This window comes from Carassius gibelio, chromosome A7 (assembly GCF_023724105.1).
Source record: "Carassius gibelio isolate Cgi1373 ecotype wild population from Czech Republic chromosome A7, carGib1.2-hapl.c, whole genome shotgun sequence".
NCBI classification, from domain to species: Eukaryota; Metazoa; Chordata; class Actinopteri; order Cypriniformes; family Cyprinidae; genus Carassius; species Carassius gibelio.
Window position 1 is genome coordinate 17,753,324 of NC_068377.1, and position 144,179 is coordinate 17,897,502.

General features: G+C 37.2%; 5 protein-coding genes across 7 annotated transcripts; 4 read left to right on the plus strand and 1 right to left on the minus strand.

Annotated features, from left to right (window-relative positions):
* Positions 1-17,651: 17,651 nt before the first annotated feature.
* LOC128016698 (V-set and transmembrane domain-containing protein 2B-like) lies at positions 17,652-35,840 on the plus strand. Its single transcript, XM_052601385.1, has 5 exons — positions 17,652-18,752; positions 19,134-19,321; positions 19,966-19,995; positions 21,065-21,467; positions 33,649-35,840. Exons 1-5 carry the CDS (start codon positions 18,680-18,682, stop codon positions 33,735-33,737), a joined length of 783 nt encoding a protein of 260 aa, XP_052457345.1. The 5' UTR covers positions 17,652-18,679; the 3' UTR covers positions 33,738-35,840.
* Positions 35,841-64,348: 28,508 nt separating this feature from the next.
* On the plus strand, positions 64,349-69,529 carry LOC128016699 (cytosolic iron-sulfur assembly component 2B). The gene is made up of 5 exons (XM_052601386.1): positions 64,349-64,614; positions 64,794-64,873; positions 65,012-65,137; positions 65,313-65,358; positions 68,449-69,529. Exons 1-5 carry the CDS (start codon positions 64,488-64,490, stop codon positions 68,547-68,549), a joined length of 480 nt encoding a protein of 159 aa, XP_052457346.1. The 5' UTR covers positions 64,349-64,487; the 3' UTR covers positions 68,550-69,529.
* Positions 69,530-71,111: 1,582 nt separating this feature from the next.
* Positions 71,112-74,160, plus strand: rrad (Ras-related associated with diabetes). 3 transcript variants are annotated; one of them, XM_052601390.1, is made up of 5 exons: positions 71,112-71,633; positions 71,764-72,142; positions 72,281-72,354; positions 72,718-72,922; positions 73,152-74,160. In XM_052601390.1, exons 2-5 carry the CDS (start codon positions 71,788-71,790, stop codon positions 73,427-73,429), a joined length of 912 nt encoding a protein of 303 aa, XP_052457350.1. In that variant the 5' UTR covers positions 71,112-71,633; positions 71,764-71,787; the 3' UTR covers positions 73,430-74,160. The 3 variants fall into 3 exon arrangements, with proteins under 3 accessions (XP_052457350.1, XP_052457347.1, XP_052457349.1); XM_052601387.1 differs by having other exon boundaries at positions 71,120-71,633; positions 71,778-72,142; XM_052601389.1 differs by having other exon boundaries at positions 71,167-71,633; positions 71,774-72,142.
* Positions 74,161-74,357: 197 nt separating this feature from the next.
* LOC128016701 (cadherin-17-like) lies at positions 74,358-109,788 on the plus strand. Its single transcript, XM_052601391.1, has 18 exons — positions 74,358-74,427; positions 75,323-75,380; positions 76,863-76,958; positions 80,449-80,583; positions 80,936-81,065; positions 82,033-82,191; positions 83,658-83,854; positions 87,055-87,180; positions 88,317-88,467; positions 88,545-88,757; positions 89,126-89,202; positions 92,895-93,086; positions 99,346-99,587; positions 100,387-100,517; positions 103,113-103,352; positions 107,871-107,987; positions 109,308-109,424; positions 109,532-109,788. The coding sequence occupies exons 2-18, from the start codon at positions 75,345-75,347 to the stop codon at positions 109,630-109,632; spliced, it is 2,460 nt and encodes an 819-aa protein (XP_052457351.1). The 5' UTR covers positions 74,358-74,427; positions 75,323-75,344; the 3' UTR covers positions 109,633-109,788.
* A 21,826-nt stretch (positions 109,789-131,614) lies between these two features.
* On the minus strand, positions 131,615-140,934 carry ca7 (carbonic anhydrase VII). Its single transcript, XM_052601392.1, has 7 exons — positions 140,768-140,934; positions 137,760-137,957; positions 135,648-135,766; positions 135,441-135,536; positions 134,758-134,820; positions 133,914-134,069; positions 131,615-132,693 (listed from the first exon to the last, which is right to left on the minus strand). The coding sequence occupies exons 1-7, from the start codon at positions 140,802-140,804 to the stop codon at positions 132,571-132,573; spliced, it is 792 nt and encodes a 263-aa protein (XP_052457352.1). The 5' UTR covers positions 140,805-140,934; the 3' UTR covers positions 131,615-132,570.
* Positions 140,935-144,179: the final 3,245 nt, after the last annotated feature.

The window sequence follows — 144,179 nt, forward strand, 5'->3', positions numbered from 1 at the left end:
GCTGGTGTTGGTCCATTGTGTATTTTGAAAACCAAAGTCACTGCACCTGTTTACCAAGAAATTTTGGAGCACTTCGTACTTCCTTCTGCTGACCAGCTTTTTGTAGATGCTGATTTCATTTTCCAGCAGGATTTGGCACCTTCCCACACTGCCAAAAGCAAAAAAAAAATGTTTAAATGACCATGGTGTTGGTGTGCTTGACAGGCCAGCAAACTCACCAGACCTGAACCCCATAGGGAATCTAACAAGAAACCAAAAAATGCAGATAAACTGAAGGCCAATGTCAAAGAAACCTGGGCTTCCATATCACCTCTGCAGTGCAAGGAACTGATCAACTCCATTGCACGCTGAATTGAGGCAGTAATCAAAGCAAAATGAGCCCCTACAAAGTATTGAGCACATGTACAGTAAATTAACATACTTTCCAAATGGCCAACAATTCACTAAAAAGGTTTTTATTTTTATTTTTTTATTGGTCTTATGATGTATACTAATTTGTTGAAGTAGTGAATTGGTGATTTTTTTATTATTATTAAATTTGAGCCAAAATCATCTCAATTAAAAGAACCAAAGACTTAAACTACTTCAGTCTGTGTGCATTTATTTATTTATTTTATTTTTTTATTTAATACATGAGTTTCACAATTTGAGTTGAATTAATGAAATAATGTATTGAGATGCACCTGTATGGTGCCATGCAGTGATGCGCGGGTCAATGTATAAACAACCTGCACCCGACCAACGTTTTCAACTAACCTGCCCGCAAATCTCGGACCACGAAAAAACGTAAAAAAAAAAACTTTAAAAAAAAATTCAAGAATTAAAAAAAAATTGTCAATAAGCTCATAATTTGTACTAAAATAGTCTAGTCTGGCTATGTCTATTTTGATGTTTCTGCAAGTTTAGCAGACAGTCAGGTTCGGTTGTGTTCCGATCAGAGCTTGTGAGCGGAGAGTGCATTTCTGAATATTGTATAAAAGGGCTGCATTAGACTAATTTTTTTTTTTTTTTTTTTTTGTAGTCAACTAGTAGTTGTTCATTTAAGCCATTCGTAGGCTATAGCCTACAGGATAATAAGCGTTATGACCGCATGCATAAATCTTGACACAAAGAACCTGTTAAAGTAATGATAATGAATGTGTCTAAATTAGCAAGGAGACATTTAATGGTTTAGTAATAAACTAGTGTTTCCTGTGTCGCTGCAAAGATGAAGTTGACGATGCGGACTCGCCATGAACGCCAGAGAGAAATGGACATTTCATATGGATTACATAATCAGAGAGTAGCGTATTTATTTTGGTTTGACAATTTTCGTTTAAGAGCAGACATTTCAAGCTTTCTATAATATATATTTCTATATCTCTGAGGCACAAGCTGAGTTTCAGCGCCCTCCAGTTTACATGCAATGCAAGTGATCGTGCCGGTGCCTCATTACATTGTCTGCTATATATTTGCTTCTTATTTATTAAATACAGACAATTTATTGATAAAACATTGATCAAAATTAAGATACAATCTATACAAAACGAAAATATTTGAAAACGAATTTTCTCTAAAACAAAATTTAATGAAGTCGTCAAAATGATGTTTTACCAAAAAAAGCGCCGTTGCTCCCCAGTCTTCACCTTTTCTCTTGCCGCCTCCATCTCTACCTGCAAACTGAGCTCGTGTGTCATCTTCGTGCCAGTTATTCAGCCAGTAAAGTGTAGGCCTATGTATTTCAAAATAATACAATATAAATTACAAAGGTTTAATTGGTGTCTTTATTTCAAACAACCCAAACGACTGCGACCCGAATATCATTAAAAATATCTTTGGATGACTCGTAACCGCAGGTAACCGCGGGTGACCACACGCACCCGCTCATTTTGGATGTGTCCAGTAATACTTTGATCTATCTTTGTAAGATTATCACTGGGAAAACAACACAGCAAGATAATCTACAGCAGATCCGAGGGCAGTACAGCGCACAAAGAAAATGACCTCTAAATCAGCAGCATTATATCTGCCTGGGGCTTCTCCTCCAGACCACTGGGACTCACACCCTCTCCCTGCTTTTCTTACTTTTTGGTGAAATATTGCGTATTTTTGTTATTGCATATCAGGCTTTGTGTTCACTTTTCCAGGATTTTCTGAAAACAAAAGTTTAGTCAGACTAGGTTAATAATGTGTCTGCATTTTATGAAGTTGCAACATAATTCTGCTATTTGTCTTGTGCATTCTCTCAACCGCATTTTGCCTTTGGTTGAACCCTGTCCACATGCATATTCTCATACACAAAAATGGCAATATGTCTTGAAACACATAGGAAAATGCTGTAAGCGAAAACTGAATCCTGTTGAACATCAAGAAAGCTGGGTCTCTCTGTTCCTTCTCACATTTAGCCCAGTCCAAGTAAAAAGAGAGGATGGTGAAAATGGGTCAGGGATGTAGGTTGTACACCCGTAGATAGGACTTATATGAAGAGGGTTCACATGGCTCAGATCTGGTCCGAGTTGAGACCTTGGACTAAAGCTCGGGAGGATCAGCTGGATATCCTTGTACTCTTTAACCTTTTTTATTCTAGATCAGGAGAGAGAAAGTAACTTGTTTTCTTCAAGTGTGCCAGGGATCGCAGGGCTTAACTAAAGCTTTACTCAGCTTAGAAGAGAAGCACTACAAGATGTTGTTGACACCAGAACTGCTACAAAGGTCATGGTAAGTGTATGTTCATCTGAACTGTCCTTCTCAACATGATTTTCTTCTTCTCCTCCGTGGTGGTCTGCTATTCTCAATACAATCTTGATTTAAAAAAAAAAAAAAAAAAAATGTGAACCATACTGTGGTAAAAATATCGCCTCAAAAAGCTTTTGAGAGTGGACTGGTAAGTATGATTCTGTGATACAGTCAACTAGTGTTTCTCTTTGCTTGTTTTTGCAGGTATATCAGAAGCTCCACAAGCAGGATGGTAGTACTTGAATGCTAGGTCAGTAATGACTGCCTTGTTTTCTCTGCCACATGGATGAAAAAAACGGTTTTGCTTTGTTTCTGCCTGCCAACTCTGAGAAGGTAATGACAGGTCTTTTTTAGCAATGACGGGTAATAAGGAGTATGAGCTCTTAGAGCAAAGAAAAGGAGAGTAGGAAGTAAACAGGTGGATGGGGAAAAGGATGGTTGAAAAGTAAAACATTAGGGTAGAGAAAGCTTTTAGCTCTCACAATTGTGGTCAAGGAGTTTTGTCAGACTGACACGGTGTTGACATCCCTTTGTATCACTGCAACATTGAATTGCACATATTGTGAGATACAGACTGGTCTGCCTGGACAAAAGCGCTGATTTTTTTTTTCTTCTTTTTTCATGTTTAACTTTATAAAGAAAAACAAAGAAAATATATATATATTTTTTTCTGAATCTGTCATTTTATGTACAGTACATACAGTGGGGCAGTAGTTTCTAGTTTGTTTATATTCCTGCAAGACAAAGAAAAAAAAAATACTGAAATTACACTAATTATCATTTTCAAATGTTTATTTACGCTTGGCTACTAATATTGTAAGTCGCCTCTAGTGGCATTAGTGCATCTTGGGTAATAGATATTTATTTGATTAAAATTGGCCTAAAACCAAACTAATGTTGAGCCACCAAACTGAAGTTCAAGAAATAGTACTAAACTGTTTTCACACTGTCAGGGGAAAAGAGAGAGGCTAACTGATACTTGAAAAGGATGTTCAATGACTGATGTTACATTAAGAGGGGAAGAGTAGTGCAGAGGGAAATGAGCTTTACAGAGAGAGCGCTTATCATGAGATCTCTTACAGTACGTGCTAGCAAAAGTGTAAACAAAAAATATAAATATAAAAAATTACATTAAGGCTGAAACTAGCACTCCACCTGAAGTTCCACACCTGTTTGTTTGCCTAATCAGTAATTCAGAAAATGTATATGTGATTTAAAATTAATCTTATCATTGGTGTAAAAATTAGTAACTGTATAAATGGACAGTTGTTTTCACTGACTAGGGTGGTGCAAAATTAAAAATGTAATGATTCCTCTCTTAATTAATTGATATCCATTTGCAATCGGTAAGTATACATGTTATGGTACTTTTGCTTGTTTACAGCAGCTATAGTTGTTTTATCCCACTGGATAATTGTAAGCGGCTGAAATTTGTTGAAACAGAAGGTGGAAAAAATAGGCTGAGCAGACCCTGGACTTCACTGGGTTTGAGTCATCTGTGCTCTTGGACAGCTTTGGAACTGGAGGCTGCGGATGAGTAGGCTTTAGTGGGAGCAAGGGAAATAATTTGACTAAATAATTTTGTGTATGAACAGAGAAACTTGGACTCATCTGTGTGTTTGTGTGTGTGTGTGTGTGTGTGTGCGCGCATGTGCGTGTGTGTGTGTCATTTAAGTGGGACAGAAGAACCTTATGTGACCCTAAAGTGCTCTTGCAACTTGAGGGATTTGTATATTTTTTTTAAAGAACAGGATATAAGAACTAGTTCTGTGTATATATATATATATATATATATATATATATATATATATATATAAGATGCAAAAGCCTCTAAATGTCATCTGAAATTTTCATCTAAAATTAGGATTTTTATCAGGCTCCTATATTTATGTTCAGTTATTTCACTTTAATAGTCTGGCAAAGGACCTGCACATTGCCATTAAAGTAAAATGACTCAACCTAAGCATAGGAGCTTGATAAAAATCCTAATTTTAGATGCAAATTTCAGATGGCATTTAGAGGCTTTTACATCTGAACTCTTCATATATATATATATATATATATATATATATATATATATATATATACTGTGTATTATGGCAAGCCGTTCAGGAAATAATTATGTTTACAATATGAAGTCTGAATATGTAGAATGAAAGTCTCAATATATAGAATGAAAGTCTCAATATATGGAATGAAAGTCTGAATATGTAAAATGAAAGTCTGAATATATGGAATGAAAGTCTGAATATATTAAATGAAAGTCTGAATATATAGAATGAAAGTCTGAATATATGAAATGAAAGTCTGAATACATAAAATGAAAGCCTGGATATATATTTAATGAAATTCTGAATACATGGAATGAAAGTCTGACTATATATTTAATGAAAGTCTGAATACATGGAATGAAAGTCTGAATATATAAAACAAATGTCTGAATATATGGAAAGTCTGAATATATATAGAATGAAAGTTTGATTATATTTAGAATGAAAGTCTGAATATATAAAACAAATGTCTGAAAATCATTGCAAAAGCAATTAGCGAATACATTTCTTCAACAGCAGAATGGTGATGAGTACGGTTGCCAGTATTTTGGCCCGTACACACATTCGCCAGGGTGTTAATTAGATGATCGTTGCTTAAAATTGCTGCTACTAAATTTTGTGTGGACTTGCTCATTGCTTTTGCATTGATTTTCAGACATTTGTTTTATATATTCAGACTTTCATTCTATATATATTCAAACGTTCATTATATATATATCGTGTGTCATCTTCGCGCCAGTTATTCAGCCAGTAAAGTGTAGGCCTATGTATTTCAAAATAGTACTATATAAAGTACAAAGGTTTAATTGGCGTCTTTATTTCAAACGACCCAAACGGCCGCGACCCGAATATCATTAAAAATATTTTTGGATGACTCGTAACCGTGGGTAACTGCAGGTGACCACACGCACACGCTCATTTTGGATCAACCTGTGCATCACTGGTGCAGTGCACAGTAATGGATGTGTCCATTACTGTGCACATGTCTGAAAATCATTGCAAAAGCAATTAGCGAATACATTTCTTCAACAGTAGAACGGTGATGAGTACGTTGCCAGTATTTTGGCCCGTACACACATTCGCCAGGGTGTTAATTAGATGATCGTTACTTAAAATTGCTGCTACTAAATTTCGTGTGGACTTGCTCATTGCTTTTGCATTGATTTTCAGACATTAATTTTATATATTCAGACTTTCATTCTATATATATTCAAACTTTCATTATATATATATATATATATATATTCAGACTTTCCATATATTCAGACATTTGTTTTATATATTCAGACTTTAATTATATATTTTCAGACTTTCATTCCATATATATTCAGAAATTAGTTTTGTATATTCAGACTTTCATTCTATATATTCAGACTTTCATTCCATATATATTCAGACTTTCATTAAATATATATTCAGACTTTCATTCCATGTATTCAGGCTTTCATTCCATATATTCAGACTTTCGTTTCATATATTCAGACTTTCATTCTATATATTCAGACTTTCATTCCATATATTCAGACTTTCATTGTACATATTCAGACTTCATATTATAAATATAATTATTTCCTGAACGGCTTGCCATAGTGTGTGTTTATATATATATAGTTCTGAAAAATAAAAAGACATTGAACCTACAGTCTCTGTTGAAAATGTATCACTGTTCCTTTTCCTTTTTCTTTCTTTCCATATAACACCAATCATAGATAGATAACACAAGAAGAATTCTCGTATTTGCTAATGCTGTGCAATATCTTTGCATCACTCAATTACACTGCGAACTGGTAGGAAATTGAGTGCTGTGGCAACACTTGTCTGAGGATGAGAGAGCAGAATGTTTGAGAGTTAATCACTAGTGAAAAGCAACTAATCGTGATGGGCCTTGACTCCCTATCTCCCTTTGTTCAGACTTATTAAAAAAAAAAAAAAAGAATTAGTTATTCCAACCGAAAATTTGCTTCTACTCCAAAAACATACATATACATGCACACAGGTTTTAGTGCCACTCAATGGACAAAAATGTAAGAAGCGACATAAAATCATTTTGCAGAAATGTCGCTGCAAGCAAATTTTTTTCAATGAGCCTGGGATTGGGATATTCCCTCGAAAATGCTCTGGAAGCTCTTATTGAATGGCATTCGATATATACATATATGGGTATTTCTGGCACCTTCCATCCAAGTTTCCCCGTCACCTTTAGGAATGATGCTTCATGGTGAGGTGAGCTTTAGCAGAACTGCCTGTCGCCATCATCAATATAAATGCAAATGAAGATCAGGGTTCCGAGGGGCTGCAGAATGGTTTTGTCAGGATAAAATCTGGCTTGCAGTGGAGAGAGGTGCTGGATCAGGTATTGAGCTGTGTATAATGCCTTGGGCTTTGAAGATCCAAGGCCTGTTTTCTAAAGTGGAGCCATATAATAAGGTGTGGGCATGTCTTATGGTCAGAAAGATGCAGAGACCCTTTCTTTTATTTGACATTTAAAAATAGAGGTGAAAGCTAGGAAATTCTGAGCAAATACAGGCAAACAGAGAACACTCAAATGTGGGGCTTATGTATTCAGTCTGAATTAATGGGCATGTGTGTCAATGTTTTTTATATACAACTATATACAAGAAGAAGCTTTTGAATTAAGGAATGCAAGAGAAAGTTAATGGGGTGCATATGCATATTTTTTAGCGTATTTGCCAGGATCCATTATTTTCTTATATAGCACTGATTCTTCCCCTGTTTCATCAGACTTCATTCATACTTTTGAAAAAAAAGTTTAACATTTATCTTTCTATGATTTCAACTGTAATGAGCCCGGCCATTCAAACTTCCCTTTCAAACAATTTCAGGGACATTTAATTGACCACGGCTTTCAATTACTGTGATAAATTGATGTCATAGGGAGCCATACTGTTGTGCCAATTCAGACAGTTTGATAAAAAAAAAACCTTGCTGAAGGCCACCACATTACCAGGGTGATTTTCTGACATTTTAGCTTTGGAGACCCGAATCCCTTGGGCCTCTGTTGCCTTGTGGGCAGTGCTGCAACGGCTGACTAGAGAAACGCTCTAGAAGGGTTTCTCAGCTCTGGCCCTCGAGGTCGGCTCTGCTGCAGAGTTTAGCTCCAACCCTTATCAATCTCACTTGGCTGTAACGTTCGAGTAATCCTGAATACCTTGATCTGGTTTAGGTTAGCGTTGGAGCTAAATTCTGCAGGATGGTGGACCCTGAGAATCAGATTGAGAGTCCCTGCTCTAAACCAAAGAAAGCATAGAGTATGTAGCCATCCACTTTTCTCTCAATCCAAAATTTAGGTGCAAATGTGTATGTTTCAATTTTCTGACCTTGGGAAAATCACAGGGACAGATTATACCATCTAAAGCAGGGGTCTCCAACCATGCTCTTGAAGAGCTAACTTCCTGCAGAGATCAGTTCCAACCCCAATCAAACACATCTGAACCAGTTTGAATGAAAGATTATTCATTGATTCTGAAAATATTTTACACTCATCGAGGCTGAGTATAAAATCCATCCTTAAATGGATAAGATAGAAGTTTAGAACTGTTGTGCTGCTTAACATTTTTCTGTAAACAATAATAATCTAAGTGCCCAGTCACACAGGGTTGTGTTTAGCTGTATACATACAAATTTTGTAGCGCATCTGCGCTTGGTCTTGATGGATCTGGTGAGCCCAAAACTGTTTTTTTTTTTTTTTTTTTTTTTTTTTACAAACTGGGTCAGAGTGGATACATCTTTAAATGAAACCATTGCGTTTTCATGTGTACAGCCAATCCAAAAACAATATTTTGTGAAACAATGATGTCACCACCCCACGTTCCCCATGTAACATGTAACAGCAACAACAACAAAAAATGACTATAGGCTTGTGTTTTTGCTGCAGAAGCTACTGAGCCTATTAGCTTTTCTAAAGCAAAATCAAAAATTACTAAAGCAAAAATGTTTTTTTTCCAGTGTGCAAGGTTTCTGCGCATGCTCAAAGTCTTCTGTATGTATGTATGTATGTATATATATATATATATATATATATATATATATATATATATATATATAATTTTTTTTTTTTTTTTTTTTTTTTTTTTTTTGAAAAAACTAAAGATTGGATAGGGAAAGCTCTGGCTTATCATGGATGTGGCCTCAATGTTAATTTTTCCCTAATGTAAATACTCGCTAAAAGATTATTTGGGATGACCATGTTTACAAAAACTTTTTCCAGACAGAATGCAGTATTTCAAGAAGAATAAAGTTCCTTATTTTGCAGTTTCTGACTCAGACGTTGCTTGTCAAAAAGAGTACAAAAAGTTATTGAAACTTAGAGTGAAACGACCCTATTCTTGTCTTTTTAATGTCTGTTCACTTTAATCTTCCTAGCTGTCTGGATTGTCTGTGTGCTTGAAAGAGAACGAGGGCAGGGTTAGGTGGAGGTTAGGGGTTGACAGTTGATGAAAATAGAAAGCAGATTCTGATATACATACAAATAAGCAAATTGATTTAGTGAGGTCTCAGTGAGCAGAAGCGGATATAAGAGAGGTAATGCAGTTAATCAGATACTAAAACTTTGCCCCCACCCCTGCTGTTTCACCATGTTGTTTTCAGCATTATAACGGCACTAATCCACTGCATTACTGCTGACAACAAACCCATCACTTATGAAGACAGCACCCCATTCCAGTAAATTCATTCCAGCAACATATGACCTCTGACTGCTGCGACTGAGTGACTCGGGGAGCCAATGGCAACATGAACACCATCCTCTAAAAGGATTATATTTAGAACTCCGAGCGGTTACACGTACTGTACACTTCTCTGGGCACTGCTGCCTGAACTACACATAAACAACCAGGACCCTCTTGCAGACTCTGCTTTCAATATCTGGCCCAAATCCCCATCCTCTCTCTTTCTCTCTCTTAATCTGTCATCAAACGCCTGGTTGGTCTGTTGATGACTGAAACAAAAAAGAAAAGAAAGTTATCTCCATATGCTTCTGTAAACAGAAGCTCGTCAAATTGGTCTGTTCTTCCCAGCCTTTCTCCAGATGGACACAGTAGGGAGGACAGGGAGAGGGTAGTGGTGACATTGTGTTTCAGGGTTGAAACTGCAGTGGGACTCTTCCAATTACAGCAAACAGGTAAGCACTAATTAGTGCTTTCTCCCTATGCGCTTATACCAGATGTTCCTTTTGTTTGTCACATGATAAATTGTATATATATATATATATATATATATATATATAGATAGATAGATAGATAGATAGATAGATAGATAGATAGATAGATAGATAGATATAGATATAGATATATATAGATATTACATTATTTCATTCAGAAAACATCTTAAGGCTAAAAGTAGCTCATAACTCACCGATTTAGGAGAAAATCTTAAAAATAATTGCTGTGTCCATGCTAAATTGAGGACTTCAAAATGTTTGCCCCAAGAGTATTTCAGTGTTTTAGTTCTAAAACTAGATTTTAAATCTGTGAAAGGTTAAGAGTAGTGAAAAGGACTGCTAAGACACTGAGACCAAGCCACAAACTATCATAAAATGCCTTTTGCCGGCAATCTGCCTCTTAATATAAAAATTTTTTAAACATTGGATGATAATGACCTTTTATAAACGTGTCGCCTTTGGTTTGGGAGGTTGTCCCAACTCTAAATTTTTCTTTGATTTTAATCCTTGTTTTCAGGGAGTAACAGCTATTCATGCGTCCAGTTTTTTTTTTTTTTTTTTTTTTTTTTTGCATGTATTAATACCGACCATGATTGTTCTACTCTGTTAATTAAAAGCCTGTTTACATGCATGTTCACTAATTGTTTACGAGAAGCATACATGTAAGAGGCTGACATTTAGCTGAACATACAGTATACTTAATTAGTGACACTTAGCCTGCATTTTATAACCTTTATTTGAATATGACAACATAATATTGTGCTATTGTGCTAAATATATCGATGAATAAAACTCTGACACAGACCCCTCTCCTATCAGCCAATCGCTGTAAGCACACTGACATCATTCATAGCAACAAGGTCAACCCCACCCTTACTTTTAGCTTAAGACTTTTCTCTATTCCTAACTAACAGTTTGTCTCAGCAGCTTTGTGAACAGGTTTTAAGATAAAACTCTTAACTGCTATTTAGGAGACTCTTAGTGGTAAGATAAAATGTTTTGTGAATACGGAGTGACATTACTTGTGGAATTGGACTACTGGTTGCATTGTCTATTTCATGCAGTAGCTGTGTTATGGGCCCTTTAAATATTGAAGAAACCAATTATTTTAGAAGAAAAAAAACTGAATATTTGGTGATAATATGGTACCAGGATTGATTGAATGATTGAATGATTGAATGATTGAATGATTGAATGATTGAATGATTGATTGATTGATTGATTGATTGATTGATTAATTGATTAATTGATTGATTGATTCTCAACATTAATTGTTACTCTTTGAAGTACTCTTCCAAACAGGAGGGAACTATTGTTTGGTGGGATGCACAGAGAGCAAAGTGACAATATTAATAATGAACCAAGAGAAAGAATGTCAGGGAAAGGGACAATGAGGAGAGAGAGAGAGAAAGTAAGAGAGAGAGAGAGAGAGAGAGAGAGAGAGAGAGAGAGAGAGATTGAATGACGCTGATACAAGGCTTTGAAGGGGGACCCGCTGTTTTAGTTTCACCATGCTGAGAACAAATGGTAGTAATCTGAGCCTGTACAGTGCAAATAAATACCATGATGTGTCCTTTCTCTAAAGAGAGAAAGAAAGAGAGGAAAAAGAAAGAGACAGCACAGAACAACTTAACAAATGGAAAATGATGGTTTCCCTAATCATTTAAAAGAGTCTCTGTCAACAGGACACCTTGTTCTTGGCACATATGTCCTAGTGAAGCACTTCTGAGGAATCCGTTCATTAATAAGCAGCTTTCACATTCTGCATCTGAGAGTCATCATGTCATCTCGCAGCATGCAGCCCCCTTTTAAGTGTCCATAAAGCACTTAAAGACGCTCCCATGATGCTGCACACAGCAACAAGCTACATTCAAACGCCGCTGCTTGCGTGGATTATTAATGGCATAGGTGAAAATGAATCTTATGTATTTTGACATTAAGACAGAGAGAGGGTGGGCATAGTGTTCATAATGTGTCCTAGTATCCACCTTGGCATGTACACACTGCTTCATAACTCTGCACACCCGCTCTCCTTTCACTGAGTGAGCAGTCCTATCTATTTATTTATTAATTAATGACCCTCTTTCTCACTTGTCTTAATCTAAATGTCAGGGTGATTTTTCCTCCCCAGTGCCTGTTATTTTGGATGATTAGGAAGCTTGCAGCATGGGTGCTAAGTCTCTCTTACTCCAAGCTTAAGATTAATGCTAATTTAAAACAAGCTTAAAGCAGTTGTCTAGGTCTCCCTCTGATGTGTTGAGGCAGAGATTCATACTGTGTCCTGAGCTCAGCTTCTGTTCATATAAATATTAAGGATTCAGAGAGGCTGTCTTCTTCATATAAAATAGGGGTAATTATGTTCAAGTGATACACTTTAAAAAAAAATGAAGGTCCTTTATTGGCATGTATGGAAACCTTTGTATTGCACAAACCATTTTTCATAGTGGAAAAGGTTACTTTAATTTAATAAAATGTTCTTCACACTAAGAAAAAAACATTGGTTCTGTGATGGCACAGTCCACCACTGACACCCCTGACTGACTTTCAGTCACTAAAAAAAATTAATGCAGATTTGGAACAACATGAAGGTGGGTAAAATTATGACATAACTTTCAGTTTTGGGTGACTTACCCTTTGAGATTCGTTTTCCTTAATGCACACTCTCTCTATCTCATTTTGTGCCGGCAGGGTTACATTACCACAGTGACCTCTGTTTCCCGAGAATGTTTATTGCAGATTCAGATATTCCTGATGGATGAAACATGAGTGTGGATGAGTCTTAATTGCAGATACTCATGACAGCACTGCAGTTTACAAAATGTTCTGTAAAATGCTAATCTACAAATAAAAACTAACATACACTTGTGAATCTGGTATTATGAGAATTACTAAAATAAAATAAAAAATAAAACATGCACACTTTCCCTGTTTAGCATCTTATGATATCAAAAAGTTGTCTGGAGAATGATGCTAACAAAGATGCCCGCAGATGTCGCAGTAGGAAAGGGATGGTGTCATACTCAACCTTGTTCAATTTATCATAACAAAAGAAGCGAAGAGCCATTCTCAAGACAGAACATGAAACCATCTGACTGCAACGTGTTGTGACATCACAGTTATCAGCTTTCTTTCTCTTTCTCTTTCTCTTTCTCTTTCTCTTTCTCTTTCTCTTTCTCTTTCTCTCAATCTCATCCAGGGTACTAGCACATAATATGAAGACATTTACAAAGGGACATTTATTGTTCTGCTTCTGCCCAGATAACAAATCTACTATAGTGAAATTTGCACAAGCAAGACTCTTTGAATTGTGAAGTAAATACATGGCATCTTGTAAGGCTGTTGTTGAAATATAGACTACTGCTCAGAAGGATATTATTATTATTATTATTTTTTTTTTTTTTTTTTTTTTTTTTTTTTTTAAGAGAAATCAAAACTTGTATGCATAGATCATTTGTGACAGTAAAGACTTTTATAATGTCACAAATGATTCCACAAACACTGACAATGGAGTAATGGCTGCTGGAAATTGAGTTTTGCCATCACATAAATATTTTATATTTTCAACTAATATAGAAAAGAGTTGTTTACATTATACATTTTCTGATAATTATTTCACAATTTTACTGTACATTTTTAATCAAAAAATAAAAAAATAAAATAAAAATCCAGCACTTGTAATCATAAGAGAATACTTACAAATATAATAATAATAAAAAAAAAAAATTAAAGTCTTACCAACCCAAACGTTTGGTTTACATCAAGATAACATCAAGAAACAGTGTCAAAGTAAAACTTCTGCACGTAAGTCTTGAGATGGAACTGTAGGTGTTTCTCCATTGCAAATGAAATTACATTTTGATCTATTGACATAAACTGTCATGTTGTGAGTGGATTTGTGAATAGGTCAAAAAGACTTTCAGAGTTTTTTTTCTACATTTTGTAATTATAAATGGGAGGGCCAAGGAGTGGATGGAAGGACTTATTTGTTTAAATGTAGCAGCACATTTATCAAGGCAAGAGTGTTGGAAAGCAAGAGTATAATTTTGTAGAATTCAATTAGACTCAGAATGTAACTGTAGAAATCTTGTTTTCTTAAAACTTCCACCTGACATTGTAAGTTACCAATAAACTGAATGTTTAGGAAAAAGGAGAACAAAAAAGAAAAAAAGAGATTATTATAGCCTCTTTGGTTTCAATGGTGGGAAAATAGCATAAATAATATGGGAAAAGTCAGAGTGCCATCAGCTATTGCTTTAAATTACATTACAGGTTACATCTACCATGCCACTTGCATTAATATCACATTGCTTGCTCATGAATTAGAATTGCTGTTACCCTGGCATAGCTGTCTTACTCTCAAGACTGGCCAGCAGCAGACACAGCCTCCCAGAGATCATACATATCTCAGTGTGCTTTCTGCTCAATTATGTGCAACAGCACAAGAGAAGTGAGATTTTAGATGGCATCAGCTGACAAAGGAAGCTGAAGAGACCTTGGTCCAGGCACCATTAGAACGTCAAGACTCACCACGATTATAAGACAAGAAACGGGCTTCTGGCTGCTCATGTGCTTTTCTGTTTTTCTTACTGAAGTTGACACAGTTGTCTAGGTCTGAATACTACCTCTCAGTCACACATCCCCCCACCCCACCCCACTCTCTCCAGCCCCCACAAATTTATACCACTAGGACATGGCTTATCCTTAACAGCTTTCTGAATGTGCCAGTTTATTTTTGAGATTATGGAATTACCTAGAAATAAATGCCTGAAAATAATGCATGCCATTATATAGTTTAGCCATTTTCTTTCTATTTTAAAAGCGACAGTGATGTATAATGGTTATGATCTATTATTAAAGAAGGCATTAGAGATCGTGAACCTGCTGTCACACCATCAAGAAGGTCTTCTGTACTACTTTAAGGACTGATGGGTGCAGATGGACTCAAAGGACCATAAACTATTTATTCTGTGTATAAACTTTATGTCTTTACTGTCACATTTAATCAATTCAAGGTATCCTTATATATACATTTTCTTTCAAAATAATAGAATTTTACAGTTTTTATAGTATAAAATCATTGCATTATGTCTATGGAAAGTCCCTATTAAACATTAAAACCTTGTGTTTGTGTGTGTGTGTGTGTGTGTGCGCGCGTGTTTTTGTGACATATCAGGACACAACTCTGTATAATGACATCACACAGGTATTACAAGGAGAGGGTGACTTACGAGGACATAACACATGTCCCCATTTTTTTAAAATGCTTTTAATCATACAGAATGAGTTTTTTTTTTTTTTTTTTTTTTTTGAGAAAGTAAAAATGCACAAAGTTTCCTGTGAGGGTTAGGTTTAGGGTTGGTGTAGGGCGATAAAATATACAGTTTGTACAGTATAAAAACCATTACGCCTATGGAATGTCCCCACTTTCCACAAAAAGGTCTGGATTGTGTCACGAAAAGAAAAACACTGGCGCTAGTCTTGTTGTCAAGGACAAGCAGCTGACCGACTATACAAAAATACAAAAATGAGGCCAGCAATTTGATGGAATGTACAGGAAAAGGAAATCAGAAACATCAGCCGTGCTACATGGTTTAACAATAGAAATCTGAATCTTATAAGGTAAAGTGGGAAATGTTGTCAAAGTACTTGACTGATCAGCATCTTCCTATGACAGAAGGACAGATTACTGTTCAGTCCCTCTCTCTCTGATACACAGCCTCTTACTTCCTCTCCATTTCTCCCTCTCAATTGTGTATACTTTCTCATCTGGTTTTTCAACCACATTGAGCACTCTTGCATTCTCTTTCTCACCATCATCTCTGGAGCATCAGTACATCAATAAAGGGCAAACCCCTAATTTCAATAATGCCCTCACTCCATTTCTGCCTTTATCTCTCTCTCTCTCTGTCTCTCTCTCAGTTTCTCTCTTCCGTGTTGGTGAAGTGCTAATGGCAGTGTATGGGTGAACAAATGCTACATTATTGGCAGACAGGCAGCTGGGAGGGAGGGCTGTTTTAGGATTCAGCCAGAGAAGCACTCTGCTGCAGAAGCCTGGGACTCCAGGGACAGTGCTGGATTAGTGGTCAGATATGGTGACACATCCTTCAATTCAATGTGAATAAATATGTTTGTATTCGTTTTGAAGGACACATTATAGTATTAGAAAATGGATCTACAAAGATCTTGCTAATGTCCTAAAGGGATAGTTCACCCAAAAATTAAAATTACCCCTTGATTTACTCATACTCAAGTTCTTAAAACGTTTATTTTTGTATAGCACTTTTTAAAATACAAATCATTACAAAGCAACTTTACAGAAAATTACGTTTCTACGATATTTAGTAGTAGCTTATCAGTGGTGACTGTCAGTTTGTGCGCATATGACAGGAATTTTCAGAAAAAATAATACAAGACATAGTCAACCAGAACATTATTAACAGCAATTCTTATATGATGCAATCACACTTGTAGCCATATTTGTTAGTTCTGTTTGTTGTTTCAGGGTTAGCATCATCTGGGGTCCTCTGATGGGTTGGCATAAAAAAATAAAATAAAATAAACTTGAATAGCCTAGGTGTATATGGCTTTCTTCTTTCATACAAATTCAATCTGAGTAATATTAAAAAATAAAATGTCCTGGCTCTTCCAACCTTTATAATGACAGTGAATGGGTCATCGAGATTTTGAAGAAAAAGAAAATGCATCCATCCATCCTAAAAAGTACTCCACATAGCTCAGGGGTTTAATAAAGGCCCCCTGGAGTAAAAAGATGAATTTGTGTAAACAAAATATATATATATATATATATATATATATATATATATATATATATATATATATATATATATATATATATATATATATATCCATATTTAAAAGTTTTCCTTTGCTTTGAACAGAACTTGTGCGTTCAACAGTTAGCAGAGGATAGAGATAGAGAAGGTTTATATAGTTTTACATATGGATATTTTTCTTACACAAATCTATTCACTTCAGAAGGCCTCTATTAAACGCCCAGAGCCATGTGGGAATCTTTTTTTTATGATGGATGCTGTTTATTTGGCTTCAAAATCTCCCTCATTCACTGCCATAATAAAGCTTGGAAGAGCCAGGGCACATTTTTTGTACTATAACTCCGACTGTATTGGTCTGAAAGAAGAAAGTCATACACCTGTGGCTTGAGGGTGAACAAATCATGAGGTAATTAAGATTTTTGAGTGAACTATCCCTTTAATGACCTTAACATGGAAGTCATACTACTTATACTTGTGATAATAGGTGGTGTTGTTATTATAATAATAATAATAATAATTATTATTATTATTATTTTTTTTTTATTTTTTTTTTTTTTTTTATTATTATTATTATTGACCAATATTTTAGCGTATATTGTCTATTTTTTATTTAGATTTTATTTAGCTCTCTGGATATCCAAACCAAGGCCAACAGACAATGTCTATAGGTAGTTTCCTGTCAGATTCCATAATGACATTTAGAAAATGTTTTTAATATGTCTATGTTTTTAAATGTATTTAAAACTGACATCTTAAAGATGTCTATTATACAGGAGATGCTTTCCATATAAAGTGATTTTTAACAGACATCTTAGAGACATGCAGTAGGTGGGCTATCTGGATGGCTAATGAGAATCGTAGACCAGCTAGAAACCAGCATATTCCAAAATAGTTACTAGATCTGGATTTTCCAACAGGGAGGAGAAGAAACGCAGATTACCTCGATGGTATTATTATTACCAGAGGCAAATGATGGAACAGAGAGAGAGAGATTAAGGGTGACCACCTAATCTGAGCTATCAGATTTACACTGATAAAATGAAATACTTCTGGTCATGACGCAACACCTGCTAATTTGATTGTCGCTTGTTGCTCTCGCAGAATAAACCGCATAGATCGCCGACGCTTTCTTTCTTTCTTCAGTGATTTGCTTTGCAAGTCCGCTGGTACGGTTTTCCTCTTATTGGTCGAGCAGTATGCTGATTTGAGAGACAGGACGGTTAGTTTGCTCCCAAACACCGTCAGTCTGTCAGTGGTCTGGAAATGCCAAAGCGCCTCCTCGCTGCTCGCGAGCTCACGCACACAAAGCAGAGGGTTCCGGTAGCGCGAGCTGGAACGATCCACTGATGCCGCATCTTCGGTTAGGTGTTTAACTGCTCCTTAAAAACGTCGAGGAGAATTCCTTGTCCTCAGACGTTTCTTTTTTTTCTTCTTTCTTTCTTTTTTTTTTTTTTTCTTTTTTTTTTTTCTTTTTTTTTTGGTTTGCGGATTTAGACACGGGATTGTTTTGTGATGGGTGGCGGAAACGAATCGCGGATTTTTTCTCTTTTTATAGAGACCAAAGTGAGCAGATTTCCCACTGTTGATAGTAAGTTTTATCTTGATAGGAAGCAATCGGAGGAACAGAGGATTATTTAGGGGCAAAGGATACTTACTCAAGAGAATAGTACTTTTCACACACAGTTTTCCCAACAGAGAGTGGGTTTTCTGGTCCGCAACATTGGATTGTACATTTTGTTTGACTGACGCAGGCTCGTTTTGGAGTATCTTATTTGGAAATTTCGGTGCTTTTATTCTACATTTCGGGGAAGAAACTACATCTTATAAACAAGAAACCCGGATGAGACGAAGTTATGGATATGCCAATGAAATAAAACCTGTACCCCCAGGTCAAATGACCGCTATCATCTGTTCTCCGATCTGACCACTCTGTTTATGACATGGAAAAACGGGGACTCCACAGCGTCCTTTATTATTTAATTCTGAATGCGCCCCTGCTATTCTGTGTAAATGGTGAGTATAAACTTGAATATATTTTAGTCTCTCCCATGTTGCGTATTTACTCAGCCTGTAAGGATTTTTTTTTTTTTTTTTTTTTTTTTTTACTCATGTGAAATTACGATATTGCACTTATTTAAGTTTCATTGTTTTTTATGTATTTTTATTATTGTTATTATTATAATTATTATGCCATATCGTTGCATATGGTACCTGTTATTATATGAATATGGGTAGTAAAAATAATAAGTTGTTATGATTGCTTGTGGAGAACTGACCATACTCTCATCTGAACCATGGGCTACTAAAGCCACATACAGTTCAAGACAACGCTTTTAAAACACCTAAGTGAATCTATATGGTGGGTTTCTTTTAACTATCTTTTTTCTTTATAAGCCACATTTACTGAAGTGCCCAAAGATGTGAGTGTCGGTGAGGGCGAGGACATAGAGATGCCGTGCGCTTTTCGAGCCGTCGGAGTCTCGCCGTTCTCTCTGGAGATTCAGTGGTGGTACCTCAAGGAAGCCGCTCCTAAAGAGCTCGCTCACGAACTGCAGATTAGCGCTCCGGCCAACAGAGCCAAGGTAAATGGGCTTCCTTTGTTCTCAAAGCCGCTTGAACGCAGGCAGTTATGATGTGGCAGGGCTTCACGTGTTCAGATGCCTCTATTGGATCCCTTGTGATGAGCGTTCTCAGTTAAAAGCACTGAGGCGATTAATTATTAATTTATGTCGTTGAATCGAGTTGGGATGGGTGACTGTGTGGGTGGGCATTCAGAAGAAGAATAGGACTGTGATGTCATGTTTAATTATAAATAAAAAAAGAATAATAATAAAATAACTGGTACATGTTTACCAAGTCTTGATATGGTTTCTCGTACAAGGAACAATATCATAACATTCAATTGCTGACTCTCAAACCTAATCAAAGATAAAGTCTACTCAGCTTTGTCGATGGACCCTGAAGGTGTCCTTTATTGAAAGTGACATATGAAACACTAAGTAAGTTGAAACAGTAATACGAATCCTGTCGCATAGCAATATGAAAAATACCGCAAAACAGCACCAAAGCAAACTGTTGCTGTCCATGGTGCTACTGCAAGTGAACGGCCCTCTCGCTCATTATTATCTTCCAAGCGTCAAAAAAAGTTGAACATATTGTGACAAGAGCAGCCTAATGAAACTAATCATGTTGGCTACTCATGTTGTTTTGATGTGATCTATTACAGGTTGCCCACCGGGACGCCACGAAAATAAGCGTGAGTATTACAATCCGTATCCACACTAACCATATTTTTTATTCATAACATTTTGTGATGTTTAGTAGAATCAGAATCTCGCTTGACGAAAGAAATTAAAATATTTAAGTATTAAAGTAAGTAGGGTAGGCTAATTAATAAAATAATGCTGTTGCGACGTTTTCCTCTAAAATGATCAAAGTGTGTGTACTAGAGAGAATGAGCACACAGATCAGTTGATATGACTTTTTATTTTATTTTTTATTTTTTAGAAATGAATAAAAATAGACGCTGCTCTGAATCTGTTTACATAACTTTAGGGGGAAACGTGGTTGAGTTTTTAAAAAGGTCAAATAAACAAATAACTTAGGATCTGACGTATTGCGGTTGTCCATAATCCAACTTTGCGAAATTTCAGCTAGCAATAAAACAGTTACTGAAAAAACGTTCAGTTTTTGTTATGTAATTAAAATGGTTTTCAAAGGGGTCAACTAGGCTATTGAAATAATAATAACAATAATTATAATAAAACTCTAGTTCTATAAAAATTAGCCTATATAGGCCCACAAATTCTAGTTCAATAGGTAATTCTTAATTGGGACTCAGTCTTGTGAGGTTGGACTCGCAGAAATCATATTGCTCACGACTAGTAGGCTATGTTTGGTATACTATAGCCTGCGTGTGAGATGTGAATCAGTAATAAAGTAATAAACAATGACAGACGGCTACTTGTGTTTCGCAAACGAAACGTTCGAAACTGTTCCTAACGCAAGGTTCTCTGGCGTACTGTTGCTATGGTGACCTCCCAGTGCGAACGCGAATTCGAAAAGATCTCTTGGCTACAGATGAAAATTTAAAACGAATGTGCTTACTGTAAGCAGCAACTTGCATATATAGGCTAATGTGTGGAATTTAGCATGTAAAATGTATGCTACTTTTGTAAGGCTCTCCAACTAACCAGCCTCATGCCCGATAATTCCGACAAGTTTTGTTTAGTAGTAAATAATACGAATAATAATTGACTGGGCTGCAAAAACTACACGTCAACAAAACCTGTTGTGACGTGTCATGTATGTCTCTTTGTGAGCAGACGGTGAGGGTCCAGGGCAACGCTATTTCCCACAAGCTCAGCCTATCGGGTGTGCGGAAGGAGGACGAGGGAGTGTATGAGTGTCGGGTTTTGGACTTGTACTCTGATGAGACTCAGGAATACAAGGTGCAGGCCACTCTGCGCGTGACACCGCGCGAGGGAATGCTGGCCGAGGAGGCTGTATCTCACATCCAGAACCGATGGCCACTGAGGAACAGCAACACAGCGACGGGTGGACGGGCCACTTCTGAGCCGGGCCAGGGTCAGGGGAAACCCCGCGTGCCTCCGCCGGTTGGAGTAGGACCCGCTCCTCCTTCAACGACTACAACGGGCTCTGCAGTCAAGTCGTCGGCTTCGCCTCGGCCGGGCAATTCATCTATCCTGAGACAACAACACGGATCCGGTGAGTGACAGTGCAACAGCGACACCGAGCGGTCTAGAGGGGGAAAATAATCAGGTGCTCGTGTTTGGTTGTGCTTTTATGTGTACTGTATTTATTTATTTAATGGAATTATTTTGGAAGCCAGGGCGTAGCTGAATACGTCTGAAAACATACTTGGTGCGTAGCCTACGATAAAATGTGGCTTATATTGAAACTATGTTTGTTTATTTAATTACATATACAGTTTAGGCATTTTATTCTGATATTATCCTTATAATATGAGTAAGCATATTTTGTTTTTGAAATACCTTCCAACAGAGAGGTTTCTGTATTTTCTAAATGTATGTGTGTGTGTAATGGCAGTAGGCTGTTAATTTTTGTTGCTCTGCCCCTTAACCTCACCAAAGTTTAATTTAACTACACCTATTCATTTAGAATGTTTATTAGGCTGTTTTTCGCATGTGGACCATAGGCAGGCCTCCACAATCTAGGCAATTTCAGATTTTATTATTCCTGTGGGGATATTTGGAGTTGGCAAAACCTGTAGGCACATTGCTTTACTATCATGGTGGGATGTTCAATTGATTTTTAGTTTTTTACAGTGAGCTAACATTTTATTTCTCTTAGTCCTTAGCCTAACCCTCCCTGAACACTATTTGCATTTATAGATTTTAATTAAGGAATTATTTATTATGTTTATTAAGCTGTTTTCCTCTTGGGCACAGTTGGCTGCACCCCTCAGGACTGGTGATTTCAGGATTTACTATCACGGTGGGGACATTTAGTCGCCACACTGTAGGCTGTTGTTGTGACCCATACCCCCACTATTCAATGAAGCACATCTCAGAATTATCATGATTGCTAGAAGGTAAAATTTGTCACCATGCCATATCAAATCTCTGGCCGCTCAGTAGGCAGTTGAAAATGTTGTGTTTTCTGTGTGTGATGTTTTATTTATCATGCACTCTTATGCTGTGTAAATGAAAATGCAAGAGAGAAAAGCTGTTGACACCATGTCTGTCTTAAGCAGGAAGTGCCATTGTAATCTGTCCTGCCTCTGTGCAAAGTCTCGACCCTCCATGTCTCTTAATGACCATGGTGCAATGTGACAGAGAGGTTATCAAGATATCACCTTGTCTCTTTGACTCTTGACTCAAGATCAGGGCCTCTATTTATTGGGGGCTTCATTGGGGATTTAGAGGGTTGGGTGTGTTCTGTCACTGAAGACAACAGAGGCTGAGCCAGAGGAGCTTGTTTGTGACAGGGATGCATTATCCTGCAGTGACTCCTATACACTGTGGACTGGACTGATACAGTGAGGTTTACAGTTATAGTGGAAGGTAACTACCCAGTGAAGTCTCATGAAAGACCCCTGTTGTCAGTATGTTCTTGGACTTCATTGGTGAGCAAAACAAGATGTCATCCAATTAATCATGTTTTAATGCTGGTAACATTTCTTCTTATGGGAAATTAAGTCAAATTTTAGGTTCTCATAACAAGCTATGTATATATGTATGTTTAAGATGCTACAATCCTTTCAATCCAGCAAAATATCCTTATTATGTGTAGCTTTATTTTATGTTTAAAGGGGGGGGGGGGGGTGAAATGCTATTTCATGCATACTGAGTTTTTTACACTGTTAAAGAGTTGGATTCCCATGCTAAACATGGACAATGTTTCAAAAATTTATTTGTACGTTTGAAGGATGATTTTTGTTCCAAAAATACTCCTTCCGGTTTGTCACAAATTTCGGATTTGGGTCCTAAAGGCACGTCTGCCGGAAGAGCGCGCGCTCCCGTATAGCGGAGCACTGAGAGCACAGACATTCACTGATCAGAGCGAGAGCGTCGCGAAATGTCACAAAAGAAGTGTGTTTTTGGTTGCCAGGTCAAGACAACCCTGCACAGATTACCAAAAAAAACAGCATTAAGGGACCAGTGGATGGAGTTTATTTTTACAGAGCATCAACGGAGTTGTGCAAGTGTTTGTGTTTGTTCCCTGCATTTCGAAGATGCTTGTTTTACAAACAAGGCCCAGTTTGATGCCGGATTTGCACATCGTTTATTTCTTAAGGATAATGCAGTACCAACGAAAAAGGGTCACGATCGTGTGTTGGAACCGCATGCGGTGAGTAAAACTGCTTCAAATATCTTTGTGTTGTTAACTTAGCAATCGGCGCGTAAGCACATCAAGTAAACAACATGCGATGTTGTCATCAAACTGCACTTTCCACATGTACAGCTAAAAAAAAAAAAAAAAAAAAAGACGACATAAAGTGGAACTTAGTCATTTTCCAAAACCGCTAAGCAAATATATACAGTTTTAGTACATACCACATAGAGACGTTGTTGCTGATGCTGCTCTTGTTAAATTTCAGCCTCTGGATCTGTGTCACAGCTTCCAAACGCTCTCAACGCAAAAGCCTACTCGCGCTCGTGATTCTTTAGCTCCGCCCACACGTTACGCCTCCAGCCGGTTGTGTTTTTCCGGGAAAAATCGGTACAGACTATCTTTCTCTTATGAATATAATAAAACTAAAGACTTTTTGGAGTTATGAAGGATGCAGTACTACTCTATAGGTACTCAAGATTAACAGGATATTGAGTGAAAACGAGCATTTCAGCCCCCCTTTAATGTACAATCTTCAGAAAAATTATTCTAAACTGTACCAAATTAGGGTTCTTCTGCTTGAATCAATAGCAGAACCCATTTTGGTGCTAAATAGAAACATAAATACATAGAGAAGTAATACACAAAATAGAAACAGAAAAAATGTGTAATCAAGAATTTCCAGTGAAATATTTTCACAATTATCTACGATGCCTTCAAAGCGGTGGTTCAACCAAAAATTGTAACCATTATCATTTAATTACTCTCAAGTTCTTCCAAACCTGTAAGAGGTTTTTTTTTTTTTTTTTATCAATATTTAAAAAAATAATAATAATAACAATAAAAAAAATAATAATAATCCATGCTTTTAAACAGGCTACAGCAAAGTTCCCTGTACAAACAAAATTAAATTGTCAAATGTATGTTTAGTTGTTTTTAATTATTTCTTGTTGAAGATGCTTAAGCAGCAGGATGCATTTGATCCTATATAAAAGAATGGCACATGCTGGAACCTTTGAGACAATGACAACCGTGTGTATATATAGATGAGTGTTTGTGTGTGCGAGTGACTGTATGTGTGCCAACATGCTCAGCCAGCCTTATCTTTAGTGCAGCCAGACATGGAGGCAGCCATTTGGCGAGCATGTCGGACATTAAGAGGGCCAGTGCACTGATCCTCCACGGTACTGCATTCCAGGCTTTATTTCCCTCTCTCTACATTTTGGCTTGTCATACAAAATCATGAATTAACCTTTATTGTTATTGTCTTTAATGTATATTTGGGTAATTTACCTTTGCTACAAATACAAGCCAAGGGTTTCAAATCTCCACTGCATCTCCCTCATTTGACATTAATTGATCATTTGTGTAAGTTTTCTTTAATTTTTGTGGGCTACCTTTGCAGTTGTTATGATGGAGAGCCCACATTACACTTCTGAATGTGGGAAGGGAGTTTTTGTGTCTGTCATTCACAGGGTCAGGCAAATTGATTCAAATGAACCAGCCAACCAGCGCTAGTCACTCTGTCATGACTCAGTAAATGCTTTGGCACATTTAACATTGACAGAAAGATCTCCAATTTATTTTGTATGTCTCCTTTTCTCTTTTTGGTTAAGAGCTCTGTTTTTGTCATTGGAGTGAGAAGGTTAAAGAGTCATCTGCCACATTTGAAGGATTGCACCTTTCAGCTCTGACCACAGTGGCAGCTTTTGAGGAGAGAAAGAAAATTCACCCCTCGTTGCTCACGCTCACTTTCATTCTCTCTCTCTCTCTCTCTCTCTCTCTCACACACACACACAGCTACTCTTTTGGAAACACGCATCTGTCACTTTTCCACAATGTCATGTCATTGAGTGACAGAAACAATTAATATTAAAGGAATGCCACGGGCAGGAGCTGATAAGCTTGGCCTTCTGCACACAGTCAGGTGCGTCGAATTGCCTCTTGCTGGTTTTGCTTCTTTTATTTGTTATTTTCCCCAGCAGGACTGGGTGGCATGTCTGTCCTTACTGGAAAGAACAGATTAACTCATCATGCTATTGAAAATGACCACAGATGCACACAAAGCCCAAGAACAATAAGGTTACAAAAACGCAGGTCTCTAAGGAACAGTTTCTGTCTGATCGCTCCTCTCATGAGAGTGTCAAGCATTAAAATGTGTGTTTTTGTACACCTGCTCTATAATTGATTGCCATTTGTGGTAATGTTTGCTGGAATAAGACGTTGTCTCAGTATACAGTTTGTTTAATTAATTAATTCGGAAGCTCATTTCATATTAATGCCAATGCTCTTTGTGGTTTTATTTTATTATAATAATCTATTATATTATTTTGGCGGTTTGAGAAAGTCAAAAATAAACAAAATGAAGACAAACAGAGAAAGAAAAAAAAGAGAAGAAGCACAAACTGGCTTATGCAATCTCTACCCACAAGGCATTATGCCACCTCTGGTGACCTTGGCGTCCTTGATAAGTTTATATCACTCCAGCGGCACAGCTGTTCTTAATCTAGTCTCTGTTTGTCTGAGTGTGTTTTCTCAGAACTCAACATTCCCTCTTGATCTAACGCTCTCAAACATCAATCAGGTTATTTTGCGTGCATGATAACTCTACACAACACATGTGTGCCATTCCTGGTTCAGTTTTACTTACTTTTCAAGCACATTTTTGCCTCCCACACATTTTGCAAACTTAAAACACCTGTTATCAAACTGCGTTCCCCTTGAGAGCGAGCACAGGGGGGTGTGGTGGTGGGCTGATTGTGTGCTTGAGGGGACAAACCCAGTGTTTAGTGGTGCTGCACAGCTTTCACACGCACCTGATGAATCTCATCCAGCTGCAGACCCACTTGCTGCAGACATGTTTTAACTGGAAATGTTTGTGCATTGTCACTGTGTGGGAAGCACTTCAGCACTCTTAGGCGAGTGTTAATTGTTACATCTAAGCTTCTGTCATGTTGGGACACTGTGTTTAGTTGTGTACCTGCTGACTCCACTAGGGAAATCAAGGGGAACATTCTCTCAATCTAGTTTTTGTTTGGCTACATAACTCACATAAGACAGCAAGAGAGACAGAGAGAGAGAGATGAAGGTAAGCCTGAGCATAAAGCATTAGAGAATAAATAATAGATATATGATAGCTGGCTAAAATCGGTGTAGAAAGAGGTTTAAAAATAAAAGATGACAGAATAAATGGCCAGTCTAGAGAAAAATAAGACCGATTCATGACTCATTTTCAGCTGTTTCAATCAAAGACCCAACCCATCACGAATCTGTAAATACCATCATGAAGACTTAAATAGCATGATACTTACATGTTATTTACATCTGTACTGATAGCATGTATCAATACTGCACACAGTGTAAACAAGATGCTATTTGCCGTTACACAGAATTTGCTGTTATTTACTACTGTAAATTTCATTTTACTTAGTTTACACACCGTGTACTAGCCAGGTTTAATATATTCCATTGAAAGAAATTTGTCTATCAAAACCAAACACATAATGGTGGTACATTGCAGTCAATCACAAAATAGCCAATCAAGAAAGTTTGTGACCTCTATCAGGCCCTGTTTCCACCTAGTATTAAGTATTTTACATAATACAAACTCAAGTGGCCAAGTGGATGCATTACTGTTTCCATCTGGTCTCCTATTTCCAGATTTATTTCATAGAGACACTCCCCTTATATTCTGTCACACTCACACTTTCATTTCTTTCATGGGAACGTTGTGTCTGTGTGTATTCTATTGGATAAATGAACCCATGTTATGTGGCTTGTGTTGGTTTGCTTTGTCAGAGCACGTTCCAGAACAATCATGTGTTAAGGTGTGGTGACATTGGTGTATTGTTGCAGGCAAAAAAGGTCCATTGTCAACTGCCGATAGTATAGCCATCTGTGAAGCACAACTCGCACATAAGTCACTTTCAAACCAAGCCGTTTTCTGTCAGTAAGCTCTCCAGCTGTAAAAAGTAAAAATAACAACATGTTTTAATGTTTAATATACACTTGGAGCGCTTCTTTAGTCCAGTAAATGTATGGTGTTGGTGTGGCCACCTGGAGCTATGTCGCAGAAATAGTAACCAAGAAACTGACTAAAAGATATCGACTATTTATATATAAATGTAAATAGCTGCTGCCGAAAACATAGGGCTTTTAAGCAGAAACATATTGTTTGGGCATCTTTTCATAAATGCAAAATGGCCAAAAAATGATCAGTATGTATACTACGTTGTTGGTCTAGCCTCTTTTTTCAGCCATTAAGTGTAAAATCTTTTTGTTAACTGAAGCTCTGCTCTTGTCCAGAGGGAACAAGTGTCACTTTTCTTGTCTCGTCCGTTTTCAGTAGGCCCTTTTCACATGGCATCTTGTTCTTACTTCCGCCAGCATAGTAAAGCACTATCAATACCAGCGTGGAGTGCACCCAGACGCTCGTACAACTGGCATCTCAAACGAACTTACCGAATACCGATCGACAAGATTTTTTTAACTTGAAGTCGAGGGAGGAGTTGAAAACAGAGCACTGCAGTCACTGATGCCCGCGTCTCTCGCGCACTGTTTACTGTCTTTATTGCAGTTAGATGAAGTTGGTTAGATATATTTCTCAAATAAACAAACGTTTAAGACATTGTCATGTGGAAAGCCTTTTCATTCAGTATTGTATGTCCTGCTTGCAGTGCCTCTATGTACAAGACTAGTTCAACATAACAAGCTTGTGCTATTTAAATATCAATAAATGGGGTCTATAATTTTAGAACTATACGCGGATATCCTGTTTGTTTTGTTTCAATATTAAGCAACTTTATTTTTTAACTGGATAATTAGTTTCTTTTCAGACCACTTGCCTTTATGGATGGGAAACTTGCCATGTAGTAAAAAAGATTTAATATAAAAAATGACTTGTGTCCATGTCATTTACCCATAGTAATGTAAATAAAAACAAAATCACGTTGTCTGTCTTTTTATTGCCGAACTGTACAGGGAATTTAATTTACACAGTATAACGTGTCTCACAAATTATCCAAGGAAAGACATAAACTGAAAAAAAAAAAGAAAACAAGAGAAAAGGTTTCAAGTATGTATTTTGTGTGGACACATAATCGTTATCATACAAATCTGAAGTGGCGGCTCCAGACAATTTTGATTGGGGGGGCAATGGGGGGTCCTGGTCTTTTCAAGGGGGGTCTCATGAAAACCAACAAAAAATACAGTGGACATGGCTAATAACTGCTTATTACTGCTACTCAACAACAAAAACACCTTTGCAATGTAAACAAATGACAGGCTACATTTGTTATTCATATCCTTCACACTTCACTTTCATGTCAGGTATATTATACATTTTTATTGACATTGATATTTTAACATTTATTTCCAGATAGATATTATTGAGTTTACAGGCTAAAGTGGTCTTGCTGTTGTAAACACTGTTGCTATTGTAGAAAAAATATTTGCATCACATTTAAATTATAATTATATTTTAATTCATTTCTGAATTGTTTTTATTTTTATAATGATAATTCAGAGAATGAGAAAATCTGAATAAGCCTTACCAGTGTTGTGATAATTATTTTTACATGTTAAAAATAAATAAGTACTGTAATATAATAAAAGTTTATTCAAATAACATAAAAAAGACCAGATGCCTGTGAAACCTTTCTCCCTCAAACCGCACGCTAGTGTTACTTCTACACTACAGCAAAGAGTATAGAAGTTACTTCTATACTCTTTGACTACAGGCTACACACTGCAATATAAACAACGTATCTGCATGTTCTCACATCACATCGTTCTTGTAAAATAATAATAAGTAAATAAACATCAAAATCACTTCGCTGAGAATGAAACAACACTTACCAGCTGCCACGATATTGAAAATATCCTCTAGCAATTAAAAAATGCGCGTGCAGCATGAGGAATCTTCCCGGTTGGATGAGGTCGTAGTCAGGTGAACGGTCATCATGTTGGTCATTTTATTTACGGCTAAATTATTATTAATAAATTGTACTAATATTATGATTGGGCATGGGCAGGCATTCACAAAAGTTTATGTTATTACAAAAAAAATTCGAGGAAATTTTGCTTTTGACAAAAGGGCACTTAAGGGGCAAAGGAGCAGGTGCTCAAATGAACCGGTTCTTTCGGACAATTCGATCAAATAAACCAGTTGAGAAAAAAAAATGGTTCACCGGTTCTTTTGCGCTCGATGTAATGCCGTCATTGGCGATGATTGCCCTTCATTCAAGCCTTTGGTTTACACGCGCTTATAACATTAGCACAGAATCAGTTCAGAATCAATCACCAAAAGAATCAGTTCTGTTCAGATGCGCTCTGTGTCAGTCTGCTTCACGCTGAATCACGCATGCGCAGTTATCATCAGCTCATCGGTTCTCGAATCGGACACGTCCGACAGAAACGGTTCTCGGTTCAGTGTATGAATAAATGTCGAAATAATTATTATTTATTATTGTTCTGCGTAGTTTGAAGAGAAACATTTTTGGATCTTTATCCCGAATATATATATTTTTTAATCAGGAAGAGGCTGGGGGGTCAAATGGGGGGTCAAGGCATTTTTTGACAGGGTCTTGAGACCCCCCAAGACCCCCCCTGGCGCCGCCGGTGCAAGCAAGCTACCCATCTAAAGCAGATGCGGAAAAATGTTCGCAAAAGGAACCCACTGTAAGTGCATTAACATTACTAGACTTAACTCTTAACTAATGCCTTTCATAATTCAAGTTTTCCCCACATTTTCCGAGAAGTCTCCGGTGTAACGGTATAACGGAAGTACAGATACACTGCTTTGCAGGAAAGCGGAATTTAGCTGACGTCACTGTGAAAAGGGCCTATTTTTTATTTATTTTATTTTTTTCATAGGCTTACTGTATGTGAAGATGTAAATCATGTATATCATAATCACATGGTTTTGATATTATAACTCATTATAGATCCATCAGCATCTTAAAGATGCTGTATGTAGGTTTGAGACCGAATGGTTGATCTAGGCATTGCAGTCCAAATTTAGGAACAAGCGCACTTGACGATTAACGAAAATATAATACACTCTGTTTTCCAGCAACTGGCAACCCAGGATGCCGCAATACAATTGAGTAAACTGGCAAAGGGCGGGTTTCACAAAGCAAAACAATGATAGACATTCCGGGCTTCAACGCACATTTTCAAAGGACAATAACTGATTGTACCATTGTTTTTCAGATAAACAAGAATGTTAACTTAACTATATGGTATTTTTATGCTTTAATAGAGTCAAAAACTTACATACAGCACCTTTAAGTACTTGAAATGAAAAATCTTTGCAGGAGTCATTGATTTACTACACCAGTCTATGCATTCACAGGCATGCTGGGGCAACCCAGTGTATGCCTATAGCTTATAGCACATTTTTGACAATCCATAGTCAATTGGATTTTGAGGTGTGAAGAGTGAGCTGCTGAAACTCTATTATCCCTCAGAGGGAGAGGAACATGGTCTCAGCTCAACAGATATGATCACACAGTAACCCTCTAATCCTTCATCTTTAAACTCCATTGCTTCTGATCTCCCAGTGGGCCCTCAAGGGCCATTAGCTCTGCTTAAGAACACCTGCTGAGATCAGAAGGGAGTGAAAACAGCTGATAAAAGCAAAATGTGACGTGACTTCTTTTCAAAAATTCTGTAATGTAGCAAGAACACTGCAGTTATAATGCTGTTGTTTTTACCAATATAAAATGATTCAGGAGTGGGCTGCTCATACATCAGGATGATTTGCCATCCTTAAGATAACCATGTTCCCTGCATTGCTTCAGGGGAAACTAATGCAGAAAGTCAGGTCATTTCTACTTGGCCCGAGGGCTGGACAGTTGTGAATATCGCTGAGAGCCAATACATTTAAGAACAGGGCCAGTTAAGAAAATTCTGCTTCTTACAGTGACTAGTCCGCATAAAAAAATGCAATCTCAAGGTTGTGGCAAGACTTGAGGCAAGATGCTTCATGTAGCATATAGTTAAAAGAGTGAAAAAATGAGCAATGGGGGAGCACATGACCCAGGAATTAAGTTCTTCTACACACTGTATGAGAACCATAATATTATAATATATTAAAAGTGGCACTGACCCTGATCAATGGGGTGTGTTTATTAAATATGTTATTAAGCGAACAGACAGATTAACGTTGTTTTCTAGAGGGTTTAAATGAGGGAGAGGAGGAGATTACTGATGACATGTGAGTAATGAGCTGGACACAGGCCCTCTGCGTCGATGCTGACTGTAATTATTTCCACAACAGTCAGGGTCATGACTTTGCCATTTTAGCTGATTTGCACGTCTGTTCGGTGTTTTCACTTACCGTTTTTTAGTCTAAGCTCGTGTGTATCTATCATTTCCCTTGGTAGGAAATTTTCTTTGCAGGCAGAGTGACTTTTTTGAGGAAGATTCTTAGGTTTTAGGTCTAATATAGCTTCGATATATCCGTTTTTAACTCTTTCCTCACCACTGATGTCATTCGTTACACCACGCTTCTCCGCCAGTGGCAAGTTATTCCAGCAATCCATGTTTTCAGTGATAGATCTGTGTAAAATAGAAGGAGTGGATGCTCAGGTAAGCTAACATGATATGCGAGCTTTGGAGGTGTTGATGACAGTGATGGGAGTTTTTTGAAAGTTTGAATCAATTGAAAAGTTTGCTTTGTAAAATGATTTACTGTTTTGAAACATTCAAAATATCTCATGCTGAAGTATCTTGGTCAGAATGGTGCAACTGGTTTTATTATAGTAAAAGTGTATTAACCCGTGTTTTTTTTTTTTTTTTTTTTTTTTTTTTTTTTTCTGGGTGGTGAGGCGTGGGGGGTGGGTGTAGTAACTACCATTTGTATAACCACAGTTTTACTACACATATCATGGTTAAACTATGCTTAGTGTAGCAAAATCAAGGTTAATTTGTGGTTACCAAGGTTTAACTGTAGTAACCATGTTTTAGGATTCATTTGTAGTAAAAACATGGTTAATTTTCGTAAGGGGATGTCTCAGTAATTCAGACAGAAAAGCTGAATGTTTTCTTTGTGTCAGATCAAGAGTTAGCCCTGCTGTAATTTTCGATTTTACAGAAAGAGCATGAAACTGAATCACACTGATTTACAACCACCCTGCACATAATCAACCAACCATGCACGAGTACAACACCATCCTCTTCCCTCTACAATCATGATGATAGAAGAGAGGAAGATAAATAGATGTGGTTACTTTAAACATATGGCCATGCTCCAGGAGCCCACTGTAAGACATGTTTCTAGAGCTGCTGTGATGTTGTGCTAGCTAGCTGTTGCTGTCACGCCATGCTAATCTCTCCAGTAGAGTAAGAGTAAAGGAGCGCCGTGAGAAAGGGCCATGGGAAAATCAGAACTGCAGAAAACAGACGGCCGTTTCACACTCTAAAAGTCAGCAGCGCTGCAGCCCCGTTAAGCAGTGATTCATTACCAGTGTGTTTATGTCTTGCGTACATGTTTATATTGGATGGATGTGTGATCAAAATGTATCCTTCTGGCATAATTTTCTTGTGTCTGTTATGTGTTTGTGTAAGTGCGTTCTTGTCACAAACTGTTCCTGTATTCTGCTGTGGCATTGTTGGCTAGCACTCAATAGGCCCGTGGGCTGCTGTTTTGCTGTCAGTCACAGAGAGGGAATGTCATGTAGTCTCCACACAAGGGCATGTAGCTTACATTGAGGCCCTTTAGGGCTCTCCTCTACATGTGTGCCTTTTTAAACTTCTCCAGCAGAGCAAGCTGTTTTGCTATTGTACATTACTGTTCGTAGCAGTTATTATGAAAGAGCCATTTGAAGGACTATGAACTATATGAACCACATGCTGAATCAGATGTGGATGCAATAAACTTCCACAATTTCCTTAAAGCAATGAAAATGCTCAGTTTTCCAAACTAACACTAATGTTTTTGGTAAATTAATATTTTTTTTACAAATAAAAACTGATGATATTTATTTAATTTGAGTGAGCACTGCGATCTAACAAACATTTATCTCTCTCTCTCTCTCTCTCTCTCTCTCTCTCTGCTGTTTTTCTTTTCTTTCCTTTTTTTTTTGTGCAGGTTCTGGAGCCATGGCAACCACTGAGCCACTCCTTTTCTTCACTCTGCTGCTCCTACATAAGCTCCTCCCCTTCCTGTTTGCCTGCTAAGAGACCACAGCCAAACAGCTCCCAATGATCTCACTTTATGTACCAAACGACAAAGGGAAAATATAACTACATATATATATAACTATATCTAAATATATCTACCATTGTGGCTCATCACAGAGAGGAATGGGATATGATATCATATGGGAATATAAATATAGTGGTGGGGGAAAAAAATCTGAATAATAAAGAGAAGGCCATGTTTTGTTTTGTTTTCTGGGACTTGTGTAGAAGATCCATCTCAGATTTGGATGTAAAATGGATTCTATAAGAAGCATGATGAAAAACAACAAAAAAATTAAAAGGAGTCTATGTGAATTAGAGCTTCACAACTGTGTGATACACACAACTGACACCCATAAACGCTGCATCCAATTTCCAAATACTAGTGTTTGCCTTGCTAAATGCATGGCTCTCTTAATTTATTATCATTGTTGTTTATTTTTATATATAGTTGTTTTTATGATTATGATTATGATTTTATTATTATTATTATTATTATTATTATTATTATTATTATTATTATTATTATTATTATTATTATTATTATTATTATTTAGTATTAGTATTATTTTTTCTGTTTTTTTGTTTGTTTGTTTGTTTGTTTTTTCTGTTTTCCTTTTTTTTTCAGTACGGTTTTAATTTTCTTTTCCATTGTTCTTATGGAAGTACCTGATATTGAATCATAAACAACTTGGACTTTTGAGTGTGCATTGTTTTTCGTCATTTGCTTTTTGATAATTTAATCCAACTTTTTTTGCATGAACTATTCTGCTGTCTAATTTTTAATTTCATTGTTGTGAAAGAGGGCACTCTCTCATGTCAGTTCTTTCTATAAGACTGTGTGTAATACTGTGTATTCAGTTCCCTCACATCTGATTCTGAGTTCTCAAGCATTTTTGTCTCATAATGTATAAAAATGCAACCTTATATATTTTGATCAAATAAGGCACATGTTACCATAGTTGTTGTTAGTCACCTCTAATAATGTTTATTTTTATTAAAGGTATAGTGTTCAAAATAAAACATTCATTTATAGAATTTAAAAAGAAAGAAAGAAAAAAAAAACATCGCTATGTTGCAAACACGGTTGAAATAAAAGTTGTTTCTTTAAAAAAAAAAAAAAAATAGTTCTTTAGGTTTTTACATCTCAAAGGCTTTTTTTTTAATTCTAGTGCATTAACAAGTGTGTCCAGGCTAAACACTCTAGCATCCCACATTTGTCATGAACTGTAATGTATTCTTCACAAGAGGATAAGCCCAATTCCAGCTGAAAAACACATTACTCTCGCTAGCATCACCAACTGAGCACAGCTGGCATACAACTCATGGTTCATTTCATTAGTCAAATGTAAGTCACCCTGTCAAATAACTCTTAACTCTCTGCTGGGGTCTTCACTGAACCCTGCTCCACTCTCTTCCGCTCTACCTAAACACATCTCCTGATGAATGGCAGAGACATTGTTCCTTGCTAAAACACTGCATTCTATTGTCTTAATGGAAGTGTGCAAGGCATCACATAACAAACCAGTCTCTCACTGACTCAGACATTCATTGTGTTCATCGCCTCCAAGTAACTGACTTTCACTCACTTTGAATTTAACATGCACAATGGAAAGTCGTGCATAAATAACCATTTATACAAACATAAATGCATCCAACGGGTAAAACGAGCATCCAGAGAGCAAGTCACCAAAACATTGCCATTTTTCTTTTTTAAAACAAAATGAGCCAGTTGGCTTTTATTTTTCATGGTGAAAGCCAATCAAATTAATGAGTGTTTGATGTGGCCATTTGTATGTGTTACACAACATCTGACAAGACCCTGAGTACTTTCCCCACTGCTGTAAATCATCCCTCATTCAAGTAGACTTACACAGCTCTCCCTTACTTCCTCCTCTCATTCCTTCCAAAATCCACTTCTAAAGAAGATATCAGAGATGGAATGTGAAAATCATGCTATTGTTGTTGCATTCGATGCAAATGCACTTTCTTGTAAGACACAATAACAAAGTACATAGTAATTATAATTGCTTTTTCATAGATTTATTTATTTGCACTTTTTTGGTGGCAATGAAATGATTAAAATGATAAAGCAACAGAGGGTTGACGTAACTTTTTTTGATTTAGCCTAATAATCCCATCAGGAGAAATAATAATAATAATAATAATAATAATAATAATAATAATAATAATAAAAACATGTACAAAAGTAAACAGTGATTGACTTATAATACAAGTGTAGAGTTATACACTTAACAGCCACAACATTAAAACCATCTAACCAATATTGTGTAGGTCCCCCGCGTGCTGCCAAAATAGCTCTGATGCTTTGAGCCATAGACTCCACAAGACCTCTGAATGTGTCCTGTTGTGTCTTGTGGACACCAAGACATTCGCAGCAGATCTGCAGCAATCCGTTAGGTTGGTGGTACAGGGAGTGTCAAACAGACATCCACATAAATGCCAGGTCCAAAGGTTTCCCAGCAGAACATTGCTCAGATCCGGCCTGCCTTCTTCTCATAGTTTATCCTGCTGTCATCTCTTTCCCAGGTAAACAACGCGCACACTGGTTTCACCTGATTTCAACATTGTTCATTAAAACAGGTATTCTGCTAGCACCATTGTTGTTTACGAAGCCCATGTGCTCATTTTTAGCTACTTTCAGTGGAAAACAGGGGTCATCTTGGGCAGTCTGCCCCAGTCGATGCACTATGTGTGTTGACACCTACCTATCATGGCCAGCGTTAAGTTTTTCAGCAATCTGAGCTGCAGCAGCTGTTCTGGGTGATTGAACCAGGTGGGATAACCTTTAATTCTCAAGTGCATCAGTAATAGAGGCTGGTCTAATAGCCCCGGACCTATAGCAACGAGCCCAAACTCAGGCTGCGTTTCCACTGTCAGCCAGAAGCTCTGCTTTGCTTCACTAAAACCTGCCCTTTACAGGCCTCTCAGGAACAATGTCATGCAATCCCATCATTTTACCAACAAAGAGAAGTTGGACAAAGAAAACTAATAAGAAATAAGTCACTGGATTTAGCATGATCACAAAAGTGGCCGTTGGATTGCATGCTTTGTTAAATATTTAAATCCAAAAGCATCAATGTTTTACTATAATAAGTGATACACTGATCATAATAAATTAATTTATTAGGGCTGAAAATAGTCACACAGAAATAAAGTGTTATGAAAATAGCCTGCTTATTCAGTCGAGTCTGTTTCTGTTCAAATGATCAAATTTAGAAAGAATGATAATTTTATAATGTTTTTATAAAAGCTCCAGAACAAAAAACAAAAAATATATTTTTTATGACATGACTTATGACAGATAAAATATTTTACTAAATAAATACACGATTGTGCTTGAGAGGCTGAAGTCTGATTCCTTCAAGCGGTCGCATTAAAATTGACCATGTTAAGGTTAATGGCTATCATGCTGTGTTGTATAGTGATTATAATCCACATCGGAACAACTTATTTCCAACACTCGCTGCTGACTGAAAGTGAGTTTTGAGCTCAGTTTATTGTAAGAAGTTTTTAATGCTGGTGTTATAGCTGTTAGCTTTATGAAATGATCTGCGGCTCTGATGCTCTCCAGACGCGGAGAAACTCAGCCTTTGTTCATAACCACTCCTCTAGCACCAGCTGGCCTGCTTTGGCCCAAAGTTTTATCGTCTGGCCAAAAAACAAAGGCCATTAGCCCAGAGGAAGCCCCGGCGAGGCACGATCAAGCTTGTGAAGTTACAGTGGAAACGTGACTGGCCCTGGCACACACTAGCACACCCACTTTTAGCCCGATAGTGGAAATGCGGCTAGTGAGTCTTGGGCACCCCAGACCCTGACACTGGTTCATCAGTTGTCCTTCCATGCACCACTTTTGGTAAGCCCTATCACTGCATAACAGGAACACCTCACAAGACTTGTGATTTTGGAGTAGCTTTGGTGTAGCTGTCTAGCCATCTCTATTTGGCCTTTGCCAAAATCACTTTTTGCTTACCTGTTTTCTCTGTTTCCAAAACATGCAGTTTAAGTATTTACAATTGACTGTTCACTTGCTGGCTAATATATCCCTCCCTTTGTCATGTGACACTGTAATGATATAATCAATGTTATTCACATCACCTATCAGTGGCTTTAATGATTATTGTAACATTCATGTGGATGGAACACTTCAGGTTATTTGGTTTTGAAAGAATTTGATCATAAATATTGTTAATAATACATAAAAAATTCACTACTTGCAGATTCCTTGAAATAATTACAAAGAAACAGCAAAATTACAAGTTTGTGTATATATTTGTTAGTATTTTTCAAGTATTTATTTATTTATTTATTTTATTGTGTCTATATACATATCTGATAACAATTTGAGACAGATCTCACCTGATATTCAAGAAGACGTGTGAAGGTTACAATTTTAGCATAAAAATCTGGAAAGCGGGATGTTTCTTTTGCTCTCTATTCCAGTATCGTTAGAGAAATCGAGACTCGTCAGACCAGGCAAAGTTTTTCCAATCTTCTATCTTCCAATCATCTTAAAAGAGACTTGGTACAAATACCAAAAAACTGTTGAAGCTCAGAAAACAAATTATTTGTTTTAAGTTTATTCTTAAAAATTCTCAGAAACCTAAAGCTCTTTTTAGTACAATTAATTATGTACTGAATGCCTTTCAACCAACTTTTTCTGATGTGTCCTCTGACACTTGCAAGAGGTTTTACATTTTTTTGTGGATAATGTATCAGTTATCAGAACACACATTATACCTCCTTCAGTGGACCCCTCTGTCCTGATCACTTGCTCAGCTGTTTTAACCAGTTTGAACCTGTGTCTCTTTCTCTTTTGAAAGATGTTATTAATCAGATGAAACCCTCTTCCTGTCCAACAGATATAGTTCCACCACATCTTTTAAATGAGATTTTTGATACTATTGTGCCTGTAGTTCAAGAAATTATAAATAGCAGTTTGACCTACTAGATTTCAAACACGCTGTGGTCCAACCCCTGATAAAAAATCCAACCTGGACACTACAGTTCTGTCTAATTATAGACCAATCTCTAAACTCCCTTTCCTTTCTAAAATATTAGAAAAAATTAACTGTACACAATTGTTATCTTTCTTAGATACACATATAATCTTAGAATTATATCAGTCTGGTTTTAAAGATCTTCATAGCACAGAAACATTTATTTTTAAATGTTTTAATGACCTTTTATTGGTTACTGATTCAAGAGACTCAGCAATTATTATGCTTTTAGATATCACATCTGCGTTTGACACCATAGATCATAATAATCTGCACAGGGGCATTCGTCACCTTCTTAAAAAGTACATGAAGGAAAGTGCTTGGACTGAGAAAGGACACTGGGAACATGACTGGGTTTCAGGGGTTTTTTTTTTGTTGTTTTTTTTTTTTTTTTTTTCACAGATGACATTTGGTGCACATTTAGAAAATGCATTATGTGCCAGTGATTTTTGCCCGCAGACTCTCAGTTACACTGGGGAAAATAAATCTCTGATCCAATCTGTCCCATTCTAATAAAGCACAACACGGACATAACCAAACAGCATGCAGAGGGGTGTAACCAATGAAGTTAGAGTAAGTGTAATGCCAGTCATGGTCTGTTGCATTGTCTGTTGGAGTGACAGTATCAGATCCCTTCACTAACTAACACAAGCCCACTGGCCTGACCACAACTACAACCACAGCCATTCAAGACTTAGCTTAAAGTAACCAGAGTAGGGTTAATTCACAGAATAGAACTGAATGGGATCTCAAAATTACAAAACTGCTTGCACCGCTGGTATCTACATTGCAGCTGTAATGCACAAACCTGTGGGATGATGCATTGCAGTTTATCATCAGATAATACCAAGAAAACGTGTTTGAGTAGAATAAGATATTCAAAAGCTACACTGGTGGCTGGTTTCTAAAGAATGACACATCATGCTCATCTTCAAGTATCTAATCATTCATGCTGAAGCTAAACACAAAAGTGTGGAGAGTTCAGGGAATTTGTATTAATGCATGCGATTCAAAGTGAGTATTGATATGGTTAGAAGTGCAAATTTCATATCTTGATGTTAATTGACCGTGGATTGATCTCTGAGATAAAACATAAAAAAATAAAAGCTTTTGAAACTTTTTAAAAACTAATATCTAAAATCTGTTTGTGTGATTCTGGAGTATTTTTGGTTTAAGATCTTTTAGACATGTTACATCCTGCAGTGGCACACAATGCAAGGACCCTGTGTCAAGAGGAACTCTGGGAAAGAAATTTGCACTTGCTGTTACACTCATTGCTGGCATCAGGCAGAACAGATTACAGCTGGCTTCTCAGGCAATAATACAGTACTTGATGAATCGGGGTGGGGTAGGGGTATGTATCCTTCACCTTATGGAAAGCTTTAAAAATGTAGTTGTTAGTATTTGTTTTAACTTTTCATGTATCTGCTTTACAACAGGACAGTCCTTGCCCACCATGTATTATATTTTCAATTGGTATAGCTTTGGTCTGACCTTGCCAGTTAGACAATGGCTAAAAAGGACAATGTCTTACAAGACAAAGTGATATACTTGAGCCTGTGTTTGAATGGACTGTTTATGAATGCAAGCAGGCACACTAACAGGCCACTACGCGTTCTGTCTAATTTTTATCAGTGCTTTTAAAAAATGTACAGCCATATGCAAACCCTGCATTTATCATGCTGGAGAGTCTTGATTAAAAGCCATGTTTCACAAATCCACATTAAGCGGTTATCAGCAAACAAAAGCAATGGGCTTCCTGACCTGCCTCATTATTCCTGGGTGTATGTAATCAGCGAGGATAAATTTCTGGCGCAGCTGGAAAAGGTGTTCAAATAAGAAACATTTTGGTTCCTCTCCCTGACACGGATATCGCTCTTTGACTGCCTGTTTGGAATGCACAGAGGAGAAACGGCCCCTCTTAAGCTTATTTATAGTCTAGCACTTTAGCAAGCACATTGATCTTTTTTTAAAGCATTTCCTCTGTGGTCGGCACTGTGTCCTTTGAATTTTAAGCTGTGGATGGATGTGAGATGTCTCTTGATGCTTGCATGATCTTTCCTCAAGAAAGGAGGAGGATCTAATGCATGCAATAAGTGTTTTAGGTCAATGAGAGTATATTGTTTGCGGCTGCACGTCTGGCCATAAACAGAAAAACTGAATCCAGTGCTTCTGTTAATTTTATTCAGTCTATCACTTTACAGCGTGTCCAGTGGTGTGGGCATAAGAAAACAGGCACGAAACCATATTGTGGCAACTTTAGCCTTGAATTGACCTGCTGAGGAAAGATAGAATGATGTTTGATAGCTTGATTAAATGTTAAAAAGTGAGAGAGTGGATGTGTCAACTGCAGAGCCTCAGGCTAATCCAGTTATGTTAAATCCTGTGAGAGATTCTGGGAAAGACTCAAAACAATTACCCCTGCCAACAGCCTGTGTCAACTGTGATACTGTCATTGTCTGAGCGGACAAATGTAAACTCATTAATGAACCCACTTGCCAGCTGTACACTAAGGCAAAACAAAACTTCAAAGTAATGCCTGCCAAAATAAGAAGCAATTTGAAGGAAAAATGCATATTTGAAGGGGAAAATCAATTTGGATTCAGGCAATGTTTATTCAAAGTTTTATTTTTTTTATTTTTTACTCGCTTTTTTTTGCTTTTGTTAGCAGTGTTAACCATTTAAAATGCTCAAATCCATGCTAGATATACTATTTCCGACCTTTTAGACAGACAATTATTTCTGTCTCCCAAACTTGGAGCAAATAAACTGCAGCGCTGCAGCATTTATATATACTACTTTTCAATATTATGTTTCTACTATAAATTCCTTTAATGTTGTTCTATCAAGAGCGATGGAGGTGTAGGCATGAGGTCATATCAGTCTGAAAAAAAAAGTTTCTAAATCTCAATGTATTTTTCAGTGTGAATCTATAGAGAGAGAAAAATAATAATAATCAATCAATCCATTTCACTTCAGAGCTATGCTAGAAGCTTCACTTTGGTTCCTTTGGCTTTATTTTGAGCTTTACTAAAATATACTGCATCAAATCACTGAATGAACTGCATTGAAATAAGTGTTTAAAACGTGATTCAGAGCCTGAAGTGCATTAATGATTTACAGCCCAGGTCTGTGTAAAGGCTTGGAAACAGTGCAAATGGAAGTCTGGTAGAACAGGGAGCCAGTGAACCTGCACAACGTTTACACATACATAATTGATGTCAAATTACAGGAAAATTATGACAGCAGCATACTGCTTTAGCAAGTTACAACAGCTGCTGGAAAGTAACACTTGGTGTTTGTTTGTTTTCTGGAAGTTTGTGCACATTTTAGTTGGTAGGCCTATGAATAAATCAAAAGTAAAACTAATGCAAAATATGAACATGGAAGTACTAGAGAACCCTGCCACATAATCCTTGTATCATTGTGTTTTATCCTTTGTGTTGTGGCAGTCCATTCACTGAAGGCTCATTCGTGCTGGTAGAGAACAGAACAAAAATTCACAGGGTAACCCTGAAGTGAACAGCACATTCCTGGGCCCATTTCTTTTCTTTGCTATTTATTTTTTTTTTTTTTATTATTATTTTTTTTTACTTTTTATATATATTTTTCACAAAACAAAACACAAGAAACATAATCTGAGACAAGTGATAAAATAACATAACTAATAATAAAAAATAAAAAAAAATAGGTCCCAGGGTCCATTTCTGGCCACAATAGTGGACCAAGGTTTGCTACATTTTGATTGGATCTTGGTTGACTAACATAAGCAAACTGTCCAACCACATCAGATGTAGATGTTAGGATAACAGCCAGATAGCTCTTAGAGGGCAAGAATAAGATGGGAAGGACAGGACTTCTCATTAATCAAAATGCAGTTTCTGCCCTTAACCCACCGATAGACTGATTCCTAAGGTTTTGTCCTGTAACTGCCATAAACATTTTTATGACCTCCAGCAGCAGTGGGTGAAACATAGAGCTAATCACAATCCAAATCAAGAGCTAATCGGTATCCAAATCAATTCATACTGTAACTGTTTTCAACCTTAAAACTGATGCAAACTACAACACACACATCTTATACTATTCAGAGAAACAAGTATTCTCAATGAAAGCAATGTGTAGTGCAACGTCTTACATGAACTGTTAATGGACAAAGGAATCTGCATGACAGTTCAATCTTTTTCCATCATGTTTGGACTTAATACGTTCATAACATTGCCAAAGGTATTCTGGTTGTGGTGAATAACTCATTTGTAAAACTTTGACACTTTCTAAATATGTGTTTGGACTATGAAATAAGAAGAGTGGGCCATGCTGTGTTTCCCCGCTCTTCACTAGCCAATCACTAGCACGGAAATGGGAAAAAAAGTACCCAAGCAAGACACCAAGCAAAGAAACACAGCAAAATCACTACACCCCATGAACTGCTTCCTAAGTCTTGCAATGCTCCTATTCTTATTTTGGTGAGCTTGATGTGATCAGGGATTTACCGTATAGAAATGTCTGAGATTTTATTTTATTTTTATTTATTTTTTATCACCCCTCTTCCATGTTTCAGTAAGTGTGACAGATATCCACCAGAAAAGGGTGAGATTTTAGCAAAAAAATAAAAAAAAATATTGGTTTGAACACAATAGGCGTGACACCCATGACATCATATTTGATAGGCATTTAATTCCTCTAAATTATTGAGTCCTCTAAATAATTGACATGATTAAAACTTACATAGTCTACTACATGCCTTCTGTTATCTGATTGATAATTTATAGTTTTTTAGCAAGTAAAAGGCCTTTTAATTTTATTCTAAAAACACCCTACTTCAGGTCGTGCAACATGCATTTTATGAAATACAACATGAACAGAATAATTTTATATTGTTAGTAATATTTTTAACATGAACACCCACTGGACTGAAGCAAATTGCAGGTTGATCGGATTATCCATATTTTTATTTTGTGTGCGTGTTTTTTTTTTTGTTTTTTACTTTTTAGAATTTTTTTTTTTCAAATTAATCAAATACAGTATGTATCAATTATAGTGTAATCAAATATATTACAGGCTTTTGAGGATCATTTATTTATACATCTGAAGACAGATTAGACTAATTGCCAATGTTCTGGATCCACCTTTGAGCTCAGTGCGAGCAGTGAGCAGATCTTCCTGAGTCTGGAAGTCCCTGATTTCCTGCCACTGTCATCTGTGCTTTCTGTGGTGGCAGCTGCTATATTGTGTGTATGGGTTGCACACTGTTGTACAGTCCATGAATCCGCTCATCTGCCTGTTCAAGCCCCATAGCTCAGTCCTCTGATGGTGCCAGCCTTTGAGTTTCCAGCCTGTGCTGTTTTGACAACAGTGGTCATACATAATCCCTCTGCTAGTCATGTCATGGCTAAACAGGCCATCTCTAAACTCTAGGTTTGGGAACCGAGAACTGGTTCTGTTTTTTTAAAAGAACCGGAACCGTGAGCAATTTCTAAGTTTTGGATCTGAAACGGCTCTGGTGCGACACATGACCAATCGCTGTGAGCAGCCTTCCGCAGGTGTTCTGACGATTCGGCTTTTCCCGTAAAGGATGTCACAAACCAAATAACAGAAACTTCGCCCTTCCTCTTTAATTACTGAACACACTGATTCCAGTGAAGCACACTCCACAGACTTGCTGCGCAGAATAGTGTCTGTAACTGCCGAACAAGTATTCCACGACTGTAGCAGCATCTGCCGCCACTAAATTACATTATATTTGTCCCATATTGTCATTAATATACATACTGACTTCAACTTGGACCACTAAATACATAGACTGCCATTGTTATGTAAGTTTGAGGGATCTTTTATTTAGTGTACAGGTAATTTCAAGAGTGATAAACAAAGTGCATTTTAAATGTTTAAAAATGTGGAAACCACTCATTGCATCACACCATCTCCTGATTGCATTATTATTTGTAAAATAGGGGCTTTATGGATATTATTTCATTAATTTAGGGAAATTAACAAGTGTCTTAGCCCTCAAGGGACTATTTGGCCAACCAGCTTAGTCCTGCTTGAAAAGCAAAATGCTATTGCTAGTGTAAAAAACAAAAAAAACAAAACATTTGAAGCTTTGAAGCACATGCTGATTGATGGACTAGCATTACTCAACATTACTTACTACCTTCCAGAAACACAACATTCAACTGCAGTTTATTTAAATGAAAGTGGAATCGGAACCTGAACATTTGTATACTGTAATATATGTTGACATTACCAGCCTTTAAATTAAGTTGACAGTAAGTAATGAACAGTAATAAGCATTGAGTAGTTGAGTGTTGGGCATTTTTCCTTACCACTATTTTTTAAATAGTTGTTTAATCATTTTAATGGTCACCTGCTCCAACCTGGCTTCCTGATGTGGCGGCTTCACCATGGTCTTTGCCTACTTGGTCTGGATATGCTATTGCTCCACGGTCCACAGTCTCTGCCACTCCTGCACGGTCCTGGTCTACCACTGCGCCATGGCCCATGGTCTTTCCCTCTGCTAAATGGTTCAAGCCTTCAATTTCTCTATGACCCCGGCCCAACACTGTTCCATGATCCTGATCCTGTTCCTCTTCATGGTTCCTGGCCCTCCACCCTGCCCCTTGGACCACCTCTGCTCCACCACCCCACTGAACATTTTTGGATTCTGAGGGTTTTGGAGAGAAATGTCCCAGATTGGTTTGGGTTTTGTTGGTGTTCATGTCTTTTAGTTTGTATTCATGCTCTTAGCAAGTTTCCTGGTTTGTCATGTGATTCCCTGTTCTCTCAGTCGTCATTGTACTGCATTGCAGTTTCACCTCTTGCAATAAAACGAACCTGGGTCTCTGATGGGAGGCAGACGCCTTTAACTCCAAAAGGAACTAGCTTGCTGAAAAAGTCCTCGCTCCCCAACTGTGATTCTTCTGTTTACTAATTACTATTCAGCACAGACTGTTTCATGTGTACTTCACTGTCAGAAGCACAAGCGCTATACGGCTTCTGCAAGAAATGTTCAAGTATAAGGTAAGGTGGTATCCAAGTGCCTATATTGCTATACAATAACTAATTTAGCAGTCCACTGGTTTCACAAACATCACAACAGCAGCAGCAGCAGCAGTAGCAGCAGATCTGAGAAGTTGTTTTCTCTCTGTCACATGGTCATTAGTGATTATGTTGACCATCTGTTTCAGTGTCAGCAGTCATGGCACCAGCTTCAGGGGAACTGCAGGACGCAGCAGTTAGAGTAGTGTTTAGTATGGCATATTCTCATTATTGGAATGAAATGAATCCCATTCCCACTATAACGTCTCAAATCTTCCCTGTCAAATGTCCTCCATTCCGCAAGTGAAGGACATGCACGTCTAACAACAGGGATCTTTTTATCCAGACCATATCACCAGCTTCTCTTTTTAGCTCTGCCTGTTTCAGCACTTTGTTTGCACAAGATTGCTACATTCATAACACATCTTCCATCTCATGAGAGATGACAACTGCACATCTGTTTCCACCTTCTTCACTTTCAAGAAATGGATCAGTCAACAGTCTCACAACGCCAGCTGCGCTTTGTAAAACATGGACTGAAAGCCATCAGCTTCCTGACTTGGACTCATGATTGAATTTGTTATCGTTCTACTTATGGTATTGTCAAATTGTTAGCAGATGTTTGAGAACAGCTGGAGTGTTGATCAGTCCGTGAGCATGTCAGCCATTTATTTACGACTTAAACTGGTTGATCTGCATATTTATGGAAGTATATGGGTAGCAATATTCAATTTGGAATGTAATATGCAAGATGACAATGCAATATGTAAAATGGCAATGGATTTCTGTATTTACATTTACATTTTCCAATACATTTGTGCATACATATTAACCATGCTGAGATCTGTATCTGACATACTACTGAAGAGTTGACTGGAACCCTGTTACTATAATATAATACTATAATATTCAAATATGAATATATTACTTTAGATAAAACTTTTCAAAGCATTTTTTTTTTCTCTTTTCCTCAGAAGTGACTTGTGATGAACCTAATCATTAAATAACAACATCATTAAAGCTTCATGCAGGCAATATGACTTGAGCATAGTTGTCAAGCTGTCAGAAGTATTTTGTCTTGTTTTAGAATTTCAAAAGAGATTATATTGCACAAGCCATTGACGGGGCAATTTGATCCTCCTGCTGTTTGATGCTTTAGAATTTAGTACTGATCTATCCGTCCTCTATTGCTCCCTTCTTTTCTCCACCCTGTCTGGTTTCTCTGCAGCTGTCTCTAGTCGCCAATTGTCAGGGGAGCTGTGCACCACCCACCTAAGCGTTTAATGAGATATTATATTAAGAGGGTATTAATTTATTTCCATTTTCATATGCTTATTAAAATCCCAGACTGGCTGCAGGCACTTAAAACTGCCCTTTTAATTTTATTTAGACACAGTATACATGTTTTCTGTCTTCATAAAACAGAATTAGGGCTTAGATGGACTGTCATGCAGGATTTGTGTGTCTGGTTTTGCTAAAATTATAGCGATCAAATTCTTCCACCTGAAGTCACTTACATTGTGGAAACCATCCATATGCAAACCCTGTGCCCATGAGGAATACAGCTTAATAAAGGGATGTGCCAGAAACAGAAAACCATTTTGCAAAGGACATAAATAACCAAATGATAGATAAGACAAAACTGTTAAATTGCTAATAGTGGTACTTTTATCTAACACACATGAAATCACAACACAATGGTGAGTCTGTTAAGCTAACATGACTGAATTTTATGAATAAAAATGTAGTGTGATTCCCAGTTCAAATTGGATGGCCTTGATAGACTCACGACAAATAGCGTTCTTTCTTAAAATCGTCTTAATGAAAATAAAATAAAAAAACGCAGAAAAGTACATATTCGATTTTGAGAACATAAAATCAGTAGCATAATGTAAAAACATTATTGTGATAGAAATATGTGTATGTCCTATATGTATTACATCTTCTGTAAAATAAACATAATATTTGAGGCCTTTGAAATATTAATATAACAGTCTCTGAATAAAAGTGTGCTTGTCAGAATATAACTTTTCCTCGCCAATTACTCCAGCATCTTGAACAGTGCAATAAACAAATGTCATTCGTGACAAAAGGGTGGATCAAAGATCCACGCATGATAAAACAGAATATGTTAGTATAAACAAAAGCACAGCTTAACCAAGTTTATTCAATCTTAGATGTAGGCTTTTGCACAACAACCAACATTAAAGCTGTTATTTCTGCAGTAGCAAACCAGTGTGCCATTTAGTAGTCACAGGGATTGTCTCTCCCATCTGGCCATTGTAAACTTATCAAACCCCACTTCTTCTGCCAACCCTTCTCAAGCTGGCTTGTCCCACTTGCTGCTCTATTTAATTGGGAAAATCGCCCCAGAGCGGGTCCTCTGACAGCCAATCAAAGCTCATCTTTCACTAATACTCTAATAGACACTGCAGTCACACTAAGCAGTGTATGATTTTTTTTTTTTTTTCAGCAGACTGCTGCATGCACAGTGCACTAATGATAGAACTGCTTTAATTTAAAGCCACTGTCTCAGGCTGCTCTGGGTAAGTGATATTTCAGTGGGTTATTTCTCTTCATTAGGACACGGTGTGTATGGGAGCACATGGCACGAAGGGCATGAGGTGCACAGCCTTTGATGGCATCTTATCTGGTCTCTGTGCTGTGACAGGGATTGGGGATGCATTAGTAGCATTAGTACTGTAGCTATCGTAGTATTGCACATTCCCAAGTCCATAATTGGTCTGTCAGTCCTGCAAGAAAAAGCCCTCCGAGGACTTCATGGCAGTCAATGATGTTACGATGGCAGAAATGTTCCAGTCGTTAAAAACCTTTTCTTTCCTAAAGTACATCATAGCGCAAAAGCTTAATTGTCACTTTAGTTGATCTGTCTGGGTGAAAATAAAGGCCAGAGAACTATTGCACATACTGTAATAACATACACATTTGCACAAACCTGCAATGACACACAAAAGGTTTTAATGTTTCCAACATGTGCAAGTAAACAATAAAGAATATAACATTGTGAGATATATTTTACAGCCAAGGCCAAGTCTAATATGCAACACTGAATTAGAATTAGAAGAGTGCAGAAGAGCAACAGGAAACTTTCAACAAATATGCAAAATGCGAACAGAAAAATGTCCCCTATGGCCATGTTCCATTGCAAAGGTTCAGGAGGTCTTGTGCCAGTCATTTCGAGTGAAATTGCTGTCTACTTTAAATCATATCTTGTCCGCAGGACTGCTCAATGAGAGGAAATGAGGAAAATTGCCTTACCTAAACCCCAGATCAACAAAGACAACGGCTAGCACCAAATGGATGGTAAATTATTGCCTTCATTACAAACTGAGCACTGAGATACATATCTTTATTTGCAATTTCCCAGCAAAGCAATGAGTTTAAAAATAAAGGGACTCACTGGTACAGCTTAATCTGTTTTCATTCATACTAGACCACTTCAGCTATCAAAGTAGTGTATTTGTTTTTAGAGTTGGGGTACTTGGACTTGGACTTTGGGCTGCAATTCTGAAAGAACTTGGACTTTACCCATTCAGGTGGATTTATACTTAAACATAAAACAAATTCAGAAATTATGTAAAAAAAAAAAAAAAAAATTCAAATTAGGAAAACAAGACATAAATAGCTACCTCAAAACCAGTTGGTTATGGACATATACTGGACTTAACAAGGTGGACTTGCTCAGACCCAACACTATTTGTTTTTAGTCACAATCTATCACAAATGCACCTCGTATTCGATTGAACACATTGTCATATTTCTCAGACATCAAACAATTAAAACTACTTAAAATCTACTTAAAAAAAAAAAAAACATGTTGTCTATCCACTTTAACATTGTTCTGTGGTAGGTGTGTGAACAAAAGTTCTTCATTATTTAAGATCCCTTCTAGTTGTCACATATCCTTTCTGCTGAATGTTCATGCATCATGATTTGAAAAAATGATCTGCGCAAAATTAATCAAAATATCTAATGCAATAAAATCTAAAATATCAAAACATTTTATTTTAGAAAATTTAGATAACCCCTTTCTTCTTGTGTGAATTTCCTTTATTTATTTTTTTCCTCAATGAAGTAAACCACCCAGCATGTACAGAGACCACAGTGAGAAGAGCAGTAATCCTATTTTTTCCGTCTGTCTCAACTCCTTGGCTTTCTGAAGTCCTGATCCTTTTACATCCTTTTATCAAGCTGATCTGTTCTCCAAAGCTAGGAAGCACCATGATGAACAGTCATCAGCTGGCTAATAGATTCACTCAGTTGAGAGTTACATATCTCCCAGAACAACTGGTAGACACTATTAAATATTGCAACAGTTTATGATTATCCTTAAAACAATAAAATTGACCTGAACCTGACAAAATAGTTATTAAAGCTGCCAAGTTTAAGGTATTTAAAGATCAAATAAAGGATTTGCCATAACAACAAAAAATATGTTTAAAAGTGTATGTATTATAAAAGTAATTGAATTAATATCTGTTAATATCTTGTGATAAAACATTCATCATGTTCATTAAATTAAAATGCTACAGAAATAATGTTATGTTTGAATTTGTAACATCTGTTTTGAAAATGCATGCATTTTTAAAAGCTGATGTGATCGATTCAGCAGAGCAAATTCAGAAAGAGACTGAAAATAAATAAATTGTATTTTATATTATTTTATTTTATGTAAATAATTGAGTAGGTAAATAAAAAAAAAAAATGAATGTGTCCTCAATAATAATGGACAGGAGTGATGTTATCATAAACATGAACAAGAATAAGGGATGCTTGAGGCACTTTTACATAAACACATAAATACACAGACACACAGACATACATACATAAATATATGAATAGAACCAGAGAGGAATTAATGGAAAGAGGAGAATCTTGTCTTCTAAATTTATTGTGTACACTTTATTCTTCAATGCAGAAAGCAATGCATAAGCTTTTTTTTTTCTTTTTTTTTCTTTTTTTGTGAATATGCAAGATTTCTAATTCATTAGCTGCTGTAATAACTAGAAGAATAACAAAATGCACAAATGTACAAATTTAACTATTGTGTTTATGATTATAAAATGAATTATATATTTTTTTTTCATAAATTAAATCAATGTGATAATAAATGAATGAATGAACGAATGAATAAAACACCAGTTTCAAACATCAAGCAGTATAATAAACTTTTTAACCATTAAAATAACTGGAAGCAACTGCACATTAAATAAAAAATGCCCATTTCCACTATTGCATTTAAAATTAGATAGATACTGTACGTAATGCATACTGAGTCAAAATGTGTGTTGCCATATTATTTTAAAATAATACAATTATTATTTAATATGTATTGTTAATATATATTATTGCTTGCATATGTTCTATGTTTAGACTTAAAAAGATGGACCACAGCTTATGAATAGTCCTGAAACGCTTTGACAGACAGGGACTGGTGCCTTCATGAGGGACACAGATGTGTAAATGGTAGCAGAGCCAATATTATAGCATTGTTACCTGACCATTCAAGGGTAAATTGCTACTTTGTAAATTAAATTGTTATTTTGTTTCAGTGCATTCATATTCATTTTCTCATGCCTTTGATATATTCAGATGATAGTAATTTGTACTCAATGTTCCTTCATTATAATTCCATGAAAGACTATGTAACAGTTAGCCATTTCATTAATATTGAAGAGTTAAACAGATTTTGCTGAACATTAGTTTAACTAAGGTGAGCGTGATTTCACCAAGTACAACATGTTTTTGGATCAACAACCTTGTTGATCCTGGAACAACATTCCAATCAACCAATCAGAATTGAGGTATTACTTTTCAGGAAATATCTGTTTCAGGCTTAAAACCAGAGTTAAGTGCTTTTACATCCTTGTTAATCAGCTATCATTTCCCACTGATTTTAGGAATAAAATATGAGTAGGGTTAGGTTTAGGGGCAGGGATTGGGTTAAGTCTATATTTTTGGACAATGATGTTGATCCAGGATCATCAGAAGATGTTGATCCAGGAACATATCTTACTGGGCTAAATCATGGAGACCGCTGAACCACATCAGAAAAGCATTATGCCTCTTTAATTTTTGCATACAAGGAAATAAAAACTTATAGAGCATTGCACAAAAAAGCAGGTCAGCAAAGATGGCAAAATACATTTAATTTTATCTCAGTGAAAAGACACGCCTTCACTTTCATTCCCACCTGACTTTGAAGCAGAATAATTTCCATCACCTCCCTAAAGTGGCCCTCTCAAAATTCATTTAGCCCTCAATATTAGATTGATCTAATCAGCTCGCTCCAATTTTTGTTATGCATTTAACAGCGGCAGAGGAAAATCAGACCCATAGTCTGGGGGTTTTGAAAGCCCTTTGCTACTAATGATGGCTTTGTTCCATAAAAAGTGATTTCCTGGCTGAAGAAACATTGAGTTTTGTCCCCTGTTGTGCTGTATGCAACTTTCTCCATATGCTTCTCTTTTCAATGAATATTCCCATGATGCAACGGATTGTCCGTCCAACAATTATTCACTCTCACTCTTTCATTTCTTGGGACCAACTGGCCCTTTTTCACTAAAACTATCAGATATAGGGCCTGACTAGTACATTATTTATTTTTTTATTTTTTTCTGGAATACTATGACCTTATCTGTGACTAGATCAGATGTAGTGTTCGGATGTCAGTGCTCAGTTAGGGGAATGTGTTGGTTCGCCCACTGCCCTGTGTAATTTAATCAACATCACCTGAGAGATGCAGGACAGATGCTCTGTACACAAGTGAATATTGGCAAGCATAGAGCAGCACAATGGTTCATGTTGGTTGTTGCATTCTGCACACACATCAGCGATAAGATGTCTGCACCTACACTGTTGTAATCTCTGTTGTCGAGGATATATTTAAAAGGACTTCGCTGCGCAATACTTTACAAAATAATTGCACCTATTATTGGTCTTCAAAGCAACATTACTTAACATCACACTTACGATGAACATTTTTGGATGAAAATAAATTTGTTCAGATGTTTGAAAAGAATGAGTTCACGTGATTTTTTTCCAATCATTTCAACGGTTTTAAAAGCAATGTCAATAAGACACTGAGAGTTTATTAGCTTCTCACGTGAATCTAGTTTTGTCATTAGCTGAATCACCCTTTCATTACTCATCATTAACCTCAGAAACATTTTTTTTTTTCTAGCGTTTAGTGGTTTCACTCTGAGTTGACAACTGCCCTTGTGTATTACTGCTAATGTAATGAGTTTTTCCTTTGGTGAAAGGTGAAATTCAATAAAAGAAATTAAAATTGTGGGCCATTCTTTGATAGGGCAGTTTTACACTTTACAAGGTTGCTCATTTATTTCTGGTGCTTGTGTATAAAATATAGGGCTCTGGTTTAAAGCATTCTTGGTAAGTGCACTGAAATGAAAGGCATAACTTTATTGTCGTGCCTAATGATGTTTTCATTTTAAATCAATATTGTCAGTATGATTGTACAATCATCACCACTGTCAGTATCATCTTCCTCACAATTGTCAGTGCAGCCCAAAAGCATCTCAAACAAAATCAGGAAATCAGGAAATATTTGCTGACCGCTTTGTTTTCTGTCAAATAAAGCCAGATGCATCTGTCTATGAGGAACTGAAATGTAAATTCCACTACGGATGCATATTCTTTATCAAATTTGTTCTTGTTTTGTCAACGAATCGTAATGACTGAGAAAGCATATTTGAATAAAAGCACACTTTTATTCTGTTTACATTGCAAAACTGAAATTATAATAAGCTACTCTTTCCTTTTGCATTTTCCACTTTCTTATTATAGTACTTTTTGTGTGTGTGGGTAAGTGAAAATGAAAAGTCTAGTCAGCTCAGCCAAAAGAAAAATGCCGCTTGACAGTCTGTTTATACATAAAAGCAGACTGGCAAAAATGCTCTGTCATCTCTGTTTGTCTATTTGACCAAATATGTCTCATAACCTATAAAGAGCAAAATAAAAAACACAGACTCTGGGGACGAGCAAAGAGATGCTCTGGTTCCAGCTGAGATCAAGGCAATCGATTTTAGAGCTTTAAAATAAATTTAAACAAGTCAAGAAAAATCGTTGGAGTGTATAAATAATATATTTGGGAGTTTGTGGAAAATGCTGGATCTGGGAAACGAAGAGAGTGAAGAGGGACTTAAAAGATGAACAGTCTGTTTATAACCTCCTCATTCCAACAGTTCAGGATGTTTTATACACAACTCTATATATGTATCATGTTAACTGGACATTTGTATTCATTGTCTATTGTTTAATACAGTTTTACACACACTGCATGATAATAATAACAATGTGAAAGCTACTTCAGCAAATAATTGTCACGGAAAAGAAGACTGGATGCAAATGCAAGTTAATATCTCTTTAATAGAGCTTCCGCTGATAAAGTCAGATGTTCAGCCTCGGCTGCATCTGACCACCTGAAGGCCGTTCTGGGGGAGGTCAAGGCAGTCAGAGGTGCGGCTAGTTGGCTGAAGTTTCGAATAAAACGCCGGTTGGGGAACCCCAGAAACCGCTGTAGGGCCTTACGGGAATCTGGACTTGGCCAATCCACCACAGCCTTAACCTTGTCAGGATCCATGCGAATTCCCTCAGACGAGACGATGTACCCTAGGAAGGAAACAGATTGTGCATGAAATTCGCATTTCTCCGCCTTGACAAAAGGACCATTCTCTAACAGCCGCTGAAGCACTCGTCTGACGTGTTGAACATGTTCCTGGAGAGACGAAGGAAATATCAATATGTCATCCAGGTAGACATATATGAACTGATCAACCATGTCTCTCAACACATCATTGACGAGGGCCTGGAAGACCGCAGGCGAGTTGGAAAGCCCGAAGGGCATAACCAAGTATTCAAAGTGCCCTCTGGGGGTGTTAAAAGTGGTCTTCCAGTCATCTCCCTCCCTGATGTGGACCAAATGATAAGCATTACGCAAGTTCAATTTAGTGAAGACGGATGCTCCTTGCAACCTCTCGAAGGCCGAAGACATCAACGGCAAAGGATAGGTATTCTTAACCGTGATGTTGTTCAGCCCCCGATAATCAATACAAGGTCGCAAGGAACCGTCCTTCTTCCCCACAAAAAAGAACCCCGCCCCCACTGGAGAAGAGGAACGGCGAATGATCTTGGCTGCCAGAGAATCAGAAATGTATTTCTCCATGGCCTCCCTCTCGGGAACAGACAAAGAGTATAATTTGCCCTTAGGCGGAGACTTACCCGGCACTAGGTCTATAGCACAATCGTAGGGACGATGTGGAGGGAGAGAAGCAGCCCGGGACTTATTGAACACCTCCTTCAGGTCGAGGTACTCCTTGGGCACATTAGACAGATCCACAGTCTCATCCTGCAAAACAGAAACAGACACTGTGGAACAAGCAGACAAAAGACAAGACTTATGACAACTGGTGCTCCACTCAGTGACAGTACCCAGAATCCAGTTAATGCGGGGATTGTGCTTCCTTAGCCAGGGGTGGCCCAGGACGATGGGAGCGTGAGGTGAGTCCATGAGAAGGAACTGAGTCTCTTCGGAGTGGTTACCAGAGGTGATGAGTGTGATGAAATCCGTGATGTGTGAGAGAGTAGGTAGTGACTGTCCATTGAGTGCGCTGACGGAGATGGGGTGCTCGAGGGAGGAAGTGGAGATGCCATGTTGCTGAGCAAAGTTGTAATCCATGAAATTGCCCTCGGCCCCGGAATCCAGAAGTGCACTGCAGGTGATGTCGTTGGTGGCCCATCTCAGTCTTACCGGAAGGAGGGTAGATGGTGAGGACTTCTCGGCAGAGATCCCCCCCGATTGTAGCCTCGAGTTTACTATTGGGCCTGGTCTTTTACCGGGCAGTTTCTAACGAGATGACCAGATGTTCCACAGTAGAGGCAAAGGCCAAGGGACCTCCGCCGTTCCCTCTCCTCCCTGGAAAGCCGTGCTCTCCCCACCTGCATGGGCTCAGGATCGGATGCTGGGCTGACCGCATCCACCGGACTGGCTCGAAGATCGCTGCATCGTTCTCCAGACTCCTCCATAGCCTCCACTCGTGGAAGGCGTGAATCAACACATAATGCCAGCTATACCAGGCCATTAAAAGTCTCAGTCCAGGGTGTAGATTTCACGATTTCACAGCCAGCCCATGCAGGAAAACGTCCCACTGCGCCTCCTCGTTCCAGCGGCACTCCACCGCGAGGGTGCGGGACTCGATGGCATAATCAGCGACCGTGCGGTTGTCTTGTTTGAGTGCGGTGAGTTTCCGGTCGGCCTCCTTTCCAGCCACCGCACGGTCGAACACCCTCCTCATCTCGGCGGCGAGTGCCGTGAACGAGGAGCAGCAAGGATCACGGTTCTCCCAAACCGCCGTTCCCCACAGCGCCGCCTTCCCCGTGAGTAGCGTGAGCACGAACGCCACTTTGGACTCCTCCCTCTCGAACATACTGGGCTGTAAAGTGAAGTGAAGAGAACACTTGTTGAAGAATGCTCTACAAAAGTCAGGCTCACCGGAATATGTCTGTGGAACAGGGAGGCGGGGCTCCGAGATGTCCCGTTGTTCTGAAGGCGGTGGGGAAACGGTTGGCGGGGCTGGCGCACTGGGAGCGCGAAGTTGTTGCATCTATTGGGAGATCTTGGACACCTGTGTTACCAGCGCCTGGACGGCGTGTCCGTTGGAAGAGATACTCTCCTGCTGCTGATCCATTCGAGTTATGCTGTGGCTGATGAACTCGGTGAAAGCCGCTGAACTCGCTGCATCCATGATGGTGGTCAGATCGTTCTGTCACGGAAAAGAATACTGGATGCAAATGCAAGTTAATATCTCTTTAATAGAGCTTCTGCTGATAAAGTCAGATGTTCAGGAAATGACAAGACAAACAAGCAGCAGGAGAGATGGCAACACAGGGACCTTGATGGGCGATGGTGTCAGTGGTGAGTGGAGTCCGTGAAGTAACCATGGCTGAAGTGATGAACAAGGAAGACCAGAACGAATATCCATAGGAACAGACAGGCAACAGGAAACAGCGACGAGTAATCCAGAGCAGGTACAACACTACGAGAGACACGAACAACACCAGGACTCCAACAAACGATCTGACAAACATGAGACAAAAGACAAGGCATTAATATAGGCAAGATGTAATAAGCCGCAGCTGCCGCTGATCAGTAATCAGCGGCGACACCCACACAGAACAATCAGGTGATACACCCCGCAACTTACACACAGACAACAAGATGACACCATGTATCTATATACCGTGACAATAATGACACATTAAAGGCGCAATATGTAATTTTTCTGCTTTAAAAATAGCAGAAATCACTATATCTATGTTATATATTTTTTTTAGTTGTGTACTTACATCATCCCGACAGTTTCCACGAACTTTCAAATCCGGAGAAAATTATAGTTTAATTAGAAGACACGGCACGTTTCTTTACTTCCGTTTTGTCGGCCGTCTATGGCGTCACATATAAACTTTGACCCCTCTAGTTTATCTAACTTCCTGCGGAACCGCCAAATACAAAGGTGAACAGAAACAAAGACGAGACGAAGAAGAAAAAGTAGTAGCCTTGATTGAGACTATTATATTTTATATTCATATTCGTATTTAAACTTCAATCAATAACTTAGTTATGGATCATGATTATGCTTTGCCTGCACGTTCTGTGAAGCGCAAACGCACGGGTGAAATAAATGACCCGAGATGGCTTTGGGATAAGAGAAGCTACAAGACACGGGTAAATATTGGAGTTGCATTTCCAAGATAGAGAGAGTTTCGTGACAAGCTGAAACTACAGAGAGATGCCGAACTCGCTTGCATTCTGATAAACAGGTATGCATCCATTCAGCTAACTGTATCTATCCGTATATTTTGTGAAACGATATGATGTCTTGTGTAAAACGCAGACAGACTAGCTCTCATGTAAATCTACATTTGTTCTATATCTAGCTGAATAAAGTAGCTTCAAATGCAGTTCACAAATATCTACTCTATACATCTATATCTCTCCTTTCGAAAAGACGTGATTGTCAAAAAACTAAGTTAGAATGAGTGAGGAATGATAGGGAGTGACAGAGCGCGTGTTCCAATGAACAACAACTCCCATGAGCCTTACGCTCTTACCCAACGTCATCAAAGTACGTCTTATGTTATTATTTTGATTGAGTGAACCCTGGTGGCCAAAAATTCCATACTGCACGTTTAAATAGATGTTCATATGCTACTTGCTAATGTAATGCAGCTATAACATCACATTAGTGTAGTAGATATGTATTATTTGCATTCTATGCATAATCATATGGATAATAACTATTTTAGTATTTCATCGGATTCACCTGCTAGTTGAAAAATGTAAATGAAGAAGACTGTGATGTTTGCTTTTATCTTGCAACAGTCGTGAAAATAAATTGTATGCACATAAGGCCAAATTCCATTTATTAAATAGTTTCCCTCTACAGAAAAACAGAGTTATTGTAATTATTGCATTTCGAATTAATTTCATAACTATATAAATTTCCTCTTTCAGAACTGAGAAGGATAAACAGGCCAGTTTGTTCCCCAGTGCTGTTAGTTTTTATCGTTAATTTTGTGATTACTGTGAAGAGTTTCTAGCAGGGCACAAGAGGGCAGTCCTCATTCAATATGCTAAAGCCGCCGAGCTTTTTGAGTCTTTCTAATTAAACTTGTGCATAATGGTCCACACATCAGCATGCATACAAAACATAATGTGCTTACAATCATTCTGAAAACATGAAAGTGTTTTCTATGTTTGTGTTTATCCAGAATGATTCCCTAAGGTAGATTAACCTTCGTCCAGCAGAAAACAACTTAAAAGAAATGTACCAAACACACCTCCAGTGTTGCAGTTAGATTCCATACATACATCAAATACATGCCTACTACCATTTATTACTGTTATATCTGCATATTCCATATGCAAATATAAATATGCCAGAATACATAAGTTCCTATAGCTTTATGCCTATTAAAATATGAAATGCTGCTTCATATATTCATCATAAAGTGTGTACAAGAAATTCACCTTTTAATGACACTTTTAATGGTTATGATAACAATGCAAGTATCAGTAATAGCGAGAGCTAAATATTTCAGTTTGGTCTGACTCGAGACAAAAAAATAAATAGGTTTGACATGTTATCCCTACCCCTCTGTGCCCAGTCAGCTGAACTGCTGAAGAAACTGGCTGCAGCTGCTTCAGGCCAGTGATTCAGCCTGTCAATATGGAGCCAAAGAAAGAGCCAAAAACACAGTGACATCCCCAATGCCAACACCCTCAGCATTTTCACCGTCCCCATATTTGTCAAAAAGCGCACACTTCAAGTTTTAATTATAGAAGTATTTATTTAAGCATGTTTGTATATAAAGGCACTACTTTCACGTCTCACATTACTTCACAGAATGGGGGAAAAAGATCTCAGAGGACTGCTCTCATATTACTATAATATAACTATGGTTGCAGCGTTCATATTGTTGCTAGGCTGATGTTTTGAACATTTTCCTTAGCGAATGAAAAAAAGATCAAATCAATGTCATGTCCACATTTATTTGTTAGGTGAATATAGCACCAGAGTTTTGATCATCCTCCTAAAAATAAAGTTTTTTTTATTAGAATTGATGTTTCCATGAATAACCTTTAACATTCATAAAATCTTTCCAGTCCACAAAAGGTCCTTAAAGTGGAAAAAAGATTAATTAGATTATTAATATGTTCTCCACACTATAAGAAAAAAAGGGTTCCCTAAATAACATTTCAGTGAACAGTTCTTTAAATAATATTTTTCTTAATATGAAGATCGTTTTCAATGAAGATCATTTAAAAAAAAAAAAAAAAAAAAACTATAAAAAGATTATTAAGTGTGTGTTCACTAAAAGGTTTATTGGTGAACCTAAATATGGTTCCTCCTTGACATCACTGTGAAAATCCCATTTTGGAGCCTTTATTTTTAAACAGTAACCAGACACATTATCCGGTACTAAAATTTTTTATTTGTAGTTATTATTGTGTTCTTTATTCAGCATCATTACCTCTTCAAGTAGAATTGATACAAGTGTATCAGATATATAGGCCTATAGTGTGCTAAAAAAGAGTGTGTATCAAGTTGGCACTCCACCAGCCATCTGAACCTATAATCAGCAGTGTGGCTGAAATCCAAAGTAAACAGATGAATCTACTGCAAGACTGAATATCTATAATACCCTCTGCAAAAAAAAAAAAAAAAAAAAAAAAAAACAACACTCTGAGAGAACACGGTCCGCCAAATATTGTCTAAAATCTCTGTCAAAGTCATTTGCAAAAACATATTCCAGACAAAACTGTGAACATGTCAACAGCTGTGACTTTAGTTAAGAGGTTTTTGACTTTCTGACTAAATGTGAATGGATGCTACAGAGGAGAAGTCATTATGTTCATAGTTACAGCTGCGTTGAGCTAAATAGGTCAGTATTGTTGGGTTAGTATCTGTGTGGCACACATTTATTCACTTATATATACCTCCCACTCATGCTCACCAACCCTGACAATGATATTGTAATCCACAACTTGTTTCCTACCTATTTATACCCTCATTTTAAAATTGCACGTGCCCCCACTTACTCTGTGGACTATTGTGCCTCATACCTCTTATATCATACCTATTAATTCTTTATTCATCACAACCAGCCACTCAAAGCTTTTCTGCAGGATTTTCAAGTCTCTCCCTGTAAACCATTGAACAACTTCTGCTATTATAACAGAATGAAAGACCTACTTGCACTTAAAATGTCAAAAGCACTCAGTAGGACCAAGAAAGGGACAGATTCAAGTTTCAGTCCTGGCCCTTGTGTGAGGGACATGACTCTCCACAAGGAACAGTCAGATGAAATTCAGAAAGATCCTGATGTGTCAAGTTATGTCAAGTGACCTTTATTTATATAGTGCTTTATACAATACAGATAGTTTCAATGCATCTTTACGTGATAAACAAGAAAATAGTGATTCAGTGGTGCAAACAAAATTAAATTCTGGTGTAAAGCAGCTCTAAGGGGCCATTCATATTTGCATGCTCAAGTTTTTTATTTTAAATGTAGCGCCCGAACGATTTGGAAAAAAACTGAAAGCGGCACGCCTAGTGGCAGGCACACTCATTTTTGAAGCATCCACATCGCATCGAGAAACATTTCAACTTTTCAGAATGCCGCAAGCGCACCGCGGGTCATGTCACAAGAACTAACCAATCAGCTTCATCCTTTCCTTTCCTAACAACACTGAAAGCTCAGCAAAGATGAAGGAACAGCTGATCATAGCTGTACAGCGATTTTTAGTGACAAGCTTTGAAAAAAAAAAAAAAAACAGAAAACGGCGTGCCCAGCGTTTTCCATGTGTTTTAGGTGTGACATGTGAATGTGCCTAAGATAATTATAATGAACAGTCATTATTAAGCTAAAATTGGTTATTGGACCAATCTGAATCAACAATGAACTGATGTAAAACCCATCAATTATGGAATGAGTTTAATTCATCCCTAAAACAGCTCTGGAGAACACAATGATGTTGTCATCCATCTAAGTTTAGTTCATGTCTCATCCAATAGCGTCCGTGCAGTCAATTCAATTTTTTTGTTCAAAGCAGCTTCACAGTATTAAACAGGACAGTTTCAGAATGCAGAATATCACCATTACTGTGTTTCATAAGTCTAATGTTGATGCCTGTGATGGTATTAATGACACAAAATATGTTTTAAACAAAAAGTTAACAATGACAGTATTTATACACTCACAGATATCAACATTTAGCATCTTAAGTATAACAACAGAGTTACCAGTTATTACTTTTCATATTGAGTTATTTAAACCACTTAAATACAGTCATGTGTCTGTTATTAAAACAGAGATGTTGAGCTGCTTTTATAACACAGCAATATTTTCTGAAAACACCAGCAATAGCCAAGGGTCAAGAGCACAACTTAAACTAAACATTTTCCATAAGACATCAACATCTAAACTTCTGTTTATTCTCAATAAGAACTGCTATGTCTGACAGAAATAAAGTCAAACTGGTTAGTAATAACTGAAGCTGGTAATGCTGTTTGTGGAGATGTTTAATCAGATGTCGAGAGATTTAATGTATTTTATCCTCAGTTCATCTAAGGCTGTGGCTGAAAAAAAGTTTAAGTTTGTGTTCTTATTTCTCTTTCTTTCAGTGCTTGTTCACAGCAGGTGTTTGAATGATTGAAAGAATGTTTCAGGAACATCATACTAGGCTAACCTTTAAATAACATTCTACTAACATTAAGGAAACTGGAGATTTTTATGTTTTTGGTATGAAACAAATGAAACATTCCTAGAATGCTGAATTTTAAATCAAAATTAAATTGTAAACATCATACCTTTTAAAAACCTTCCTCTAACGTCAAGAAAACTATATAAAAAAAAAAAAAAATATGTTCCCAGAACCAACACTGAATATTTGGAGAACGTTCTTATAACAAAATTCTGTTAGCTGGGAAGAAGTTTAAATTAAAACAGTAGTGCAGTTATTCAGTTTAAAAACGGAGCCCCGCACATGACATGCAAGAAAAAATAATGGAAAAATCCTGCATGTCATGTGCGTGGCATCGTAGTTTAAGTTTAAGTTCAGTGCTGATTTAATTCAAATTCAATAACAGTGTCAATATAGAAAAAAGAAAAGAAAAGAAACTGATTCTGCTATAAAGCAGCTTTACGGAAGACAGAAACGCAGCTCTGTCATTTTTGCGGATCAATTTAGTCAAAGTTTTGTCATCATCCAATAGTGTTAGTGTCATTAATTCGATAATATGACCAAACATTAAATGTCTTTTAAACCCTGACTTGGCAAGCTAAAGGTGACAGCGGCAAGGAGAGTGTGCACATGTGTTTGTTGCTGAAATTAAGTGGTATTGAGAGGCATGTCTATCTGATGAACGTATTTTGAAAAGGAATATTTAGTGTCTGCAGTGCCTCTTGTTTTCTTTAACTCAATAGTGAAAGAATATACTTCTTCCAACAATGAATCTGATTCTATTTTACTGTAGAAAGAAATCTAGTTTTTTTCTGTTTTGTTTTTTTTTTCAGAGCACCTTAAATAATCCTCTTATTTGAGTTCATCCAATGAGGGAATAAAGAAAGAAGGATGTCAGAGATTATCTGCTTTCCCTATCAACTAGCATTAAACCCACTGCAGATTGCTGCAATTCTTGTCATAATGAATAAATGGCAGTTGTTGTTATGTGGCAAGACGGCCCCCTGGTGGCTACAGAATCATTTCTGCTGTCGCTTTGTCCTCAGATAAACTGAGATGCTGAGATAAACATTTAAATCCGCTCAAAAGGCCTATTTTTTCATATCCTCACTCATCTTTGAGAATCATTTTTGATAGCATTTTTGATAGCAGCCATTGGGTTTAATAATTCACTCTGGGGAAAATGAGTCATTTGCTATTAGGATACAACTAAAGATCTTCAGACATACTAGTAGACCTTTAGAATTTAGGTTTTGGTGTCAGATTTTAAAGCAGTCGCAGTGGGAATGATGGAAATAAGTGTAGTGCTAATGAAAATGTTAACAAATGTGCATAGCATGCAAATATGTGGGAAAGCATTACTATACTAACATTTCACCCAACAGACTTTGATCAATACCAGCACATCTGTGAGTTTAGAAAGGCTAAAATGTTCTCCTGGAAAGAAGACAGGGGTTGTGGCACATGAATAAATTCCTTTATCCTATGCCATTAACCTCTGACCTTCGCAGAAGCACACCGAAGCTGTCAGCGGGTGGATGGCAGTCTCTTTAAAGGATGATGCGGGGTAGTGCTGCCAGATTTATTGTCTCATTGGTTGGAAAAGAGCTTGAAACAAAAGCACTTGTCCATTAAATATAATATGTGACTCTCTTGATAATCTCTTTGTCTATAAATCCTTTGTGTGGATGATTCAATGTCTCAGGAAGAGACTCATTATGAACTGAAGTACTGGCCAAGTTTGTGCTAGTTTAACATGATCTATAATTTAATAATGCACACACTGCATTCTCAAAATGCCAGAGCTTCTAAGCATAAAGAAATACTATGAAACAGCAAACTAACTTGACAAACGTATGAGTTCTCTATGGCAGCCAATGGAGTTAATTTAATCTCAGAAAGTCATAACACTTACAGTATATATATATATATATATATATATATATATATATATATATATATATATATATATATATATATATATATATGGACACACCTTCTCATTCAAAGAGTTTTCTTTATTTTCATGACTATGTTAATTGTAGAGTCACACTGAAGGCATCAAGAGCTATTTGACCAAGAAGGAGAGTGATGGGGTGGTGCGCCAGATGACCTGGCCTCCACAGTCACCGGACCTGAACCCAATCCAGATGGTTAAGGGGTGAGCTGGACCGCAGACAGAAGGCAAAAGGGCCAACAAGTGCTAAGCAGCTCTCAGGGAACTCCTTATATACAAGCTTTTATTTTGAAAAATGCAAAGTGGATACTGTTTCCGTTATTTAGATTGACTTCCGGCTAGCTTGTTTTGTTTTCGACTTCGCAGAGTTGACAACCTTTTTTAACAATAGTGTATTGATCGTTTTGTGTTAGTTGTATTATCATTTTATCGTTGAGGAGGTTATAATGTCAGGAGGAACTCGCCTAGAGAACGCCAATCCTCTGATATTTCAGCGCTCGGGGGAAAGACTCGTGACTGCCGCCGATGAGGATGAAGATGTAGCGGATCCCATCGATGACAGAGAGATCTTCGATATCCTTTCAGAGCACCAAACATGGATTTAGCTTCACTGCAACTGTGACATGTCAGCCTTGTTGCTTTTAATTATCTGCGATGATGACAGCTAGTTACACTTGCAAGCTGCGTTAGGACAGAAACCTCATTTAATGCGTTTGTGGTTGTTTTGAGTCAGGCCTTAACTCAATGAATACATCTGATCAGATCGATCAATGACCCTGAGCACCCACTGTCCCTAGAAGAGCTGAATGTCGTGGAACAAGTGCGCGTCAATGTGAGTCTGATCTGTCTGTCTGTCTGTCTGTCTGTCTCTCTCTCTCTCTCTCTCTCTCTCTCTCTCTCTCTCTCTCTCTGTCTGTCTGCCTGTCTGTCTGTCTGTCTGTCAATCAATCATGTTGTGCTCCCGGAGCAGGTGAATGATCCGGAGAGCGTGGTGTCTGTGGAGTTCACTCCGACCATCCCACACTGCAGTATGGCCACACTCATTGGCCTGTCCATCAAAGTCAAGCTTCTGCGCTCCCTTCCGGACAGATTTAAGGTCAGTTTAGTGAGCAGCCAAGCACATTTAAGCTTACATTAGGCTTACTGTAAAGCTGCTTTGGCACAATCTGTATTGTATAAAGCACAATATAAATAAAGGTGACTTGACTTGAATATGGAATTTCCATCCAATTCATTTGTTATTATTATTTATTTTTTATTTTTGTTGTTAGATTGATGTTCACATCACTCCTGGCACACATGCCTCAGAGGATGCAGGTAAACGCCCCATATACAATACTGAAGTTTAAAGGCATCAACATCACACAAGTGGAGTAAATGATGACAGAATTTGTCATTTTTGGCTGAACTATCCCTTTAACCCTAAACAGTGAAACAGTCTGAAACAGTTTATTGCACCTTTAGACAAAATTCAAAAAATGTGTTTGCAAATGTTTTATGTTTTGTATCATATTTGATACAATATGGCCTGTATAGTATGATCAAGAGAGAATCATAGAACTCACGCACTCGAGGAAGAAAAAAATGTCAATTTAATTTAAAGTACAAGATTAGTTCCTAATAGCTCTCAATATAAATCATTGAGATGCATATTAATATCAGTTATTACTCTATATGCTCTCTCTCTCTCTCTCTCTCTCTCTCTCTCTCTCTCTCTATATATATATATATATATATATATATATATATATATACATATACATATATATATTCAGACCCCCTTAAATTTTTCACTCTTTTGTTATATTGCAGCCATTTGCTAAAATCATTTGTTCATTTTGTTTCCTCATTAATGTACACACAGCACCCCATATTGAAAGAAAAACACAGAATTGTTGACTTTATTGCAGATTTATTAAAAAAGAAAAACTGAAATATCATATGGTCCTAAGTATTCAGACTCTTTGCTGTGTAACTCAGGTTCTGTCCATTTCTTCTGATCATCCTTGAGATGGTTCTACACCTTCATTTGAGTCCAGCTGTGTTTGATTAGACTGATTGGACTTGATTAGGAAAGTCACACAGCCGTCTATATAAGACCGTACAGCTCACAGTGCATGTCAGAGCAAATGAGAATCATGAGGTCAAAGGAGCTGCCTGAAGAGCTCAGAGACAGAATTGGTTACAAAAAAAATTCTGCTTCATTGAAAGTTCCTAAGAGCACAGTGGCCTCCGTAATACTTAAATGGAAGACATTTGGGACAACCAGAACCCTTCCTAGAGCTGGCCGTCCTGTCAAACTGAGGGATCTGGGGAGAAGAGCCTTGGTAGAGAGGTAAAGAAGAAGCCAAAGATCACTGTAGCTGAGCTCCAGAGATGCAGTCGGGAGATGGAAGAAAGTTGTAGAAAGTCAACCATCACTGCAGCCCTCCACCAGTCGGGGGTTTATGGCAGAGTGCCCCGACGGAAGCCTTTCCTTGGTGCAAGACACATGAAAGCCTGCATGGAGTTTGCTAAAAAAAACACCTGAAGGATTCTCTGGTCTGATGAGACCAAGATAGAACTTTTTGGCCTTAATTCTAAGTGGTATGTGTGGAGAAAACCAGGCACTGCTCATCACCTGTCCAATACAGTCCCAACAGTGAAGCATGGTGGTGGCAGCATCATGCTGTGGGGGTGTTTTTCAGCTGCAGGGACCGGACGACTGGTTGCAATCGAGGGAAAGATGAATGCGGCCAAGTACAGGGATATCTTCTCCAGAGTGCTCAGGACCTCAGACTGGGCCGAAGGTTCACCTTCCAACAATAATACAATACAATACAATATTTCTTTATAAAGCACATTTAAAAACAACCAAGGCTGACCAAAGTGCTGTACATAGCAGAGAATAAAATGCAGAGCAGTACCGGACAAAACTGAAAAAAAGAAAAAATAAGCAGTAATCGTATCAGAATTAATGAGCATCAAAAGCAAGAGAAAACAAAAAAGTCTTTAAAGAAGATTTGTAGATGGAAACTGAAGGAGCCAGTCTGATATAGAGAGGCAGACTGTTCCAAAGTTCTGGGCCTGCAGTCACAAAAGCACGGTCACCTCGTTTTTTAAGCCTGGATCTAGGCACGATGAGAAGACAGTGATCGCTGGATCTCAAAGTACGAGAAGGAGTGTATGGACCGAGCAGATCAGTCAGGTACTGAGGGGCCAAATTGTTAAGAGCGTTATACACAAAAAAGTAAAATTTTAAAATCAATTCTAAATTTAACAGGTAGCCAATGTAGTTTGAATAAAATAGGGGTGATCGACTCATACTTGCGTGTCCCAGTGAGTAGTCTAGCTGCTGCTTTTTGCACTAGCTGTAGGCGAGAGAGAGAAGACTGAGATAGACCAAAGTAAAGTGAATTACAGTAGTCTAGTCGTGATGTTACGAATGCGTGAGTCACTATTTGAAGATTACAACAAGACAATGACCCTAAGCACACAGCTAAAATAACGAAGGAGTGGCTTCACAATAACTCCTTGACTGTTCTTGAATGGCCCAGCCAGAGCCCTGACTTAAACCCAATTGAGCAACTCTGGAGAGACCTAAAAATGACTGTCCACCAACGTTTACCACCCAACCTGACAGAACTGGAGAGGAACTATGAGGAGGAATGGCAGAGGATCCCCAAATCCAGGTGTGAAAAACGTGTTGCATCTTTCCAAAAAAGGCTCATGGCTGTATTCATAAAAGGGTGCTTCTACTAAATACTGAGCAAAGGATCGGAATACTTAGGAACATGAGATATTTCAGGTTATCTTTTTTAATAAATGTGCAAAAATGTAAACTAATCATATATATATATATATATATATATATATATATATATATATATAATTTTTTTTTTTTTTTTTTTCAATATGGGGTGCTGTGTGTACATTGAGGGAAAAAAAAAAAGAACTTAAATGATTTTAGCAAATGGCTGCAATATAAGAGAGTGAAAAATTTAAGGTGGTCTGAATACCCATTCAGACGCCTCAGAAGCATGTTAATATAACCTTTTTTTTTTATATACACATAATTTTTTTTTCAAACAAGTGATGTATGGATAATCAAGCAAATCTAAGCTGCATTAGTCCAATAAATGTTTCTCTTGAAAATAGACTAACAATATAAAGATGAATATTATGTTTACTTCATAAAAAAAGCATGTTTCATAACCTAAATGTGTATGATTGTAGAATTACACTAAAAGGCATTTTACTTGCTAATGAAAGGATCAACTTGTCAGTCAGATAACAAAACGTTAGAGGTTTTAGAAATCCACGTTAATATATATCTTCAGTAGGCTTTATATGGTTAAGGGCAAGAATTTTTTTTTTTTTTTAAACACAGCACCCTGTTTTCATTTTGAAATTGTTTTTCTTCTCCAGTCAATAAGCAGCTTGCAGACAAAGAGCGAGTGGCAGCAGCTCTGGAGAACTCTCAGCTGCTGGAGGTGGTCAACCAGTGTCTGTTCACCAGAACCATGTGATCACGAGAATCCTGCCGCTGTTGTGTACACCTTTGACAGTCAGGAGTGAACTCTTACAGGCAAGCCAGAGTTGAGTGATAATACGATTTTTATATATATATATAGTGCTGGACTCCACAAACAACACCAGGGCAGGAGGACTTTTTGCTTAAAAAGTGAGTGACGCGTCCAAGTTGAGTTTAAAAATGTGCCATGAAAAGAACATCCAGAGAGAATTCACGTGGAACCATTTTTGTTTCTTTCTTTCTTTTCTGTTTGACAGTACGTGGATACATAAAGAAATGTTGTTCTGTAATGATGTCATATTCTTATGAATATGTACAAAATGACTTTTACTTTTAGAAAGCTGTGGACTTTTCCAAGAAATTTCTTATTGGCCAAAATGGAGAACGTGTGCAGCAGAAATAATTTCCACTGCTTTGTTTTGTAAATCTTGTTTTTGTCAATAAAACAAACAAAAAAAAAAAAAAAAAAAAAAAACATGTGGAATCAGTTTTGTCAGTTTATACTAGACACGTTATAATATAGGCAGGGACAGGGTAACTTCTTTAGTGTTAGCTATTACTAACCTTCATCACACCAACTTATAGTACACTCTGTTATTGCATCTTTGAGAGACTGAAGTTAGGCTGATGCTCATCAATGATTCAGGGAATGACAGGAATCACATGACTTCTTTAGGAAAATTGTAGTTTTTTATAAAGTTATGATTAAACCTTGTTTGTCTTGTGAAGTCTAAAGGGTAATAGTCTGTGGAAGTTTAAGGTAGAAGTTGATGATACACAGATGCTAGAATAAGCACAATAGTTTGCAGAGTCTGTTTAGATTACACTTACTTGGCTTTCAAGTCACAAAAGTGCTTTCACTAGCATGCATTAAAAATGCATGGTAGATACTATTTCACGTAACCGAACTCTTATTCAATAGTTTTGTCTTTTTTGGTCCGGTCATGAAAATAAACGCCAAACTTCAAATATTAATTTTCGTCATTAATTTATGATTATTTATTTGAAATTTTTGTTGTGCATCTGCGCTTTAAGTAGAACGGACATTTCGGGATACATCAGCACAAAAAATAAAGCATATATTGTGTGAATAAATTAGTATGTGCTGTTATGTGTCCATGCGTGTGTGTATGTGTGTGTGTGTGTGCGTGCGTGTGTGTGTGTGTGTGTGTGTGTGTGTTTACCGTATAATGTTTTATAGTGTAAAATTGGTTGCCAGAACTGTACCATAAGACATATGGTAGCAACATTTTTGGTTTTGCAGACTTAAAATCACAGTAAAAAATAAAAAATTATATATATATATAATTAACTAATATATTCTTACTCGACGAAGAAAAAAAACAAAACATCAAATATGAAGTGTCATGGAAGGAAATGTGGGAATTTCAGTTTATGTTTGTTTGTGTTTTATTGTAAATTATACAATGACTTAATCAACGTAATTTTAACAGTACCTTATTGTGAAATCAAATTATCGCAATTTTTCACTGTAAATAGTATGGAAACTTAATGTTAACCAATTAAAAGGTTTTTACTATAACGTTTTTACAGTGTTTTACAGTTAAAATAATGATCATATTTTACAGTGAGGATGAGCTAGAGGATAACTTTGGCACGTCATCACAATATATAAACCTCTTCCACATAATAAGTTTGAAATCAGCTTAGTGTAGTTAAAAAACTTAGGTCTGATGCCTACTTGCCAAAATCATTTAGTTTCACAGAATTACATGCTAATGAAAAAATAGACTCTTAAAAATCTGATCTGATTAAACATGAAGAAATCGCTATATGCAACTCCCATAAACAATCAGCTGTTAAATGAAAGTTAAAAATATGAAAATGTATCTTCAATTATAACAGTGGAATAATAAAGTAGAACTGTATTGGCAGGGCACAGGATAGTTGATACACCTTCTGTTAAATGTCTGTACCTGACAGTACCTATCATATACCACTGGATGGCAACATTGAACTACCTCTAAGTGTGCTCCATCAACATGATTTTGCCCTTGAAAATTACAGGATGACGTTTTTAGCATGCAACAAACATAACAAATGATAATCTGACAATGAATACTAATTCTGATACTAATCGGGAATCTCTTTAGGTAATACCTTTTGAATGCTGGGGAAAATAGGTAATTGCTGGCCCTGGGTAAATGTTATCATAGTATTTCATAGAAATTCAAAGTGATGACATTATGGTGATTTTAGTTCATAACTGTTTATCATGAAATCATATATGATAACCAGCCAGTGTTGTTACTGTACAGTACAATCAAAATCCACATGATGTTTTCAGAAACTGACCTTTCCAGCCACTGTGATAAACCAATAATCACACTAGAGAGCACAATTAACGACACAAACAAAGCAAAAGATCATTAAGGTAACATTCATAATTCTAAAATAATGCTATAACATACAACAAAAAAGGTCTAAACACAAATCTAGACAAATGTTTGGTCAAGGAATTTTTGGGAAAACCCCTTTCTCTATGCATTTTTTAAATTTTAAGGATATTACTTTTTGCTTGCATTTTTGTAAAAATGAGTTTGTACCAATTCAAGGCATTTTCGCATTGTAAATTACGAATTATGAGCTCAGGCTGGGAGACCAGTTTCAACCAGTTAAAACTAGCAAAAATGATATATACACACACACACCCTGATTTCTTTTCATAAAGCAATTTTATGTTCGGACTATGCGCCATTGCTTTATCTAGAGTGAAGAAGGCCTTTCATGGCTGCAATAAAAGCGGAACATGATTGAGCCCATCGTTAAAGCAGTACACGCGCAGGGGAGGGAAGCCCCTCTCTGCCGGACGCCCTCGCAATACTCGCAGAATTGTGAATCACTCGCCCCTCCCTCAAAATGATGTTACTACTATAAGAAAGACGCGTGATTCTCCGCGAGGCAAGCCCTCCCTCGGCTGACGTCACTCACTCGCATAAATAAGGGTTCCGTCTCATCACCGATCATAAACGAAACCCTCAGCGGAAGAATAACGGCGTTTAGCGGAATAACTGGAATCTCTGACATTACACGGAAGACTTTGTAGACGCAATCACATGTAAGTATCATTTTGACACGTTTTCATATCTTACAACTCCTCTTGGTAGTATTAGACTATTATTATTATTATAGGTGTAAGTTTGTGTCAAACTGTCATTATAGTGTAGGCTACATTTGTTATAATATAGTTTTACACAGACAGGTTTGGAGTCATGACCTTAAACAAAGGAGACAAGTTGAGGAACATGGACAAGAGGAGAGGTAGCATGCCGTTTCCCCTCCACCTGCAGAACCTGCACAGAAGGAGCATGCCCGTGGACGACCGAGAGCTGCGCTCGATGCCCGAGGCTCAGCCCACCGAGCTGGCCAGCCTCATGCGCTTCAGTCCCGAAGAGGAGCACAGGAGCAGCTGCGTGTCCGACTCCTCCGACTCCGTCATCTCGTCCGGCAGCGACTCAGACGGACAGGTCTACAAGGTGGTGCTCCTGGGCGAGCACGGCGTCGGGAAGTCGAGTTTGGCGAGAATATTTGGAGGAGTTGAAGACAGTAACGACTGCGAGGAAACGGGTAAATGTCTTGATTTTGTCCTGATCTGTTCACAAGCGCTTGGATCAAGATTTCCCTTTCAGTTTAATAATTTCTGAAAGTGATGTGGTGCTGATGTGTGACATTACAGATGTGTAATTATTGCCCCTTTCATTTAAGGAAACACATACGACAGATCCCTTGTGGTTGATGATGAGGAGACCTCAATCCTTCTCTATGACATATGGGAACAGGTAAGCAGTCGGCATGAAGAGTTACTAAATAAATGAAATAGAATAATATATAATATATATATAATAGAATATATATATATATATATATATATATTACAATAAAATATTTTCAATTAATTAAAACAAATAAAAACATTGAAGTCATGAAAATTATTAAAGTTAAATATTTTATCTAAATTATATATATATATATATATATATATATATATATATATATATATATATATATATATATATATAATGATTCAAATTAAATATTTTAACTAAATTAAAATAAATAAAATAGATTTTAAAAAATGTGACTATGACCAGCTATGACCAGCATAAACTTTTCGCTGCATAACCATCAATTTGTTCCTGCAGGACAACAGCCAGTGGCTGAAGGATCAGTGCATGCGTATGGGAGACGCCTATATCATCGTGTACTCGGTGACAGACAAGTCCAGCTTTGAGAAAGCTTCAGAGCTACGAATCCAGCTGCGCAGAGCTCGGCAGTCGGAAAACATCCCGATCATCCTGGTGGGAAACAAGAGTGACTTGGTGCGGTCCCGAGAAGTTTCTGTTGATGGTAAGATTTCAGCCACCTTCTTCTCCATTTTAAATGTGGCGGGTAGAAACAGACTCTGCAGTCTCTGGTTGGAGTCAGGTTGTAGATGTTTTGGATAAAGCACTTGCCTGTCTCCTGAGCTCTGAGTAACAGCCAAGAGGCACAGTAATGATGACACGTAGCCTTCATCCCTCTGGTAATGGAGTTTCTGCTCACCTGCACGTGTGTCTCTTTCCCCCCGTCTCTCTAGAGGGCAGTGCCTGTGCTGTTGTTTTTGACTGCAAGTTCATTGAAACCTCAGCCTCCCTACATCACAATGTGCACGACCTCTTCGAGGGGATCGTCCGGCAAATTCGCCTGCGCAAGGACAGCAAGGAGGAAAACGCCCGCCGGATGGCCAACTGCAAGCGCCGTGAGAGCATCAGCAAAAAGGCCAAACGTTTCCTGGGCCGTATGGTGGCCCGGAAGAACAAGAAGATGGCCTTCAGACAGAAGTCCAAGTCCTGTCACGACCTGTCAGTGCTATGAAAAACTGGACTTATTTGCCCTCTGATACCCACGACCAGAAGCTGTGTGTTTCCCATGCTAATATGAGGACTGTCTAGCTGTACAGACGAAAATGAACTTGTTTTTTAAACTGAGAAGAGATTCTATACGAAACGAAACTGAGAAAATCATGTTGATTATGTTGACTGGCATGAGGCTTTTTATTGTTGTTACAATTTTCAGTGTTTCGCTGCCTTAATATTTAGAGTTGTCAAATTCTGCGCATGTAAATAGGAGGTAAATCCACAAATCACAATGTTCCCTTTGGAGAGCTGTGGGGGGTGTTTGCACAAAGGCAGAAGAAATAGGTTCTCTTCGTTTTGTGGACTATAGCTGTGTCAGATGTCTAGGGGATGAGCACAAGTCATTTTTCTTGTTGATATAACTTCTGGAATCAAATGTTACTTGAAACTGAGTGCGCAGGTTCGTAACTCAGCCAAGACACTGAACTAGAAGGTTTGGGTTTTTTGGGGGGGGTCGGGTGGGTAGGGCAAGAGGCAATACAAATAGGATGTTTCAGTATAAGAGGTCTGATATGGTTATTCTGACATCTGTGCTCCATGTGCAAATGAACGACATAGAAGCAATAAATTATGTGTTGTGAGCGGTTTTTCAAAACGTTTGATTTGCACTTAATGCCATTTAATATTATTGAGTTGTTAATTTTTGTTACGTTTACAATTGGTTTTATAATAAAATAATTTGAAAAAAGATATCATTTTAACGTGCATTGTGTTCTATCTACTACAAACACAAAACACACATTCAGACTTGAAGCTATTATACCATGTAATTTATTCCCCCATACATATGCAAGACAGGGACTTGCTAGTCAGTTGTGTAATTGGAGGAAACGAGGTAGTTAAAGGTTTTCTCGGGCAAATTAAGAAAGCTAATCATTAATCGGGTACAAAAGAGAGACAATGCTTTTAACAGTTGAAGCCATTCTCAATTTCGCTCACTGGGAGTGTGGACTGAAGGTAAGAGCTTTTATTAAACAGTATAATGTTCAGATAAACATAGATGTGCGTAAGATTTTGTCACAGTCCACTGTGACCTCAATTGGCTTTTTTAATGCCTTATTCAGCAACTGCATCACTGATTCCAGTAAACTGACTTTTGAGTTTCTTAGAAAGTTCGACTAGACATACTATAGTTGTGTAAGGTGTATATAGCTTATTATTTTATTTTATGATATTTACCTGACGTAATTGTAGAGTATACAGACTTTTGTTTGTTTGTTTGTTTGTTTGTTTACATTCATGTGCAGTAGGCTATCTGCTGGGTACACGCACATCATTTATTGTCATGTTTGGTAAAGCATATATTATTGTAAAGCATATAAATATTGCATATTTATATATTCCTGTTTTATGATCATGCGTTGTATAAAAAAAAATAATAAATTAAAAAAAATGTAAAACACTTTAGCCGAAATCCTGTAGCCGTCTCTGAAAAGGCTACAAAAGTAAGTCGACACCTGACGTGATGTTACATTGATGAGGTGTACTCGAGTTTAACATTAACCGGAGGGAAAGTTGTCTGATGGCACGCTTGTTTCTTTCGCTCAAACTATTACTTTTCTCTTAAAGGTGCACTCGGTGTTTCACACACACAAAAAGTATTAGAATGTTGGAGAAATATTCTTATTAATAATTATGCAGACTACATTTGCATTACACGGCGAAACTGCAATAGCTGACGAGCCACATGAAGAAAAAAAAGCTTACACAGTGCACCTTTAAAAGTAAATCCATTATTATCCATTAAAAATGTCTTCTTTTTTTCTTACATGAACATTAACAGATCACTAGATGAACAAATTATTAATATAATGCAAAGCCTGAATGCTAAGATTATGTTTTTTGTCTTAAGTGTGAAGGCCACTGTTGTCTGGATGGAATCACTGATTGCCTGGTGTATTGCACTGAGTGTAAGTTCTCTTAGTTAGCCTTTTTGCTTGGACTACACTGGGTATAGAAAATAATTGCTGTCCTTTAATAATTACTGTTTCTTTACAGTGTGAAATGAAGACGGGACACAGTTTTTGTTTTATCCAGCTCAATTTACTCATTGCAGCTTATGACTAACATCCAAGTGAAAGATGTAACACCAACATAAAAAAATAAAAAAAAAAAATAAAAAAAAAATCACTGAGTCGGAAAAAGGATTACCTTCTTCGTGTCAGTATTTTAGTGAATCACCATTTGCTTCAATTACAGCATTTAGTCTGCTGGAATATGTCTCTAACTTTACACATCTCAACTGCAATATTTGCTCACTCTTCTTTGCAGAACTGCTCATGTCTAGTTAAATTTGATGGTGATCGTTTGTGGACTGCATTCTTCAAGTCATTGAACAGATATTTAATGGGGTTTGAGTCTGGGCTCTTACTAGGCCATGCAAGAACATTCACTTTATTCTCCTTCAATCACTGTGTGCTCAGTTTTGCTGTGTGCTTTGGGTCACTGTCATGTTGGAAGATAAACCTTCCTCCCATTCACAACTTTCGGGCAGAGGGCAGCAGATTTTCCTCAAGAATCTGATGGTATTTTGCCCCATCCATTTGTCCTTCTATCCTGACAAGTGCTCCAATCCCTGCTGCAGAGAAACACCCCCAGGCTTTTTACTTGCAACCCTCATTTACCCTTTACAAGCCACATTTGTGGAGAATTAGATATTCTTGTCACATGCACACAGTGACCACTCTTTGTCATAAATTCCTGAAACTGCTTCAGAGTTGCTGTAGGTCTCTTGGTCGCCTCTCTGATCTGTTTCCTCCTGCTCTTTCATCCAGTTTGGAGTGATGTCCTGATCCAGGAAGGGTCTGTGTTCTACCAAATACCTTCACACTTATTAATAATAGACTTCACTGTGCTTCTAGGCATTGATACAGCCTGTGATTACAGCCTGTGAAAAACTTTATCCCGTAGACCTTTCGTCAGTGTCTTGCCACTCATAGTTGATTGTTTGCTTCAGTTGCACTACCTAGGACTGAAATGTTCCAGGAAAGCTCTTTCATGCTGAACGAATTAAAATGACCACAGCTGATCACAGAAGAAAGTCAAATGGCTCTGTGTGCCACCGAGAAGGTGATTAGCTACACCTCACTGAGTTTACAAGTTATTTTTAGGAGGGGGTGATCCTTTTTCCAACTCAGTGAATCTGTTTTTTTTTTTTTTTTTTTTTTTTTGACATGTTGGTGTTATATCTTTCACTTGGATGTGTGGATAAAACACTTGGAAATATCTGGATAAAAAAAAAAAAAAACTGTGTCCATTTTTATTTCAGGCTGCAAAACAGCAAAATGTTATTATTTTAAAGGAGTACGGAGAATGATTATTTTTCTATACCCACTGTATTTGTTTATCACTAAACATGATTTACTTCTGCATCTAATTGCTTTCTGTTTTAGGTGCTCTCTCAGAACAGTTTGCTCTCTGAGACTGCTCATCTTAAAATTGGTGTTCCAGAAAACTATGATGGTATTTTCCCATGGTACCTCACCAAGGTGAGTTCTTTCAGTAAGGAGGACAAAATGACTTTCGAAAGTTTACATATTAGTAAAAGCTTTAACCTGGCTTATACTGTTTATATTTTTTCATAGAAAAAAATAATTACTATTATTATTTACTGAGCACCTGTGCAGGATTGTATAGACTGAGTAGCTCAGATGAAGAAGGGACTAAAATGAAATAAATTGTTGTTCGTGTTATTTATTGACTGAATTTGGTTTAAATGGACAGTCCTTGTGACATGTTGCAAATGAATAAAGAGTTCTGAGAATGTATTAATGACTGCTTCTAAAAGCAACGTAGAGAAAAGATTGAAAAGCAGAGCATTGAATATGCCATTCAATAAACCCTACATCCGACTTCCCAGAGCACTCAGAACTCAAGGTGTAATTATGATCAGGAATTCACGCACAAACCAGTCGTCATGAGTCTAAATATGGAGCTCCTGTACAATGCCTTACTTCAAACCCTGTGTTAGGCATCTTTACCAGATGTCGTTTAGTAATGGCCCGGTTGCTCTCTAAAAAGCATTTCGCCTTGACACTGTAATTGGCGGCATTTCTGAAGCACTGTTTGGGTCCTAGTGCTTCTCGCTTATCATTTTTCGCATTTGATGGCATGCTATCAAAACAGTCTCTGTGCCGTGTCCAAATGAAGTATAATGGCCTACATATGAGTGGGTGCATAATTACCCGCACCCTGTGTAATCACTGAAAGAACAAAATGATGGCTACATAATATTTGTTTAGGCTTACAAAAATAAGTGACAGATGAGGTATGATGCAATTCATATACATATAAATATATGTATATATATATATATATATATATATATATATATATATATATATATGTATATATATATATATATATACATATATATATATATATATATATATATATATATATATATATATATATATATATATATATATATATATATATATATATATATATATTTGTATAGTGTTGTATTTTGGCTACAGTCAACACAGCATGGGTTCCCTGGATGTCCTGTGCAGAGGTGTAGGCAGCATTTCAGATTGAACAAAGGGAAAGGCGAGCTACAAAGTGCCACGCGAGTCATGCTGCGTGTGCAATTAGTACTTCAATCAATCTTCACCTTTCCTCACAAACACTCACTGGCATGTTATTCTAAATATGCCAGGCAAGCATGGGGAAAAAAAGTCTCCAGAGTTACATTCCAGGAACCAAACAAAAGAATTAAAATTCACTGGCCAGAATTTTTGGCATGACACTGACTGTCCAGGTTTGTGTGCTATTTAAGATATGTGACCAGATGTACACTGTGCCCTGTTTTGAATGTGCCAGTACTGAACACAGAGCATTTGGAGCCGCATGCCCAGCTTAATTCAGAATCTCTATATGTATCGGTGTCAACCACTGAGCCACATAACTGCTGTCAACAGTTGAAGCCATGTTTATTCACAGACATCTAGAGAATGGTCAGCCAAACATTATTACCGTCTCACTGACCACTTCTACAAACAGTGTGTACACTAACAGCCATTAATGTGCTCTTCAAGTGTGTTTGGAAACATAATTGCAAGTTCCAAGCACACAAATGACCAAGCCATAAGTGGGAAATTTTAGATGGTACACAAGGTGATGTTGGAAGGAACATGTTGATTTGAAACTTGACAGAAACATTGGTCTATGAAATAGATGATAAATGTATATGATATATATAGAGATCAGTGAACAGAAATCAAGTCTGCAGTGAATGGGGTTAATTATTGAACTTTCATGGTTTGCTTCACAGATAGCATAGTTGTGATAGCCTATAGTATATAGAGTATGTGACAAAAATGAATATTTCCATATATAATTTTGAATTCTGACGTTGTTATATAGGTTTATTTTTCAACATATAATTTGTTTGTTTTGTTTAGGGTACTTCCGTGTAATGTTTCTAACTTGAACTCATGAGATCATTGAGTTCCTCATGAGTTTTCATGAGTTTTCCAGCATGTGCACTTGAAGGCAACAAAATATGTTCAGTGGGATTTAATCAATAAGTGTGTATCACTAGTAATTATAAAGAGCTTCTTTAATTTATCCACATACAGTAAAGTAACTTATGTATTAACATTATGGCTGCATAATTCAATGAATTAAATAAAGTGATTATGATCACTGCTCCTGCAAAAACATAACTCTGAAAAGTGTCAATTCAGCATTATGTTTAAATGTAGTACCACTGTGGCAAAGGTTATTATTATTATTTTTTTTACAATGTGCTATTTTACAGCCTGGAACATTATAACCAATCAAAGAGTACATGGTCACAATGGCCAGTCAGACACATTTTAATGTCACCTGTTCAAAATGCCATTTTTTTTTTATTTTTATTATAAGCGCAGACACTTTTATTATTACCAACAAAGTGCAGACACTATGTAAATAATATGCTGTATTCCATGTAGTGCTCACAGCATTATTTGACTGTTAATGTATTTTTGGTTGTTGTTGTTGTTTCATGAGATTGCAGAACTGAAGTGAGTCACAGCTTTAGTGATTATAAGGGGAGTGTTGTGTGTGTGTGTGTGTGTGTGTGTGTGTGTGTGTGTGTGTGTGTGCGCTCTTGTTTTTGTGACATATCAGTAAACAACTCTGTATAATGACATGGGTATGACACAGGTATTACAAGGAGAGGGTGACTTATGAGAACATAACCCATGTCCCCATCTTTCAAAACGCTTATAAACAAAAATGATTTTACTTTTTTTTTTTCTTCTTTTTTTGAGAAGGTAAAACTGCACAAAGTTTCCTGTGAGGGTTAGGTTTAGGGTTGGTGTAAGACCATAGAATATACAGTTTGTACAGTATAAAAACCATTACGCCTATGGGATGTCCCCGCTTTTCACAAAAACAAATGTGTGTGTGTGTGTGTGGGTGCACCTGTGTATAATTTACTCACTATTTGAAAATAACGTTTTTTCTTGCTGCTAAAAAGATCAATGGCTGTCTACACACTGCAAAATTTCGGGAGTGACAACTGCAGAAATTACATCAATGCAAAGCTAGTGATTCTTTTAAAAAGAAATCAGGTGGCTGAGCATATCAGACCTGGTAAAGGCTTTGGTGGAGTGGATGGGGTTTGTGTGATTTGAATGCAGATATGATGACTATAGCATTGAAAAGAGTACACTGATTTCCAATCCCAAACTGCATTTCAAACTTTTGCGAGTTATAAGCAAGCAGTTCACAAAAGCTTTTACACTTGTCTTTTTAATGCATACGTTTACAACATCCATTCCAGATACATAGATCACATTAATGCCAAGTGTACACTGAGACAGCGCCAACCAGAGCCATTTCTCATATAGTACACAATGGTGTCTATTAAAACAAATTAATTAAGCAATAGATGTTCATTAGATGTTCACCAGAATACCTTTTGACAACTATAGAGCATACAATTTCACTCTATTGATATTCATAATATGTGTTTTGATATTACAGTTACCAGATCTCCCCGTGACGTATTCTGATCTGACTGTTAGTGGTGACGATGAAGGGATTTTTGGGGTGGAGTCGGGCTTCCTGTACGCCCTTAAACCTCTGGACAGAGAGAAGCAGCCGGTTTACTCTTTGCAGGTGCAGAATCGTAAAATGACTTGCTTTTTGTTAAAAATCATTCAATAAAGTAACGTTCCTTTGACTTAGAGCCATATTTAATGCACAATTTTAAAAGAAGACATCAAGATACACGTTCATATGTATCAATTATGTTTCAAGAAGACTTGTTTTTGTCATTTGTTCAATCATGGCTTCCTAAGTGTCTCCCCAATGTTCAAGTGAAACCTATGTCACTCAGTTCATTTTTTAGCTTGTAAAAGTCCACATCTAATGCATCCGGTGGCAGCCCAACAACGTGAAGCAAAAATCATCTCTAATAAGACATGCTGCTTGATTGATTTGATTTGACCTGAGTCATTTTTTTTCCCAGGTGTCCTTCACAAAATCCATGCACACTCAGAGCTTTACCGTCGAGGTGTGTGTCATCGATAAGAACGACAACGTGCCAGTGTTCTTGGAAGAGAGCATGAGAGGCAGCGTGCAGCTGGGGCTTCTCAAAGGTGGGTGGAGAAGTGCTAATCGCCTTGACTTTTTCTACAGCCACGAGATGCTAAATGAGCTATACAGACTGAATGTCACACATTTCTCACTCACCATGAATTAGAGTAGCATAGTAGAGCAGTTAGAAATTGTAATTTAATGGAAGTTTTCCCCCCTCTTCTTCCTTTCCAGAATGAGACACACGAAGAGATATGTGTGTCGGTTAGATATATACTGTATGAGAACAAGCTGTTTTACCTGTACATCACTGTGAAGACAGATGAAGCACTAACACTCGTGTGTTCTTCAGGTTCTTGAATGTTTTCTCACAAACGCTAACAGAGATTGGAGGGAATAACAAGACCAAAATGAAAAAATGATCTTGCTCATTAATATTCAGAGATTACTCATCTTTTATTTTAGGAACATCACAATAAAGAGACCAGTGTACTCTGACCTCAGAGGCTTCATGCTGAGGATGGAAACGAACATACTTAAGAAACAAAACGATGATAATGATTCAACATCTATTATCAGCGCGGTGTAGTCATCCTCTTATGTTGAATATACATTGGCAATTGATGACCTGTGTTGAAAGTCAGGCTAGTTGTGAGATTTTAAGATGTTTTGCAATCACTTGATTGCAATCAGACATTAAGAATGGGGCAGTTAAAGGAATCTGAATGTATTCTGGGTTCAACTAAATGAAGCTCTGTCACCTCATGCCAGCAATCTCAGAATTATTTTCAGTGCTAATTGGAAACTTTGCTTATATGTTGCACAGCAGCCAGTCCCATTCCTCCTCCTTCTCGCTGTCGTTTCCTGTCTCCTTTCACGCTGAATAGATTATTAAAATGATATAATTGTAAGAAAAAGCTACTTTTTGAAATCTGGTTAATATTCAAATAGTCACCATTTGCTTGTCGCTCTAAATGTGTCAGTTCATGTGATAAATAATTCTGATATATGTGTGTGTCGTTATCACAGGAATTCCATTTATGCAGGTGGAAGCACTGGACCGAGACGACCGGAACACTGCCCACGCGGAACTGCGCTTCAGTCTTCTGGACCAGATACCACGCATCCCTGCCAGCCACATGTTCTCCATCGGTTCCATCACTGGAGAAGTGTCCCTTACAGAGGATGGTAATAAACTACTCCCGCTTGTGTGTGACTAAGATTAGAAGAAGTCCAACTGATAATATGTTTATTATTATGCATTAGAGCTGCCAGTGTCTCCTGAACACCATACCATTGCATCTACCAATCAAATCTTGAAAAGGCATAGAATAATCTTGTAAATTCTGGACTAGTGGCTTCATGCCTTTTTTAGTGTCTTGGTGTAAACCGCATCCCTTCCTGTCTCCCTTCCTCAGCTGTCACTCCTCTCGTCCCAGTTAAACCATGAAATTAGCTCTTAACTCTCTCTCTCTTTCTGTCTTTCACTCAGCCAGTCCAACACGCTCTGCTTATTGCATTGTTAACTCGGCTGTTAACAACATTGCCCCTTGGTTTTTTGAACATGGCCACCAAATAAAAAGTATTTTTAACCAGTGCCAAACCTCACAGAGCCAGAAAAGAAAGGAGGTTCATTTGAGAGCCCAAGCCATCAGGTCAACTCGGATGATTCTGGTTCAAATATAACCAGAGCAGCCTGGTGTTACCTCAGAGAGAGAGAGAGAGATAAAAACAGAGGCTTAATATGCTCAAAGAATGTTTGTACACTGTATTTTCATGTTGCAGTGCAGTAGATAGATGGCTTTGAAATGCAGGACTTTACAGCTGCCTTATTTGAGTTGCTTCCAGGGTAAACAAAAAAAAAAACTATTTTTGACATTCAGCTGTTTTGTTTATCACCTAACTGTTACTAAGACTCCTTAGAAATACACTGGAACAGTTAGGTGATAAACAAAACAGCTGAATGTCAAAAATAGCTTTTTTTTTTTTCAGTTTTACTCCAAGAACTGAAACTGTGCAGTTGAAAACATTTCAATTGTTTGTGGCGCAACCAAATGTAGTCAGTTTGATTCAAATAACAAATTGTATTTTACTTACACTTCCATTATTAGGAAGTTTGGGGTCAGTATTTATTATTTATTATTATTAACATTATTATTATTTTAAGAAATGAATACTTTTATATTCGACAAGTAAGCATTAAATTGATCAAAACTCACAGTAAATAAATTGACATTGTTAGAAATATTTATATTTCTGAATGATCATGTGACACTGAAGACTTGAGTAATGGCTGTTGATAATCCCGCTTTGCCATCACAAGAATATTTCACATTTTAAAAATAAATTTCAATATTACATTTACATTTATGCATTTAGCAGACGCTTTTGTCCAAAGCGAATTACAGTGCATTCAGGCACATTAATAATAATAATAATAATGATAATATACACAATTTATTTTGCTGTATTTCTGATCAAATCAACGATGAATTGGTTAGCATGAGAGACTTCTTTCAAAAAAGTACATTCCCAATCTTTGGAACGATTGGGCAAATAAAATCAACTATATATTTTCCCGTTTTTGCTATTGTTGGTGTGTTGTTGATCTTTGTATGTCAGATGTTTGTGTCTTTATCTGTCCATCTGTCCAGGTGCCTCAACTCTAGATCCAGAGATGTGTGGCCGCTACAAGCTGTCTGTGATGGTGCAGGACATGGCCGGCAAGGCCAACGCTTTCTTCTCCACAGGAACTGTGTTAGTGGAGGTGACTGGGAATGCGTGGGCCTCACCTGACCCCGTGAGACTGCAGGAGAATCTGCCTGGACCATATCCCATCGCAATCTCACAGGTATGATGAAAGCAGAGGACTCTAGGTGCACTGATGCCATGAGATAGATATCGTGTGTGTGTGTGTGTGTGTGTGTGTGTTAAGGTGTGTCTGTTTTATATTGCATTCATCCTTTGAAAAGGCAAGTTGTGGCAGCATCCCACAATTGCACATGGCTTTCATCATGACACGACCTTGTGCTTGATGTTCAGATTTTATATCAGTCACGACTCACTGCCATCTTAACACACAGTCACTGTGTATGAAACACCTGATGTCATGATAGTGGATGTGGTGCATCTACTTTTGGACTCTAGTTTTGCTCTTATCTTAACTTATTTATGCATCTATTTCCCCCGCAAAGGTGAAATCTTGTTGTAGAAAGTATTGTAGAAAGAAATGCTTGAACACAGCCAGTGATATTAGAGTAAAATTGCACAGTGTGCAAGGAAAAGTGTGTATGATATGTGTTTGCAGAATAATCTTTTGCAGTCACAAGTTGTTCGTGGGTTTGTGGCAAAAGATCCTCCTCTCTCCTGTTCCTGGGCACCTCCTACACACACCAGTGCCTTTTCAACCGCTAAAATTCCTGGAGATACTTTCCTTTCCCAACCAGGGCTATATGTGCTCAAGCAGGGTGGAAGATTACGATGTTGCTTTTTAACCCTAAAACATGAAATTACAACTTTCAAATATTAGGCCTATCAGTACATTGCAAGAAATAATCACCATTTTTCAGGACTCTTTTAAGAAATGAAAATAGAGTAATATGCTAAATGTGTCCAAGTTAATTCCTATTAATGACATTAATAAAATAATTTATGCACTTTTGTGACTTTGTGAGTTTATTTATTTATGTATTTACCAACACTGATATTTTAAAATAAGAAAAATAAAGTATTATAGTATTAGTTTTGATATGTGCAATTTTAACTGCATTTTAATATATAACTTATGTTTTATTATAATAAAATATTCTTAATATAAAATAATAAACAATATAATTTGAATACAAAATATGCTGTGATCAAACATTGGATTGATATTGAATTGCATTCTATTTAAATTAATTTACGTCAACTAACTACTGATGTAAGGGAGTCATATAAGGAACAATCATATGTGTGCTATGTGTGTTCTTTTTTAATGGGAAAAGCCTTTTTCCACCCACTTGTGTGTGCTGTGATGTGCATGTGGGCGGTTGTAGTTATGAAACAGATTAGTGGTCATGAAGGACTCAGAGTCTGCGTGTCGTGCATTTCGCTCTGTATCTCATAGCAACACTGCTGGACAGCATCACTTGTGCTCTCCTCATTTCATCTTTTTCCATTTTTATATTTTTAAAACAGCATTGAAATAAACCTAAACAAAAAAAAAACATAACTCCATGTGTTCCTAAAAACACTTTTGGTATTTATTTTAGATAAAGAGCTTTATTTGATCATAATGCTTAGTGGATGACTTCAGCTTGGGATGTCAGCTTTGTTTGTTTGCTCTGACTTAAATCCACACCAAATATAGGGGTGACACAATTCAGGAGAGCAGATACACTGAGTGTCTTGCCCAATCCCCATTTCATAGATATTGTGTTGAGCTGTACTTTTCTCTCCAAATTGGTTTTCTTCTTCCTTCTTTTTTTTTTTTTTTTTTTTTGCCCAAATTCACCTTACATGACAAATCCCATCACAGTGTGCTGTTTGTGACCGAGTGTGTATGAGACACAGATAGGGTGCCAGCAGAAGCATTTTAAATCAAGTCTGGAGGATGCCATGAAGCTATAGGATTACAAAAATGACATAGTTCCAGTAAATCTGTGATCTGTGATACTCTGTGGTTTATTTTGCAAGATGCTGGTAAAAATGTCTTGCTTAATTTATAAACGGAAACACTCTTCAGGGTGCTTGGACTTTACTGTGCTGCAATTTAATTCAGTTCTAAACATATATTTAGAAGAAGCCTGATCATTCTGTCCTTCACAGAAATATCTATAAGGAACTAATCATCTCAAGTCATAACTTCCTGTCTACCATTTCAACACAACAAATGTTGCTTATCAGGATTTCAAAATAAAAGTTGTTTCCCCTCATTTTTTACATTTATAACCCCAATATACATGACTGCATCATGCATGAGCAATTTATTTTGATTATTTTTAATTACTTTGATCAGAGAGATTCACTACTGTGACTCAGTGATGAAGCATTTCCAAATCAGTATCAGTAACACTTGAGGAGGAGGAGCAGGAGCCTACAACTTCATCAGCATAGACACAATAGTAACTGAGGAACATGTATGCATGATTATAGAATGATGTTTGTCAGATGCGATTAAACGATTTGCGACTAATCGGTGAAAGGGTGAGTAGTTTTGATTTTCTCGTGATCGAAACAAAACGCAACAGGACAAAAAGAATAATGGCCTCCTAGGGCTTCCATATTAACCTGCATGTCCTCAGTGTGCATGGATAGACTCCTTATCACAAGAATATATTTAACACTCTCTCTTGTCAATCCACAGCACTAAACATCAAAGGCATGAACTGACTCGTCCTAAGAGGATTCTATCACTTCTATCAAAAACAGGCTTTGGGAACTAAATAGATGACATCACCTTAGTTGGTGCTCACCATTTTTAGAACAGCAGGACGACACACATTAATCTCTTCAAAGCCCTGCTCTTGACGGTTCATAACAGTGTGGGCAGGTCATCTTTAGAGAGGCCCACTGATGTATACAAAGTGCTTGAGTTTGGAGAGCCATCTCCATAACAAATGGTTGGAGGGTGAGTTATTTAGGAGATACACATGTCCACCTCACTCTCCCCTCTACAGGGTCATCTCCTTCTTCGGTGCGTTTCCACACCCTTTCCACGACCGTTAGCATCATTTGTTGCAGCGCAGTGGAAAATCCCTCCATCGCGAGGGCAGCTGGTTTGTTTTGGCAGGTGCCGGCCTCGCCGGACTTATCAGCTAGCTCTCAGCAGTGCCTAAACAGGCAGGGTTTTCCTCAAACACTGTATCTCATCTTTGTTTAAATCTGATGTCCAAGCCATTTGCATGGTTCGTGCCTAGTTAGAGCATTGTATAAAGAAAGCAATCTCGATTTTGGGTAAACATGTTCATTCAAGTTAACTACTGTTAATGTCTTCAGCAGAAGTATTGATGGGTTATGTTGTGCATTTTGTGTGTGTGTGTGTGTGTGTGTGTTTGTGTGTGTTTGCAGGTGAAGTGGAGCGGCAGTCCTGTTGAGTATAGTCTGGAAGGAGAGTTTCCAGAAATGCTTTTCACTATCAATAGGGAAGGAATCATTTACCTGAATGCTCCTCTAGACAGAGAAACACAGGACCAGGTGAAAAAAAAAATCTATATATATACTTTATGTTTACCTAAGTAATATATATATATATATATATATATATATATATATATATATATTTTTTTTTTTTTTTTTTTTTTTTTTTTTATCAAGTTGTCCATCAGTAGTCCATGTAAAAGCTTGAGCCAGGTCCTGCACTCAGACACATTTTTGACAGCACACCAATTCCTATGTAATGCTTGAGGATTGTATAATTACTGTTCCTAACTATACTGTACCATTCTAAATCCCAATTGTTTGTTACTGATCACACAGTGATGTTACATCACTTCACTCCCCCATTTAACTCCATTAGCCAACATTCACTGAGCAGCAAAATGCAGCTGCCAGTCCAGTATTTGAGTCATTAATACGGTTGCATTCAAACTCATTTTATTCATTTACAAGAGTAACAGCCACATTCTATAACCAAACTCACACCAGCAGTCGTATACATTATACAGTGTGAGAGAGCCCCTCTGTGACATGTTGTGGGTTTTCATGTACTGTATGGTTTCAGTAATATTCAGGGACATAGATATGAGCTTTGTGTCATCTGAAGGTTTAGATGGAGTCACCGTCCTCCACAGTTTATTTGGTCTTCGCATGACTCAATGCTTACTGAGGTTTAAACCTTCTGTTGATTAATAAACATGGAACACCTCAGTTGAACTCTTTTCAATTTTGAATGTCACCATATTTACTTATTAGTAACTGTTGCTATGGTTAAAGGTGATAGTCACAAACAGAATACGAGCTTGACTTCAGTTGCTCATTCGGACCGCTGATTGAACAGAACATTTCAAGACTCACGCCAAAAGTAAATGCAGTTGTCAGTCCCAAACACTGACAGTGTGAACGCTGCCTAAATGTCTTAAGATGTTCAAATGTAAATATGTCTGCTTACTGAAGATTCCCCGCCATCAGAAAACAGGTGTATTGGTATTGGGTATAGGGTATTGTTTTTTTAACCATTTTTCCCTATTCACTATATAGTATATTTGGGATTTCGGTGAGCATGATTTCTTTTCATCATGTACTCCAGACCGCAGATGACTATAATACGTCGGCTGAAGACATACTGATTTCTTTGCAAATGAGAATTCACAAAATTCCCTTTTCCCTTTTAGTTTCATATTGACATCGTGGTAGAGAGGCCAGATGGTAGAGAGATTGCTAAGCCTGTGGAGCTGCGAGTGATGGTGGGGGACGCCAATGACAATAGGCCCACGTTCCCACAGATGCAGTACCACACAGTGGTCAAGGAGCTTGCGACTAAAGGTTACACACACTATATAAAGGCTATGTAAATACTAAAATGAAGCAGGTAAGCGAGTGGTATGATCTTCTTCTCGCAGGTACAGAGATTCTCACAGTCCAAGCAGCAGACAACGACGATCCGAAAACCGATAATGTGCGGATATTTTATCGGCTGGTGGGCCAGATGCCTGAGACTCCCCGGAATTTGTTCCGTGTGGACCGGGACTCGGGAGTGATCACAGTGCAGGCGGACAACATGGAGGGCACCGCTCCACAGTACACACTCACCATCACGGCAGAGGACGCTAAAGGTCGACACATCACCAGCACTGATCAGTGCTAAATTAGTCTTCCAAAATGGCACCACGCAATAACTGGTGTCATTTTGTGCAATTTTCTCTGATTGGCTTGTGTGATTAGAGACACCTTTTTTCAGATTTCACATTGTGATGCTCAAACGTGATTTCATGTAACGCTTGAGGTAGTTACTGTAGTTATGCAGCATGCTGGAGCTGCTATAATCAATCTCTGTAATTGTATGGACCCAAATAATGGCTCTCAAAATAGTGTGCCATGTAGAATCTGATGTACTGTCACACAGCAACATGAGATCTTGAACGCCTTTTTATGTCGCTTGATATTAATAGATAATCAATATGTTCTCTGACTTGTTTCTCAGGACTGAACAGCTCCTGCACTGTCATAGTCAAAGTTCTGGATGAAAACAACAACCCACCAATCTTTACCCATCATGAGGTATGGACAGTGCACTATGGGTACTGCTGTTTTTGTTATATATTATTTTCAGTTTTGTGAATGAGATCAGTTCCCTTTAGACTTTGTTGTTTTTGTTGTTGTTGCTTTTTTGCTGTCATCTCAGCTGGCAGGTGGACTTTTCTCTTTCTCCCTTTATTTCTCTTTATCCATAAGCGTGTGTGTTTGTACAAGACCTGTGTTCTAGAAAATGTGATTTACAGAGGGCGATGAGATAAAGAGCTTTCAGAGGGAATCCATGCTTTAATCTCAGGCTTATGGCAATGTAGTAATTTAGCTGGGAGTGTTTCTTTTTATAGTTTTGAGCACTATAAATGAACAGTGTTCACAGCTATAATTGGATGACACCAGTTAAGTTTATTCAGATGTATTCTAGGTTTAATTGAAGATTCTCTCTTATTTTAGACATATTAGTGTCCAATTTTAATATGAATTTTATATATATATATATATATATATATATATATATATATATATATATATATATATATATATATATATATATATATATATATATATATATAATTAAAAATGTTTGGTTATTGAACAGAGCAATTTAATAATTATCATATTTTCTGTAAAAGCCAGAATGTTAATATCAGTACATAATCACATTGAGTAAACAATTGAAAAATAATGTACTGTCCCATTATGTTAAAGTGGAGCATAATTTCAAATGTTTGCATAACATATCTGAAATATTTCTTATCCTGGGGTGATGTTCTAAATATGACCACTTACTAATTTGTAGCGCTATCTATTTATGCTACATGAGCGCATTCACTTATGCAGAACAGCCCTAAGCGCCTTTCTTATGTCATCGTCTTTGTTCATTAATGCGGCCGAGTTGAATAATAAACAGTGAGGATGATCACTGACTAAAATGACGGGAAGAGATGAGCAAAAGGGGAAATGAAGAGCAGATGCAGGATGTAGGCAGGCGGTGGTCCCTGATTTCAGGAAAATACCCTGCGTGTTTACGCCTACGTGCTGTGAATAATACAGGAGATGTAGGTGGGTGCAGACAGAGTGCTGGAGTGAAGATGGAGGGCAGCAGCAGTGGAGAGATAAAAAAGCAGCGCTGGCTTGAATTCAGCAGGTATATTTAGATCCGCTTGGAAAGAAGAAGACATGCTCTGTTCTGCATTCTGGAAACATCCATAAAGCTCACCTCACTGGCGCTATGCCTTTCATTCTCATTATGTATCCCCTAATTTAGTTGACAATGAATTGTAGGAACTGTGATGCAGCCATAACTTGATGAATGATGTTTTGATAAATGGTGCTGTACTTACATTAATGAACAGCATTGTTTGCAGAAATATTCACAAACACACACATACATTTTCTATACTCTCCTGCTAGACACTGTCATGCCACATTCAGCTAACATTCTGGTTCTTCTCTTCCTCTGTTTCCTTATTTTTGTTTCACTTTCTCTTGATGTAGAAGAATTTTATAGAAGGTGGTGTCTGTATGTTTGGAGTTTAGTCGTGAAGTGCTGGAAGTGTGTTGACATCTGCATCTGAATACAGCTCTTCTGAAGACTCTGAAGTTCTGAACATCAGAAACACAATAGCAAGTGACCATAGTTGTAACTACACACTGTTGAAAACAGTTGCTGCATAATATTTTTGTTATATTATGCTGATACATATTTTTCAAGATCCTCTGATGAATAGAAAGTACAAAAAAAATGTATTGAAATATATATTTTGTTACAATATAGATGTCTTTACTGTCACTTTTGATCAATTTAATGGGATAGCTCACCCAAAATGGAAAAATTTGCCATCATTTATTTGCACTCCACTTGTTCCAAACCTGTATGAGTTTCTTTCCTCTGCTGAACACAAAAGAAGATATTTTGAAGAATGTCTGTAACCAAACAGCCATTTAATGTACTTCCATAGCATTTTTCCCCATTCTTTGGAAGCCAGTGGCTACTGTCAACTGGTTGGTTAACAGTATTCTTCAAATTATCTTCTTTTGCCAAACTTTTACAGGTTTGGGACAACCTGAGATTGAGAAAATGATGACAGAATGTTTATTTTTGGGTGAACTTTTTAGCCTCACTTTAATGCCTCTTTGCTAAATATAAGTATTCATTTCTTTCCAAAAAAAAGTACAATACAGTAGTGTATATTGGTAAGATTTCATTACATTACATGTTCTGTTTCTCTAAATTGGAAAACACTCAAAAATGATGCGTTTAATGCTTAAATTTGTTCAATGTGTTTTGCATTAGAAACCTAAATACCTAGTCGTGGTCAGAATTGTTGGTACCCTTGGTAAATAAATTTGCATTGTTAATCATATTGATCTTTTATTTAGAACACATGTCAAGAATTTAACCTTTCATTGATGAAATATGAATTCAAAATAGGGGGAAATCTCATTAGGTTTTTTTTTTTGTTTGTTTTTGTTTTTTAGTTTTTTTTTTTTTTTTTTGTCTTGTCTAGTACATGTTGGCCACAATTAATGGACCCCTTTTATTAAGAACATTTTGCATAATTTTCCATGAGAACAGCTCTGAGTCCTCACGTTTAATGCCTGATAAGTTTGGAGAACACCTGACAAGAGATTAGAGACAATTCCTTCATCCAGAATCACTCCAGACCCTTCAGATTTCCAGCTCAATGTTAATGCTTCTCCTTTTGAGTTCACCACACTCATTTGCTATAGGGTTCAGGTCAGGGGACTGGAAATGGCCATAGCAGAATATTTGTTTTGTGCTCAGTGACCCATATTTGTTTTGATTTTGCTGTTTGTTTTTGGATGATGGCCCATTATAAGATTTCTAGTATGGACAGTCTATTTTAATTTTTTTATCTGCTGTTATTTGATGGAATCCATGATGCCATGTATCCAAACAAGATGTCCAGGACCTCCAGCAAAAAAAATAAAAAAATAAAATAAATAAATAAATAAATATATATATATATATATATATATATATATATATATATATATATATATATATATATATATATATATATATATATATATATATATATATATATATATATATTTAGGATTTAGACTCAACTAATCTCTGCTATTGTGCACTCTTTGTTATATTGCAGCCATTTGCTGAAATCTAAAAAGTTCTTTTTTTTTTTTTTTTTTTTTTTTTTTTTTTTTTTTTTTTATATACTCATATTGAGAACAATATTAATTTGGCCTTTGTTTTACCTTATATTTGTATTAATGTGAAACTAGAAGCAACAGCTGGACAGTTTAATGTTCATAATGTCCCTGGTATGCTAAAATTTGTAAATACGAATGGGAATATACTTCAGAGATATTTTACTCATAAGAATTTCTAAGGGTACCAATAATTGTGGCCAACATGTATTAGAGAAAAACATTTATTCCACAATGAGAAATTTTAAATTCCTATTCTTTCAACAATTTCTGAACATTTTTTACAATAAAAGATCACTCAGATTAACAATGCAGATTTATTTTCACAGCCTTATTTGATCACATTTACCTGGGGTACCAACAATTCTGACCATGACTGTATAATTTATTTAAAGGCTCTGACCATAAAGTTGTTACAAATATTGTGGTTTCAAATCACAGCCCTATTAAGGATTTCTTTATTCTCCATTTTTATTATAATTGCATACATTATCTTAGAAATCTTTCATTCATTTATGTCTCTGTAGTATGGTCCCTTCCACCTGGCTGAGGATTCCTCAGTGGGCACTACAGTCACTGCAGTGTCGGCATGGGATGCGGATGAGTGGGGTGGGGACAACTGGCAGGTGGACTACAGGCTTGAATCTGGGAATGAGGAGGAGGTTTTTACTCTAGTGACTGACAGACAGACCAATGAAGCTGCCATCATCCTTGATAAGGTATCTTCTCTGCCTGAAAACTGCTGGTCATAGATTTATAGATACACATCAAACCACTTGCACTTGTTTTAAAGAATGTGCTTTTAAGCACAAACATTCTTTTTAATGAGGGCTTGGAAAAAGCTAAGGATTAAAAAAAAAATAATAACTTTCAGTGGTCTGTTCTTTTTCACTGATTTAGGGGGAAATCTTGAGTTATCACCCTTACATAATGTGATTGTTCTATGTTTATGTAACTTTTAATCTGTGATTTGAAATCGATGTTCTGTCGGAAACTTCTAAACACATCCAAGTGAGCTACATGCAGTTTTGTGAAGTGCTTACAGAGTAGGACTGACACTGCAGATCCTCATCGTCAAATCGTCAAAATGTATGATTGTTCATACTCTTGAGTTACTATAATTATCTCTGTGTTTACCTTCGTTGAACCGTTTTATTTATACTAGCTGCTATATTTATAGGTAAGGTTAAGGACATGATGAGGTTTAAGTGTTAAGCTGTTCACCACTCAGCCCCTCAAACACTAGTTTTCAAATATCTCACATAAAAAAAATAATAGTAGTTTATATACTGTTCAAGAATTTACACCAATGTGAACTACAAATGTATTTGCCCAGTTGGTAAAAAAAAACAAAAAAAAACAAATGACCAGAAAATGTCCAGTATCAAATGCCACTTAGTCTGATATAACACAATTCAGTTTGTAGATATTAAGTGGGTCTTTTCAAATACTTTTCGAGGTCATTGTTTGAAAACAAGCAGTTAAGTCATTATTTAGCAGGCCATTCATCCAGGGGTCAAGGCCTGATCCTCACCGTGACCCACATTCCCTTCAGGTGATGCAGTTGTTCCAGTGCAAGGTCACCACAAGTGTGTGATTAGTGTCTCTGATTCTCTTGATCTTGGTCCACCCCATATATGAAATGCAACCAGTCTGATCCATTTATGACATACTTTATTCATGTTTTGCCAGATTAGAAGCTGGGAGTTTGACATTCCGACAGAGGGTATCTGAATCCTGATGTTTACTGATATGTCAAGGAACTGAGCCATCTGTTTATCTTATGTTCATCTGTGTTCTCGTTTGCTCTTCACAAATCTCTCTGTTGTTGTTGTTCTGTGGCTCAGTAATTAAGTGGTTTTATTGTATTTTTAATTGGCAGGAGTTAATTACAGTATGCCATTTTTGCAGCATGGGCAATCAACACTGGAGACCACATAAATTCTGTATTTTTCAGGAGATTAACAGTTTGTAGGTAAACAACAGTAAGGAATGGAATTTACTGTTGACGTGGAGCATGCTAGATCAATGTTTTAACAGTTGTCAGGAGCTATGATACATTTTTATGTTTGTGTGTGTTCAGTTTAATGCAGGGATTGGCTGAGGATTTGAGAAAAGCTAATTTCTTGTCCATAGTGACAGGTGTGCTAAACATATGTGTACTGGGTGAAGCAAATGGATAGAGGAACTCACTATTCCATGTGAAGAGCACTAAGCTTTGTGTAACATTTTTAAAAATCCATTATTGTAAAACGTTTTCTCAGACTGAATTAGACAAAAGTGGAGTTAAGGGGTGTGCCTGAAGCATGAATAAGGGAAAACAACTAATGATTCGGTGTCTACACCGGATGTGAGTAGCGGAGCGTGACAAAATACTATAGAACCAGTAATCTATAATAGAGATTCATTATATAGATAATTCAATAGAACTCATTATAATCAGTAATACTGTCTACACTGGATGCAGCACGGCATGACGTGACACCACAAATCCCTGACAGTAAACTGCTGTAGCATGCTATAAGTGACATGCTGACAGAAATTTCACATTATTTTCAATAGTCACTTTGTCACGTCCAGTGTAGGAGTCTTTAGCTGATACACCACGGTGCAACACTACAACTGTCACTACCAGTGTAGGCATGGTGTAAAGAGAGATTACTGATAGGACAATGGTGAATGATTTGCAGATCCTCAGTAACACCGATACACATATAATCTTGTAAAATAAGAGTACTTGTGATCATGAATCTCGTAAGGGATATTGAAACTAAAAAGCGGTTGTGCATTCAAAAAGTGTGTGGGGGGTCACGATGCCGGCGCAACATCATGATGTCTATCAGCCATCGGCGATGAGGATGGTGTCGTCTATCGGCCCAGCCCTATTTCATTCCTCCATTCTTCTGAATTACTATTTACGGTGTTGTGTGATACTTACCATTGTTTTGCATCGCTTGCCTCCATTGCTTGCACTGCTAATTAAAGATCTGTGTTGAGCTTATCTGCCATCTATCCTCTTCTGTTGTGACAGAAGACTAGACCGACAACACATCTTGGACCCAATAGATGTTCTTCGCCCTGTATGAAATCCATTCACTGAACTAGTACAGGCTGTATGGCAATCTCTACCCCCACAAAAAATTCTGTCTGGCAACTTATCCAGAACTTCACAAGGGGTTGTGTATCATAAATATGCCTCCTGACAGAGTCTGTGGACATCTCTATGAGCTGATCCTCTTCTACAGTAGTTAAGCTTGACCCTGCTGCTGCATCATCACTGAATGGGAGCAGGATCCATTTGCTGTCACAGTGCCACTCATCAGAATCATTGAAGTACTTTTGGAATTGAAGCACAAGCTTCCTCAAATGCTCACACACAATGTATTTAATGTCAGTGCTGTCAGAATATTCCTCAACTGAAGGGAACATAGCCAAGTTCCCACTCTCCACTCTTTCTATCCATCTTGACATTTTTTTAACAAATGCCTCTAGTTTTTCGTAGAGCTGCAGGACGTTTGAATCTCTCCCTTGCATTGAAGTGTTCAACTTGTTAAGCTCTGCAAAAACATCGGTGAGATACGCCAGCTTAGTTAACCAGTGGCTGTCCTTAAACATGTACGCCAGTTCAGTGCACTCCTTCTCGCACAAGAAAGTATAGATAGCATCACATAGTTCAAATACACGGGCGAGCACCGCACCGCGAGACAGCCATCTCACCTCTGAATGGTAAAGGAGAGAGGTATGTTCACTTCCTAAGCCTTGACATAGGGATGCAAACAGGCGTGTATTTAATGCTTTTCGTTTTATCAGGTTTACAGTTTTAACAACAGCATCAAACACCTCACTGAACTCAACACTAAGATCGTTGGTGGCCAGAGCTTCTCTATGAATCATGCAGTGTGTTCAAATTATCGCCGGTGCTACTTTCTTTACATGCCCAATCAATCCAGTCTGGCTGCCACTCATTGCTCTGGCTCCATCGCTACATAGCGCCACACACTTTTGCCACAAAATATTGTGTTCTTTGAAAAAGCCATCAAGGGCTGAAAAGATCTCGGCACCTGTAGTTCGCCCTGGCAGTGGTTTGCAAAAGAGAAATTCCTCGCACATCGCACTATTATCCTCGTATCGCACAAATGCCAAAAGTTGCGCGTCATTTGTTATATCTGTCGTCTCGTCTAATTGAATTGAAAATCCCTGAACTGATCGAAGTTTCTCTATCAGCTGCTCTTTCACATCATTTGCCATTTCCTCAATTCGACGTCCGATTGTGTTATCGGACAAAGGAATCGTTTTTAATTTATTAGCACATTCTTTGTTCATCATGGTTTTACACATGTCTATAGCTGCTGGCAAAATCAGCTGTTCTGCAATTAAATGAGGCTTTTTGCATTGTGCAACTCTGAGAATCACCAGATATGACGCTTTCAGTGCATTTTCACTTACTTTTGCACTCTTTCTCATGAGCGTCTGCTGTCCTTTGAAATCACGCAACATCTGTTGCATATACTCAATAGGCTTGGCCTTCAAAAAGCTGTGATGTGTCTCCATATGACGAGAAAGTTTCGACAGTTTCATGGATTCATTTGAAAGCAACGTTGAACATACAAAACACAGTGGTACCTCCTCTCCTGTTTTTTTGTCAGTCGTTACTGTAAACCCAAAATTTAACATAATCTTCACTGTATTTCCTTTTTCGTTTCCCACTACGTTTCCCTGTTTCCTCCGAAGTAGTAGTTTTGTCTGAAGAGCATGCAGCAGAAGCCTGTCCATCTGTCGTGACATCTGTCACTTTCCTCATTAAAAAGCGATCCATGCTTTGTGCTTAGTTAGAAACGTTAGCTAACAGCTCCACTCCACTCCAAATTTAAATTCAACAAAAATTTAGAGTTTTTAAAATGAAATTCCGAGATGCTGGTCTATTTCGCGCGCAAGATGAATGTGTACGTATATGACGTTGGAGACGCAAAACACACCGTTGGCAAAGCATATACCTGATAGGTGCAAACTAGCTTATCCTGTGTCAGTTTGAATCTCAACTCCTCTATATTATTTTAAATATTTTAATTAAATTTAGTATTCACACCAATGTGCAAATATTCCGGAAATGTTTGGAAAAATAAATTATTTAATAGTGGAATTACGTAGGCTGTAATGCATGTCACGGACCACGGAGACAGCCCTCTTTTCTACTTATCAGCATGGTCTATACCCACAGATCTGTCAACAAATGGCCATCCAATGCTCAATATGGATTCCTCAGATGCTCGCCGGCATTACCTTCAACATTGCAGCTCCTCCGCTCGCAACCCACTCTGTCAGCCCTCCATCACCAGAGCCCATGCAACTTGATTCCATCCATCTCTCATGTGCCAGACTGCTCAGTGCATCCCATAACCCATAACAACCTTAAGACAATTATCTGTAATGGTAAATGCATCTTATCGCTCCATTCCAGCCCAAGCTCTCATTTATTCTGGCTGAGAGGACAGCTTCATCTTCGCCAAATTAATCAAGAAACTTAAAATCAAGAGAAAACAGTTCTCCCAAGCCTTAAAAATCTACTCAGTCCTGGGAGAGCTGCTGGGTCAGGGTCGGGGTCGGATCACTCACAGCTCACCTCCTAGAACTCTCTATGGAACTACTCTAGATGAATGTTCGCTACGATAGGCCAGGTAAGTGAAATTATATAATATTTTTGTACGTGTGTCATTTTCTTTACATTTTCTGACCAAAAGCAACCAAAAAACCATTTTAAAGTGGCTTAAGAGTTAAGCAAATAATAACAATAATAATAATCAGCATGGATCCCAGACCAATACAATTAATGTCCCTCTGAATTTCAGTCTGTTCATCTCACCTTTAACATCCCTGGGCCCAAGCCCCTATCATGGACATCTGCTGCACAAGAAGCTTTCCAGCAACTGAAGGAAGCATTTCATCAGATCCTGCTCCTGTGCTTCCTGATCCTAAGCTTCCCTTTCTGGTCAAAGTAGACACATCTACCACCGGGGTGGGAGCCACCCTCTCTCAGTGGCATGGTGGACCTCCAGTACTCCATCCATGTGCCTTCTACTTAAAAAAGCTGTTCCAGGTGGAGCATAACTATGATATTGGTAACCGTGAGCTGCTTGGCATGACATTGACCCTCAAAGAGTGGAGGCATTGGCTCGAGGGCTCCCGTCACCCATTTACCATCATCCCAGATTATAAAAATCTGGAGGATCTACAAGATGCCAAACTCATTCTGCTAAAGGGTCTACCCACTGTGATGGAAGCAGCTGACTACCCAAGGACATCATGTCAGACCATGGTCTCCAAATAATTTCCCTGGTCTGGCGAGCATTCTTTATTTTACTCAGAATATCCATCAGTCTTTCGTCATCATTTGTCAACATCAACATTTGTTCTTAATTAACAGGATGATTTTTGTTGTTGATTTTTCAACAAACAAGCTTTAAAGGTGAAGCATTTAGAATAAAGTTAAATGAGTAATGAAAATAAAAGATGACAATTACAGGTATAGATAACCAAAGATGGTGTCCACTCTCAGATCCGCATTTATCTGCATTTTATTTAATTATTTTTATTATAGCCTTGTTTTCCTTGAAAACAGCAAGTGGATGACGTACAGCCAGAGTGATGTCAGCAGGTTGTGCACATCCAGAGAAATATCTGACCTTCAGTCTGAAGAATGACATCAGAGCATACAAAGGGTCTTTCAGAACCTGATTTGAACACATTTTACCATCAGAAATGCAGTTTGACACATTGTGATGACCAGTGACACACTCTCATATTGATTTTGTCCAGGTCTACAGTGTGCTGCTACAGATTAAGACAACTGCCTGGGAAAATCAAAACACTGCTTTTTGTTATTTTTATAGTATTATCTTCATAATTACAGTATGCCATTATTTTTTGTTGCAAAAAAAAGGTCATGTACTAACAGTTTGCTCATTGACCAACTGTGTGCAGGTGCTGGACTTTGAGCGGGAGAATGAATATATACTAGTACTGAGCGCTCAGAACCCAGTTGCTCTGGTCCGAGGCAGGTACGGACCAGCATCCACAGCAACTGTCACCATTTTTATCGATGACATCAACGAAGGCCCCGTTTTGTCTCAAAGCCATTATGAAGTCACTGTCAGAGAAGGGGAGGAGCCAGGACGTGTTATTGCCACAATTAGAGGTTATGACCCTGACTCTCATCCAATCAGGTAAGGTGATATTTTATTCATTTAAATGAGTAAAACAACCAATCACAATACAAATTGTATCTCAATTGCTGTCCTGCCAAATTTTCAGCTGTCCCTTTCATTCCTAAACAATGAGAGATTCCACAAATTAATTCATTAATCTCAATTGACACAAACACCTCATTCTCAAAATCTAAAACACATAGAGAAAACTCACAATTTGTGTTAAACACACACACACACACACACACACATACATACAAACTCGTAGTCCATGTAAATGTGTGGAAGCATAATTTAACATGTCGTATGTTCATATAGATTTCAATCATTTTACATTGAAAGGTGGAAAAGAATCTGAATCTTGATCTAAAATACATTAAAATAGTACAATACAATATAATTTAAAAGAACTGGTTTCTTTTGTAATATATTTTAAAATGTAATATATTGCTGTGATGGTAAAGCTGAATTTTCAGCAGTTATTACTCCAGTCTTCAGTGTCACATGATACTTCAAAAATCATTCTAATATGCTGAAAACATATTATTATTTCCAATCTGAAAACAGTTGGGCTGCTTAATATTTTTGTGGAAAACGTGGTTTATTTTTTTATATAGAATGAACAGCATTTATTTGACATCTGAAATCTTTTGTACAATTTTGTAATTTCTTCACTCTTGCTTTTGATCAATTTAATTTAAGTCTTTGTAGATTGTTTTAATAAAAGCCATCCTTTTTTCTTTATTTATAATCCATAATGTTAGAATTGTTTGATTATGGAAGAAAATATTTGATTCAAAAGCTGTTTTTACCTCAGGTATTCACTGAGAGGAGACACTAAGAAATATTTCTCCATTGGGAAGTACTCAGGAGAGCTCAAGACGGTCCAGGCTTTGGACAGAGAAGAGAACAGCACCTACACCATGGAGGTGGTAGCTGAAGATGGGCGTAAGTGACAATTGACCCCCTCCTCATGCATGCATTCACTGTGGAGGGCTGTCAATTCATGTTGTTTGTTTGAATAAACATGTCCATCAAACTGAAGTTATTATACAGAGCAAGTACAAGAAGAAGATGCTATCAATATGAGACATCTGGGCAAAATCAACATGCCTCGGCTTGCATTTTTTTCAGAATCATCAGTGCTGCCGAGACACTTGACATTTCAAAATGCTGTGACAGGCTCTATTCAGTATCAAATCTCATTGAAAATTCTTGTCCACATCCACCTGCCATGAGAGAAATCTCAGACATTGTAACTAGCAGTGAATGAGTCACCAGCTAAGATGTTGCGGTGTGTGAACGATGTGTGTGTGCTATAGAATTCCACATCATTTCTCCGCACCTGAATGTAAGATGAAAGATTTGAGGTGTGAAGGTCACAGTTCACCATCCAATTACCTTCTGCCCCCATCAGCATTCTCAGATGAGAAATCATTCCAGTCCAGAATGCTCAGTCACAAATGTTTACGGGGGAGAAAAAAGGGAGAAAGATGAAACGAGAACAAGAGATATGACTCACAACTCCCTGTCTTGCGTGGTCTTGAGTGCTGAAGCAGGGTTGAAAATGAGAGGGAGTGTATAAGAGGAGGGAAAAATAAAGAAACTTTAGAAAATAGATAAAAATAATACACATATTCCTCAGTATCTGAGAGCTTATGATATTCAAGGAATTGTACTTTACTCTGGGCTGCAGAAAGAGATGTATAACAATACACAGAAAGGGTTGCATATATATATATATATATATATATATATATATATAAATATATATATATATATATATATATATATATATATATATATATATATATATATATATATATATATATATATATATATATATATATATATATATATAACCTATATCTGCATATTTTGGCAAATCTTCAAATTTGCCATGGTCCAACATTGGCTAAACACCCTCTGGCTCGGCCTGCAATAGTAGATACCCCTTAGTTTCTCTCCTTAGTTTAGGATGGAAAAAGATTGACAAATCTGAGTAGGCCACCCTAAATCTTTTGATGGTGTCTAGGAACTTCAATGTTTGTACTTTTGGGGGAGATAAACCCATGACATACTTATAGTAGTTTATGAGCAACAAACTTGATTAAGAGAATGTTTTTTGACAAAAAATCTTACAAATGTCTTGTTTAGTAATCCCACCAGTCATAATAGTGACTGTAAAAATGGTTTTCATTTATAAAGCTCTTAAAAACCTTACTGACTGATGTGTTAGTGTACTTCCTGCAAATATGGAAAATATATATATATATTTTTTTATTTATTGATTTTTTATCTCAGTGTTCCTATCAATGTTGCATATTTTATTTTTTTTATTTATTTTTTTTACATTTACATTTACATCTAATCATTTAGCAGATGCTTTTATCCAAAGCAACTTACAAATGAGAACAACAACAGTATACAAGTGCCATGATAGCTACATGATAGCTAGGTTTTACTTCTTCTTTTTTTTTTTTTTTTTTTTAATGAAAAGACAAGAAAATAAGAACAAGTTCTAGTATTAGTTGGTTAAGTGCTGAGTTTTTAGATGTTTCTTGAAAATGAGTAAAGCTGTACGAATTGAGATTGGGAGGTCATTCCACCAGCTGGACACAGTCCAGGAGAAGGACTGTGAGAGAGACTTTGAACTTCTTTGGGATGGCACCACAAGGCGTCGTTCACTTGCAGAGCGCAAACTTCTGGAGGGCACATAGGATTTAACCAGTGAGTTTAGGTATGTTGGTGCCGTGCCAGTGGTCGTCTTCTAGGCAAGCATCAGTACCTTGAATCTGATGCGAGCGGCTACTGGTAGCCAGTGTAACCTGATGAGGACAGGAGTAAATACAGTGAGCTTTTAATGCAAGCTTTTAATGAAGCAACTCACCGTTTCTTAGTAACTAGTTCTAAAGTGACATTTTCAAATTAGTAACAGAGGTTTGAACTCAGCTGTTAAACTTTCAAACTGAGATTTTAATCTATGACGGAAGGGAGTAGTTCTGCACAAAAGGGTTTTTAAAGACACTCCATTGTTATTTTTCTTATGTATTTACACACTCTTGCTGTTGTATAAATGCAATATGACTTTTGTACTCGAGTGATAACAGCTCTATCAGCGGCTGTGATCGCCTCCAGCACATGGCTCTGGTCTAATCACAGCCATGCTGATATAGAGCCTGTATCGCTCTCAAACTCGAGTGATATTGCTCATTTATAATAAAGCTTTTGTGGCATGGTACATAGTATGGATTTTTAGTATAGTTGCTAACTCTCACTAAAGGATAGTTCACCTAAAAATTGTCATCATTTACCACACCCTCATGTCATTCCGAACCTGTACAACATTCTTTCTTTACTGGAACAGAAAAGTAGATACTGTATTCTGAAAAATGTCTTTTTTTCTCAATACAATGGAAGTCAATGGTCACCAAATCTGTCTGGTTATCCCTTTAAGAGATTCCACACACACATACTGAAATACACAGACTAAATGCACACTAAATACTAAAAAGGTTTGCTGCCACTTCTTGTCTCCTTCAGGCAATTCCTCTTTGTCGGCCTCCACGCTGGTGACAGTGCACATTCTGGATGTAAATGACAACAGCCCTGTTCTGGTGGGCGATTACTCCTGGAAGTACCTGTGCACACCTCGCTGGGAGGATCAGGCTCTAGTTCTGGCCTCTCGGGACAGCGATGGGCCCCAGCATGGAGGAAGGCTCAACTTCTCCCTCCGCAGTGATGCCACTGTCCGCCGCAACTGGAAGCTCACTCCCATCAATGGTTTGTCTATTCCTTTACCCACTTCCAACCCCTCTGTGAATGTGAAGTGACAAATCTTCCCTGTCGCCTAAGAACTATGTGACCCGTCTTTAAAGATCTATTCGTCTGTCAGTCATTTAAAAAATACATGTCAGACGATCTTCACTCGTTCCGTTAATGTGCCCAAACCTTCTATAAGCACAATAGGGCTGACATGCCCGGTTATGTTGACCTCCTCTAGCAATGACGTCAATGTGGATAAAATTAGAGATTTGAAAAGAAAAGAAAAAAGCCTGCTGTTCTGTGGCTGTAGCATCTGTACAGTCAAATTAATACGTCATCCGAACTGGGTGCCATTCTTTCCACTTGTTTAATCACACACAGTGCAGGTCTGGGGAAAAGAGCGTACTGACAAAGAAGGAAATTGCCCTCCATATCTAGTGTCTTCAGACAAATCTGTTTTGGGTGTAATAAGCGCAATGGCTCCCTTCCTGATAGCTTTAGGCATCGTTAATGTGCCAAGCTCGTGCCGGTGAGCAGGTTGACTTAGTTACAGCGTCTGAGTCATGGACCAGAATCAAATAGATTTTGATTATGTTTTTCACTCCTTTTCTTTCATGCTCATTTTTTTTTCTTGGTCTCCCTAAAAAAAACACACCTTCACTGGCCCTTTACGGCGCAACTTAGGGCTAGCCTAAGGACCCCAGCAGGCTGCCAGCAAAGGGACTCTGAGGTTTTGCTAATTGGCAAAACGTTGGCCTCTAAGTGCTGGCCCTGCATGGGCAGCCCTCACTTAGCCCACACTATTAATCTACAACAGGGTTACCCAACCTAGTTCTGATCAAACACACCTGAAACAACTAATAAGGATCTGAAGGAGCGCTTGATAATTACAGACAGGTTTTTTTTTTTTTTTTTTTTTTTAATCAGGGTTGAAAATGACCTCTGCAGGAAGGTAGATCTCCAGGAACATGATTCACCCCGATCTATAACAATACATCTGTTTCACTAGAAATACTTTTCAGCTTTTATGACTTAAGTCTTTGGGAAAAACCATTATAATACATCTGAAATGGATAACTAATGTGTGCGAAAGTCTGATCTGTAGGACATCAGTGTCCAAACACTCTCCATAGCTGAAGTTGGCTGGTAGAAAATGAATAATCCAACCTCTTGTAATGAAAAAAGCCACAGCTCTCAAACACCAGACACTTCCTAACCAGGAACAATCAAAAAATTGTCCAGACTATGGTCTCACGTCGAAAAGAACTTTAAATCCATATTCAAACTGGACCATGATGTGGTGACCTCACCAATAAAGAGTCTTTTTAAAATGCATGCAAATACAATGTCTTAAACTCTTAGCATCAATCCAAACATAGACCATACATACGTTTACAGTCTCTGCAGAAAAAAACATTAGCAATAAAAAAAAAAAAACTCCTCTTCAGACTGAGCTTGAAATGACACACTTCCTAACCAGGACACAGCACAATGTGTTCAGCAGGTGAACCACGCTGGATATTGCTGCCTGCTATTCTTAACTCTCTCTACCACATGACTTTACTTAAGGAAACCTAAAGCACCCTAACATCCCTAGTGGTACGGAAGAAAACTGACCACAACATTTTTATTAAAAGGCTCATGTCTGGCCCACACTGGGCCATCATTGGATTAATGTGGGCAGTCCCATAGTGTGAGCTGCTCACAGTGAGCCTGTGGTGAGCCCAAAGCTGTGGGCCTCCCCTGGGCAAGCCGCACTGGGACATGTATTTCTCAGTTTATTTTTTCCTTCTTGTTAATGGATAAAAAGGCCCCCTCTTGTGACATGGGGTAATTATGCTGTCTTTAATTTAAATGATCTCAGAGCTGAGAGGCTAAAAGTGTACTTCCATTGACTTTTCATGTGATTGAGTTTTTTTTTTTTTTTTTTACACACCTCTCTCGCTTCCTTTTTTTTACTTGTTCAGCCTTACATGCTCTATCATGAAAGCGTGTCGAAAATGATGGTGAGGGATGACGTAGTCACCCCGAGCAAACTGTATTTTCTTGTGTGATGGGTGCATGTCCACTCATGATAGATAGACAAAAAGTTTGGACATTGGACAAATCATGAGTAAAAAAGGAATGGAATAATTTACAAATCTCATAAACTTATATTTTATTCACAATAGAATATAGATAACATATCAAATGTTGAAAGTGAGACATTTTGAAATGTCAGGCCAAATATTGGCTCATTTTGGATTTCATGAGAGCTACACATTCCAAAATAGTTGGGACAAATAGCAATAAGAGTCTGGAAAAGTTAAATGTGCATATAAGGAACAGCTGGAGGATGAATTTGCAACTTATTATGTCAATTGGCAAAATGACTGGGTATAAAAAGAGCCTCTCAGAGTGGCAGTGTCTCTCAGAAGTCAAGATGGGCAGAGGATCACCAATTCTGCAGCGAAAAATAGTGGAGCAATATCAGAAATGAGTTTCTTAGAGAAAAATTGCAAAGAGTTTGAAGTTATCATCATCTACAGTGCATAATATCATCCAAAGATTCAGAGAATATGGAACAATCTCGTTGCGTAAGGGTCAAGGCCGGAAAACTATACTGGATGCCCGTGATCTTCTGGCCCTTAGACGGCACAGGATCACACACAAGGAATACTACTGTAATGGAAATCACAACATGGGCTCAGGAATGCTTCCAGAAAACATTGTTGATGAAGTTGTTATCAGCGCTCAGTTCAGAATCCTGCATCTCTGATGGTATGGGGTTGCATGAGTGTGTGTGGCATGGGCAGCTTACACATCTGGAAAGGCACCATCAATGCTGAAAGGTATATCCAAGTTCTAGAACAACATATGCTCCCATCTAGTCATCGTCTCTTTCAGGGAAGACCTTGCATTTTCCAACATGACAATGCCAGACCACATACTGCATCGATTACAACATCATGGCTGTGTAGAAGAAAGATCCGGGTACTGAAATGGCCAGCCTTCAATTCATATCTTTCACCCATAGAAAACATTTGGTGCATCATAAAGAGGAAGATGCGACAAAGAAGACCTAAGACAGTTGAGCAACTAGAAGTCTGTATTAGACAAGAATGGGACAACAGTCCTATTCCTAAACTTGAGCAACTTGTCTCCTCAGTCCCCAGATGTTTGCAGACTGTTATGAAAAGAAGAGGGGATGGTGCACAGTGGTAAACATTGCCTTGTCCCAACTTTTTCGAGATGTTTTGATGGCATGAAATTTAAAATCAACTAATTTTCCCCTTAAAATGATACATTTTCTCAGTTTAAACATTTGATATGCCATCTATGCTGTATTCAGAATTAAATATTGAAATTTGAAACTTCCACATCATTGCATTCTGTTTTTATTCACAATTTCTACAGTGTCCCAACTTTCTGGGAATCAGGTTTGTAAATATTCATGGCATGACAGTTTTCCTGGTCTTCATTCCAGTCATATGACTGAAAACTTTGAATAGGCCTGATAGATAGTAGTACTGACTATATTGTGTAGAATTAACTATACATTTCTTTAAGTATTTCCACCAGAAATATTTTGATGTGAAGGCAATGGGCAACATAATGGTCACCTCTGACAAGAGAGAAACCTGTGAGAGATAATCCTGTACCAGTTTAGTACTGGTGACCCCTTTAGTCCCTGTTGCCTAGCACATTAAAGGACTCTAGTGTCAAAGAACACTAATAGGGCTTCTTGGACCACTGATAAGAGTGAGCAGAGACTGATAACAGCCTCTTGTTTACTAGACTCAGTCCTTGCTTTTGCGTCACATGGCCAAATCCTAACTGGGCCCAGTGAGTAGATTTTCCATAAGATTTGCACAGCAGCATTACACTCGACTGCTTGACTTAATGTTGATGTTTTTGTTGTTGTTGTTTTTTATGTCAAGGGTAAATATTATAACTCATATTTATAATAGAAAATAATAAAGTGTGTAAGGACAAACTTTGAGGCTGGACTCATCTGAAAGTTTAAAATAAAAGAGAAATGGATTGCTCATGACGTCATGAAAGTGAAGCTGCCGCGCCGCCATATTGGTAATCACTAGTGTGTGTAAACATTCTATGATCTTAATGACAAAACATCACCTAACAAGTCAACGTTTATAAATCTGAAGTATCTCTGTACATTCTTACAATGCAAACACCCTAGGAATGTTAACTTTTTTTTTTTTTATGTCAGGAATTTCCCCTACTTATTAAAAAGCTATGTTCATTCTGTTGGCAGTTTAGTACGTGATGAGTGATCCAGTCATATATAGATCAGTGGTTGTACAGATGATCGTTCAGCTAGCTAGATGGTATTGATAGCATTATTTAGCATGCTGCTAGTATTGTCTTAATATGTTAAAGGGATACTCCACCCCAAAATGAAAATTTTGTCATTAATCACTTACCCCCAAAATATCTTCCGAAGACGAACAAAGCTTTTACAGGTTTGGATCCAGGTGGGGGTAAGTGATTAATGACAAAATTGTGTAAGCTGATATGTAATTTTTTCCACAGACACTCACACCAACCTGTCTTTGAAAGTCCCACACCTGCCTCCAGAGGTTTACATCGTACCTTTTACCATCTCAGACAGCAGCTCTCCACCCAGAAGCACATTCATCAACCTGCCAGGTAACACACGGACTAACCTACAACTGAATGAATGAAAAGAGAGCATGTTTGCATCAACAAGGAAACCATGTACGTCATTTGATTATGTTCATACGTTGCATTCATCAGCTGTCTGAACACTGTAATGTTCATTTGAGGTCACAATTGACATTGACATTGTTTAAATTTGGATCTCTCTCTATGTTCCCCCGTCACATAAAAATGCAATTAAGCCACATTTCCATGATAAAACAAGCAGAGTCACGTCAGTGAGTGTGTTATTAAAAATGTACAAATAAGCGTATTGACCGTTCAGTCAGAGGATTTTTGTGAAACAATTTAGCACTAATGTAGTGAGTAGCTGTAATAATGGAGCCTTGTTTTCTCATAAAGCTCACTGATGTGAGGTTGTGCTAATAGGTGAGATGTGTTTCAATTGAAATCAATGTTTGTTTAGGTATTATTTTGCATATTCCCTGGAAGGACCATTGTTAAAAATGGATTTATGCAGTTGAATGTAGATTTATTAATTCATTTAAAAATAAATAAAAAATGCATACAGGTTAATTAAAAAAATAAAAACAGTTGATCGTAACACACACACACAAAAAAATATTCATTCATATTAAATAATATTTTTGACTTTTGACTGATAATTTTTACATTGAGCAGCATATTGTATGTTCATATTTAACTGACAAGAAGAGGTTCTCAAAGGGGCCACAGGATGACTTAAAATAATGTATTTATTATTAATTAATAATTATGTTAAAATTTGTAATTAAAATGCTAAAAAAAAATAAGGTACAATCAAAAATCATATTTCTTTTTCCCCTAAATAACTTATTTGTATTTAAAGACATACAGGATCTTGGATCTTATCTAAAAAATATTCATATTTAATTTATATATCAACAATGCCAGTTTATGTTAATACATTTTTTTTTTTAAAAAGTTTAAAAGTAAGCATGCAGTGTTTTTGGAATTACAACAGAAATACCAGAGGGATTATTTTAGCCAATATGGGGGCCATAGAGTCAAAAAGGTGTGTGTTTTTGTGTCTGCTTGGGTCATGCATTCACATCCATTGGTTTAATAGATTTTTTTTTTTTTTATGGAACGTCCTGTTCACACAGTCTCCAGTGATGCATGGCCACAGGTGCATGGCTTCTCTCTCTCCTCCCTGTCTCAATCTCATCTTGTCTGACTCACGAGACCCACAAGACCTCACCCAAGCAATCACCCTCAATCTAGTGCTCCATATGTCCTATTTTCCTGTGAGCAACCATTGCCCCCATAACGCGTTTAAAAAGAGCTCAATTGTCAATGTTTCTCTCACAGTGACGGTTTGCCCATGCAATGTGAGGGGGAACTGTAGAACAGCACCAAAACAGCTTCAGGGCATGCCTACAATTCAGTCAACAGTGGGTATCCTGCTCGGAACTCTGGGAGTTATAGGTGAGACACGTACACATCTTTTTCAGAACATCCTGAAATGATTGAAAACAGAAGAGGATAATGCAATCTGCAGTTCCTGCAATCACATTTTATGTTCTTGTTTACAGGCATTATACTGATTGTTATATTTGTGAGATTGTCCTACCAGAATTCAACACCACCAAACAAAGGCTGCCAGGAACGCGTGCCACTTAACGTCTCTCTCTAACTTCTTGTGTTCTGGACCATTCAGTCATTTGGTCACTACAGTTTTAAAAAGTCCCATCAACTCGTTCAAGGATTTCTCTAAAGTCAAGTTTGCTTACTTTTGATACAGTTGCTTTTTGGTTTAGTGAAAAGTGACTTATTAGACATTTTATATACATATATATATATATATATATATATATATATATATATATATATATATATATATATAAACACACACACATTAGTATCACTGTGAAGAATTCAAAACTTTTCTCTAAATGTGATTTCTATGTTATTTATTTGTTTTTTAAGCTATGTAGTTATCTTTATTGCAATCATAGTTTATAATAATTTAGCGGTGAATTAAAAATTTAGGATCAGTTAATAAATCAGTTTCTTTGTTTTCTTTCCTCTCTGAGTCGCGTGATCGATGAACTGAAAAAAAGACAATCAAAGCCAAAACAAGCTCAGTTGAATCCCTCATATACATTAAGCAAAAGATTCAAGTTAATGAACTTCATGAGACCTTCAGAAATTATTTTCTTCATGGGATATTTCTGTTATTTGTTAAAATGCAATTAATACTGCATTATGACATCCTGTTTGCAATCATATACACACAGTAGTGGCAATCAAAACATTTGGAGCGATTGATCAATGATCAACTGATCTATCATTTTGGTATGACTGATTTAGTTCAAATGTAATAAACAAGCTCTGTTTGGTCACTCATAAATAACGTAGACTGACATTGAGCAAGAGAGAGCTTATCCTCATTCAGGTTTTTTCAGGTCATCTTCAGGCCAAGCTGTTTTAGAGATGGAGAATAATAATCCCATCCCTCGGGATAATAACAAGGCTGAAATGGTTTCACATTTAGTGAGACAGGAAAGATTACCCACAATCCCTTTTTAGCCAGCCATCTCTTGTTTATGGTGAGATGACACTAGCGAACTTGACCCAGATGACCTTACAAGTATGCTATATATATAGACATTCAATGCGCTAAAAATAGTCACACTGCTTAGTGACTCCAAACAGCAGCCCTCCCACTATGACAGTAAACGAAGCCTGCTTGACATCGAATGTGTATAGCACACATCAGCCTCAGGTGCTCTTTTAAAATATTGGTAAGCCTGTCACATTGCCTCATGCTCTTCCTGTCATTCTGCTGCTGAATCTACCAGATGAACATTCAAATCTCTCAGGATCTCGTCATGAGTATTCCTCTATTGAAGCATAGGACCACAAAATCACATTCAGGGTTATTCATTCTGCTGGGGCGTAAGGAAAGAATGTTAATGTCCAAAAACAACACGCTGATTATTTACCTTCAAGCAGAGTTCCCGATACAGACGTTTTCAAGATGTTCCCTAATGTAATCTTAAAACACAACACGTACGCAAACATTACAAAATATGAATTGCTTTTGGAACTGTCAACACATCATTTTGCTAAAAACAACCCCATGAAGGAAATGAAAGGCTATGATTGCGTATTCTTGAAGGGCAACAGCCCAAAAGAATATTTACAAAAAGCCCTAGTTATTCGTAGGTCAAGCCTACTGTGAAAAGCAGGGTCTATATTTAGATTTTCTGGCCTTGTTTAGTTAGGATCAGATCAGTACAGCTGGCTAACAGGCCAGATTCAACTATCATCCAGCTCGAACTGTAAGCTTTTGCTTTTAACCTCTGTCAAAGTTATGCACAGTTTGTTATAAAGAGAGGAAATACAGGCTCACTGGAGAAATACCTACACATACAGTATGATTCATAGCAGATGCCAGGTGAAATGAAAACTAGCGGCAGTAAAACACCATTTTTTTTTCACCAACACAAACTCATGTTTACTCTGTATACTGAAGCCTGGTTTGTTCACTTTTATGTAGCTGCACAAGCAAATGGCATTTCAGCCCGGCAAAACGGGCAGAGTCGACTGGCTAACTGTGCTGAACACCATTTTATCAGAACCTTTGACGCTAGTAAAAGTCATCGAAAGCTGCATTGTGCATCACTCAGCTTTACCGAGGTTACATTAGTAACCAGAGTGTTGCCTTTTGAAAACGGTTCCTCATGTTGCGTAAAATACAATGGAGAACTTACCAATAGTGACGTGCTATAAATAAGTCTAGAACAAAGCCACTCTGCGAGCCCAGCCCCGGAGTGTCTGTAATGTGGCCTCTAAGAAGCACAAGGTAAAAATAGCCGCGTTTCCACTGTCGGGCCTAAAGCAGGCGTGCTAGTGCATCCCAAAACCAGTTGTGTTTCCACGGTCACTTCCAGGGCTTGATCGTGCCTCGTTGGGGCTTACTCTGGGCCAGTGGCCCGGGTTTTTTGGCCCAACGAAAACCTTTGGCCAAAGCGGGCCAGCTGGGGCCAGAACAGTGGTTATGAACAAAGGCGGAGTCTCTCCGTGTCTGGAAATCGTCAGCCGCGGTCCGCGGATCATTTCATGATGCTAACAGCTATAACACCTGCATTAAAGACTTTTTAAAATAAGTTGAGCTCAAAACTCACTTTCAGTCACCAGCGAGTGTTGGAAATAGCTTGATCCGATGTGGATTATATTCACCATACAAGGCAGAAATATTTATAACCGATGCAAAAGACTGTACGCTAGCCATTAACATTACCATAGTAAACATGGTAAATATGACCGCTTGAAGAAATCCGACGTCAGCTTATTCTCTATCACAATCATTTATTCATTTAGTAGCATATTTTATCTGTCATAAGTTTCGTCTCATTTAGTTTTTGTTCGGGAGCTTTTATAAAAATAAATAAATGTTATATATATTGTGACCAAATATAAACAGAAACAGACTCAAATGAATAGCAGGCTATGTTCATAACGCTTTATTTCTGTGTGACAAATTTTTAATCCTGATAAATTAATTCATTATGATGCATCACCATATTATAGTAAAAAATAGATGCTTTTGGATTTAAATATTTAACAAAGCGTGCAAACATACTGCCGCTTTTATCATATTCGTTTTGTGATCGCTCTATTTCCAGTGACTTATTTCTTATTAGTTTTCTGATAACTTCTGTTTGTTGGTGAAATGGGGTTGCATTATGTTGTTCCTGAGAGGCGTGTAAAGGGCGGGTTTTAGTGAAGCACAGCGGAGCTTCAGGCTCGACTGTTGAAACGCAGCACTATTTTGGCCTCGGTACTACTGGCCCGAGGCTATTAGCCCAGTCCGGCCCATTTAAAGCACTGGCCCGACAGTGGAAATGCAGCTAATGAGACCCATGTCTTGAGACCGGGTCTACATGACTAAGACCTTTTCCACTCATATAGGGGATCAGGATGATTAGGGGGATGGGATCCGTGCCTGAAAAGCAGGGGTGCCCAGGTTATAAAACCTAGTGAAGGTATAGTGTTTGTGTAGTTTGTACACAAACATGAACAAATCAGGCTTCAGCATTCAGAGTAGACAGAATTTTCCCCCATAGTGTTTCACGCAGCATGAGAAACAGTTTTCAAAAGTGAACACTTATCATAGCGCATAATTTGTAAACTAATATATTTTGACACAGCTTCATTTGTATGACTTTTCTGACAAACTTGGTCAGTAGCTCAGCTGGTACAGCATTGAAATTGTAATGTCTAATGTTTGTGTATGAGTCCCATGAGATGGGTCTTTAAAAAATAAAAACATGGATGTTTCAGAAAATCTGTATTGAGTTAATGATTACTTTTGTTAAGACTATCAGTTAGGCTTAAGGTATAGGGTTTTGTGTAGGTGATTTAGTCTCTTCAAACACAATAGAGCATTAACTATTTAGTGCCAAACAAAGGACACTTAATTTCCAAACACAGACATGTTTTTCCAATGAGCCTGGTTTGAAAATATGTCTTTCTGAGTCCTGTAGTTATTTTCCAAATGTCTCAGTCAGCTGTAAGTCCTGCTTCTATTCTTGGCCAGGAAGAGTGTAGCTGTGATGTCTACGTGAGACATATAAACACATTTCAGTTTGATGAAGTACCTATGATGCTGTTGGTTTGCGGAAAATTTCTTTGTGTAAAATATTTGTCATTTCCAGAGCTGGACAGTGTCCTTCAACCGTCCCCCTCCATTTCTCACGACTTTCACAGAGAGCGTAAAGGTTCACAGCTCATCAGCAGCGCTTATCGTTTGCTGTTTACACAATGTGGAGGCAGGGACTGGTGACCTGAAAGTGATGCCACAGCGAGCGGGCCAGCATGAAGATTGGCCTTTCTTACTCCTGCCAGTTTCAGCGACACCCTTCCACACAGGCCATGTGCTCACACTTGGCCAGGATTCAACATCAGCAGCCCTCTGCATCTTTCTAATTATAATCCTTTTTAATCTATACAAAATGAGCCAAGTGTTCACCTGCCTGACACTATGACCCTGTCGACCCGTCTTGTTTACCACAGCTGAGATTGGAAAAGGCGAGTGAAGGCGAGTTAAGGCTAGGCCTCCTTCAAACAGAAAACATGTAATTGTCTTGATCTGACGCATATTTAATCTCACAACATTGAGATCAGTGATTCAGATTCAGATCACCCTATTGCACCCTGCAGAATAACCTCATGTGACATATTCATCAAGTTGTCCTCTTCAGCATTTACATTTTCATTACAATAATAGTGTTTTTTTTTATATTTTTTTTATTATTATTATTATTTAACTGTGTTTTCACATATTTGAGACTTAATGTCACATTTTATTGTTGTTGTGTTTACCAGTAAGGTATGCAAAGGTAACTCTGTAACTGAGTTGTACACTAAGGTTATCCAATTTCTGAAATTAAAATTTGGTGCATTTTTTATTTGATACATCCTTTAAAAATTCAACATATCGGATCGGTCTCCTTCAACAAACAAAGTGCTGAAGTTTGATCAAAATCAGACACTGTTGAACCAAACTAACACTTGTAATCTCTGTTGTAAAACCCCTTTTTTGACTCAGTATGGTACAGTATTTCACTTTTAACCCTTGCTGAGTTCAAAAGTATTTATCTAATTTGGTGTTCTAATTTGATTCGGTGACTGCCCTTTTAAAACTGTAAAGCAATCGTATGCTTATCTTGCTAGATTATTAACACATCTTGGATTGGTCATAAGTCTCATGCACCTCTGCTTTTGAGGTAACACTGCCAAAATTATCCACAAATAATGGGAAAAACAATATTTTAACAAAATGACTAGAACACCATGTTAATTAGACATACATTCATTCCATTATATATTCTCATAGTAAATGTCTAATTATAGATATTTTCCTTAGGGTCACTTCAAATTGAATTCCTGATTTCTTCATTTATGTTTTTCCAATGGAAGCCTACTTTCACAGTCTGTGAACAGAAGAGCATCCTCTGCCCTGCACAGATAGTTCTGCATTAGTAAGACACGTGAGATATTTGGGGCTGTGAGGCATGTTACCTTTGAGTTCCGGGACTGTTAGACTTTGCAACTACATGAATGCCAGATCTAAATTTAACCACCTGGCCAGCACTGATAATACAACTAGTGCTTACTGGCACTGGCAAACGGGTTTGGAATGCCAAACCTATCAAAAAAAAAAATATATATATATACATAAATATAAAAAATAAAAATAAAATAATAATAATACTTAAATTAAATTTAATAAGAAATAAACAAACAAATAAATAAAATAAAAAAGATGTGTACATAAATATACAAACAAAAGTTAATAATACAAATGATAATAAACAGTAGTTGTAATAGTATTTCTACTTTTATTTTCTTAGTTATGTATATATATTTTCCACATGCATGTATCTATTTAAAAAAAAAAAAAAAACTATATTTATTTATTTCTACATTTCTTTGTCCATTGGGTAATAAGGAGGGCGTTTCACCTGAGGAATAGCAATCGAGTCAGAGTAGGTGAGTTGTAAGCTTTGAGGCCACAGTAGTTACACCTTGTAGCACCCAAACTAAATACAAGAAGTGTAGCAGGTTTATGAGCTGGATTTCTGTACGGTTAAGGTTTTGCTACGGTTTATATCTTTAAGACATCCGCGTTGACACATCAGTGCCAGTTTGGATGCTTTTGCAAAATGTAAATGTACAGTAAGAAACTTATCCAAGATGATTATGACAATATAACTATTTATCTTAAGTTATGATTACAAGTTACTTTATTTGAATGTGTTTGAATGCATTTTCATTTGCCGGGATGATAGAATTGACATCATTAAGTGATGACGTAAAAGAACCAGTTCATTGAAACAAACTGTCCGAAAGAACTGGTTTGCGAAAAAAAAAAAAAAAAAAAACAGATTCCCATAGTGGGATGAATGATTTATGAGCAATATGACCAAAATCTTATATCACTTCATTACGTCATTTAGTATTACCCTAACCGTACCCAGCAAACACAACTATGTTATAAATACGTTTTATTCGCATTGTGAAAAGGTTGTGATAATGTTTTAATCAGACGTAGGCCTATTTAATAAGACAGATGTCAGGGTTTTTCACGTTATAAATATGTACTTTTTTTTCACACCGTTGCGAAAACGTATTTATTAAATTTTTATCACAAAACCATGTCTCCTTGCAAAATTTTAGAAACGTATTTACCACATCCAAACCTGTAGTCTATTTCACATGTTGCCATCAAAATGGCTTCTTTGTGTTATTTTAATTTAATTTAATTTATTTAAGTAAACTGGGTTTAATATGAAACAATATTATAACTGTATAGTAAAATTAATAGTTCTAGATTATGTGGTGTATTTTTATTTTTATAATACTACGGATGTTGGTGGGAAAATCTTAATAATACCTCAGGAACAAAACGAGTAACTTTCTTAATGAGCGAGTCATTGAATCATTCTCTTAAGCGATTTGCTCAAAATGATTTGTTCAGGAACAACACACATGGGGCCTCATTTATAAAACTTTACATATAATTCATCCTAAAAGTGTACGCAATGGTTATAAATAAGGCCCCAGGTGTTTTTACTAGAAAATTGGGTTGATGGTTCTGTGGATCTGTGTGGAGCAATTTTTATCAACGGAAGCAAAACTACAAAAAGGAACTGCCAATTTAGTCTAAATGGCAAGTTAATTGCCATTAACATGTTGTTTATTCAACTAATTGATCTATTAAACAATCATGCTTTTGCCTAAATGTCAGGACAATGGCTGAGATTGCCTGTTTAATATTCCTTCAGTGCTCACCTGACAGTAACTTTCTAGTAATCCGAAAGACCTTGATTAGTTGGTCCAGGTGTGTTTGATTAAGGTTGGAGCTAAACTCTGCAGGGAGGGCCAGAGTTGAGAACCCCTGGTTTAAAATGTTTTTAAAAGAGTGAGCAGGTATTGTATCATAGTAACACTATCTAAATGAATTTTTTTTTTTTTATCCTATTAAAAAGATATTAAATTCTGAGTATGGACACTGATAACTTGCTAAAGAACACATTTTTCCAACAATATATTTTAGGTATTTATGAATAATGGTACAAAATGTGAATGTTTTTTGGCATAAATGCATGTCAGGTAGATTAGTATTGCAGGGGTTTTTAATAATTTCTGACATTGCACAGTGGTCTTTTTATTAGCAGCTATTAATCTACCACAGTTAAAAAAGAACTCACTTCAGAGCCACTTCAGCCATTATTTTTTAGGCTACATGTGCAGAAGACTGGAGTGACATTATAGGACAAGAGTCATAACTGTGAACCTCTGCATTGGTTTGTGATTTCCTTTGCCTATTTTTAAAATAAAATAACATTTTCTTGTCCGGTTGGCCTGATCTTCAGTATGTGCACCTCTGTTATTATTTGTTTTATAAAGCAAACTTTAAAATGATGAGGTTGTAAATGGCATTTACGGTGATTTAGGTGGTCGTGTGATTTGCTATTTTCAGAAAGAGGCCCCGTTGCTTAAAATGCCTGCCAGCTAATGGCCCTAGTTATCTCTCAAAGAAAGCTACAGACTTGGGGCTAATAGAATAGACCTTTCCATTATTGCATTACGAGGTCAGCTAGTTGCTGCTCAGTGAAAATGGTGCCTGGCCATGCTAACTGCATTAAACTGAGTTTACACTGTGGAGAATGCAACGTGCTTTACATCTCAGATGGTCTGTCCTTGTCAAGATCTCTAAATGCCAGCATGTTGAACAGAAGGGTTGACTGTACAACACCAATGCAGTAACAGTACTCATTTCATAATGTTCATGCAGACTTTGATAATTGCTGTTTACATACATATATTTTCTAATATTCACTGTTGTCCATGGCAATGCCAAATAATGCTATATGTGTGTGTGTGTGTGTGTGTGTGTGTGTGTGTGTGTGTGTTGACTGCTGATCTAAGTATGTCAGAATCATATTAAACATAATTTACCCAACCAAACATCATATGTGTTATTCAGTTTAACTTTGAGATGTTCAGCTTTAGTTAAAAGCATATTGTTAACTCTCTTTCTATTGAGACTGATGACATAAGCACCAAAGACGGAGTGGCTGTTGTGATTGGCCTGATTCTAACATAGAGGCGTGATCACACAGCTGGAGAAAATGTTTGGCGTGATTCATAGCCTGGCTGAAAGCCGTGAATCAAAGATATATGTGACAGCACAACACCGCGCAAACATAATAGCCTCATTATATGTTGTATTCCTGTATTCCTCATTAGGAGGCCGACATTAGTTTTGTTTAAACCTTTTTATAGGCAGTGCTGCATAGCGAATACTCCTACTCCTACTCAAGGGGTGATCTTAATGTTATAAAAAGCCAAATGATGCTATTCTTCTGTACCTTGAATAGGAAGTTTCTGCGGGCACATCCGCTGCATTGTCTCAGTTGTCATAGAAACAGCCCAACTCTGGGATTTAATTCAGATTGATTTTTTTTCCCTCTTTTGAATGAAACACTATTTTGTATGTCATTCGCTTTTGTGTTGAAGATATCCTGCGGAGCAAAACTAGCGCTTAAATAACTGGGTTTATCCGCACCTTTGACAGTGCACTCAAAAGTGTCCTTCTGCAAAACGAAAAGCTTCGTCCCAGCCTGTCTGCCAGACATGAAAAGCTACAGTGCAATTATTATGCGCACAATGTGACAAAGAACATGACTGAAGTGCTCAGGACAAATACAGCTCTGTCCTCAGATCAATATGTGTATTTTTCTTTACTGCACAGCTCTTTTTCAGCGCTCCTTCCTGAGTGAGCCAGAATGTAGAAAGCAACAGCATAGCCACCTACACACACTCTCTGGGCTCAGTCTTTCTACAGTCATATGCCCAGTCGCCCACACAAGCCGCCCACTGTCTGAGTCTTTACTAGGTGGTGTGAACACAGGCCATCACGAGCAGACATATAGCTGCTATGTGTGGGATTGCATCCACTACCCTGAACGCATGTGGGCCAAGTGCATTATCATTGTGATATTTTCCACACTGACTGTTACGTGCCAATAACGCACTGATTCATCCTTTATTATTCTGTGAGATTTGGCTTTCAAGATGGAGCAGTAGTATAAAGCTGCCCGTTTACAGTTAATTATGTCATACGGCATACATTTGAATATTTTATAGGATAATATAATGGGATAGTTCACCCCAACATGAAAACTGTATCATTCCTTCACCCTCATGTCACCCCTATATAATAAAAGTCAATGGGGTCCAAAACAACATTGGTCCCCAATTTTAATTTGTTTTTTTTTTTTTATATGGGTTACGTGAGGGTGAATGGATGATACAGTTTCCATGTTTTATGGAAAAAAAAAACTGTTTAGAATATCTTCTTTTGTGTTTTCTGCAGAAGAAATAAAGTCATACAACATGAATGAATAAATAATGATGACCGATATGATTAAAATTTAATTAAATATATATATATATATATATATATATATATATATATATATATATATATATATATATTTATATATATATATATATATATATATATATATATATAGCTACCACAGTAGTAACTGTGACAGAATTAATTCATATTATCATCAACTAATCTGTTTGCCAGTGCATTTCATATCAGCTCTAAGAAACGATATTTTCATGGCCATAGAAAATAACTTTCTTACACTTTCAGAAATAACGTTCTTACAGTACTGCATTGGAGCATGTAACAAGATCAGGAATTGGGACATTATCCAAAAGGAGTGACAGAATCAGAAACTTGTGTAATTTGAGCACAAATGTTTTATTAATTAAACAATAACACATAACTCGTCTAAAGAAACAAACAAACAATCACACATACATGTGGGGAAAGGCAAATGTGACTGGAAAAAAATTTAACTGGGAATGGAGCTATGAAAATGAGTAATTTAACCAACCGAGTGAAACCATCAGTGCAGTTTTTCAGTGGGGTCTGTTTTGTTTAGTTAAATGTACGATACTTGGTTTGAAGTTTTGATGGTGTTGGTATTGCGTTCACAGTCGTCCAGGGTTTGAAGAGTAATGTACTCCAAAGATTCTGACTCAGTGCTAGTCTGGCGGGTTTTCTCCCAGGTTGAAAGTGAAGACATGACTGTAGTTGAGGCCTGCCAGACAAAGAGGTCTCATACCCCAGAAGAAATTAATAGTATAAGGGAACATGGCGTCCCACACAAGCAGCAACCAGAAGACGAAGCAGAAGAGCAGCAGAAAATGATGTGAGATTGAAGTCACTGATGTAGTGGCCTTTTTACTTCTGTGGAGCTCACACTTTCCGGGGGTATTGGAGCCATTATAACATTACTGATATGTTGTATACATATCAACAAATAATCATTTAGATCATCAAATACAGATTCCTACCAAATGCCTATACCAAACATGACAATATAGAAAATATACAATAATGACACACACACAGAATGTCCTAGTGATATGTATGTCATTCATAGAAGGTTTTCTATGAAAGAATGGGGGAAAATCCAGTTGTATGTGTCTTTCCTGCAGGGAAATGGAGAGAGAGTTTCACGTTTGAGCAATAAAACCAGTGTTATCAGATGATTTGTCATTGCTTGAGGCCTGTTCTGCCTTTTTGTTAGTTGCTCTTCGGGGGATGTCCACAGAGGGGGTTTGCTGGATTATTCCTTAAATACAATGAATAAATGTGTGCCTGCTTGGTCCAAATGAAACATTACTAAATCTACAAAAATAAATTAAAGCTAACTATTTATAGCACACACACACACACACACAAACAACAGTAATAAGCAAAATTACAATTACAATTTTTTTTTACTAAAATGTAATGTAAATGAGCAGCATGAAAATGATACTATAATAACACAGGTCTGCAACACCATTCAGCCTTTGTAATGATCATCTGTATGTCCCCCACGAGAGGCCTTGAACCTTGTGGCTCTTAAATGTGACAAGCAGAGAGCTTGAGCTCAGTTTTTCCATTTGCTCAGGCCCTCCCTTTAAACAGTTGACCTCTGACCCTTTCACTTACAAGCAGGCAGGCTGAGAGCTCAACTGGAGAGTTTTGTTTTGTTTTGTTTTGTCATGCTGTGCTCTTCCAGGAACAACAGCCCCGATGTGGCTGCATTAAAAGTTTAGATAGGCCGGTTGGACAGCTGTTCAGCTTAGATCTCCTGCAAAGCCTGCCTGACCCTGCCTTTCTCTCCCTCCTAAACCCTGGAGACCGGCAGACGTTCTGCTCTCATCTGTATGGTGGCTGCTCATCCACACGGTCAGTGGTGAAAATCTCTAAATAAGAACTACAGGGACTCCAAAGTATGAAGCTAAATGATGAATCCATCAACTTTCATTAAATGAGTTAATTCCATAAATTCACTAGACTACAAAATAACTCGCTATTTAATCTAGTTATAAACAAAAATAAGTTTTCCACAAATGTTCAAAATTATAATCTAAAAACTTTACAGCACAAAAGTTATACGGATCACTATGACCTCTTTGGAGCAGAAGTGTTGTTAAACTCACAGAGCCTATTTATTTTCCACAGAAGAAATAATGGTATTGGAATGACATGAAGGTGATAAAATATAACTAAGGAAAATTATATTAACATTACTTTGTTTGCTAATGAAGACATTTATGGGCAAATAATTAATTATTAAGGCTTTTTTTACTCTCAAAAACATTAAAGGAACACTCCACCGTTTTTTGAAATAGGGCTTATTCACATTATTTCCTACATTTAGATAGGTGGGCAAATGCATTTTTGTGTCAGTGCATGCATTGTTTTAGTTTGACTGGGTCGGCGTTAGCTTAGCACAATGAATGGAATCCTTTGTTGCCAGCTAGCATGGCCTGAGTAAAAGTGATCAAAAAAATAAAAAAACCCACCTAATTACTTCTTGTGGCCTGCGTATTCACAACGAGTACAAATAGCGATCCAGATTAACACTAGGCGATTTCCTAGGCAGATATTGACTTGGGACTATATTATGGGGAAGCACAGGCGAAGCACTGCTACTTCGGCGCAGAGATATCACGCAACACATGAAAACATCAACTCTATGTGAATACAGGTATAATATGGGTCGATCTATACATGCGTCATGATTAAAATAATCACTTACTCTGTGGACAGCTGTCCATTTGGTCCATTCGGCGTGGGGCGTTTTTTCCGGTTCACTTTGTCACACCGGAAAAAAAAATAGAGTACTGCAGAATGGATCAGCGCCGTGAAATCCTCTGTAGATGTGACACAACTTCGGGCACGCTCATCTTGATCTGACGTGTTGAGCCTGGTCATCAATGGCAAAAACATGTCCCACTCTCTACAGCACAGACACTCTATTTCCGTCGGCATAGATTGGCATATTCCCCCACATTCACACCACCAGTTCATGTTGGCTCTCATCCTCACGTCCTCAGGCTGTTGAGCGATCGCAACTAATACACGCGCATATAAATTTCACTCGCGGCTGACTTGACGGTGTTTTTCTGAAGTGCGGCTGGCTTGACCGCAGTCTCCTACTGTCGTTCTATTTCCAAAGCACGCAGCTCGTCTTCTGTAAACTCTGGTTCAAATAGGTATGGTTCTGGTTCTTGACTGTCTGAGAAGTCACCCTCTTCGTCTCTCTCAAAATCAGCCATGTTCATCGCCATTCGTGTACTGTAAGGAAAATAGCCAGGCAGCTACTATTCACGCCGGTATGTTGACGGAAGTCGTGGGATTTCATGTGTTGCGTGATATCTCTGCGCCGAAGTAGCAGTGCTTCGCCTAAGCAGCAGTGCTTCGCCTGTGCTTCCCCATAATATAGTCCCAAGTCAATATCTGCCTAGGAAATCGCCTAGTGTTAATCTGGATCGCTATTTGTACTCGTTGTGAATACGCAGTCCACAAGAAGTAATTAGGTGGGTTTTTTTATTTTTTTGATCACTTTTACTCAGGCCATGCTAGCTGGCAACAAAGGATTCCATTCATTGTGCTAAGCTAAGCTAACGCCGACCCAGTCAAACTAAAACAATGCATGCACTGACACAAAAATGCATTTGCCCACCTATCTAAATGTAGGAAATAATGTGAATAAGCCCTATTTCAAAAAACGGTGGAGTGTTCCTTTAATTAAATATCATTGACCAATGACAGCTTCTCTAAAGCCAAAGCCATCCGAAGAATGACCACAGATGGAGTGCCACCTCCTGATTTATAAGGAAATCAATAATAGGGTATAACAGTATAAAAACTTCATAATCTCGGGAAGAAGAAGGCGGGAACCAGCGGACATTCAAATGATTGAGAGTTTAATAATAAAACAAACACAAAACATGCCGACAGTCCTTCGCGGACGGTTAAGTGAAAACTCTGAGTATGTTAACCCTGAAATGAGGGAAACTCTAGGTTTTCTGTCTCATAATGGGAGGTTTCTCAAACCTGAGAAAGCAGGGTAAGTCAAGCACGCTTCTGAAAGAGAGCTAACTTATTCTGAGAGTCAGTTACCATGGTAACTTACTCTATGGACCTATCCTGGTCTGGAGCAGGTTTTCTTCTGTAAACCCAGAGTTTATTTGGGTCTCCTCCCCATTTTTAAACACTTAATTGATGCACGCTGGAAAAATGCTCTTCTTACTAAGTGTTTTTTTTTTCTTCTTTTTTCCCTCCAAAGTATATAAAGATTGATTTTCTATATAAGAAAATGATATAAGATACTTAGTCTTGTTTCCTTGGGCGGGGTGATCTAAATTTCTTTGACGGGAGCTGTGCCATGGTGGATCATAATATCGGCGCTCCATTGATAATGGCTTTTTATAGTTGTGGTGCACATGCTTAACTCAGAGTCAGTCAATGTAGAGTTGATTAAACCAACTCATTTCAGCTGTTCTGTTACTGAAAACTCAGAGCTTCCAATCTCAGGCTAAGTCAACTCAGAGTTCAAGTTTAAACTCAGAGTTAGTTGAACCTCTTTAATGAAACGGGCCCCTGGTCTTCTCTCGTCCTTCACTGTTGTCGCTCCTCTTTTGTATCCTTCTCGTCTCCTCCGTGGGACTCGAGACCAATGATTGGAGCAGGTATTGCTCATTTCCCAATCACTCCACCGGCCTCGCTCCGTTCCCCCGGCTCTCGGCCCGCCCCACTCCTCACATAGGTTAATCCATAATAGAAAAAGAAAAAAAAAAAAAAAAAAAAAACAACAAATTGAAAATTCAGTCTAATTGCAAACTGGTTGTCTTTTTAATTAACGTTCATAATTAATTTTTGACTGATTTATTGATTTCTCAGTGTTTTGTCTTTAGTTTCTCATTTAAATTTGGTCAGTGAGTTGCACAAATAGGCTCCCGCTGAATGCTATACTGAATGGTAAACTGCTCCTTAACCTGCATTAAACCACAGAGTGTCTGTCTTCGGTAAGATCAGCTGTTTCTCAAATATTACTTTCCAGTACCTTTGCCTACATCCCAGGCATGAGACCGATTTCAGGTCACCTGTTATTTCAGCCATTACCAAGGAAACACCAGAGCTGAAAAACAGAATAAGAGCGAGGAGTCACCCTACTCGCACCCCTGGATTTCGGTTGGTGAAAATTGAATGTACTCCTGTACCATGTTAGCAGGTGATGAGAATGTGGCCATTCTGTTGAGCACCTTCTCAGGAAACTTGAAAAATGGACTGCATTGACTATACAGATAAAGACACAGTTGACAAGAGAGCTGGACAGAGATCAGCCAGAATCCAGTTTTAGTTTGAATACAGCTTATAGTGTCATACAATAGACGGTGATCACTTTTTATTAGATCTTTTATTACATTATTTGTATTAATACATTCATGGTTTATCTTCATAAAGCTCTCTCATTTCATCCTGTCATTTGATTTTTTTTTTTTTTAAGAAATGTATTTTATTATTTACATGTCAGTCAGAAAAGGTTAATTCCCCACTTCTAGTATTTACCAGTTTGTCTAAATAATACAAAAGTACTTTGGACGGCAAGTACTTTTGAATTTGAATCGTATTTTTAAGTAAGTAGTATTTGAATGGAAAGAATGTGAGCAGCTGATTTGGCGTTAAGTTAAAAATGGCACGGTTACGGTTACGACTGTTGGCGAAACACATGTGCAAGGCTTTTCTCTCAAGGTGGTGCTTTCCAGCATCAAAGCTCTGGTGGACATGTGACCTACTGAATGGTGACTGGAAAGCATGCAAGTGCTACTGTCAACACCAGTGCATAAATAAAGCTAAAGATAGGGCCTCACCAACCAGCTACGCTTTTTATAGGGATGCTTTGATTTATAAAAGGCAAAGGGGTCTATTTTTTGACTAACCGGCCTTCTGATGGAAACTTCTGATGGATGCATGACTGACCCCCATGGCCTGAGTGTGTCTGGGGTTTTTGGGAGATAGTGATTGGTGCAGAGTGAGTGGCATACCAGCCAAAGTCTGAATGTACTGGAGGCCATCCAGGAAGAAATGCTATTGCAGTAATGGACTCCTGTGGTGGAGGTCCTCAAGGAAAACCCTTCAGTCAAGTAAGATGACAGTATGACAGTGATAAGCATGGGATTATTTTCCCATTCATGGAAAAAAAAAAAACATCTTATTTTTATAGGTACAAATCTTTAGTTGTACAGAATGGCTTTCACCCTTGTAAAGCAGCGTTATTTTAGTATAAGTGAGAAACTATTCGTTTTTATTCATTTTTAAAACATTTTATAAAAAAAAAAAAAGTTAGATTTTTTTTATTTTTATGTTGTACGTTTCGTTTCTTTAAAGTACATCCTATATATATAAGATGTACTTTAAAGAAACAAAAACTAATGAAAAAAATTACAAAAAAATGTAAAAAAAAATATTTGATCTGATGTATATATATATATATATATATATATATATATATATATATATATAGACATCAAATTAGACTAAATGGAAATACCTTGTTAATTTGCTGAAATGAAATAGGTATCAGGTTTATTAATATTTTATTTTTTGTTTATTACCAGTTACCTGTAATAATTATAATCTTTCATCTATAATAAACTACAGTCTTTCTGTATTAGATTGATTTTGAGATGTGAGGCTCACTGATTCAATAGCCAAAACTAAATATGCTCAGTAATTAGTTATAATTAAATTCAAATATGGCCCCTTTTACTTGGTTTAAATGATCAGTATTAAAATGAATACAATAAATGAAGCAGTTAGAACAGTTAAGACATAAGTGACCTGTGCGGTGGGAGACTGACCATTCTGACACATCTGAGTGTTGTTCTTTGGGTGAAAGGTTAATGTGATGGCATGTTCAAGAGGGCCGCTTTTCAGCTGACAGAAAGCAGACATGTTGGCCACTTTGTTCCTCCCATCATAGGCTCAACCTGAGTGAATTCAACAATCAAAAAAATTGCAGAAATCTGGATGTATGTACACAAACCGTTTGTAATTGTGCGGGGGAGAGGAAATCATACATAAATTAAATCAGTGTTGGTTTAAAAGTGAGATGTCACTGCCTGTCTAATGAATCATTTCTGGTGAATGCTGGTACGTGCTGCACATTTACGTTCTAAAATCCTTTTAAAGTGTTTATAAATGTCCCGCTAAGGGTAGTGGAACACCCTGGGTGTGTCATTTCCAAAATGTTGCAAGAGATGATACATGCTTGAATATCCTTTACACCTTGCCAGTAATACCAACACCGCAATATGACCCGCTTCTCTGTCCCGATGCTATGATGATGCCAATTCAAATGGCTGGACTGTGAATCAGCGAATTAGTAACAGAGCGTAACTAGGCCATGTCACTGTCCTCAGAGCTGGTTACATCAGGAAAAAACCCCAGACTGGCTGAATCTTGTGACTGACGATGGCATCCAGGACTATAATAAAGTAATTCTCATTAATGAAAACTGTATGTGGGAATCAATCCCTCTTAGCACCTCTGACAATATTACCGGTGCATACATACAGGCATGCCTGTGGTTCTGCCCAGATTCGTACTTCTCAGCAGAGCTATTTCAGCAGGACAGCCTCGTACTAACCTCGCCAGGCCTGTAAGCGTATACCCTGCTGGTATGTCAGAGAGGATACGTGGACCACCCCTGACCCCCGACATAGGGACCAGCATGATGAGTTATTGATGATTGACCAGCATGTGTAACTTCAGTGCAGTGACTAATGGTGATAGACTGTGATTCTGGGTCTGACTGCTCAAGATCAAGGTTGAGAAGAGAAATGAATGAAACGCAGGCGAATTTCACTGAAATCTCTCAGTGACGTGAACCTGGATAAAAATACCCGTGGAACATCATATTTCACAGAAACGCAGACGATGTTTCAGTGTCCTTTATTTGTCTGATGTACGAAGACAAGAAGATTGCTTGTTCAGAGGCATCGATGTGAAGTGTGCTGTGAAGACAGTGTGTTTGTTTGTAACCATGGCAGCATCAGCCTGTGAAGAGATATGGTCCAGTCAATTTAACCCGGCCGACATTGACTGCCCTCTGCAGTTGAACACTCAAACCTCCCGTCTCCTCACTCTAGTCTGCAAAAGGCTGAACAAAACAAGACAATCACTTACTGTGCACTAAAATAATGAACTGCTTTTGTGAAGAAAATTGCACAGTTTTGAGAGTAGTCTAGCTTTGGGACATACTACTGTACTTTGTCATAACTTAACAGACCACATGGTGACGTGCTTCCTGTCACTGTTTGAACTGCCGTCAATCATCTCGTCACGGTTAACATCCTCCACATTTGATTTCATTTGTTTTCCTAATATATTGGAGAGAAATGAAGTAGCATGTTGCTCTGCCGGTCCCGGGTCTTTCTTGCTGATGATTCTCCTCATGTGTTTGCATAATAATGCATTTAAATAAACTTTTTTTTTTTTTTTAAGTTTGCAACGTTGTTGCAGATGAAATATTGCATAAATATTTTTCACTCTAGATATTGATTATTAATCAGTTTTATCTTAATCTCTCCACGTAAAGTGATGGTTCATCCTAAAATGAAAAATCTGTCATCATTTCCGCAGCCTCATGTTGTTCCAAACCTGTATTTTGTGAGTTTTTCATATCACATTCTTGCATAATCACTATCTTGCAGTTGAATACAGCGTTTGGCCCTCTAAACAGCTTATTAAAAACAGAAAGAAAAAGATTGCTTTGAGGTTAAATGTCAGTGAATGGTTGGCTGTTGGTGTATTCTTAGCCTGAGAGATAAACAGGATCAGGAGTGTGAGGCTGCATCTAAAACATCACAACATTTCATTATCTGTAGTTTCGTGACCATGTCTCTTATCTCACAACTAACAGGGAGCAATAGCATAGGTTTGTTTATAGAGTCTGCTTTTTGTATCCCCTTGGGCAATATTGGTTATTTCTCAGACTGAGACGGTGGTTGATATTATTGATATCCATGATACCAAAATATCAGCTTGCTATTTGTGTGACATCCAGATGCAGTTCACATTACATGCCACATTGATTGCGGCCATACGTTTTGTGCTTACTCAGGTGTCCTCAATCAGTGCACGGTGGCTATTCTGGGAATTCTATTTCTGCAAATATGTTAAATATATACTAGACATCCAGCCTCATTCATTGTTAATGAAGCTGCAAACAGAAACATTTCCACGAATCTGACTGCTCAAATAACAGACAACAGACAATGGAGACAACAGAGATATGGCTCCACCTGGGATCACTTAGCAACCAGAAGCATGACATCATCCCTTCATGTAAAGAATCAAATACTATGATGTCATCAGGAAATGCATGACCTTGAGAAAAGAAGGGAGTATGATGTCATTGGGTTATAAATAGAGAATGAATGTGATACAGGTTTGTCTATTGTTGTTATGTTTTAATTAGTGCAAATATATAATAAAATATAATACAACATGTTTTGACTAGTAAAAAATTATTTGTGTAGGGCGCCTATTGTAAAAAAAATAAATAATAATAATTAAGTACACTGAAGGCTTCTTGTGGCGCCTGGCTAAAACCTGTTTACTTTGTTTATGCTGCCATCTGCTGGGTGATGATGATCACACTGGGGAAAAATGATGGATACTAAAAATGTTTTTTTTGGAGTTTGTTTAACAAGTCTTTCTACTTCAGAATTGAATGCGTGTCACTTGCCATTTCTTTGTATTGTATTTGTTTCTGAATTTTTCAGAATTATGAATTATGAGTGAAAAATGTTGTCAATTTTTTTACATTGTTGGATTTACTTACATTTTACTCAGAAATCGCTAGTCCATTCTACAAATAATTAAAAAAAGAAACCGTGTAGACACCCTTCAGGAATAAGAAGTGTTGAGTGTAAGTGTTTTTAACATTTAAATGGAAATATATATATATATATATATATATATATATATATATATATATATATATATATATATATATATATATATATATATATATATATATATATATATATATATATATTTCAAAACATTAGGCTGGTCTACACAAGTAGTCTTTTACCTTGCAATTTTTTTTAAATAAGTATCATCAAACGTATCATTTTAATAAAAAAAATTTGCCATTTGGAACTAAAAGTGAACTCAGTTCCAAACAATGCAAGCAAAAATAAATAATTTAAGAACAAAGCCTGCTGGAAGTGTTAAACTGCTGATTGTGAAGGTGTGCTGTATGACATCATTCTGACATCATGGATGATATCACAACCACTATTTTTCTTTAAGCCTTTTTTTTTTTTTAATGTTCTGGTACTGTAACAGAAACTTGTTTCATAAGTGTATATATTGTTTCCTGAAACACACATGGGATTTACATACTGTGTCTGGAGCTGGAGTGTCTATAAGCTACTGTCCTGTAGAGTATAGTCCAGTTTGTCTCAACACACCTGCCAGTACGCCTAGACCTTAATTAGCTGGTTCAGGTGTGTTTAATTGGACTTGGAGCTAAATTCTGCAGGACAGCCCTCCAGGACTGAGTTTGACCACCCCTGCAATAAGCAGACATGTGCCAGCCGAGCAACTGCCCTTGAATGCTTTCTCCAGTTATTTCAGGCCTCCTTGGTGCTTAAAAAGACAAAAAAAAAAATCATAAAAGGAAAGACCTTGAGCAAATGTCAAGATCAGCTCCAGACAATATGTTTCAGGCTCTTTTATTCTGCTCATGTCTGCTGTGCGTGTCATGGACAAACAGTGAACACCCCTCAGTCCTCCTTATTATCCTTTCTTTCCCCGTGTAATGAGCCTTAGCCTGATTATCTGATGGAACAAGCCTGTGCTATTGAATATTCCACACTTAGACTCAGAGCGACAAGGTTAAACATTCTCCAGCCTCTGTCACTTCTAAAGGCTGCAAACAGTGGCTGAATGCTGAGCTGAAAAATGCTGTGCTGTGGAAAAGCATGTTAAAGCACACATGCTTTTTTGGTAAAGACTTGAGAGTTCATGGGATGTAAATATATGCAGTATTGTATGAATATATTTGGTATATAGACAACTGAGAATTTACAGATTTCAGATCACATTCAGGTCCATGGTGACTTCTTGACATTCCACTGAACGAACTTTTGAGGACAGAATTGCTTACTCTGCAGTTTCATGATCATAATAAAAGTTCATAATTTTTAGATAAATGTTATCGATCGAGAGTACAGTGGATAGGAAAAGTAATATTCATTTTATCATTGCAATGGAACATTAAATATTTTAAATAGAAAACATTTATAATTAATGCTGAATTAATAAACAGAGGCTTCATTGCAGATTTACTCTTTGGTGCATTTAATCTGCAGTGCAAGAGCTATAGGGTTTAAGTTTGTAATATTATTGGCACAGATGGTTCATAAATCACATGGTAGCCTAATGCATGATGTTGAACAACAGCCAGTAGTGGCAGCCAACGTGAATATAACGAAACAACAACCTGCCATAACAGATTAGTTTACAGTTTAGTACCATGCAACTTAATTTAAGGTCCATGTCTTCATGCTGCAAAACAATTGGTTGCATATGGTTTTAGGATGGAAATTCAAATTCACCCAGCTATTTCAACCCAAAATTAACACTTTTTAGACTGGCTTGAATGGGTACAACCCATCTCATCTACAAACTAAATGGAAGTTATTGTTGATCCATTTGTCACCTTATGAGGGCGCCAGAGAGGTACAGGAACCCCCTTTTTTAAATGGTAAATGGACTGCATTTATATAGCGCTTTCAACAGACCCATGGCCATCCAAAGCGCTTTACAAGTTGCCTCACATTCACCCATTCACACACTCATTCATACACGGTGTATGAATGACTAATGAATAACTAAAATGAATAACTAATACAAATCAACTGTCTGATTCAGTTACTGATTTATTTTTTACGGTGGTCATGAGATACTTGGAATCTTAAGGTGTGCTTTATGCAAGGTGAAGTAGGCTTATAATGTAGGCTAGATGAATACAAAAATAAATGAATACAAATATGCTGAATGTCTCAAGACACTCCTTGCTACCTCTTTTCCGTTTATTTGATTTTTGAAGCAAGCAGCAGGATCTTGTAACTTTATCTGACTGCATCCATATACCTGCGTCTAGAAGTAGTTTTTAATGCATAAATAATGACAAATAATGTCAGTCACAAGGATGGATTATTAAAATAATTTTATTTTGTACATGTTTAACATAAAAACTAAATGCAATATATAAAATATATATATGAAACCATGCCAGCCACCAAATACACCCAAAAGAAAATCCCTGCCATTCCAGCTGGATGATGTCTAGGAGTAGAGATCTTCCATAACACTCCAACAGCCATGCCAGAGATTCCATTAGGAATGACATTAATAATAGGAACTGTTTTTAAAGTATGAACAGTGTAATCAGTTAGTCATTTTAACCTTCTGTCATCTATCATCACCCTACTATTACTGTCAGAGCATTTATAAGGCTTCACTGACAGCACAGGGACATTCACTACAGCAGTGTTGATCAAAGATCCTGTAAAGATTTACTTCATGGAGTCACAACAATCAGATAAACAGAAGTGCTATCTACATTACTGAGGCATTTCAAGGTTTTCATGCAGCTTTCACTGTTAATGCAGTGCCATCCTGCCACCACCAGGACTATATTCCTGGAAGCACCATGAGCTTTACTATGAAAAGCTTAAATAACACCACACATGTCCTATATCAAAAGTTAGCAAGAGTCTCTGGTAGCGACTAATGGGTTACATTTCAGGATCCTGGTTTACTGACCCTTTCCTATAGCAGTGAGAAAGAAGACGACGGCAAGCTTGGACCCTTTGAAAGCACAAATATCTGCAACAAGGATCTGTTTGCACAAGCCTGTTAAAGGTGGATGAGAAGGGATCTAAAAATGTAGAGCCTCGGATTCAAAGAGCTCAATGTCAAAGTCAAAGTGTGTTTGAGGTCATCGGCCAAAACCTTTAAGCAACAGATAGAGAGTGACATGATTGAACAAACCCTAAACCCTTATTATTCATGCTTCAACTTCTGAGGTGATTCTCAAACAGTCTTGACACATAGTGGATCATAACTGGTGGTCTAGGCGGTCCAGGTCACCAGTAAGCAACCAAACTACTTAAAAGAGGCCCGCACTGTCCTGCCTTTCAGAGGCTGTGGTGGTCGGAAGTTGTTCTCCATGCGCTTTCGGTCGTCTTCTTCCTCTCCGTTAAACAACAGCATCCGGAACTTTCCCATCTAAGTCCAGAAGCATGAAAAACAGCATGTAAGAACGAACCTGGCAAAGCAACAAGCTGCACTGCAAAAGAAATCAACTTTGGTACCAGGTCTTATGTAATAGGCTTGGTTCTCCATGCTGTGAAGCTCCTGAGCTTGTTCTACTTATAGCTCATCAATCATTTTACTAAGCTGTACAAGATCAAAGTCTTGTGGCCTTACGCCAGACACACTAGGCCACTGGCACAACCATGCCGCCAACATGCCAAGCTTCCTTAATTCAATTACCTAGTACAGAGTCTGAGGGACTAGACAAGAGTCAGATCCCAAATCCATAGCAGTCTTTCTGGTCAGATGGACATAGACTTATGTATCTGAAATGCAAATCTAGTCATATAAAACAAGCAAAGGTCTTACCATTCAAAAGTTTGAGCGTCAGTAAGAATTTTTAAAACTTAAAACAAAATCTCTAATCTCTTATCTCTATTATCAAAAATACAGTAAAAATTGCTTGTTAAAAAAAGTTACATTATATATATATATATATATATATATATATATATATATATATATATAATTATTGATTTTTTTATATCTTCAGTGTCACATGAAATGTGTGCTACCTAATATTTTTGTGGAAACTGTGATATATATATTGTATATGATATTTGGAAATATAGGATATTTTTTGCATAATAAATGTCTTTGCTGTCAGTTTAATGCATCTTTGCTGTTTAAAAGTAAATGATTTCTGTAGTGTATGTTGCCCAAATCTGGGGCTAAAATCTGACCTCTGTACGTGTTGAATCCAGTGTAGGATTTCAGCTGTGTTTAATGTTTTCTGAGTCGAACCCCTCTCATTACAAAACGAGACACCTTTAAACTAGATACTTAGACTATATATTTCTTGCTATTTATTATACACACACAAACATATAATCATTTACTTATGCAAAATAAGTTACAAAAAACCGACACGCAATCATGTCAGCAGATGAGATCATATCTGACCAGATTCACTGTCTCCCCCAACAAACTGGGAAACTGTGGATTATCCCTAATTTACATCACTACCAATGATTTACCAATGCTTCCCACATCCATCTCCCTCCACAACCATTCATTTTCATAAACCGACATCTGTCAATAGACCAGACGATGGTCGTGACAAACACTAGCGATACAGTTTATAAATAAGGTCCATAAAGCGAAAGAAACCCTTAAGCACAAAAGCAACCCACCTGCTTATCTGACACATAAATAGGTTCTTTCAGCACAATCCATGTGACGCTCTCATACAATGGAGGGGTTGTGAGAGAGCCTGGGTATGTCCAGTACTCCAGACTGTTCGGCAGGAGGCTCTTTGGGTTAAAGCCCTTAAAATCAACAACACTTCCCTACAACAGACAAAGAATTTCAATAAAAACTGGCATAGAATTAGTGGACTGTAATGCAGAGCTTTGGGAAATAAAGATGCTCTGAACTGGGCTGTATCCACAAAATACTGAAGAAGACACATGCAAAAATATTTTAATAAGTGGTTGACTAATATGTTTTTCTTTGTTGTTGTTGTTGTTGTTTTTTCAGGGGCCAATTCTCAATATATTACATTTAGCTTTCTACACTATTGGATATTTGGCTGGGGTCTTTGCGTAAATTCAACAAAAATGTCAAACAAGTAAGAATAATCGAATAAAATGAATACAGTTAAATCATTGGATAAATTTAGGAATTCATAAATAAGGTAAAAAAAAATACTGAATAACCAGATAATTAAGGAAAGTCAAATATTCGGAATACAAAACCACTAATAGTGTCATAGACACGGAGAGGTGCTCATTTGAATAGAACCTGATTAACATATTTCAAGACAAATATTTCCAAATTAAATCACATGCAAAGAGGCATCTCTGTGTTTCCAAATTCATTCAGATGCAAAGGGGGGGTACCAAGGTTCCATATATGTTTGACAAGCTACCTAAAGACCTCTTCTGATCTAACATATCCATGCATGCATTCTCTCAAAAATAGCACAAAGAAATGTGTATTCTCCCAATTTTTTATAAACTACATAAATACACATACCTTGAATTTAACCATATACAAGGAATCTGTTATCTGATGAAGAGCGCTGTGCTCATCACCAATCTGAAACAAAAAGTCAAAAAAAAAAAAAAACATTACTAGAATAGGTACAATATGCATTTCACTGTATATATCTTCCTCTATTTGATTTGTGTCATGTTAAAAAGCGTCATTTTATGGATCTGTTTATTAAAAAACAAAAAAAGTCTCATCAAATTGAATAATGTGACTGATTCTAATACAAAACCACGTTCTCTTGAACTAATGCTGCATTATTTTGTTCTTAATAGGAATAGTTTGCCAAAAAAAAAAAAAATGCTGAAAATGCACACATAAATAGGCCATCCAAGATGAGTTTATTTGTTCATCAGAACAGATGCAATATGTTTCCTCTTAAATAGTATTTTATTTTATTTATTTATTTATTTTTTTTCATTAATTGATGGACTGGAGTCATCTAGATTACTTGTGGATTGTTGTGATGTTTTTATCAGCTGTTTGGACTCTCATTCTGATGGCACCCATTCATTTCAGAGGATCCATTGGCGAGCAAATGATGTAATGCTATATTCCTGTAAATCTGTTCTGATGAAGAAACAATGCACATCTTGGATGGCCTTAAGATGAGTTAATGTTTTGTTTTTGGTCCCTTTAAATGAGTGTTAATGCCCACTAAGACTAACTTCCAGAAAGATGCCAAGGACAGCCAGGCCATCAGGTGCTGCTGCTGCCTCACCAAAGGACTTGTACTTTATGGCATTCCAATGAACCAGATGAAGCTGGAGAGAGATGGGAGACAGAGTTCAGGCCAAAGACTGTGATGACGAAGACTGTGTTAACAAATATAATAAACCGTATATAGGCTACACAGAGATGTTCTGCCCACTCACCTCAGAAGCGTAGGTTTTCCCACCAACTGTATGTTCAGAGCCACTGCACCCCTTGCATCCCCAGTGGAAATGAAACTGTTTAAGCCTGTACATGTTTTCCAGAGGACCTCCCCGGATCACTGCCAAAAGGAAAGATCAGTCATATAGAATGTGTTTTTGGCATAAAAACAGGCAGCAATTAAAAACAAGTGCAATGTGTAGAGACAAGCTTCTCTGTAGTGCCATGTTGAGATGTGAGACACGAGCGCAGCAGTCAATCACATCGGTCTTTACATAGAAAAAACTATGGAAAAGCATGTGCAAAGAAATGCAAAAACACGTTCTGTGTGAATGCCCTCGACTTGCATGTAAAGTAAAAGTAACTTTTTTTTTAAATAATCACTTAAAGTGCAATGAAGAATGAAGAAAAATAGTATCTGAAATAGGTGCTTGGTGTATTGCATAACAAATATGTCTAACCACTGGAGTTCAGTTTAATGAGTCGAAGCAGAACATAATATATATACATCTTACACCACTGGAACCATGAATCTGTTTCCAGAGATCTCTTTCTCACTGACTAAACCATCAATGTCTGCTACCCAAACATTTACAGTGAACCTGTTACACAAAAATCACTTGTCTGTTGTTTTTTGAACATAATAATGTGTCCACAGTACTGTGGTAGTAATCCATCCACTCTGTTTGTTATTTTTACTCATAAATCAGAAACAGGAAAGTCTCTTGAAATAAGCAGTTCAAGAATGTACTCCAAAGTGACGTCACAGGCCCCTCTCACAACTGGCAACAGATCTGCCCTATTAGCTTAGTTCCTGCCCTGAGTCAGCTGTACACGGTCCACCATGTTTATCTCCTCACCAAAGCATTTAACAGCAGTATTCAAGTGAGAAATGTATTCTTATTGAAGCAACTAAAGTTATTCAGTCAAGAGCAGTGAGTGATTTTCTATGTTTCTTTTGGTTTATCATATCCTATTAACAGCATAGACAGCAGTAGGTACTTTAATCATACTAATGTCACTTTAACACACACATCCAATATACAGTGCACGTTTTCTTTCCCATCCGTTGATTTTCACAGACATAACCGACTGTGCTTATGCAAACTTTGTGTTTGAGACATAACCTTGTGTGTATTTGAGAGTGTAAGCAGAATAAGATGTAGAATTGAACTTAGTTTAGCGACATGCTATCTGTGAGCCTGGTTTATGTGTGCGTGCTTCTGCTGTGTGTGCTCAGAAAATCATATATCAGAAGATTAAATTGATATGGTTTTAAAATGCATGCAAATAAAAAGCTTTCATGATGACGAAGAACTGCAATGTCAAATGAGACTGACCACGATTGAGCTTTGATAATCAAAACCAAACAGATGTTTTGTTTGTTGTTGCCTACGCTAGGCACGCGCTGTAAAGGCACAGCGCCATTCTGGAAAGGGGGCGGGGAAAAGCAGTTCATTTGCATTAGCTCATTAAATATACATGCAAGAAAACAGCATGTTTTTCCTTCCACTCAAAAATGGCATTTATAGCTTGGAATAATAAATTAACTATGGGTATTCTGAGCTGAAACTTCACAGACACATTTAATGACTGCAGAATGAGTTATTGTTTTTATGTGAGTAATTTAATACACCAGTCATTATATTCCAGATCTCAAGTGGTAAGGTGAGACGGGAACTGAAATGACAGGGTCATCTGTGCAGATAAAGCTACATTTTTCAGTTTCAGTGGATCAGCTTCAGTTTTCATTTTCATTTTAGCAGTATATAAAGTTTTTAGTCATTTTAGTTTTCTGAAGTTTTTTTTTTTTTTTTTTATCTAATTATTCAAATTATTATTATTTTTTTTTTTATCTAATATTTATATTTATCGAAATTCAGCTTGAATTAACTAAAACAATTTTATACATACCATCTCACAGTGGTGTACAACATGAAAGCTGAGAGTAAGAAGCAGAAGCTTGTGTGTAAAAACTTGAATATGAGAAGAATAAAAAAAAAAACACTAAAACTTGCCATCCCAAAGAATTCCTCTCCAAACATCAGGAGACCAATCAACGCACCATGGCAGTGACATTTTAAGGCAGTAATAATGTTACCACTGATACCAACCTGATCTCTCATCTGAGTCAATGAACTCCACCACCACAGAATGGCCATTGTTTGATATGCTGACAGAGGTACAGTTGTTGTAAGACAGACAGATAGGAGACAGTCTGGCATCAAATACAGCTTCTGAAGGGACTATATCAATAGGCGATTGGCGGTTACCCTCTGCAATGGGATAGTCTTTGTACCATTCTGATGGACCTAGAAAAACAAAATCAAGCAACTAGACATTAATGAATGTGAATTGATTTCCAAGTTAATTTTAAGGATACAGACATGTAACTTACTGTATTGTTATTTACTGCTATCTGTAGTTATCTACATTACATTAGATATTGTTGTGTGTGTGTGTGTGTGTAATTTGTGTGTGTGTGTAATTTGTGTGTGTGTGTGTGTGTGTGTGTGTTAAATTTTAGACATTCTGTCAGATACATTATCTATTATAAGTTGCATTGTACCATTTTAATCTGAATTAAAATATTTCATAACATATGCTGAGAATATAATTATGCCTTTAGGAAGGTAACACATGGCTGACAGTTTTACAGCCTAATTTAACATGAACTTATGTGAAGCTTTGTGATCAAGAAGCATGCTCACCCCTTGAAATGATGATGCCATTATTAACTTTAAAAGGAGGTAAATGTATAATAATAGTATGGGACATAACTTTATGGATTATCAATAATGTTTTTAGTCAACTTAAAGCTAAACATAAATAAAGAAAGATTATAAAGAAAAAAGAAATGCAAACTTTTATTTCCATATAGTTTAACCAGGCATCTTCATGGTGAAAAAATAAATAAAATAAAATAAAATAAAATAAAATAAAATAAAATAAAATAAACGCAGTATACTCCCGTCTCAGAATTTTTTTTTTATTTTTTTTTTTTATGTATTTGAGTTAGACACACATCTTATAGTACAAGTGTGACCCAACAACGTTTCTATGTCTTCGAATGTTTGTCTCAGTGAATTGTAGCAGGATGCAAGTCTTGAAAACACATATGCCTATAGCCTGTTTACGTTGTTTAAGCAGCAGCTATCCCTTTAAAAGATAATTGGGGTAATCTTGCATTACCAATGGACTTGGAAACCAAATATACACTAAATCTATAGACAGATGACTGGACATATTAATGAACGACAGAGAAGAAGCACAAAAACTGACCATTGAAGGCTGCTATACATGAGTTTGTTTTAGTGACACGGTTAGTTAACTGGTTTCTGTTTTGCAAAACAGTCCATTAATAATATTAACTGTAGCTATAATTGCGCTTGTTACTAATTTGGATGCAACACTCATCAAACAGCTCTTAATATAATCTAATCAGGTTTCTTCATTTGGTGTAAGTGGTGAATGGCATGGTATCTGAATGAGATTTTCCTGTACTGGCAACCCTGTTCACACCAAAAACAGAAAACTATCAAAAGTGGCCACACCAACAGACAACAGTGAAAGTATGTTTATTCTGAACATAACCACAATACACTCTATAAAGTCTAAGTAAACTGGATATTGCAAACAATTTTTTTGTGAAATTAAATAGTAAAAGAGAAAAAATATATTAAGGGTAAGGCTTGAATTTGCACACATTTGTCACCATCTCTAGCTCCCAACAAACTGACGGTTGCAATAGCCAATGCAGCAGTCTCAGTCCAGAAGTCAGGGTGGAGCTTATAGCATCATAATGGTTTAGTAGCTACTATGGTGGTGCTTATAGTTGAGGTGAAGTTAGGGCAGCTGGGGCGGGTTATCCTATCTACAGCTCCACCTTAACTCCTGGTCTCATACTGCTGCCTGGCTCTGCTGTCCAAAAACCATATGGTGCCTTAGTCATCTGACAAACTGAAGTCATCAGAGGAATGCCATTCCTAAGAGGAAATCTTTTTTTTTTTTTCAGATTTTTGATTACTAAAATATGAAGACAATCACATATTTTGGTGGATTAACTCGAAAGGATTAATTATTCACCACAACACTAGTAATGTGTAGGCTACTAACAATTCGTTGTTGTTGTTTTGCTTTCATGCTAAATCAGATCGATTTTAAAATAAGTTTCTGTTAAAATGCATCAGTGTAAATGGATTTTGACTGACTTGTCAATGTTTTTATTCTGCATTTGCTTGAAACAAATATTTATGAATAAAAGTGATTCTAAAGATATATTTCATTGATGTCACTGTCGTTCTAGAAGTAAGACATGTTTTGTCTTAAACCCTTTTCCTACGGTGATTGACTTCTGTAAAAATGCATTTTCATGTAATTAAAATGCATACAGATGACGATTTATTCACGGCGGAGGAGCGAGTTATGCGCTTTTCACATTTATATAAATATTTTATTATTGTTATAATAATAATAATAATTATTATTATTATTATTATTATTATTATTTATGACATTATTATACATATACATAGCCTTTTATACATATGCAAATATATCTTTATTTATACCGTTTTTTGGCTATAGGCTATAGTAAATAATGCACACATCTGTAGGCTACATTAAGCTGTTCCAGATTCATACACATTATTTATTACTATTTAATTTTTATTTTCTTTCTGTTCTCATGTCAGACGTGTATGTTTGTAGCCTATGCATGTCTATGAGCACCTCGTGAGTTTGCGCACACCTGGCGAATAAAGCTGATTCTGATTATTAAAAAAATAGGCTAATAATTTTGTCTTAGGTTCAAGTGGTGTTCTGTCATGGATTTTATCTCTAAATGATGGATATATTATCAGAAAGGTAAACATAAGCATAAGATAAACATTTTATCTATCTTGTCGGCTAAAATGGAAAGTCGTGCAAACCCTAATTTATATGAATCCATATCGGCCTGATACATATTTTTAACGGAAGTTGCAAAAATATATTTGCATTTCTTGATAGCAGCTTCCACTCTATAGTGGTGCAGTGACGTAGGCTTTTATTCTCGAAAACAGTTACCAGCATTTCAAAAAATAAAAGTAGAGTAAATTAAATGACCACGCAATTAACTTACCGTTGTCCTCCCCATATCCCCAGTGGTTGCCAGTCATTGCTCCCTCTTCTCTGAACAGGGGATTGGATGCTGGAAAGAGCGCAGAAGTGTGCTGTCTGCGAGTGTGTGAGTGTGCAGTGGAGAGCAGTGTGTGTGGATCGAGTGAATGTCAGCGCTAACAGGTGAATGAAGAGCGCTGTGATTGATTGACAGATGAGCTGATCCGGTCAGGCCCCGCCTCCTCTAAAGCCGATTGCACTGTCCGCGACAAGACTTGCCTTGACTTGTTAAATAATTACAATACAGCTACTTTGATTTAGTAGCTTTTAACTGAACTGTCGACAAATTAATCATTTCATCTGAGATTTGAATAGAAAAACATCAAGGGCGAATTAAGTGAGCATCACTGTGCCCTACGAGCACTTGACATGAGCACTCGGAAGGGAGCACATAATTATGTGGTTGTGGACATTTAGCACTGACATTTCATTTTGTGTCTGAATGTTTTGGTAACATTCAAAATGCAGAATAATAGCTTATAAAACTTTTGCTTCAAATAGCCCAGCCTTTTATTTATTATTATTATTATTATTATTATTATTATTATTATTATTATTAATCAATTTTTTTTTTTTTTTTTTTTTTTTTTTTTTTATTGATTGATTGCTAAAAGACAACGGGAGCTACATGTGCAAAACTCTAACTAGTTTGCACTAGCAAAAGTCACCTGAGCTAAACAGTTCACATCACCTGCAGAACTCATTCCAAGCAACACAACTCTTAACACATGGCTCAAAACAGACTCGGTGCAGCCAAACACTACACACAACCCTCAGTGAGAGAACACACACTGTCAATCAGAACACACTGAGAGGAAAAACACTAGCATCAAACACCAATACATAAAAATTCTTTAAGGTAAATGAAAATTAGCAGTTTGCTTCAATAGTCTGCAGTAATTTACGGAATTACTGTAATGAGAAAAAAAAAAGGTAGAAACTAAAGTACATACTGTAATTTGGTCCACATGAACTGCTGCTGTGCAGACTGTAGTTAGAGTTTTGCACATGTGACTCCAGTTGTGCTCACTGTCATTTAGCAATCAAAAAAAAAAAAAAACTTTACATTTTACATAAATACATATGAAAACTATGTACATAAATACATAAATTTTACATTTACTGTATTTCACGTGGGATATTTAGTGTGGCATTTGGTAGAAACAAACAAACATGACAATATGTAAGGAATATTTCCTGTTGGGTTTAAATAACCGCTGCAGCAACAGAACTAGGCCTAACTGTTGTGAAAAACTTTGATAACCTTCATTGCTGGATGTGGTAAAGCAAAATATCTGATGTATATGGGTAGCAATTTATAAACATTTGCATTTAAAATTAACTTTTGACTATTATAATGATTATTATAATATAACTAATTAATTATTTTAACTAATTAATAATTATATATGTGATGAAACATGATAATTTCATGTGTGTGTGTGTGTGTGTGTGTGTGTGTGTGTGTGTGTGTGTGTGTGTGTGTGTGTGTGTGTGTGTGTGTGTGTGTGTGTGTGTGTGTGTGTGTGTGTGAACTTGGCTTTTATGTACAGCTACTACCCACTACTGGAACCTAGTGACATGAGACTGATGATTACATCAAGATATATATATTTTTTCCACATTCAAATAACAGATTCTAGAGAGAGAGATGAGGACATATGTCAAAATCGTAAGTTAGCACATGTGAAAACAGCTGTGACAGCAATAAAAATATGTAACGCTAGCAAAAAGTGCACAATGATGAGACATTTACCCTTTGCTCTAACAGCATGCTATACTTCAAAACAATGAGTTGAATATGATGCAATAAAAATAATGTGTTTGAGTCAAAGCTGTAGTCTGGACGGCTTACCTCAACTCCTCTATAACTGTAATTTCCAAAATTATTAACACCAAAATAGCTACTTAAAACCTAGGCAGCTTTTAGTTTTAGAACCAATGAAAAGTTCACTACATATACCACATCAGAGATACAAATGTAGAATAGTCAAAATAAGAATAATTCAATGCAACAAGAAACATTATAAATAGGACATAACAGGACAGTCACTGAGGTTGGAGATGTTGTCACTGTACTGTTGCAACAAAAGTGTAAAGATTTATTTACATTTATGCACTTAGCAGAAGCTTTTATCCAAAGCAACTTACAGTGCAGTCAGGCTATACATTTGTTTATTACTAATGTGTGTGTTCCCTGAGAATTTAAACCACAATCTTTTGCTCTATACTGAGCCACAGGAACACATTTATTCACGTCTATTTATGACAACACTTTACATTTGATATATGGCAGATGCTTTTTATCCAAAGCATCTTGCATTTCATTGAGTGTAATCAAGTTAAGTTCACATGTTTACTGGGAACTTATCGTGAGAGGCTTAAGAAAGAAAGAAAGAAAGAAAGAAAGAAAGAAAGAAAAAAAACATTTTGTTTCTTGAAGGCCACTGAGGAGGCGAGCGTCCTCAGGTCGGAAGCTGTCTTGATAAAGTGAAGTTAGATCATACAAGGACTTGAAGTACAGAAAAGATACCCATGTTGAGACTTTTCCTCTTCATCTGTGGCTCACAGGGTGAAAAATTCATTGAATTATGGTAGATGAAGGTAATAGTGATTACTATTAGGCTATAGTCAAAGATAAACGATGCTGAGATTTATTTGTTTTGTAATAAACTGTAGCTATTTTGTGAAAAGATGTGGTGTTATTGACCCTATTGTGTCAGCATTAGAGTGAATTTGTGTAAACTGAGTCACATTTTGAGACAGATGACTATGAAAAAGTCAGTCGTTCATCAACATTTCAAATCTAATCCTCATTTTGTGACCAAGTGTTCCTCTGAATAAACATCTGTTGTCCTTTTTCATGTAGTAGCCTTATTAACAAATCAAATTCTTGTGAAGAAAAAAAAAATATGGTATTACAGTTTTTTTACAATCGCTATGACAGTTTTTTCAATACCTTTAACAAGTTTCCTAAACTCTTAACACGGTTAGCCCAACATCCGTCTTTGTAGGCTATACAGTTAACACATTTCTTATTGCTTTGATACTAAATGCATTCAGTGAAAACCAATTTAAAATGCTTGAACACACAAGCTCAACCAAGACCAAAACAATGTAATTTTACAGTCAAATTTACAAATGCTTTCACACTGTATGTCAGAACAGATAACATCATGTTCTCATGTCCTTATATTTTAGTTTTCGCTCCTTTTCTAATGTCCTGTTGCAAATAAAGGCTTTACTGCAGCAAATCTGTGTCTGTAATTATTTATTTTTTATACATAAACTTTACAATTTAAAAAGCTACTCTGAGATGGTCATTAATTTTTTGTATTGAATTTCTGCAGCAAAAGAAATAAAATGCATGCATT

Bases quoted from the DNA above. Each gene is read 5' to 3' on its own strand.
- LOC128016698 (XM_052601385.1), top strand. From the start codon at position 18,680: ATGGAAAAACGGGGACTCCACAGCGTCCTTTATTATTTAATTCTGAAT. The intron at 18,753-19,133 runs GTGAGTATAAAC...TTTCTTTATAAG, and splicing joins CCTGCTATTCTGTGTAAATG to CCACATTTACTGAAGTGCCC. The intron at 19,322-19,965 runs GTAAATGGGCTT...GATCTATTACAG, and splicing joins CTCCGGCCAACAGAGCCAAG to GTTGCCCACCGGGACGCCAC.
- LOC128016699 (XM_052601386.1), top strand. From the start codon at position 64,488: ATGTCAGGAGGAACTCGCCTAGAGAACGCCAATCCTCTGATATTTCAG. The intron at 64,615-64,793 runs ATATCCTTTCAG...CTCAATGAATAC, and splicing joins CGATGACAGAGAGATCTTCG to ATCTGATCAGATCGATCAAT. The intron at 64,874-65,011 runs GTGAGTCTGATC...CTCCCGGAGCAG, and splicing joins TGGAACAAGTGCGCGTCAAT to GTGAATGATCCGGAGAGCGT.
- rrad (XM_052601387.1), top strand. The intron at 72,355-72,717 runs GTAAGCAGTCGG...TTGTTCCTGCAG, and splicing joins TCTATGACATATGGGAACAG to GACAACAGCCAGTGGCTGAA. The intron at 72,923-73,151 runs GTAAGATTTCAG...CCGTCTCTCTAG, and splicing joins CCGAGAAGTTTCTGTTGATG to AGGGCAGTGCCTGTGCTGTT.
- LOC128016701 (XM_052601391.1), top strand. From the start codon at position 75,345: ATGGAATCACTGATTGCCTGGTGTATTGCACTGAGT. The intron at 82,192-83,657 runs GTAATAAACTAC...CCATCTGTCCAG, and splicing joins AGTGTCCCTTACAGAGGATG to GTGCCTCAACTCTAGATCCA. The intron at 93,087-99,345 runs GTATCTTCTCTG...AACTGTGTGCAG, and splicing joins CTGCCATCATCCTTGATAAG to GTGCTGGACTTTGAGCGGGA.
- ca7 (XM_052601392.1), bottom strand. From the start codon at position 140,804: ATGACTGGCAACCACTGGGGATATGGGGAGGACAACG. The intron at 137,958-140,767 runs GTAAGTTAATTG...TTGTTTTTCTAG, and splicing joins GGGATATGGGGAGGACAACG to GTCCATCAGAATGGTACAAA. The intron at 135,767-137,759 runs GTTGGTATCAGT...TCCTTTTGGCAG, and splicing joins TGACTCAGATGAGAGATCAG to TGATCCGGGGAGGTCCTCTG.